Source organism: Nuphar pumila, chromosome 15 (genome assembly GCF_984573655.1).
Source record: "Nuphar pumila chromosome 15, dmNupPumi1.hap1.1, whole genome shotgun sequence".
Lineage (NCBI taxonomy): Eukaryota > Viridiplantae > Streptophyta > Magnoliopsida > Nymphaeales > Nymphaeaceae > Nuphar > Nuphar pumila.
Genome location: NC_143263.1, coordinates 6,691,514 through 6,835,692, shown reverse-complemented (window position 1 = coordinate 6,835,692; position 144,179 = coordinate 6,691,514). Strand labels below are relative to the sequence as shown.

The following is a 144,179-nucleotide window of genomic DNA, read 5'->3' as shown; positions in this document are numbered from 1 at the left end:
CACATTTCTTGATCCTATTAGGATGATCCAATAGTTGATTCTAAGCAAATAGACCATTTTGAATGCATCTGTAGGGTTAGATTTGTGAAAAAAATCCTATGAAAATATCAGTTCATGCTAGTTTACATATTTTGTTGCTTTACATATTTCAATTTTCCTATATATATAATGCTTGCTAACATTGTAATTAAAAACCCCTTTAATGAAAAACTGTAATTTTTAAATTTTGTTTTGCACATTCTGCCCTTCAGATGTGATCTCCTTGTTTGGTTAGATGCATTGTTTAAAAACTCATCGAGTCAACCCAGTGACCAATCATTTACTAGGTCAAATCAGTGAATGATCCGAAAATGAACAAAACTCGACAAGTAATGGGCTTTGGCCGAGTGAATTGAGTTTTACAAAGACTCGACCAAGTTTTGTCATGACTCGATCGAGTCATATATATATATATGAAATATAATATAAACATTATGTATATAATACATAAAAAGATGGTTATACATATATTAATAAAATTATATATTAAACATATTATAAAAATATCACATAATGTATATTATATATAATATATTAATAATATGGTATAAATACCTAGTGTATATATATATTATATATAAAATATAAAGTTACCGTGATCCGACTGAGTCACAAATAAATCATGGACAAACTGAGTGACGAGAAACTGGGTTTTAAAACTATGGTTGGAAGAAACTGGGTCTTGAATCATGTTTTTTTTATACTTATGTTGGTTTTCCTGGGAGTTGAAAAATCAATGGCATACAATATAACAAATTTGCAACCCCAAAGATCATCTAAAAGATACAATGCAAATGCAAGAGTTGTCTGCTACTGTTTAGACCATGCTGAGCACATTCATGAGGTCAGGTTTGATCAAAACAACCTCAATCTATGAATTCCAACTAAGGGGTTCTTTGCCTATGAGGGTGGCAAATACTTTTTACACACACATGGGACATGAAGATTCAGGTGACTTGGCTCGACTAAGCATTTTGAGTCATGCTTTAACTAAGTTTGAGTGTGCATGTGCATGGTTGCAAATGCTTGTGAGAATTTTGAATTTCTCGTGGATCATGTGAATCCTCCTAAAATCTTGAGAAACTCAAAATCTTGCTTCTTTTATTATGTCATCATATTATTGCAACTTTATATTTCAATATACTAATTAATTTTCCTTTTGGTTTTTACATGAACAAGTTATTCTCAATGTTTTCTTCAAAAAAAGTAAATCTTAATTTGTTCATGAAGCTTTCTTTTGTGGCAAAAAATATACCAAGTAGATTTGTGAACGTGATGCTGATCGAGTTGGCTTGGTTTGGTTGGAGTTGCTCTTCCAGTGAGGAGCAAGGTTGTTAAATGCGATGAGGCGAAGCGAGGCGTTGAGCCTGCGCTTCGCCTCTGAGGCGTACGCCTCAAGTACTGAGGTGTACGCCTCTCACAACTGGTATGGAAGTGAAGCGGTGGGAGGGGAGGCAGTAAGAGAAGGACCACGCGCCCAGCTGGTACGGAAGCGAGGGATATGCCGCTCATCCGGTGGTCGGAGAAGACTGAGCAGCAGCTGCAGCACAGCAACTCCGGTGGTCGGTGGTCACAACTGGTCGGAGGTTGATGAGGGGCGCATCATAGCAACGCCTCAGTACCTTGAGTGTGTGCCTCGCCTCTGAGGCGTACGCTTCAGGTACTGAGGCGTACCCCTCTCACAACACTGGTGAGGAGAAACCAAGCTCACCCCTTATAGTAAGTTTTGATATTGAGTTGGCAAATGCTCAAATTGTTTTTTTGAAAGGCAAGCTAGAGTTAGGCAGACCCCCCACCAGTTACACAACATACCATTGGGTTTTGAACTTGCAACTTCCCAACACATGGTGACGTGCACTAACAGCTCCTACCAAACAAGCGGAAGAGACATTTTTTTTTATGACAAAATTCCGTGTGGGGTCACCGACATCCAAGCCTTACAGAGGCCACCAGTTAAAAGCACCCGCACACCCAGTGGCAGTCGAACTTGCGACCAAGGGGTTAGCACCTTCTCCCCAGGCCCAGTACCATTCAGGTGGAGTCTGTCAAAAAGAGAGACAGCATAAGACATCTGAAGGGTTCTTTTAAGTCAGCCAGCTGTTTTACCACCGAGGTGGTATCCCATGTGGTAAGCGGGGTTCTGTGCCAAGCCGAAGGCCCAGGTTCGAATCCCTCTGCAACATAGGGCTTAAGAAATATCTGGTAGGGGTCGGACTAACCCCAACTTGCCTTTCAAAAAAAAAAAGTCTGCCAGCTGTTTTCGAACTATAGGCATGCTAAGATGACACAAACCATAATTATATCATGAAAGTTTTGCGTGTGGAAAGTGTTTGAGTAATTGTGAGATATTGTGCATCAAATGGTAGATATGGCAATTGAATGCAACCCCTCGATTTCCTAAGAAAATCATTTCTCAAATGTTTATGTGCCTTCCTAGCAGTAAAGTAGATCCCATTTGAGCAATATGGTGGATATGAGACTTTATCATAATCACTTGAATTTGGGACTAAAATAAATTGCAAACAATGTTGTGCTCTTTTAAAGGCAAGTACCTCTCAATATCATGCACTTAGTGGTAATTTAAATGTTTATGCCTAATCTTTATTTATTTGTCTGACATGAAAGAAACTTACTGCTTTTGCTTAAAATTAATCCTACTTGTTAAATTAATTGATAATCATTCTTTAATCAAAGGGTTTATCCATAGATGTTCTCATATGAATCGATGCCCTAATTGTTCAAACTGTGTAATCACCAATTACAGACACTGACAATCAACTTAAAGCTGCTTGATTATAATTTAATTCATATTCTTCAGTTAGTTTGTAGGGGAGCACCTTTTAGGGGAATATATCTCTCAATTAAGAGCATCTATCATACACATTATGGCTATTAAAGTGTTTATACCAAATTTCTTTATTTGGTCCTCACATACTCTTATCAATTTATAACCCATTATCCTAGAAAGGCAAAACAATCATGTCTATGTTTTCCCATGCATTACTCAATGTCATATCATTGGCCACCACTTATCCCTAAATTGGGTATAATAAAAGTGGGCCCATGGATATCAGATCTGGACCCTCTAGGCATGGCCCGGCCGGTTAAATAAGGCCTGAGATGGTCAGTTGTGCCGGGGTGAAAATTCACCCTAGCTAGACCAGTGCCAGCCTGCAAAGTTCTTAGGACAGGCCCAACAAGACTATTAGAAAAATGCCTTAGACCGGATTTAGTTTTTGGAAATGCTAGCAAATAAACTTGTTCTTTTGAGGAAAATGTTCAAAACAAGAAAATTTGTTGGTTACAAGAAAAATAAATGAACCAAAGGTTTAATATGGATTCAGTTTCATTGGATCTTAGGTTCTAACCACATTGGGGTTTGGAATTGAATCCCATGCTTTCAAATAAGAAAAAAAAAACTCACATATGTGTCATCTTTTGACAATTACATGAATTAAATTTGTATATATTATTTTTTTATGTTCATGTAACTCGCTTTTTTGCCAACATTATTTATCTTTTTTTTTTTCAAAACTAAGACACTTTTTTTTCTAAGAGAAAAACTAACACACTTTTAACTTCCTATAAATTCCCTGAAGAATTTTTGTTATTTGATGTGTTCCTATGTATAATGTTGGCTTTGCATGCAGTACTTTCGCAGATCTGGGTCTGTTATATATATATATATATATAACATTAAAAAGCTTCCCTAACTATGAAAATATTTTCCATTAATTCCATCTATCCTCTGTCGGACTAATTCGCAGATCTGGGTCGGTCTACAATTGATGCTTTTTTGATATTCGGGTTGAGAGTTGAGACACGGAAGTAATATGATCCGATCCATTTCAGTGGAGGGTCATTTTCGACTCCGACGGAGATAGGCATTTTCGTCATTGAAGAAAATGCAGATAGCCCCAAAAGGGTCTGGCCGCATGTGCGACGTACAAACTAACTCGGTGGTCTCTCGAGTTGATCGAGGCGCTCACTCCACTCAGAGTCGAGCTGTAAAAAACGCCCCCAAAAAAGTCACCCCCAACAGTAAAAAAAAAAAGGAAAAACAAAGCGCCAAATGAACATTAATTATAATCTTACCAAAATACCCCTAAATAATGTTTACAATGACCAACCCATACGCACGACGACCATTCTCGTCATCTACCAAACAATCAAATGGCGGTAAAAAGGTAACTTTTATGTCAATTTGGAAATGGTGGAGTGTGTTTCGGGAAATAGGCTCCGAAAACGGTAAAATACTTTGCTAATTTACGATATACCGGTCAAAGGCTCTCTGACGTGTTTCCCTAACCGACGATTTGACCGTCATATTTAACGGCGTCCGGTCGCCCTCCCCCGCACGTGAGCGGGGCCGTGCCTAGCTGGCACAGCACACGAGGCGAGGCCCCTGCCCCTGCCCCTCCCCACCGTCTGACTCACCACCATCGGTGGCTGCGCATTGGCCACCTAACAGCCAGAGATCTCTGCTGTACTCGACACGTGGCAAGCAGATTACAGGTCATCCCCGTAACCGGCGGCCTATTTAACGGCCCCTCTTGATAAGGGCGAAATGGTCATTTCACGTATATCCCTCGCTTTCCCTTAACTATATCCCATATGACCTTCATGTCCTCGGACGGCTAAGTGTGGCGGACGACGGAAGGGACATAAGCGTCATTTAAAAATTCCAGGGAGGGAAACGGATTTATTGCCGTAAATGACGGATAGAGGCCTAGTGCGTAAAATGTCATGCGTTTACAGGGCTGCGAGTTTGGATTTTGAGTAGGGGTAAATCCGTCAGGATGAGAGTATCGGAACGCCTGGAATCCTATAAAGGGGAGCTCCCCACACCTTCGCTCAGTCCTTCCCCCAAACTGAAATATTTCTTCTTTTTGTGGACTCTCAGAGATACTCTGTTTGCTTCGTGTTTGAGCTTGTAAAAGAACTCCGGGATTTCTTTTCCTCCCTTCGCGAAACTTTCTGCGGAAAAGGATTTCTCTTCCTTTTTCCCGCCGAGAACTCCGACGCCGAAGAGTTTTCTCCCTTTGTTTGGCAACTGGGAGGCTGTGCTTCCAAACGAGCAGGTAAAACGGGAAACCTTTTCCCCCGGAAAAAAATCCGCCGGAAATCTCTCTCTCTCTCTCTCTCTCTCTCTCTCTCTCTCTGGAGAAGTTCCATTCTTACCTTTTTCGCCGGAAATTCCTTCTTGTTTCTATCTTTTCCGAGCATCGTTTCCGCTGGTTTCTCTCTGTTTTTCCCCAAAGCAGCAACTCCTCCCGTACTCTCTCTATCCCTCTGAGCCCTCATTTGGCTGGTCATACGTCTTCTGCACGGCAACCAGTACGAATCTCGAAGGCTCTTTAGTACCCGACTCGCTTACTGGGTCCAGTTTAGTCCTTGTCCTCGCCAACCATCTATGGACGTTTGTTCTCTTCTCTCTACCCAAAACGATGAATCCTCTTCCTTCGTTTATACTCTTTTTAGGGTAGCATTTGCCATTTGGGGGAGTGTTTTTACCCTCACAGAGTTGGTCTATTCAACTCCGTTAAGCCAAGGGGAGTCTGTGCGAATGAAGTATCCAGATGTCTGAATGACCAACGTGGCAGAACGTACTGTTTCCGGCCGAAAACTTGCCGGACTCTTCCTAAAGTGGTCGGAGTTACGAGTTTCTCGGTTCATTTTAACTTTTGTTTTTCTTCGTTCTTTTTGTTTCCCTTCTACTATTTCGAGTTTCGTCCCTAACACGATTCGTAACGTCTCTGTCATCCTTTATCCTTTTCTAAACCCGACCGGCCGATTCATTAGGATCTTCTCCTTATCCCCTTTAGGAATTTGCAGAAAACAGAACTCCCCACCTTTTGTTTTATCCCCAAAACCCGAGAGAGATAGAGAGAGAGGTTTTCTTTTCCGATTTTACTTTGTGGGTTTTCCCGTTTCCATATTGTTTATTTGTTTATTTATTCATCTTTTTCACTCTCTTTCTTGTTGGGTTTCAGGAAAAAAGAAGGGTTTTCGAGCAATGCTAGTGGGAGAAGCCTCCTCAATCTGAATCACTCTCGAGAATCAATGATGGATTGCTCGATTTTCTCTCCGATTAAGTACACCGAGCACCGGACGAGGTCCATGAAGGTGGCGAGGTCGACGCCCTCGAGGACGAGGAACCCCGCCGTAGACCCCGTCGCGCCAAAGCTCGTCCGCCTCATCTTAACCGACGCGGAGGCGACGGACTCGTCCAGCGACGAGGACGAGTGGTTCTCCCACGGCCACCACAGAGTAAAGCGCTACGTCCACGAGATCGACATTCAGACGTCGTGCTCGTCCTCCGCCACCAGCACCACCACCGTCGGAGCAGTCTCCGCCTCCGGCATCGCTGTCGGGAAGAAGATGAACGGCAGGCAGTCGGATTCGAAGGTGAGGAGGCGGCCGAAGGTTGGCGTCTCCTCGACGGGGCCTAAGTTCCGGGGCGTCCGGCAGCGGCCATGGGGGAAGTGGGCGGCGGAGATCCGGGACCCGTCTCGCCGTGTCCGCCTCTGGCTCGGCACGTACGCCACGGCCGAGGAGGCCGCTAAGGTCTACGACAACGCCGCCATCCAACTCCGCGGCCCCGACGCGATGACCAACTTCACCACCACCATCAAAACGCCAGCTACCACCAACACAACCACCGAGTCGTCCCCTGCAAAACCCGATCCTGAGACTAATCGGACGAGCGTCTCGGGATACGACTCGGGAGAGGAGCTCATGGACCTTTCCTCCCCGACGTCGGTCCTCCGGTGCTGCAACTCCTCCGACGAGCAGAAGCCGGCGAAGGGAGAGGAGGTGGATGGCGGCCGGAGCTGGCCGGATTCCGAAGACGCATTCTCCCTGGACGTTCCGTTCTCGCCTAGCGAGTTCTTCGACTTCGCCGCCGGCGACGAGAGCGGGCTCTTCTGCGGGTTCGACGGCGAGGGGCTCGGTGGGGCCCTCCTGGAGGCCCCACTGGGTCCCACCGAGGAGGCCTTGTGGTCGCCAATGCCCTCGCCGTGGACCGACTGCGTCGTCGATAAGTGCTCGTTCGAGATCGCCGATTTCTTCGCGTCCGACGCTTTCCTAGCCACCCCTCAGGCGTCCGTCTAAGTCCTTTGCTCGAGTCGTATCCTCGCCGATTCGAGTCGGCAGTTTTTGTTGCTACTCGACCGAATACAACGAGTCTTCTTCCTTCTCTTGCTCGTTTCTTTTATTTATTTATTTTTTTATTTTTCTTGTCGTTTTGTTTATCCTCAATTTTCGTTTTTTCTTTTTCTTTTCCTGCGAAAATATGTATTTAATATCTAGAGTGATAAGTGTCGTTTGAGTCTACATCGAGTGGAAGAAGAAGATTTTGCTTTCATCTGATTCTTTCTCGCCTTTTTTTTTTAATTTGATTGCTTGTTTTTTAATAATTCAAAAAAAAAAAAACCTCCTTCACCGATCATACTGTCCATGCGGCGAGGAACGTCAACTTGTGACATCATAAGTTGGCCCTACCAATTGAGCGGAACCCTTATGGGCTATTTTTATGCTTTTTTATTTTTGTTCAAAAGGCAAGCTCGGCTTAGGCAGACTCCTAATACAACTATACCATTGGGTATTGAACCTGCAATGTCCCAACACAAGGTGACTTGCACTAGCTGCTCTAAACAGACACACCCCTTTTGGATGTTTTTTAATTAATGCCTCGCACCGAGAATTAACATATCTATTAGAAACTCATACTATGCCGCTGCTAATGTGTTTATCATGGTTTGTCACCTGACGTGAGTTGATTTCTATACAAAACCATTGGGTTTCCATTGCCATAAGGTGGAAGCTAGGTGTACTCCCTTGCTACCAACCAAAGACCTGCCAATGAACAGTCAAAAAAAAGGAAAAAAGTGGCAAATCTTCTTATCAAGGTTTTTCCTAGCAACCAAAGGGGACTCTTAGTGCAAGTCATCTTTTGTTGGGGACGTTGCAAGTTCAAAACCCAATGGTACCATTTACAAGTGGTGGGGATGGGCCTAACCCTAGCTTGCCTATGAAAAAAAGGGGGTTTTCTAGCAATAAAATTTCTTGAAATAGTAATTTGCATATTAAGACCCTTAGTCGAACTTATTTTTCATTGTTATTGAGACACCACATAAATAAAATACAGAAACAATTTTCATGGCTTCCGCAGAAAACCTTATGAGCCATGGGTCTACCTCCCCGAGCATTCCTTATGGGTTGGAAGCGTAAGTCTATGGGTTTTGATTTTAACCTAAATTCATGTTTCATGTCCTCCATCCCGGGTTCAAACGGTGGCCAAGGCGAGGCGGGGCAGGCCCCATTTTCCCCCGATCCACATAAGACATGGGGTTTTATGTCGACAAACACTACAAACGGAGTTCAAATCAACTGATTGTACCACCTAATAAAAAAAATGGATTGTTTATTTTTTACATAGAAAGGTGGGGTTAGGCAGACCCACAAGAATTATACAACCATACCATTTGGAGGTTGGAACTGGCAACATCCCAACACAAGGTGACGTACACTAACTGCTCCTGCCAGACAACCGGAGCCCCGTTACTAGAAAACATAAACCTTATCACAAAATTGTGATACGTTCGTATTCCCGATATTTGAGAAGACCTTATTGTTGCACAGTTAAAACTGATCTGAAACTACATTTTCCCGATATTTTCAGAAACCGTTGATACATGTCACCCTAGTGAAAACCATATCTTGACGACGCGGTCTCCCGGGTTCGGTTCGAATCCCACCCGCAATTTTAACTCGGCCTTTCAAACTTCGGATCGAATCGAATCGTATCGTCTTCCTCTAGACAGTTTCCAACACGAAAGCGTCCGAATCTCCACCCGAATCGTCGGATCGAATCCCGGGAATCCGGTTTTCCTCAAACCGAATTTATTGTCCGTTATTATTGCGGGGAGATACTCTGCGGACTAGCCGCACGGTCCTGTCGCATTTTGACACGTGTCTAATTGGTGGTGATTGCGTGGTAAATCGAACGGCCCTCCTTCATTTTGAGTACGGACACTTTGAAAGCGTACGGCACCCTACCTCCCCCCGATTGTCCGTCCCCCTTTGCTCTTCCGTGCGTCCATCTCCGCCGTACGCACGTATCTGATGCCGTTAAGATAACGTCCCCGATGCTCCGGACGTGGAAAGCTGTGGCCTGGTTGGCCCCGCCTGCAAGATCGTCGAGGCCCGACCGTTCGATGAGAGAATTTTCGGTTTTTGATTTTTGAGGGTAAGGGGTAAAACGGGGAAGAAAAGTTCTCGGGTCGGGTGGGAGATTTGTTATTTCGGGTTTGGCTCGGGATTCGGAGGGCGGAGAACAGACAACGGAAGAGGCGCCGAGTCTAGTGGTGTGGGGTTGGTTTGGTTGGTGGGCTCTAGGCTCCGGCGGTCTCCCGTTGATTGGTGAAAAAGTTTAAAAAGGGGTTATAATCTAGGGATGTCAGCTTGGATCAGTTATTGGACTAGATTCAGATCCAATTAATCAAAAAATAGTATTCGATTAATAATTGGATTCAAATTTGGTACGTAGCTTTGCATCTGAATCGAATTTTGGGTCCGAACCAAATCCTAATTTGACGGATAATCAGACAGACAGACCGATTACATATCAAACTCATGCTATTAGCTAATCAGATTCGGATTCAATATTATTTTTCTCCGCCCGACTTTGAATCTGAATCCAAATCAAATTAGGCAAGATCAATTTATTAAGAAGGATTCAGTGGTGCTTACATCCGAATCATGTCTGACCCATCTACATCCATATGAGAACCTGATTTAGAGTCGGATCCAATTATTATATCTGATCATACTTATTCGAGTTCACACTGAGATTAGGATCTACATTACTAAGACTTGGCAATATGGGTTGAACACATGCTTGACTTTTGAATAAGCGACCCATTTGCATACCTAAAATGCACGGCTATAAGTGGGTTGGATTTGGGTGCTACCAAATGGAACTCAACACGTTTAGCTTAATTGGACCCTCGCAGTAATGGGACATGGATCTTAACGGACTGAGCTTGCACTGCGATCAAGCTAATCGGCAATGTTGAAAGAATCAAATAGGATCGGACTCAATTGCCTGATTCAAATCGAATCAAGCACAAATTATTCGATTCTAGGGTGATTTAAGGGTTTAAGAAAAATCAGCCCATTTTTATTTGAATCAGCTGTACCACACCAAATCTTTCTGATGCAGCATGGATTGGTCGATTTTGCATTTTAATTTTCATAAATTTTATTGTTTTTTATATTTTATTTGAATTAAAATCAAATTTTTAAATTGCCCTATTCATGAACCGATTCGATTCAGTTCAGGCTGATTTTCTGAATCTTTTTGCAAACCGGTTTGATCAGAAATCGATTTGAACATATTGGACCCAGGTCCATAATTACAAGCATGACGGGTCCGTGCCTATCCGGTGTCACTGGACCATTGGATATTTGGACCAAACCTGGTAGTTGCTCCATTGACCGAAACCGACCTTGTTCGCTTGGGTGGATACTTGTATAGGTATTCGTAAAATGACCAACTTACCCTTAACGTGGTTTGGCAATTGCGGTCTCCACCAATCGCCAGCTCACCTGAACCAATACCAGTCGCGCGGGAATGAGTGTCACCGATTTATCTAAATGACGAAAGTACCCTCTTCTATGTGGCCCACCTTATGCTTCGACGTGTAACCAGGTCATTGGACCATGGCCGACCAAACCAGGACCTTTCCGTCCGTCACTTCGGGTCCAGGGGTATTTTTCGGAAACGTGCTGATTTTTGAATTCGAAAAGTGAGGTGGGCTCCCTCCACATTTACTCGAGGCGAGGTGGTATAACTCAGATAAAATGACGAAAACACCCTTAAAGTATTTTTTTTAGTGGAACGAGGTGCGTGAGGTGGTGGTGGAGACAACTTGCATGGCGACCAAGTGGGCGCCTGCCGTTGGCTGTTGTTCCTGTCCAGATATTAACAGCGTGCAGGGAGTTCAGGCTTTTCCTTTTTTTCTCACTTTGATGCCTCGAGAGTCTCCATTTGATGCCTCACATAGGAGTTCGAGTTCTAAGGTGGGTGTGGTGCCCATATAGTTCCCATGGGCCCATCATCCGTACACGTTTATACATGTTATGGCATTATAAAATTCAGATCCAAATCCAAATCCATCTGTGCTAGCTTTATTGGATCTTATTAGGATCTGAATTTGGATCCAGACTTAATTCTTGAAATCTGGATATGATTCCAATCAGCCATGTTCTGGCCCGTATCCAATAAAAAAGCAACCAAAAAACATTTAGGGTGCTTCCATGCCAATTTCTACCAATCTGCTAGCTTTTCCACTGCACTAATTTTGAAAAAGTGCAAAAAAAAAAAATAAGAGAGGAATCCATCGAAGTTCCAAAAAATGACCTCTTATTTTTGGAGTAAAGGCTGTACTTTAACCAACGGTAGGCTCCACTTGTCTGGTAGGAGCAGCTTGTGCACGTCACCTTGTGTTGGGACGTTGCAAGTTCGAATCTCAATGGTATCGTTGCATAACTGGTGAGGTCTGCCTTACCCCAGCTTGCCTACCAAAAAAAAAAGGCTGTACTTTAGTCTAGGTTGACTTGGCTATAAAACCATAGTCACAAACTTTAAAGGAAAATCTCGCAATAAATTGAAAATTTTATTTGTTGAGAAATAATGCTACCTTTAACTTTTATAATATATAAAGATATGAAAAACGTTAAAGTATAAAATATATATAATATAAACATCATGTTAATAATGTGTTGATATAGTGACAAAAACTTGGAATTTTCAATCAGAGCAAGAAATCTAAATTATGGTTGGCACAGATGTGTGTGTGTGTGGGCGAATGCATATACATAAAAATTCCAAATTAGATTGGGCACAGATGTGTGTGTGTGTGTGGGCGAATGCATATACATAAAAAATCCAAATTAGATTGAGCACAGATGTGTGTGTGCGAGCGTGCATGTGTCTCTGCCATTAGGGGATTTAAGGGTGGGCAACCACCCTGGCCTGTATGTAGCTCCACCACTGTTTTCAATATAGATGATAATCTGAAAATATTACATTTTGGGATTATATTGATTCTTGTAAATTTAGGATTTTCATGATTTTGGCAAGAACTCCTCTTCAAGCATGGTTATTCACACACAAACTTTAAACTATTTATATCAAGGTTAGTGACATTCACCTAATTCAAATAACCCAAAAAAAAAACAATGGAATTTTCTAAATTCATGACTAACTTTTGAGATCAAAGATATCACTTTTACTTTTTAAAATCAATCTTATGAATTGTACTTTTTTTTAAATGTGTTTGTCTTTGACCTTATGAATTGTCTTTAAAAGGTTGCCATGTATTTTGAAAATTGTTTGATACATTTTAATCATTTCAATCACTTGAACATAAATAACCTTATTATAGCTAATACATATGTGTGTGTGTGTGTGTGTGTGTGTGTGTGTGTGTGTGAGAGAGAGAGAGAGAGAGAGAGATGTGCAATTCTCAAACTATTTATATTTTAAACCATTTTAAAAGACATAGTTGCATGTATTTTTTGTTCAATCAAAACCTTTAGATGTGTTTATCATTGTTTATTCACTGAAAAACCATGTTTTGAATCAAACGGATTCAATAAGAACTCTTTAATTTTAATTAATTATGTTTTTATGTAATTGTGACCGATGATTTTTTTATTTATTTAGGAAACACATTTAAACATTAAAATTATTTAATCTAATATATATTTTCTACTAATAAACTATGAAGATCATATCTACGGGTTTGGATTCATCTTTTTGAATAAATTTTGAAAAAGTCAATCTAGCTCACAAAGGCAAAACAAAACAGGAAAAGGGACATGGTAGGGAAAGAAAATCCACGTGGGGTCCATGTCCTCATTGGGATGCCACATCATTTAAACAAAAACGAAATTAATCTTAATAAAAGCATATGCCCTTCAAACTCTCTTTTCTAGGATATTTTGGAAAGTTAGGATCTGCTGCACCAAAATCCGAAAAGGAACAAAAATTAGAAAATGACAATGGGCAAAACAAATCAGAGTCCGGATTGGGTGCAATATGATTGCACAAAAAATTGTGCATTAAGCACTCCATCACCCTCCATCAGGTCTTGGGTCCCACACCTGAAAGGCCCTGTCCCCAAGATGGAGGGTAATCAGGTGCTTAATGCACAAATATTTGTGCAATCATATATTGCAACTGATCTTTTCGCAAGAAAATCCAAGTGGGTCCATATTTTGTTTGCAAATGTAATTAATCGGGTCTGGACCACATCATTACAGACAATGCCATATCCAGAGGTCCATGTGAATTGGAGGGGTCCACCTGGCTGCTCCGTCAAGATCGATCGGGTTGGATAGTTGTGGACCCACTGACACTCTGGACACTGTGGGGCATCAGCATGTTCGAGGTCGAATATGGCATGGGGCCCACACCAGATCTGGTAATTACACAAACATGGGATCTTAGATTAGGGATTTGAGACACCAAAACGCCCTATAAATCAAGGATTTCTGTCCTGACCTCCCAGGAAAGGGTCCAATAAGGTCGGATATCCGAAGGATCCAACCCATTAACAGTCTTAACCATAACCACGTGAATCTCCTATTCATACTGCAAAAAATAGACTTGGTAGCTAAAATATTCATGGCATTTTCCTCCTAAAGGACACATTCACAAGAAAGGCCAAGAGTTCATGAACTTGGTCACAGTTTTACAAGAGGCCAAACATTCAAATTTCCCATACTTCATGTCATATGCTGTTGTTGGGACCATTTAGATGTGGCGTGCTTATCAAAACTCTGTTCCTCTCTGGATATGTGGAGCTCCTGTGCTTGACTAGGAGTCCGACATCGGGTCCGGTACCCGACGGGTATCCAGATAACCAACCCATGATTGGCCAAGTTTGTGCTGCCCCAGCAGCCCGAACACAATAAAAGTATGTGGCTAATATGGTGGGGTTTATCTCTCAGGGGGTGGGCCCATTAAGTGACCCGGTTCTGGGTGAGGGTTCCATGTCATTAGGGCTGGTAAACGAGCTGAATGAACCAAACAGGGCATGTTTGGGCTCGGCATGTTTACCAATGGATTGATCTCGTGGCTTGGTTAGTGTTTGTGTTTAGCCAAGCTGAGCTTGAGCTAGGCTCATCCCTAAATGAGACAATCCTAACATGAGTTGGCTCATGTAAAACCATTCCATGTTATTTATATATAGAATATATATTTTTCTATATTATACTCAAAAATATAATTTTTTTATATATTATACTTAATAGTTTATATTTTATGTACATATTTTTTATTCATCCATCTCTTTATATATGTATTATGCATTCTTCTTTTTATGTATTACACTCAAAATATATATTTTTATTTATATGAGCTCTGTCGAGCCAAGCCTAGCCTAGCCGAACACCCTGTGTTTAGGCTCAACTTGCTTGAGCTAAACAAGCTTCTTGTGGCTCAGCTCGCCAACTATACAACTGCTTGTGGCCAGCCTAGCCCGATCGGATAACAATTATTGGATTCAATGTTGTCAAAATCGATGTGAATCGGCTTGAACTGCTAATTCAAATTGAGGACCCATTGATGAAATAAAATAGGAGCTGATTCAGCTAATTCTAACAATCGAGTTTTTTTTTTTTTTTTTTTTGCCGAATTAGCAGAATCAACCTGAATCAGTCTGATGCTACCTTGAATCAATTCATTTATATGTTTTTTAAAAATTGTATATTTAGTAAATAAAATTAAATAAAAGCATTCTTTAAAATGGCCAGATCCAAAACCAATTTAATCATAACCGATTCACTGAGTGAACCGCTACTTTTTCCTTCCGAAAAAAAAAAAGACAGGACTTTGTTTGGAATTTTGTTGGCACACGGATCATGTTTATATGACAACTTTTAGGCTCTGTTTGGGAGGGAGACATTGAGATGGAAACACCATTTTAATGCATTGCAAAAAAATGGAGTTGCCAAAATGTGATGTAGAGGATGGAGTTGCCAAAAACATCCTCTTGTGAATGGTGTTGAAATGTGGTGTTTGGGTGCAAACAGGCTGGATCCAGGATGGAGGCCTTGCAATTTTTGGCTGTTTCAAACCAGATTTAGATCCGAATTCACATGTATTTAGCTGTTCCGGATCCGAACCGTCTGTGTTCCTATGCCTAAGTCAGGTCTGTAGGACGCTGAGCCGGGACGAGAACCTCAAAGATGGATCCCAGGTTCCGATCCAGCTCAGGTCCTACCCGTAGGCAGACCCATTTTTAACGGTTAAAGATACCCAGAGCTGCAGATCCATGTCCCCACCCAAGTACCCCTCCTTAAACTGCACAACTACCTTGTGGGTCCCTATCACAAGGCGCACAGGGGCATCTAATGTGGGCCCATACCCTACTTGTGGGGATGGTGACATATGGGGTTTTCTCTCGTGAAGGAACGACTTGCAGTTGCAGCAAGCAAATTGAAAGGCCATGCCTTCAGGTTCAGGGTGATGCATCCTATGTCATTGTGACACGTGGCTTCTTTGCTGATCTGGCGTGATATGATTGGATCTGATGGTAGTGGAGCAAGGCAAGATTGACGGGCCAAAGAAAGATGCTTGAACAGATCGCCACCTTCCTGTTCGTGCGTCACATGGGTACGGACACGGGACATGGATACGGAATTACGGACTCAAAACTCGAACGCGTGATTTAGAGGAAAAGTAGAACACAAGAACTTGTACTTTCTTAATATTGAACACATACTTTATTCCTATAAAATAAATTTACGGATAATATAATACAAAATTGATTAAAATAAATAAATAATGTCAGACACAGTATAGCTAGGCTGTATAGCACGCAATATTGGTGTTCTTCCTACCGTGTCGTGTCGGCAGGACCTAATTAACGTGTCCAACATCGGGTCCAAAAGTCAGATCTGCGGATCATTTTTGGCTTAACCTGTTCTAAAAATGAGAAATGAAGATGAGAAGTAGGATATGTGGATTGGGTGGGAAGTCGGACCGGATAAATAAGTGTCCGATTTGGGGCCTGGAATTTGTGGACTCGGACTGTGCATAGGGCTCGGTTGGTTCATTAATGGATTTGATAGCTAACGCTACACAACAGATTTGATTCAGAGCACCGTGTGATGTGGATCAGGTCTGTGTCAAGCTGGGTCAGGTTGGACCTTGGTAGTTTGCACCGGGTCTGCTCAAACTAAATGGGTATGGGAAACCATGTTTTGGTTGTGCAGTTCACGTGGCTTGGTTGGTTGAGTTTGGACAGATTTGACACGGGGCTAATCTGTCAGAATCCCCAACCAAGTTGATTGGACCTAGGTTTCTGGATACGGGTCAGATTTGGAACATACGTGTACATTGCTTGCCAGATCCAGGTCTTGAATCGAGTCTTGAATAATGTCAGTTGTGGGTTAAAATCAGGTCTAATTCAATTAATTTGCATTTTTAATATCAAAAAGCAATAATTCCTATTTATTTTGATGGGATTCAGTATCACGGGTACTCGGAATATAACTATTCCGGATCGAGGATTGTATTATGAGATGAGTCAGATCTGAATTCAGAATCATACCCATGTTTCAAAATTCAGTTACAGATAGTGTCAGGTTTAAGTATGTTCTGACCCATATCGTACCATTTAGCATCCATTTTGGACATTGAGCGATGTAAATTTATTGGGTATGGTCGGATGTCCGATCCAAATCTTCAATGCTATTTCCCTGTATGAATCCCTTAAAATAAGGTGCTAATTTTCATTTGGTTGAGATTTGAATTTTATTAATCAGATTCAGATTCGATTAGGATCTGTATGTTAAGTCAGATTTATATTTAGATTCGGATCACACGTGATCCATTTGAACTTTTACATGTAAAAAGCTTGTTTTTAATGTTTTTATTTTAGCTGCATCCGGTACTAGCACATATAGTTAGGATCCGCATTCATCCCTACTTCATTAGATATCATTCTAAACTTGGATTTGGGTCCTGTGCTTGCATTTCAGATCTGAACTGTATCATATATTTGCATCCTTAAATTGGACATGGTGCTAGTGAGAGCAGACCTATGTTGATTTCCGATCTGACTAGGGATGGCAGTGGACTGGGGGAAATGGGCCCCGCCCCGCCTTGTTCTGTTTGGACCGAGGATGGAGGACATGAAACGGGCCATGGAGGCGGGGATGAAGGTTAAAATCAAAACCCGTGCGAGGATGGATCAGGAAGGGATGGACTTACGTTTTCTCCCACCCCGCCCCTTCCCCGATCCCCGATCCCCGTTAGTAAAATAACTAAAATACCTTTAGGGATGGTAGTGGATCAAGGAGGAACGGGCCCTGCCCCACCTCGCCCCTTTAGACCAGGGATGGAGGACATTAAACGGGGATGGAGGTCAAAATCAAAACCCGTGCGGGGATGGAGGGAAGAATTTTGAGACGGGTCGGGGATGGAGACCTTGTCCCCGCCTCCGCCCCGCTCCACTGCCATCTCTAGATCTGACCTTATTGAACTGGGGCATTGTGGTCAAGAAGTGAGATATTGGTGCAGTTTTCATTAGGCTATGCCAGGTCCGGCATCGGTGGGTATGGATTTGGGTTGGGTTAGTGTGGGTCAAGGACGATCTAGTTGAGACAATGTGTTGTGTATGTGGGATGCGATGAATATGCTGTGCATGGAGCCATGTTATAATGTGATGTGTTGGGCTTTATTTGTGGGGCTGATAAAATGAGACAAGCTGCTCCAAACACTCGCTCAGTTTAACTTGGCAATGAGCTCCAGTTTAATAGGCCTATTTTACAAGCTTATCAGGCTTTACGGGCCGAGGATAAGAGCTCTCAACTTGACTTGGGTCTTTCATATAAAAAAAAAACTTTACTTAGGCCAGCTTGCAAGCTATGTCACAGTGATTCTTCAACTTGCTCGTGTCGTGTCTCTTTGTATACTATTTTTAATAAAAAATTGCACAAAAATGGCGTATCTCATGTCCTTGTGACAGCTGGCAAGAGAGAGAGAGAGAGAGAGAGAGAGAGAGCACTTGCGCTTGTATCTGTTTCCAGTCTAATGAGCATGTTTTACCAGCTTATCATGCTTAACAAGTCGTGAGAATAAGATCTAATAAACTTGATCAATGGGGCTTCATCGGTTTGGTAGAAGCAGTTTGTGCAAGTTACCATGTGATGGAACGATGCAATTTAGAAGCCCACCGGTATGGGTGGTTGAATAACTGTTTGGTTGTATAGCCACAAATAGGGCTTGTCTACTGTAATGGAGAGGAGTCCATATGTGTGTGTGTGTGGGGGGGGGGGGGGGGGGGGGGGGGGGGGGTGACTTAGCTTGGGTCGTCTTACAAAAGAGTAGAAGGCCCTCACTGTCAGGGAAGGGTGTGTCTATCCTGGAGCTCGGATCTATACCATCTTCTAAAAGTTGAGCAGTAACAGATTTACTAGAAATCGACGCTTGGATCAAGCATTTTGGATGAAAATTTGGTATTTGAAGCCTTAAAAATTTATGACAATTATAGGCAGCTGATTTTTGAAACCTTATAAAAACTTATCTATGCATCATAATCAAATGCTCCAAAAAGTGATTCCTATAAAATCAAGCATATATATCACATATGTACAGTCAAAAATTCGAAAAAACATCAAAAATTCAATAGCATGTTCCATTTAGTATTGTGCCCGTTTAATAGGTTCATATATATATATATATATATATATATATATATATTGCTTGTTTGTGGAGCAAAAGTGCAATTATTAGCAATATGGACAGAATATTATAAGTTCACATGAAATTTACTTTTTTATTAATATTATGATAAACAGTAAGGATTAATAAATTTTTTATAAAATATATAATTACATTAATTACAAGTAAAATAAGTAACTAAAATTTTGAATAACACATATATCTCAAATTTTATTGAAAAAATCTTATTTAAGAAAAAGTTGCAAAAAAAATGTGCAGAAACATGTTTTCCAAATAAGGGAAACAAAATTTTCATTTGAAGTAGGTTTCCCATGTGATGTGAAACAGGTTTCTCACTAGATGGAAAATGGGTTTTTCATGCTTTTTTAGAAGTTTCTCACAAGTTTTAGAAATGGTCTCCAAGAAAACAGGTTTCCCAGAAAGGGAGTTTCCCACATGTAAGTGGAGTTTCCGGTAACCCTGCTATGTACAGTCATGGTAACAGGCGTTTAAAACAAGAAAGTAAGTCTCTTTCTTCCTGATATATTGAAATTTGCTCACATTTTTATCGGCAAAAATATCGGGATGAAAATTATTTTAATAGAAAACAAAGATATGCAATAATGCAAAGAAAAAAAATTAAATCAAAAAATTATTTTCTGGCAGTATTTAACATTTTAAACGGATGCAAAGTTATCAGGTTTTCTCCAATTGAAAAAAAGAACCAATATTTGTCACCATGTATAAATATGTCTTATATATAGATGAGCTTGGGACTTCAATCTTTCTCCTTGTTTCTGTTCCGAAAATATATCTGTTGAATTTTCCTCGTTACTTCTCTTTGGAAAATATAATTGTTACTCAAACGAGCATGCTAAAGCTCATGACAATCCAGCTAGACATCAAGACAATCCAGCTCGAGCTCATGACCAGTATTTTTGTTGGCAAAATATCAACAAAATAAATTAATTAAAAATTAGGAAAAAGTATGTAAAAAACAAAATCATATATATAATTAAGATAACCCATTTTTTCCTGAGATATAGCGGATATAAATGTGAAGTCCACAATATTTTGGCCATTTAAAACGATAACCAAAATATCACATTTTCCATGATACTTTGCCGATATTTGTTATTATAACTTTATCTAGATCTCTTGTTTGCAAACTTCTTTCAGTGTCTAGTGCACCAAAATACAGATTTTTGGAGCCAACTTTGGTCCTTGAACAGTTATCAAATGCCTTGGAGGGGCATGGTTGATAATGACTTGCTAAAACCATTTTCCTGGCCTCATACACCAAAAGATTTTGGCCATTCTAAAGCCTTGTTCGCTCATACTTCCTGGAAATACTGAGCATTACTACAACGGTACAACCCCTATATTTTCTGGAAATAATGAGGGAATTCCTATTGAAGATTAGCCAGAAGATAGATAGCAGTACGTGGTCAAACATAACTGAGTTGCAAAACACCATGTTTGGCTGCTACGTGTTAGAATATTGGATAAGAATGACTCACGATCCATCTCCAGCACTTCATTGAATCTGTATATCTCCAAAAGAGAGAATCACAAGGATAAGCATGAAATTGATCAGTATGAAAACTCTACCACCAAATGAAACTCTAATGATGATAAGATTGAAAAGTCTCCAAACGACTTAGTTCTGCTGAAGATCATCACGGTAATTTTGATAAACTCAAAAAGAGTTCTACTAGTGATAAGAAAAGGATTTGTTGTAATCTGGGGTTCTTGAGATCTCCTGAAATCTCGTGCATTGTTTCTTTATAAAAAGTAGTGTTAAACTCACACACGGTGAATGAAACGTGTGTGAGAAATTCAACGTGGACGTAGGTGTATTCACCGAACCACGTTAAACCGGTGTTCCTTAGTGTTTTACAATCTCAATCTTTTCACTATGACACTGATGAAACCAACACCATGCAAGATTAAATTGCTGCATCTGATCATGAGCTGAACCTATTTTTAAGTGCAATATCCATGGCTAATGAAAAAAGAAATCACTTCCATGATTCTCAACCGTAAACGTACAATTCCAATAAAAGCAGAAAGCAAATGTCGTCTATTCCCTTCTTTCAACAGCATGATGAAACTCATTCCTAGCTAATTTTTTACTTCGAAAGAAAGTTATATCCTAGTTCTAAAGCAAAATTTTGGTGCAATGAGGAACTTTGCATCCTTTTATTAGACTAGAAAATTCCTGAGCAATTCTTTAGTTACTCAGAATTCATGTTTGTTTACTCAAGCCTGTCATTTTGAAGTATAAGCAGCCTAGGCATGGACCATCAATGCAATGTAGGTACAATTGGTAGCCCCATCTCCAGCAGTATCAACATTTTGATATTCATGGATAACTTTGTCTCTTTTCATTCTATACAAATTGCTAATATCACTAAGATAGGCTGCTAGCACCAATATTATTAAAGACATTACAGAAATAATATGACAAGAAGGTGACTAGTTACAATTGAAGGATCTGGTTACATGTTCAAGCAAGACACAGAAGTAAATAGAGTACAAAGGCGAATCCTTGATGAAATATTGAGACAAATGTGAACTTATTTCTAAAAGTTGGAGCTGGAGCTATGATCTTCAAGCGGATTGCTTGTGAATAATGCTTTTGCGATGAGCCGAAAGATTTTGGCAGATGAATAGGCCTTACCTCCCCTTTGGATTAATGAACTGCGAGAAGACGATGCTGGAGGTTAAAGTGCTGGAATCCTCATTCAACATGGGCTCACCTCCAATACCACCATCTGAATTCAGGTCATTGGGAAGAGCAGGAACTCGGTTTATCTCTGTTGCATTCAATTTCCCCTCTTCTGAGCTCTCCTGCAACTGCAAAGCAAACTCAAGGTTCCAAAGAACGTCGCCCATTGCTGGCCGGTCGGCACCATGATCAGAAAGGCATTTCTCTGCGGTCTCCGCAAATTTCTTCAAACATTCAGGATGGATCTTCCCCTTCAAATGTGGATCAATGATATCCTCTAGGACCCCTTTCTTCTGACAGCGCAAGGCCCAATCTGCAAGGCTGACCTGCTCTTTAGGAAGGCTAGGATTCAAAGCTGGCCTAGCACACAGAACTTCAAAGAGAACAACCCCAAATGAGTAAACATCAGATTTATCAGTCAATTGCTGTCTCCTGAAATACTCAGGATCAAGGTAGCCAAAACTTCCTTTCACCACAGTGCTCACATGAGTTTGATTAAGTTCGGGCCCAGTTTTAGATAAACCAAAGTCGGAAACTTTTGCTACAAATTTGTCATCCAAAAGAATATTAGTAGTCTTCACATCTCTGTGGATAATTGTATATTTTGCACCTGTGTGGAGATAATGCAGCCCTCTAGCTGCTCCTATACATATTTCTAACCTTTGCTTCCATGAAATTGGGGGATTATTCGTTTTATAGAGATGTTCCCTTAGTGTCCCTTGTGCCATGTAATCATAAACCAAAATCATCTCATTGTTATCCTCACAATACCCAATCAGAGAAACAAGATGCCTGTGTCTCAATTTTGAGAGCATTTCTATCTCTGTTTGGAATTCATTCACACCCTGCTCTGATGAAGGATTTGCTCTTTTAACTGCCACCTTGGTACCACCATCGATTTCTCCCACGTAAACCTTTCCAAATCCACCAACTCCCAATACCAATGATTCATTGAAATTTTTGGTTCCCTGTTTGATTTCTTGAAACGTAAAGTGCCGGCAGAGGTTCGCCGCCATGGTTGAGACATGGCTGCTGGTGTAGCTCCTGCCAGAGATAGTGGATTTGCTTCCCATTGTGTGGGAATTTCCTCCATAAAGGGGAAGCCATGCAGACCCTGTTGTCATGCAATGATTGGTCATGTTTTCCTTTTTCTTCCTGCAATAGACAGCAGCACAGACGGCAATGGCACCCAATGCAGCAGCACTTCCAGCTGCACCACCAATCACATGGAGATTCTTTCCAGAATTCCCAGCAGGCGGTGTGCTGGAGTCTTCAAGAGGATCAGCTATCAAAGGGGAAGGAATGGGATTGGGTCCAGCCAGGTTTCCGGTGGAATCATTCACTTTAAATATCTCTAGTCCATTAAGAATTGCATCGAAATACTCTGGCCGTGTGTCGTCTGAAGGGTGAAGGGCTACCCACAAGGAATCCTCTCCAAAAACCATAACAGCATAGTCTTTGTAGATAGGAACATCCTTTGTTGATGTCCATGCTATGATATCTGAGCTTTCTTGAGCAGTTTGATTGTTTATGTATATATCAAAGACCCTCTGGTTTACCTCATCATACTGAAGTTCGCAGAAATGTAGCCTGATTATGTATGTGAAATTCTTGTCCACCTGAAATGTCCATGTCAAATTGTAGTTCTGATTGACCTTAGGATCAGGACCCATCGAACGCGCCGTCGAGTAGACATCGACAGGAGCTGTATATTCCGGCATATCTGTTGGGTATTGTATAATCACTTTTTTACTAGCAGCAGTCGTGATACCAATTCCAGCACCATATAGATAAGGCGTGTCATCATACCTGTTTTAAGTGAGGAAATTACCAACAATTTCTCATCAACAACAACAAGATGCATTCTGTGACAAGCCTGCAGTATGCATACAACTCAATATAGGTAGCATGATACTATATAAAATCAGTGCATATGCAAGTTCGGATAATACCCACAATTCAAACATGAACTGGATTTCTGTCTTGCAGAAAGCAGCATAGGTTGCATTATCACATCTCAAATTTAAAAAAAAAAATTAAAGAAAAGTTGGCCTACATACAACAATTTTTGAAAGGTCTTTCACCAATTCTCATTTTTTTTTAGTATATACTAAGATATATAATATAGCAGGTGGTAGGTAACTATTTACTAATTCTACATACCAAGTTCTGCTGAGACTAGAGTCCTGAGCTGCTGATATGAACTGACCTCCAACATTCAGTCGGTACATCATTTGCAGAGAGTCAGAGCTGATGTCAATTGTTTGATCCGTGAAACCGACAAGCTGAATAGCATTGCCTAAGTAAATATCCGGCATGGAGATGATCTCGATGCCATTGACAAAAGCATACGCGGATTTATGGTCTGCAAAAGGGGTGAAGGTGATGTTCAAGGACGTACTCGTACAATTCAGAGAGAACTCTTTGATAATATAGGCCTGAGTGAGAGCTTGAGCGGTAATCGCGGCACTGAAGTTATGAAGGAGAGTAAATTGGCCAGCAGTTACAGAGAAGAAAGCATCAGATGCAGCAAGGCTGGTGTATGAAGAAGGGTAGAAATGGAGACGGACCCAATGCGGACCCGGCATCACCGGAAATGTGTAAGTGGATTCAGAATTGAAGATCCGGGCCGACATGTACGGCACCGTGGATGGAAGGGAGGGGTCCTGGTATTGGGCATTTGCCGGAAAGCTGTTATCAGATGAGAGGGAAATCTTGGATCCGACATCACCTTTCCATTTCCGCCCATCGGAATCCGCCGCTTCATCAGAAGAACCACAATTCAGAATAATGGTATCAGCTGGAACATAATTCCCCTGCTCCCCAGCATCTAATCCTTCAAAAGCGAAGGCAAACGCATAAAGAATGAACACTAAACAAATCCTATGCATCGCCATGACTCTCTTTCCGATTGAAGATTCTTTCGATTCTTCAAAAAGAACAGCTAAAGCAAAATATGGGTTTTCATGGTAAGGACTAAGGACCTGCTAGGAAGGTCTCAAAGGGAAAATGCAGACTGAAAACAGACAGATCAAGGCATACAGAAAACTTAAAATATCTTCTTTTTTCTTGTTTTTTTCCTTCTTGGTAGGAAAAATAAGAGTTTCTTGTACTCCTACCAACCAGAAGAAGGGCTGTCAACCTTGCATCATTCAGGGCATGTTTGAGAGGGAAGAAAAAGGGAAAATCAGAAAAAAGAATGAAACTTTCATCTTTTTCTTTCCCCCCTTTCTCTTCCCTTCTCTGAGAGGATAGTTTCTCTTGTTGATTTTCCGAGGTGGGAGGGAGATCAGAGGATGAAACGCGGCAAGAAACGGTGGAAACGGCCTAATAATAGGGCGCATTTCCATACTTGGTGGTGAGCATGTGGATGGTGAGGAAAAGAGGACAACCATTGACGGTTTTCGAGAATTCAACCGTAACAGAACGTCTTAAATGATCAAAGGAGCCTTGGTTTGAATAAAAATCTAAGAATATTTTACAAAAAGCGACCTAACTTATCAGCTATTTATGTAAAGATGCCCACCGTTTAGGTTATTACATACAACACGCCTGCTTTATCTAAATTTCTGAATTACGGATGTCAATGATGTAGATTTAGATCCAGTATCGGACTCAACTCGAATCCAGTTAGTCGGATTTGATATGCAATTTTGCATTCCAATCCGAGTCTGAACCAAATCTGAATCCATTATCCAACATATTATTCAACCCGATGACATATATATCATATATCGGATTAGCAAATCGGGTTCAGATTAGGCGTTACCTTTTTTTCATTAGACGTTTTTTACCTGCTTTTCTTAAACAACCCATCTGACATCATCTTGTTGTCATTTAAAAAAAACCTATCACCGACCCCATCTTTGACTTTACGGCAATAGACACCATCCATGGGTTTTGAGCATGTGACGTCCCATCAACTAAGTACGTCCACAAGTAGCTTTAACCAGATAAGCATAGCCCTTGTAGGCTATAGCACATCAAGTGATCTGCCAAATAGCTTTGAGAAAAGTGATTTGGCATCCTAGCCGTCTACAATATAGACAATGTCAATGAAGTCCTTGTGGGATGAAGCAATGGACGGTGAAGATAAGTGATTTGACAGATCACCTGATTTGCTCATCCTCTTGTTGTCATCTATTAAGTAAAATCAATGATAAGCCGATTTAAAAAAAAAAATTGTTTCTTTTTTTGCCTAAACAAGGTCAATTGAATGATTTTGAGAGCAAGGATGTTTTTTAGATAGTTAGAAACTAAAAAAGTAGGCAGTCAGATAAAATTATCAAAATGTCAAATCACATTTTATAAATTGCTGATAAGCTGACTCTGTTTTCTTGTAAATTACTCAAAACCTATCCAACTTCCATCTATTTAATGGTTACTTTAGGGTGTGTTTGATTACCTCGGATCTCTTAAGAGAACCAAGTGGATCGAGGCGTGGGCCCACTCCTAGATCCAACCTCCTTACCGAACGAGGATCGCAAAACTGAGGTTCTGAGATCCCCGTTTTAGGCCAAACCCGGGGTTTTCAAGTCCGATGGGGAGGGGTCAGACTAGAAAACCTTGGTTTTGAGATCGGAGTATCTCTTGTTAGAAAACCGTAGATCTTAGATCCTATATGATCAAATGCACAGTTTGGGGCAGGAGTGTTGTAAGAAGAATCTGAAGTCTCTACCACCGAGGTGGTATCCCATGTGGAAAGCGGGGTCCTGTGTTAAGCTGAATGCCCAGGATCGAATCCTTTTGCCACATAGGGCTTGAGAGAAACCTGGTAGAGGTCTGACTAACCCTAGCTTGCCTTTCAAAAAAAAAAACAAGAATCTGAAGTCTCTCCCTCTCTCTCTCTATCTGGTGCAAGATGTCACAAGGACACGGATAAAAGGACATGGATACGCCATTTTTTGTGCAATTTCCCATTAAAAATTGTATGCAAAAAGACACAACACGGGTGTATGTTAGAAGTGTCCCTGTGACATATTCGAGCAATTTATCCTTGATAAATGATAATGTTTTCTAAGTTACAACGAAATCAATAACAATCCAACTTTAAAGATATGATTTTTAATTTTCCAGTTTGCACTTTTTTCATAGTAAATAATTTTTTATAAGTATTAAGGATTTGCAGTTTTGAAATATGGGAATAACCTCATACTCTGCATTAAGAGCATCAGTTTTTTGGTAGTTTATGATGCTCAAAATAACGAATAAGATGATATTTAATAGAATTAAAAATGGTATGGATTGTTGTGTGAGAATCTCTAATTCATTATTCATATATTAGTTTCATTACTTGAGATACGATCAAACTTGGGAAGTAGGCGTAAGAGTATCCAACACGCATTCTAACTCATTAGAATTGAAAAGGGCACCACATTGAAAAAATCTTTTTCATTCAAATTATTTTCTCTACGAAGTCCAAGTAAACTACTTAGTTTCACTGATGATCCTATATATGTTATCAACATAATCCAAGGAACACCCCCCCCCCCACAAAAAATAATAATAATAATAATTAGCCATCACACATTGGCTGGCCTCCGGTTGGTAAAACCTTTGAGGTCACCCCTTTCCACGGGGGAGTACACCCAGTTTCGACCTTGGGGCAAGGGTATGATTCTCACTTGGGGGGGGGGGGGTTTAATTTGGGTTAGCCCAAAAAATGAAAAATAAAAAACAGGCGATCAAGTTAATAAAAGTTATTTTGGACCTAAACTCGGTTCAAAACCTATGAGAATCAATGGTTCACTTGGTCTCACTCGGTTCGCATGTCTGATTCGGTTCATGTTTTATGAAAAAATATTCTAACAGATAAAGAAAACAGGGGTTATTTCTTGCGAAACAACAAGGGTGTGACCCCGTTTTCTTGTGAAAACTGGGTCAGCACATTTTAATATGCAGGCCCAGAAGCCTTTCCTACTTTGGTGTTTTTCACCTCAAGGTGCGAAGAGGCTGACTTTCACATGAAAATGGACCTCTTTCTCACGATTTGGGCTGAAACAACGGTCCCCTCATAGTTAAAAAGTAGGAAAATTATATCTTCACCCCAGAATGAATTTGGAAAATGTCATCAATGTATTATTGTTTTCTTATACCTAAGGCCATCTAACTTCGTCTTAATTCACAAAAATAGAAGTTGAGTATATGTTGCTTACTTCAGTAACATGGATCCGAGGTCTAACCCAGGTCCAAACAAGTTTCAACCCATATTTTCAGATATGAGCAGTATATGTCTAAAATCTCATTACCAATCATAACATACATGTATGGTTCTTGTTGGAAATGGGTCCGAAATTTGGAAAAGTGCCTTGGTCAGCAGATCCAGGTTAGAATCACATCCCATTTACATTTTCTCACTAACAGTATTTAATGTTCACCAGATACAGTAACAAAGATATCCAAGTTAGACCAGACCGAAGAACCTATTGTGACATTTGAGTCAGATCCAGATCCAAAACTGGACTCAATTTTCGAATACAATGTTGGATCAAGCATGACCTGACCCGGGTTTGCACCTCAATATTTGAATGGTGCTTTCCCTGGCTGCTTTTGTTGATTGAGGTACCTTTTATGATATTTTAGTAAGACTTATGGATTCTCCAATTAGATCTTTTTTTTTATACTTCTAAAGAAAAATTGTTGATTATTCTCATCAAAAAAAACAAATGAACTTTAATTTGTGAGAAAATGGTGGTTGGATCTTTAGAAACAGATGTTATTAGGGTGCATTTGGATCCCTCCGATCTCAAATCTGAGGGAAATCCAAGGATCTGAGAATGGATCCCACCCCCCATTCTCAGATCCATGGATCTCCCCTTGTTTCTCTTTATATCAGGGATCTCAAATCTTGGATTGAGATCCCTCATCACCATTGTCTCGAATCTTGACCTGGGGCCCACACCTCATTTACCTCAATGGCCATGAAGTCTTGAATAATGTTTAAGATTTTGTAAGGCTAAAATGAGTTGTTATTCAATTAAATATTATTTACAAAGAAAGAGCAGGAAGCATTTAACGGCAAGGAACTTTGTCATTTTTTATTTTATTTTTTGCTGTGTTTGGATCAATGAACAAAACAAACGCGTGCAGAAGGGCTCCGCTCATCTGATAGGGCAACTTGTGAATATCACCAAGTTGATGGGATGTCACAAGTTCGAAACCCTCGAGTGGCGTCCCTTGCCGATGGGTGTAGTCCCTGGTGGGCAAGGAGGAATCAAGGGTTTTACCGACAGTTGGCCAGCCAATGTGCAGTTGGTGATAAGGGATTTTCTCTTAGATTATCAAAAAAGAAAAAGCAAACACCACCACCCATTATTTTCTTAAAGCTGAACTAAAACCTAGGTGGGTATGGGTATAGGACAAAAGAAGGGATTCCAAAAATGAAAAGTCCACTAAGATCTACTCTTTAATAGGCTTGTAACTTGTAAGGCTCCCTTTTTTTCCACAAGAGATGCACTGCCCCAAATATCCTTACCTTAACCCTCTTAAATAGAGCTTATAACTACAGTGGAAATTGGTTCTTACAAGGTGACATGTTCAACCCATAGTGACAAATATTGCGAGATTTATGAAAATCACGCGATAATATAGCAAGAAATTGTCTGAAAGTTTAAAACGATAATTTCTCGCGAGATTTTCAAAATATCACAAGATTTATAAAAAAACATAAATACCACGATTTAAACATGATATTTACATTTTAAACAGTTATTTATCATTAAAAAAACCATGTATTTTTATTTTTAAATAAGTATTTTTTTTATTTGTTTTTTATTGCTGAGATTTTGCCGAAAAAATGTGAGATTTATAAAAAAAATCAATTTCTCGCAAGTTTTTGAAAAAACAGATTTTTTCAAAAAAAACGTTTGTCACTATGGTTCTACCACAGTGGGAGTCGCCCTCGTGGCCAGTGGGATGGTTGTGAAGGTGCTGAGATGAAGGCACCCCATCAAACTCCAATGGTGCATAGGTGTGTCTGTAGCTTTCAAAGGTGGGCCACGTAAGGCAGGGTGATCGTGGGGCCCCACCCGGTTTCTTCCTCGCTTCGGCGAGGGTTTCTAGTAATAAAAAAAAAGGTGACATGTTCTAAAATAACCACGAGAGTGGGACCTTCAAACTGGATCTCATATGACTTGGAAATGTGTACACTATACTAAAATTGGGGCCTAAACTCATATGAATTGTAACTAATTATTTAATTCATCATTAATGAATGAACAGGCAGAGGTAAATGCCCAACTCCAGCTTGTGTCTTTCAAAAGAGGGGGAAAAAAGGAGAAATGAAAAGATTATTCCAGTCCATTCATTTTAAAAGTTAAAGAAATTCCACCTGTTTCCATATATGGAAAGGGATTTCCTTTTCCTGGCCTCTCTTGAAATGACCAAACAGCTCTTGAAAGCTAACCTTGTTTAACGATCAACTTGTCGCTTGAGAAAAGATTAAAAAGCAAACACAATTCTTTAAGTGGATGACATGACATTCCTCAAGTCCAACTGGTTGACATCCATGTGTACTGATTAGAATAAAGAAAAAAAAATCTCTCAAAACCTGGATTGAACACCATCCTTGAGGAACATCAAGGACATAAAATCCAGTTAATTTCTCAAATTAAGCATAGGATTAATATTTGGTGTTATTGAAGACTCCAAATTATATGAGACTATTGAGCGGGAAATCATAAGTTCAAGCTTTATCAACTCGAACTGACCACATAGATGTGTTCAAGAAGGTTGGTTAGCTAAGGATCAAATCTTATATGGTGTTATTTTGATCTAAAAATATGATTTTTGAGTCATGAAATTTTAGTGCATTATGGACTGATAATTTTTGAAGCCCTTAAAAAAACCTGCTTATGTGTTATAATCATATGATTCAAAATTCATTCCCCACTAAACATGCATTCATTAGATTTAATTTAGAAAAAATCTAAAACCTATGATTTTCAGCTCAATAGTTCTAAATTATTAACACACACACACACATATATATATATATGAACCGAAGTGAGAACTAGGCATTCCTGATACTTTTTTTTTAATTCTAACCAACAAGAACGGCGGTAGGTGGTAGGAGGGGAGAGAAAGGAAGGAGAAACAAAGGATTACACAGGAACCGATCTGAAAATTGTTCTTGTTGGTTCAACAAAGTTTACATATTTAGGCAGTTTACGTAAATGTGTTGGGCATGGTCGATTTACGAGGAATCCACAATTGGATCCATGTGTTTTCGATGAAAAAATGACAGTTATAACCTCAAAATTTTACAAAGATTTTGGACTTTTGATTTTTCAAACCTTATAAAAACTCACTCGTGTGTCGGAATAGAATAATTCAAAAGCTGGTCCTTATAAAATCATGCACATAGATCACATCTTTACGATCAAAAATTTAAAATAGAACCAAAAAAAAAAACCTAAAAACCCTATTAAGCATATTTTATTAAGCACCTGCCCATTACTATATATATATATATATATAGTAATGGGTAGGTGCTAAATGAAATATGGTAAATGATACATGTTAAATGAGTTTTTCAAGTTTTTTTTTTTTTAATTCTAACCATACAAATGTGATTTATGTACTTGATTTTATAGGGATCAGCTTTTGAAGAATTCTAATCCAACACTTTGATGAGTTTTTATAAGGTTTGGAAAATCAACGGTTCAAAACCTTTGTAAAATTTCAAGGCTTCAAATATTATTTAGGTGTGGATTCCTTGTAAATCTACCATGCCCAACACATTTATGGAGTCATAAATGCGAAAAAAACACGGAAAGAGCAGAATATATATATATATGGGTAGGTGCTAAATGATACGTGCTAAATGGGTTTTTCAAGTTTTTTTTTAGTTTTTTTTTTTTTATTCTGACCTTACAGATGTGATCTATGTGATTAATTTTATGGGGATCAACTTTTTAAGTATTCGATTCCGACACTAGGGTTGGTTTTTATAAGGTTCGAAAAATCAACAGTAAAATCTTTGTAAATTTTCAAGACTCTAAATATCATTTTTTTCATCGAAAACACATGATCCAAGTGTGGATTCCTCGTAAATCAACCATGCCCAACACATTTATAAGGATGAAACCGAGGAAAAAATGCAAAAAAACACATTTAACATATTTCATCTAGCACCTACCCATACTATAGGTACTTAATGAAATATGCCTAATGATATGTGCTTAATAAATTTTTCAAGTGTTTTTTCATTTTATTTTTAAATCCTGACTGGACATATGTGATCTATGTATAGCGATCAGATCTTGTCTCAATTCTCACACATGAGTGGGTTTCTATGAAGTTTGAAAAATCAACCGTCCACGGTCCAAGATCTTTCTAAATTTTTTAGGCTTCAAATATCATTTATTTACATCAAAAACACATAATTTAAGTCTGAATTCCTCGTAAATTGGTCATGAAAACTGCAAAAAAAAATTACATCATTTTAGTACGTTTCATTTAGGACAGACCCATTTCTATGTATATATATAATTCTTGAGTGTCCCTATGGTAAAATGATAAAATATCAGGTGTAATATGCATGAAGCACCTGATCACCCTCCATCTTAGAGACAGGCCTCTCACTTGTGGAGCCCAAGGCTTGAAGGAGGGCAATAGGGTGCTTAATGCACAAATTTTATGCCATGTCATTGCATCCGATCCGGACTCTAAGCTATGAGGGTTCCACGCCAAGATATGCACCTGGCACATATGCGCACAAGGATTTATAAATTCACTGTTTAGTGGTTACGCGCCGCTGTCAACAGACTGAAAGAAGCTAAAAGCTCTCTCTCTCTCTCTATCTTTCTCTCTCTCTCTCGGCCTGAAAATCTTCATATGGGTGTGGAGAACCTCAATTCTACAATTGAGGAATCTCGGGTATTGCATGGAAAACTCGAGGCTGCCATTAGAGACGCATCCGAGCAATGCCCATCTTCTTGTTGCCCACACAGAACCGAAGAAGCGTCGTTTTCCTGTGCCCAAGATCAAGGAAGGCGTCTACATGGTGGATTCTCGGCCTGCCCACATATTGAAATTAGGAATTTGATGGCAATCAGAGACGCTCTGCAGGTCTTCGAAGAGTGGCTTCAATTCTTGGAGGTTAGTTTTGATTGAATTCTATAGACCAGGACTCGACTTGGGGCTCGAGAATAGCAATCTGTACAATTCCGAGTTCGAGTCTGAGTTAGAGAGTTGTTATGCTTTGGTTTGATATTTTCAATTCGCCTGAATTGGTTCTAGCTGCGTTTTATGTTGGTGGGATCTCTTATGTGATGCTTTTTTGTTGGAGATATCTCTTAAACAGCCCATTGAAATTATGGATTTCGTTGGTTTCCTTTTGTTCTTTTTTTTCTTCACAAAGTTGATTCGTTAATTCAGATCGTTATGAGTTTCTGATTTGCTCTATTTTATTTGATTTCTGACATGTTTTCCAAATTTTAGTCTTCCATCTGTTCAATTCATGTATTGATATTTGGGGCACGCGTTGATCACCAAGTTGGTTGGTTGCGGCTGTTGAGAATAGTGGGCTTTTTGATCCATAGAAAAAAAATTGGTTCTCTATTAGATTGTAAATTTGATAAATGCAGACCACATTTTAGAGAGAGAGAGAGAGAGAAATGAGCTGTCTTGAGAATGATTTTCCTGTTAATGACCAGAAAGATGAGGTGAAATATTGTCCCATCTGCATATGGGGTCGGCTTTGCTTGTCGTTTCTCCATTGGTTTCTACCTAAAATCTGTGGCCAGAAATACAAAAAGGGAAAGATTCCTCAAATAATTTGAGTGGGACTTAATTCGGGATTCTCCAATTTGTGAAATAGATTCAATTGTTTGTTGGAATGAATTGAAATTGTTAGAGATGGTCTCCTTAATGCAGTAGTGTTGATGCTTTTCCTACGAGTGTAGTTTCTGAAATTAAGCGAATGAGATTGGATATCCCAGTAATCCTAACTGTAAACGATTGGATATCCCAGTAATCCTAACTGCACGTATCGACCCGTGCAGTTCTATAGCTCTATCTTTTGACTCGAGATGGGCACAGATTTCAAAAAGAACAGTTGTTCATTTGTTTGCGTATAATCATCTCTCCTGTTGAGAGAGAGAGAAAAAACCATGTTTTATGATGCCCTTCTGGAAACCCATGATTTATGACCCTCCAATTCTTCTAAGATTTACCATGGAGGCTGCCTCTACTCCAACTTAGACATACACTTCTAGGATGTTTTAAAGCCTATAGAGATATCGGTAAAACCACACAAGTAAACCTATTATTTCTACATATCATACCACTCTTATTCCAATTTCCATTTCACTTTTGATGAAATGTAGGTGTGCTGCTTCCGATCAAGCTCAGTCAGCCAATATCTGTTTTTCCAATGTGCTTGTTTTAGAAGTTACATGACTAGGAAGAAATTGTCAAAACTGATTTTTCAATTGCTTATGTTTCCCAAGTATCTTTCATCATCATGTTCCTGAAGAAAATTTTTGGAAAATCTCAAATACAAGATTCATCTTCTGGTATCATGAATGCCAAGACATCATTACACCATAGCTTTCAGTTTGATGCCATAGTGAACCCTGATTGAATCATGCATTCCCTTCATAACTGCAGCTTCAATTATCTGTTCTGATGGAACTGTCTGTCTCAAACTCAATTTTGGCATTAAGAGGAACAAAACTAGCGATCTTAGTAGGGATTAGAACACCTTCCCCCTGTGCCCAATCTTCAGATTCAGAGGTGAACAAATTCACACTCCAAGAGAACCTATGACCAGAACACTTCATTAAGCTTGCTTCATTATGGAATGGCAAATTCTCATCAAGGACACCATGGTACCCATATGTTATCTGTAACATTGCAAGTCAAGGCGACTGGAAAATTATCTTCACCACTAAACCAACCACCTCACCCCTCTCCCGTCTTCTGTTCAATCAAGTGTCTCATTTCTCATGTTTTCACCATGAAAATATCTCTTAATTTTTCACGGTCCATGATATAGTGAACTTCTCACTTCAATCACTAATATATCAAATTTTTAGTGATTTTCAGAGATTGCAATCTCAGCAACATGTAGAAAGATGTGCAGCTCTTGTACGATTGGAACAGAGCCGACAATTCCTTGTTAAAATGCTTGTAGAACATAATGGAAAAGATTGGCCTGTGATCCAAGACGCACTTGAGTTTGCAAGAGCAAAAGATAAAGCTGCCAAGCTACATTCAAATGAATCATTCTCCTACAGCAAAAATATGTCTTCGCAGAACCACATTAGTCATGGCACAAGCCCTTTGAAAGGATTTGCATCTTTCATCAACTCTTCTTTCCAGATCATGAAGAAGCCACTAAAGTTGCAGAAGGCTGCTGGAGTGATACTGAGTCTTGGAGTAGCTGCGGCTGGGATGCTTCTAGCATTGCAACTGCAACAAAGAAACCAGCAACCCAGGAAGGTGCTTAAAATGATGCACAAAACAAATGTTGGTCATAAAAAAGGTGGTCAATCTTTTATGAATTCTGCAACTAGAGGTAGAGCACAGCAAATTTGGAGCAGTCCTATGGATGTTTTACATGGAAGGGGATGATGGATGTTTTTTGTACTTGGTTAGCCATAATAAGACAATTTTTTGATTGGTTTGTCACAAGGTTTTGAATCTGATACAGGTTTGAATATGAAAAAAGGACGCTTTATGCTCTCAGCAGTGGGACAAGCACCGCAATGATTTGATGGTCATTCTGCGTTTTTGCATATTCAGCAACAGATGGAGTGTTGTGTGAAGCTTTGAGAGAGTATTTTTTCTTTGTTTGCAATTGATCTATAGCATTTTTTTTATTTATTCCTTTTTTGTGTGGGGTTTTTGTTGTAACCAATTAGTAAATGTATTTAATTGTGAGTATCAACTTTGTTTTTGTTTTTCCTTTTTTTCTCGAGCAATTACAGGAGATAGTTCTCTGAATGTAATAAAAATACAACCAGATCTTTCAAGGAAATACATGACCTGGTTTTGTTTAAACACTATTTTTCGTAACTGAATGCATGTGAGCATGTCTTTGAATTCGATGCAGAGCTTAAAGCCTTAAAAGACATCATACTTGTATTCAGGTTAAGATGGCTGCACCTGGCTGTATGGAAACTCAAAGTCCATGGTTTGTATGACTTTTTTTTCATGCAGGACGGAGAAATCACCCTCGAAATCAGAGACTTAGTCGTGCTGGTTAAGCCTGCCGTACTTACCATCGCTGTCCCGACAATGTAAACCCATAGCACACCCCTTGCCCCCTGGGAGTCGAACAGCTTTAGCTGAGCAAGGGCAAGGGGCTAACCCTCATGGGAATGGAACCCTGACTACCCGTCTAGTGGCTAGGCCCCTTCCACTGTGCCAAACCCCTTGGGGCCATAATTTGTATGACTTGAAACGTTGATCAACACAAACTAGCAGGTTGAGAATACTTGGCCAGCGGGGTCTTTTGAAGAGCTTCCAAGGTGAAGGAGTGGGATTGAGTTACCTGTTTCTTGAGGTGGATCCCTCTAAGGCTGGGGGGACCGGCAGACTCACCTCGGGTTTACTAAGGGGACAGACCCATTACATGACTTGGAAGTAGGGGTGGGAATTTCTGACACGACCTGCCAACCCACTTCTTAGCCGGGTTCGGGTTTGGCTTAAACGGGTTTGTGTCGTAAACGGGTCGACCCGCCTAACCCATTTATTAAACGGGTCGGGTTCGTGTTAGGGGTATGCCAACCCGTTTAATAAACGGGTTAGGCGGACAGGTCAACCCGTTTACCCGAACCCGACCCGCCAACCCGACCGTTAACCCGCCCGCCAACCCGTAAACTTTTCAATGTAAAACCCTGAACCTGACCCACCAACCCGCCCGCTAACCTGCCAACCCATTTACCCGACCCGTTTATTAAACGGGTTAACCGTGTCGTGTTGGGTTACCCGTTTAATAAATGGGCCGGGTTCGTGTTTGCCACAACCGACCCGTTTAATAAACAGGTCGGGTTCGTGCTGAGGTATGCTGACCCGCCAACCCGACCCGATTGCCACCCCTACTTGGAAGGTTCCTCGTCATCAAAACAATTGATTTTTTATCTTCGTTTCATAAATGCATGGAATTGGGGTTGCAAAACTATCAGCATCTAAAATAAGTGCCCTAAAACTCCACAGCTGACAGGCTGATCCCCAGAGATGGAGGGCAGTCAGGTGCAGCGTGATTGCAGCTTATTTGCCCTTGAAATTGGTGTTGATGGTGCAGTGTTGCTTTCTGACCCATCGGTTATGTCAGAAGGATACGAGAAAAGGACACAAGACATGAGAGTGAATTGAAGCATCCCTGTGACAGCCCATCAGCACCAAGTATTTTGAAACTCAAAGCCACCAACCATAATAAAACACTCACCGGATAATTTTCCCCTTTAAACATTCAAGCCTGCAAGTTAGGAAATTCTTTTTCATATTGCACAAATAATTCCCGCTTTGGTATCTCAGAATTTGCTCACAATAATATCATATTGCTGAACATCTGTAACTAGATAAGATAAGAATTCTTTTATAAAATTGGCTCTACGTGTTATAGAATTGTTGACTAGTTTCCAAGCTTCCAGATTCATTTACAGACTCAGGCGAACCAGTAAAATCAAAAGAAGTCAACAAATAAAAACTTTAAATGAACTACAAAAACCAGCCAACTTACTATGAACCACCTAATTTTTCTGCTATATATTTAACAGCTTGGGTTTTTCATCTGGTCCTATATCTATCAGTCCACAAAGTTAATACAATGGTCAAACCGTTCTTCAAATTTATTCCATTAATGAAAGAATACAGGATTGGTTTACTAATGAAGGGCAAGAAAATAAATTCATACACTAGGTTGGTATCCAAAACGCATCAAGAAAAAGCAGAAAGCTGGAGGTCATAACCAAAAGTTGGGTGCTTATGCTTTTTTATAATTTACTAACATTTAGGGCATGTTTGGTTGAGTCTCATGAGATCTGGACTGATGCAAATGAGAGAAGGAATCTCATTGGCATAGGCTAAACAAGCATCAGAAAATTAGCGATGAGAAACATACTCTCATTTGCCTTTACAAATACGAGTTGCTTTCTCATTTACATGAGAATCAGAATCACAAGGAGCCCCATGTTATTCAGATTCACATGTGACCCAGCAAACCAAATAAAGACCAACAGGCACAGTCACAAGCCATGTTGGCCAGCCCTTGAACTCTAACCCAATCCGACTTCCTAAGTCAGGTTGAGTTTACAGGGTTGTCAAACACACAATGCTAAAACATAGAAAATCAAAGAACAACAACTAACAGACATTCATATAGAGAAATTGTTCAGTGAAGAAAAAAAACATCAGCCTCTGGCTAACAGTACATCTAATTTTTTCCCACGATATTCATGAGAAAGCACCTTCCTGTCGGTAACAGTGTTCCTAAGAGGAATATCTTCTGAAACCCGTGAACCATCAAGCAGAAAGCCACTCTTGAACGCCCACTGGTGCAATTGTAGCACAGCAATCATGCTAGCAGCAATCAAGGCTGCATTGCCAATTAACCCAGCAACTGTCTCAAACTTTAGTGACTTTTTGGCAAAATTAAAACTAGAGGCAAGCATTTGCATCAAAAAATTTGACCCCTTTGATACGCTCGCACAGCCAACGAATGCTAAGGCTTCTTCAATGACCGAGTACTTCTTGCCATGATAATCTGCAAGCCTCATAGCCAGAATAAGACGACTTTGCTCAAGTTGTGCTATTGCAGCGTCTCTCTCAGCTCGTTGCTGTGATTGTACAGTCTACCAAAGAAATAAGACAAATTATATCATCGTTGCATGGTAGTTTAAAGAAAAAAAGTTTTTTAGATTATGCAAACTAATGACCAAGCAAAACCATAGAGACTTTGTTACATAGGCATAGAGAAACCTGATCAAATATATAAAGTCAAATCCACATGCATGTGCTTCAGCAGAAAGGTTCATTCTCTCAAAGACATCGGCATTTGGCAAATAGCTCACAACTTGATCCATTGAAAAAATGACTGCTACCCTTGACAATTGTCCCTATATCTAGAAACTTATCCAAAATGTTGAGTCTTGCAGTTGTTTTCCTCTTACACATATACAATTCGCTAGACCCATCAAATCATCATTGGCATACACAATGAAGCACATAAGTACAGATCTAGCAACTAACAATTAAAGATGATTAACACTGGCAAGCAATTTCTCTAAGCTATCATTCTTATCTGCCAGTAAATGTGGAACAATTTTCTTAGCATCATTCCACACTCAAATTAGACAAACCATGGTTCATCTGTAATGAAATATGCTGAAAAGAAATATATGTCCTACAATGGACATTCACACATAGAAATCAAAGAACAAGTCCAAAAGAGGACATACACAAAAGCCAATAATGGCTAGAAAGCATAAAATCTTATAAAGGCACAAAGAGGCTTGAAGAAGCCACACATTACAAAGGGGGAGACCCCACTTATTTATAGGCAAGAGAGGAGTGAGAGAGAGTTAGAGAAAAGAGAGAGAGAGAGGCACCATTGGGAGTCCCAACAAGGTGTCATTGGGCTCCCAACAGTCACAAATGTGACCATTGGGGGGCCAACGACTCTTTGTTGGGCCCCCCAATGGGTGTGCATTTAATGCACAAAAAATACAAAAAAGAAACAAAAAAGAAATAAGAGAAAAAGAAAAAAGAAGAAAAGGAAAAAAGACTACAATGCCCCTATTGGGTGAATTTAGAGAACTACCCCTTATCGGGTAGGTGGATATATATATATATATATATATTGATTACATATATTTTAACACCCTCCCTCAAGCTTTACGGGGATACAACCGAAAGCTTGTTGAGAAGAAACATGAAACGAGGAGCAGCAAGGGCTTTAGTGAAGAAGTCCACCAACTGGTACTCAGATGTGACGTAGGGCAATGCTATGGTTCCTTTTAGGTATTCATCTCGAACATAGTGTCAGTCCATCTCTATGTGTTTAGTACGCTCATGGAATGTGTGATTGCTTGCAATATAAATAGCACTCTTGTTATCACAACACATCTTCGAAGGAATTGAGATGATTATGCCCATATCACTGAGGAGACTTCTAAGTCACACAAGCTCCATGGTTGTAGTGGTCATTGCACGATACTCCGCTTCTGTTGAGGACAATGACACTTTGTGTTGCTTCTTTCATCTCCAAGAAATCATAGTCACATAAGAAAATACAAAAAACAGTAGTTGAGACTCTATCATTGGGATTTCCTCCCCAATCAGCATCAGTATAAGCAATTAAATCAAGAGATGATGAAGAAGAAAGAAAAACTCTCTTAGTTATGGTGTCTTTAATATATCTGACAATTCTTAAGACTGCACTCATGTGCACAGTTGTAGGTGCATGTTGAAACTGACTGACGGAGTGAACTGCATGAGCTATGTCTGGCCGAGTGATGGATAAGTATGTCAGAGACCCAACAAGTTGACGATAGGGAGTAGGATTCTCGAGAAGTGGCCCATCTTCCAGCCTTAACTTTGCATTGATAACCTCAGGGGTTTTTGTCTTCTTATCATCCGAAATTCCAGACTTGGAACAAATGTCAGCGGCAAGTTGTTAAAATATGTGTACTCGTACACATATTTTGACATATAATCCTTAAATGTACATATATATATATAAAGATACGTATACATATATATATATGTATACGTATCTCTATTTATATATATATATATATATTATCTTCCTAAAATACCCTCAAGGGTATTCTTGTAATTTAACATTTTACGCATATTCCAATTGGAATATGCATTGTAATTTTTCCTTTAAATTTTCTGTTTTTATTTTTTTTATTTTTTGTTTTCATAAACCATTGGGGGTCTCCCAATAGAGACGTTGGGGGCTCTCCAACGTCTCCTTTGGGAGCCCCCAAGGTGGCTCCTTTTTGTGCTTATAAATAGGGGATTTCCCCTTTATATTTCTTAAGACTTGGAGGAGCTCTTGCTCCATTGTAATGGGTTTTAACCCTCTTCTTCCATTTCTTCAATAATATTCAACTTATGACTTTAAGTCATATTTACCCCTTTTATGGGTTTATGTATTAGCACATGATGTGCTTGTGTTGTTTCCTTGAGTGGGTATATTCGCACTTCATGTGCATGTGTATGGGTTCATTATTGAACCTAAAGTATTCAAAGCCACTTTCTAACATGGTATCAGAGCAAGGTCACGATGGGGTTGTCCTTTGATGCAACGGAAAGCGTGTTGATCAAAAAAAATGGTGAAGTATTCATTGTTCTTCTCTTTTTCTTAAGTTTTCGGTATGTATCTCTTTTCTTAACATATTATGCATTATGAAACTACTTTTTTTGCATATGTAGTGTTTATAATAGTTGAATCACTTTTTTTCACATTTCGCATGTTCAAAAATTTTAAAATATCTCCTTTTAAATTTAGTAAACTTGTTTGCTATTCAAATATATAATTCTTGTTTATATGTTTATCGATTACTCATCACATATAAATAGTAATTTATGTTTTTTTTAAATTATCTTCAATTATGTGGGATTTATGATGTTTACATAAGTATTTCATGATTAACCTATAAATTAACTTTTAAAAATTATATATGATTTCTTGATTAATGATCTTTGTTTAAAAACTCTTTTCTCTCATATAAAGTCTAATTTGTTTTGAGTTCCTCTCTTGTTTATGGATTTTAGTGCATGTTCCAATGTTTTTGGTTTATTTAAAGAATTTTTGAAAAATTGTTGGTGATAAATTGGTTGTTCGAACCATTGTAAAAGATCTTTTAAAAGAATTTCTCACACTATATAGAATGCATAGTGTATCTATTGCATCCTTTGGTATAAAAGATTTCATTTATTTTTTATTTTTTTCTTCTAATGATGCAACTTTATAAACGTATTTGTTTGTATTTTTCACATAAGGTTTCAAAAACCTCTTGATTGTATCTCTACGGATGCCTACATTGGCCATAATATGGTCTTCTTTGTCTTAAATTGCATTTATCAAGCATATAATTGCATAATTAAAGCTTGCGAGTCTCAAGCATTTGCATCTTTTATGAAATACATGCATTATTGCATGTTTGATATTATTACGTTTTTTGCGTATTTTGTTCAAATGTTGTGAGAGTGCCTTCGTACACTTCTTTTATAAAGTATTCATGCTTGTATACGTATTGTCTATTTATAGACATTTTCACATGGTACTATCTTTTCAATAAAGAGATGTTTTTATTGCCTTCTTTAGGGCTTGTGTTTGTTTTTTTAATGGACTTGTAAGATTGTTTCTTTTATCATTCCGCAATATCTTGGTACATGTTGTCCTAAATTTACACATTTAAGATTATTGCCATTTTACATCTTGGTATACGTACAATTGCAAATTATAAAGGCTTGATTTGTTTCTTGGATTATTCCAATTCTTTTCTCACACATGACATAGCTTAAATATTTCATGTTGTGTCTATCAAAGTTTTTTTTTTATAATGATCATGATTGAACATAATTTCGTATATATGCAACATTATTGTTATATGGCATATTATTGTGATTAATTATGTTGGACCTTTGAATTGGCCCTCTTTGTAAAATCACATATTTGGAAAATGTTTTCCCTAAGAATTCATTGCCTTTTTATGGCATTTTATCTTCAATCCATCACATGTTATATGATGCATCAATCCTTTTTTATGGCCTTATTATTGTATTAGAGATGGTTGTTGAGGTGAGTTATGGGCACCTTGTGTTATGTCATTTTAGATTGTCCACTTGCCATATTATAGATGATGATTGAGGTGAGTTATGGGCACCTTGAGACTCTAGAATGATTTGGTATATGATCTCTAATTATGAGTGTGTCACTCGTTTGTTTTTTGCCATTGATTTTATGGATGCTCTTATTTATATATAAATGTGATGGATATATGATGTTTGAAACCTTAAATGTTTTAAGGTATATTAAAATCAAGGTTTTGGGGATTATTACCCAACATTTTATTGTTTATGAATCTTATGAGTGCATTTGCACATTTGTGTTTTGTGCTTTTGTGCACAAGTATTCTTGGTGTGTGTATATTTACACATTTATTCCAAAACATTGATGTTATTCTTTTTGAAGAATATTGTTTTATTGATTCAAGGTTTTATTTATATGTTTGTCATTACAAGTTTTATTGCCTCAAAAGTGTTCTCCTTTTATAACTCTTATCCAAGTGTCATCATATGTAGACAAGAATTTTATTACACCTTTGTGTGTTGGTAGCCGTTTGTTGGCTTTTGCTCTCTTGGTCTAGTAGCTGAACACACTTGTCTTGAGTGTTATTATATGTAGACAAGGCACGTTGATTCACACCATGGTGTGTGATTTTAGCCTATGTTGGCATTTGTGTCTTTGTTCTAGTCGCTGAGATGTATGCCCATGGTTGGCTTCTTTCACTCAATTCAAGTGTCATTTTATGTAGACAAGAGATGTATTGTGTTTTTAGCCCATGGTTGGCTTGATACTCTTGTTCTTGTAGCTGAACATACTTGGTCTTGAGTGTATTTTTACGTAGACAAGAGATGTTTTTAGTCCATGTTGGCATGTATTCTCTTGTTCTTATCGTTGATACACTCATTTCAAGTATTATTACATGTAGACAAGAGGTTCTTTTGCACACCTTTGTGTGTGTTATTGGCCTTTAATGGCATTATATTTATATTTTTGATCTAGTAGCTTATACACTTGATTTATGGGCTTTTGAAAACTAATGAGATAGTTGCTTGTAGTGGATGACCTACTATTGAAAATTGCAAAAAATTCATTCATAACTTGTGTTTTTAAGTGAACCATATACATGATATGTTTTTAAATCAAATTGATATTTTAGCATTTAATCTATATATTAATTGCTTACAGTTTTTCGGCGACCTTTTGATATGCAAAATGAGTCTTTTGTCTCAAATGATATTCATTTTTGAATCTAGGGTGGATGTTTTAATATACTTAGTCAAATCATGCTTCTTATTTATGACATTTGTTTGACATAGATCTTCTCCCTAAAAGATGTGAAAAACTCTATTATGCATGATAATCTTTATAAAGCCCCTCTTATTGAAGATCATATTCGTCATGCCGTTGGACATTTGTATCCGTGTTCTTTTGAAAAAAAAATTGAACTCTTGGGTTCACTTTTTGACTAAAGTATGTTTGGAGCATGTTCATTAATGATTTCTTTAAGTATTCATTCATTTTATGATAGTAAATGCATATGCTCATTATGGCCCTTGAGGCCCTCATTCAATAAAGCATATGTAGCTTATGCCTCTTCGTAGGCTTATTGTGGTGTCCCTTAGTGGACCTTTTTGTTATTCCCCATTATGGGGTTGTATGTGTCTAATGTTGGACCTTATGAATGCATTATGCATTCTTGCAATTCATTTTCGCTCACTCTTTAACATGATATTTGTTTCTTTTTTAATTTTTGGTTTTCTAAAATTTTTTTTCTAGAGTAATTATCCTATTATGCATAAATTTTGCACCTTGTTAAGAATGTTCCATTTCAGTAAAGTGCAAAGATATTTTTTACTTGTTCTTTGTTGTTATTCCACAGGATCTTAGAGATAGGACAAAGAGAAGTACCCTAGATGGTTTGGGAAATGTGTTCCCTTTAGAAGACAATTGGAGGAAGGCATTTTCAAGTTTCAATTGCATCATTGCCGAAGCCTCTTGAAGTGTTCCCCTTTTTTTTCAATCTTTTCGTTTCCCCCCAAAGATTGAGGGGGGGTGTTAAAATATGTGTACTCATACACATATATTTTGACATATAATCCTTAAATGTACATATATATATATATATATATATATATATATATATATATATATATATAAAAGTACGTATACATATATATATATACGTATCTCTATTTATATATATATATACGTATCTCTATTTATATATATATATAAATATATATATTTTTATCTTCCTAAAATACCCTCAAGGGTATTCTTGTAATTTGACATTTTACGCATATTCCAATTGGAATATGCATTGTAATTTTTCCTTTAAATTTTCTGTTTTTATTTTTTTTATTTTTTGTTTTCATAAATTGGGGGTCTCCTAATAGAGACGTTGGGAGCCCCCAACGGTCACAAATGTGACCGTTGGGGGCTCTCCAACGTCTCCTTTGGGAGCCCCCAAGGTGGCTCCTTTTTGTGCTTATAAATAGGGGATTTCCCTTTTGTATTTCTTAAGACTTGGAGGAGCTCTTGCTCCATTGTAATGGGTTTTAACCCTCTTCTTCTATTTCTTCAATAATATTCAACTTATGACTTTAAGTCATATTTACCTCTTTTATGGGTTTATGTATTAGCACATGATGTGTTTGTGTTGTTCCCTTGAGTGGGTATATTCGCACTTCATGTGCATGTGTATGGGTTCATTATCGAACCTAAAGTATTCAAAGCCACTTTCTAACACAAGTTTCATCTGAGAGAGAATATACCCTAGGGGAGAATATGCTACCTCAATACCTAAAAAATATCTTAAGCAACCAAGGTCAGACATGTCAAAATTTTCTTTTAAATTTTTCTTAATATCATGGATTCCTTGCTCATCACTTCCAGTGATGATCATATCATCAACATATAGTAGTAGAATAACTACTGAGGACCCTGCACTTTTCACAAACAACGCAGTGTCAGTATAACATGAACGAAAATTTAAGCTAGTCATTACATTGCTAAATCTGTCATGCCAAGCTTTTGGAGCTTGCTTTAACCTATACAGTGCCTTTTTAAGTTTAAGAATTTTATTTTCACCAATAGATACTCCTGGTGGAGGATTCATATAAACCTCTTCACTTAATTCACCATTAAGAAATGCGTTCTTAACATCTAATTGATAGATTGGCCATTTTTTAACAGATGCAACCGCAATAAGAGTCCTAACACTAGTCATTCTAGCTACGGGAGCGAAGGTTTCTTCATAGTCTATACCGTATTCTTGAGCATATCCTTTGGCTACCAACCTAGCTTTATAACGTTCTAATGACCCATCACTTTTAGTTTTAATTTTAAAGACCCATCTACATCCAATAGATTTCTTTCCAGTGGGTAATGAGGTTATTTCTCAAGTTTTAGCCTTTTCAAGGGCACTAAGTTCTAGTTTCATGAATTCAACCCATTGAAGAATGTTTTTGGCTTCATTATAGTGTGATGGTTCATGATAAGAGTGTAATGCAATTAAGCATGCCCTATATTTAGGTGTTAGGGACTCATAGGAAACAAACCTATTAGGAGGATTGGAGATTCGGCTAGATCTCCTTAAAGAGGTTTCTTCTATGTTGGAATTTTAAGAATATTTTTCTAAAGCACTTATGGGAGCTTCTTGACCACGCCTAGCATAGGTTTGAATTGACCTATTCTCAAAATTATTACTTTCATTTTCAACATTACTAAGAGGAGTATCCTCTAAATCATTAGGAACTTCCTCTTCGTGAGGAGTCACGTCTTCTTGAGAGAGAAGATCAAATAAGAAAGCATATTCGCTTTCATCAATATCTTTTTTTTTTCTCAAAGTCGTTCTCATTTTCTAAAAAGGTAACATTTTTTGATACATATAGTTTGTTGCTTTTGAGGTCGAAGCATCTAAAACCTTTTTTATTTTTTTTGTATCCTAAGAACACACATTTGATAGCTTTTGAAGATAACTTATCTCTTTTATGTGTAAGGACAAAACATTTACACCCAAAAATTCTTAATCTATTAAAATCTGGTGTTCTTTTAAAAAGTTTTTCATGTGGAGATATATTTTGTAGGGATGAGGATATCATTCTATTTATCAAATAAGTGAAAGTTAAGGCGGCTTCGGCCCAATAGCACTTTGGAATTTCTTTGGAAATGAGAAGAGTCTTAGTGGTTTCCAAAATGTGTCTATGCTTTCTTTCGGCTAGACCGTTTTGTTGAGGAGTCCTAGGACATGACCTTTGATGACAAATGTCATTGGTTTCCAAGTATTCTTGAAATTCATTTGATAGATATTCTCCACTGGAATCGGATCGAAGAATGGAGATATTACTTGAAAATTGATTTTTGACAACCATATGAAATTTTTTAAAGAAATTAAAAACTTTGGATTTTAGATTGAGAAAATAGATCCACACATATCGAGTGTAGTCATCAATGAAAGTAACATAATAGGAGTATCCTCCTTTTGATATGACCGGAGAAGGACCCCAAACATCCGAATGGACTAATTCAAAAGGTCTTTTAGACACAAATGTTCTATTTGGAAAAGGGGTGGATTTCATTTTTCCAAAAATACAACTCTTGCAAACAAAATGTTTCTCATTACAAAAAAAAATTCCAAAGGGAAAAGAGTACATTTTTTAGAAGCTTGGATGTCCAAGTCTTTGATGTCAAGTTTCAATATTTTTATCTTGGACATGATTACAAAATGAGTTAGTGGGAAGTTTCAAATTGTTCATGTAGTAGAGATCTCCCCTCCTATGGCCTTGCCCAATCCGCTTCCCGGACTGGAGATCCTGTATAGAGCAATCCTTGGTTGAGAAGGAGATTTCACATCCATGATCACATATTTGAGAAACAGATAAAAGATTTAAATTAAGTTGAGGTACCACCCTTACGTTTGGCACAAAAAAATCTTTTGAAAAGTCTAAACTCTAAAGTTCCAAAACTTTTAACTTGTAAAGAGGTACCATCGGCGGTGGAAACAAAAGAATTTTTGGAGTTTCTACATAAATTGGATAGTCCATTTTCAATAGGGGTCATATGAAAGGATGCTCCAGAATCAAGAATCCAAGAAGACATACCTGGAGGAGAAGAAGAGGCAATGGCGGCTCCCGAAGTTGACGGCGATTTGAGTAGAATTTAAAGTCCTTCGGATAGTTGAGCAAGGAAAAAGGACTTTTTCCCTTTCATTGGCTCCTCCTTCTTTTGTGAGGTTTCTTCAATAATTGCAATTTTACCTTTTGGAGGTTCATTTATCTTCGGACAATTAGGTCTTATATGACCCGGTTCTTGACGATGATGGCAAATGGTTTTTCTATAATTGCCATTATAGTTATTTTGCCTCCCAAAGTGTGGAGGCTTATAAGCTTTCATATGATTGTCGGGTTTAGACACGGCTAGAACTTCATCTCCTCCTTTAATCATGCCAAAACGCGTTTCTTCTTGGCATATTTCGGCTATGGCATCTTCCAATGGAAGAGGTTTAGATCTATGAAGAAGGGAGGACCTAACTTGTTCATATTCGGGCCTAAGCCCATGTAAAAATTGAAAAAAGTGTTCTTTTTCCATTTGTTCTCTTCTCATTTTCACTAGACACCCATTTTGGTTCTACAAGGGATAGCTCATCCCATAAAGGTCCAAGAGTGCTATAGTAATCTCTTACACTCATTTCACCTTGCTTAATGGTACGGATTTTTTCTTGGATAAAGAATTGACGAGCAAGGTCTTTTTTAGTATACATACCTTTCATAAAGAACCATGCTTCATTTGCTAGGCGGAATTTAGCAATGTTGGCGCAAATTTTTAGCTCCACGTTGTTCATGAACCATGCAAGAATTTTTGCATGCTTACTTTCCCAATCTTCGACCTTAGATTGGTGATCTTCAATAGCCTTCATGCGAGCATTTCCTTCTAGAGCTTTTTCTTGATCACCATCCATTTTCGTAAGTTGAAGTTGAGGTTCCCTAATGGTGCCCATAACATATCCCCAAAGCTTTTTACCTTTGAGGTTGTTCTCCATGGCGGCGGCCCACATCATGTAGTTAGTACCATTAAGCTTGAAGGAGAGATCAATCTTTTGTTCTCCTTCCATCATAGACTCAAGAATGGAGGACAAACCAAAAGAGAGGTATAACTAGTCAACTAGCTATACGAATCAAGAGCATAACCAAGGCTCTGATACCATGTAATGAAATATGCGGAAAAGAAATGTATGTCCTATAATGGACATTCACACATAGAAATCAAAGAACAAGTCCAAAAGAGGACATACACAAAAGCCATAATGGCTAGAAAGCATAAAATCTTATAAAGGCACAAAGAGGCTTGAAGAAACCACACATTACAAAGGGGGAGACCCCACTTATTTATAGGCAAGAGAGGAGTGAGAGAGAGTTAGAGAAAAGAGAGAGAGAGAGGCACCATTGGGAGTCCCAACAAGGTGTCGTTGGGCTCCCAACGGTAACAAATGTGACCGTTGGGGGCCCAACGACTCTTTGTTGGGGCCCCCAATGGGTGTGCATTTAATGCACAAAAAATACAAAAAAGAAACAAAAAAGAAATAAGAGAAAAAAAAAAGAAAAGGAAAAAAGAAGAAAAGGGAAAAAGACGAATTTACAGAACTACCCCTTATCGGGTAGGTGGATAAATATATATATATATATATATATATATTGATTACATATATTTTAACATCATCAACATCAAGAAATAGGAAACGTTAATGAGATAAATGTTCATAAAAAAAATTTGATTACTAGCACTATGATGCCTGCAACCAGCTAAACTAGTTGCTTTAAATTTTTTTACATCTAATATACTAGAAGCATTTGAGGGTGATCCATTTTTAAAGAGCTTAAAAAACTTGTAAGTGGATTGGAACATTGCAACAACTAAATATGCTTTACTATTATCCCCTTGCTAGACAGAACAATAAAAGGGTAGTACCAATGCACAAGAGAAAGTGAATCGGTACCGACTCATTAACTTGTAAAATGACCACCTAAACTATATGGCATGTATATTAATAAGGGAAAATGTCAAAATGCCCTTAAACAAAAATAATTTAAAATATAAACACAAGAACATAGAAAATGATAGAAATGCTCATAAAGGACAAAAAGATAAACAAACGTACACTGCAGAAAGCACGCATACAGGGAAAAGGAAGCATAAGGCCTCCAATGAATTCACAAAAAGGTTTAGAAAGAAAAAGCCAGACATAGCTAGGTTTTTACAGGATATCTCAGGTCTCACATTCGATATAAGGAACACTTCATGCTAGTGCCACGAGGGTACCTAAGAATCCTCAAGCTAACCTAACAAGAGATGAAATTCAAGTATGATGCCAAATAGGATATTTACGTTTTGTTATCTTCAGTTAATAGCAACATAAGGGAAAATCAGTTGATCAGATCCACCAAGTGGTAGATGGGAGAAGGGAAGGAATCAAGACCCGGACAAGGTGCATGGTAGCAAAAGCCAAGAATTAGAAACAACTAGGAAGAATAACTATCGCATACATGCAAATATTATATCACAGCTTAAGAAAATGCGAAATTCCCAAAAATTAAAAGAATTATGGCGAAGACAGTGTCAGCGACCAATTATGGATCTTGGAAACCTCACCAAAGAAGGAAGTTCAACATCTATTACATAATGGAAATGAAAAGAATTGACTCGAGAGTATATAACCATCTGGTATTCCTAACTTGCTTATGACAACTTTATGTTAACAAGGCTACACCTAACTAACAAAAATAACTATATCTATACTCCATATTGTACTTCTGATGAGATTAGTTTGCTTCATTCATATAGTACCCATTTTATCTGTCATAAAACCCTCTGATGATATAGTGAACCAACCAATCCATGCATAAATACATGGTGCATTGATCTGATGGGAACTCATGATCTGTAAAGAGTTTAGACTCTTTTCTTTCCTCTATTCTCCATACATATATAAAAAATTTCTAGAGAAAGTTAACAGATTCCATTTGCTGTAAAGACCAGTCACAGGGAATACATCCACTTCAATACCACCACACCATTGAAATTTTATCACATTCTTGAACAATTCTAACGGGCTGTTACCATCAATGCATGAAATCCAACAATAAAATTACTGAGCCCTTGATGGCTAGAATCATAGTGCAAAACAATTACTGAATTCTTGAATAGCGGCGCGATCTTCCCCCGACAATGCATAAACACTCAAAATTTACTGAATTAATGAATCATGGTGCAATTTTCTCGCAACCACGCATAAACGCAACGATAAAAAATGCCGAACTCTTGAAACATCATTTTGTGCCAAAAAACTGCAAACCAATGAGAAAAAAGGAAATTGACGAACGGGAAAACGAGAGGAAAAACTTACATGGTAGAACTCGAGTTGGTCTTCGAGGTTCTCTAGGGCAGTTCGTATGGCATTCAGGCTCCTGGCCTCCGAGAACTCGTCATTCTCAGTGCGGCATTCCTTCATGAAGACGAACCCGTTCAGGTCCTTCGGGGGCTTCTCTTGGGGCTTCGTGGAGTTGAGGAAATGGGCCTTCGTGACCGAGTGGATGGCGTCGCTGATCTTATTGTGGAGATCCCAGATCTTCTCGAGGATGGCTTCGATCTCCTCGACCTCCATTTCCCATCTCATGGGTGCAGATGACAATGGTGGAAAGTGGGGCAATTCTACGGTTTACTGCTTGAGCTCTTGCTCTCCGACCATTTCGTGGGAATTTGAGGCGTTTGATTTGGGGAGCAACGGAACATCTGCGTTTGGATTAAGAAGCTTTGCAAAGAGGTAGTCACCTGACTTGAGGGAATTCCAACGCTGGTCCTTTCCAGGTTATCCAAACACGTACACGTCGGATTATTTTGATAGTTGGACTGTAAATAGCCAGAGTAATCTCCATAGTTTTTACAAAAATCCCGAAAATCATAAAATCAAAAAGGCCCAGATTAGCAGAGAAACAAAAGCCCTAAAATCAGAACAAACCAAAAGAAACCATATTAGCAAGAAATGAGAACGCCCCAAACTAAAAAAAAAGTTTCAGAAAATTCAGAACGCCCAGAAAAAACCCCATTTTAGCATAGAGAAGATTCAGAACGCCCAAGAAACCCCATAAAAAAAACCTTAATATAAGAGAAATTTTTAAATACCCCAAAAAGTTTTGGCTGAATTCACGCTCACACCAAGCTTTTCAGAGTTTGCAAATGCCCACCAAATTTTTTACCTTGGTTAATCAAATGGTCCTAATTTAATTACCTCTAATTAATTAGATTATATTTTTTTTTAAATGATCATCCTACCCATATGTCTTGTCACATGAGAAAGCCTAATTTTAAGAAACTTTCTTTTTTTTTTAGAAAATTTCTTTTATTCCACTTACCCCAAGGGTGAGTCTCTCTCTCTCTCAACCAAACAAGTTGCACTTAGAATTAGCATAGTTACCATCATGGGAATAGCTAATTGATATTAATTCTTGAAATAGTGAAACTTTTGTCAACTATAACAAGATTGGCTTTTGGGTCAAATGAAAATGCATTAGTTTCGGTTCAATGGCTGACCCGATAATATTGAAGAACCAAACAGACCTAGTAGCGCTTAGAGCACGCATAGTTACCATCATGGTAATAACTAATTGATCTTGATTCTTGAAATTGTAAAACTGTTGTCAACTATAACCAAATTGGCATTTGAGTTAAATAAGAATGCAACTGCCTTACTTGACCCACCTCTGAAAGCTATGGACACACTCATGGGCCAGTGAGGTTTGATCAGGTGCCTTCATCACAACACCTTCACAACCACCCGCAGACGACCCTGCGGTAATAATTAGCGTTCATATTATCATTTTGTTGAACGTTAATGAGGTCAAAAGAGTCAAATACAAGGCATTTGCAATGGTACAAATGTAGTTGACATTTCCTAAATATCACAATATAATCATAATATTTTTAAATACCAAAATAATACCCAAAACACAATATTTTCAAAATGTTGCCCATACTGAAAATATCACGGTTCTGTCACAATATAAATTCGATAATAACAAAATTTCTTTGCATTTTATATCATATGCAATATTGTTTACATTTAATATGCATTATACCGATAAAGATACATATGGCACTAGCTTTTGAGCCCTGAAAACATCAAGCTCCATGTAAGTTGTTGCCTGAAAAAAACAAGTGTCATGATCGACCAAAGAACCTGATTTTTCAAGCAATAAGAATAAAAACCGTAAAGGAAAAAGTAAATTGATCATAGTTTGTGATTAGTTATGATATTGTGCAAAAAAAAATAATGTCATCTACATTGTCATGGGCCTATTTCCTTTAATAGGCCAATGCGGCGCGACGGCCCCTGCTTACCACCGCAAGCTTATTTATCAGCTCGCTTGTCAGTCGCAAAAGCTTGTAATCAGAGTGCAAGAGAGCAAAAGATAATAGAGGGAGAAGAATTACAATCACAACGAGGGTGAACAAAAGAAAGCTTAACACATTTAATTCATTCATATTTTTTGTCCGAGGGCTATTACAGTTCAAGCATACGGGTTGCCTCTTTGAGGTATTGATTCACCTGAACCGAACAGCTTACATCAGACTCAACAAAAGCAAAACAGACTCTAAGAAAAACTTTACAATGTAAGTCGCAAGAGAACATGCTTCACCCTTCAAATCATGCGCCATTTGTTTCTTGGTAAGCCCTGACTTCAGCTGAATAGCGGCTGTTTATTCAGAATGCAAGCTCTCACGTTGGTTTCGTTGTTTCCTCCCACTACACTATATATTTATTTGTTTCGCCCACGTAGTTAACCTTGTGATGAAGGATCTTACTGAGGCACATCTCAGCCCATTGTGTTGTCGGGGGCCCTTTGCATGATGGGAGCGTGTTGTGGCACGTTGCGTTCTGGATCTCTATCGTCTGGATGAAACTGCTTGAGGTTGCACACATGGAACACTGGGTGCACCTTGAAGTTTGGGAGCAACTCCAGTTTATATGCCAGCTTGCCCACCTTCTTTGTGATGGTGAAGGGTCTTTTATACTTTCTGAGCTATCCGCGAAAGATGTTTGTGCACGCAGGATATAACTTCACCAACACTTGGTCCCCAACTTGGAACCTAGCGAGTCGACGATGCTTGTCCTCCCACTTATTCATTCTCTTTGTTGCCTTGTGTAAAAATGCATTTCTCAACTCATTCTACGTGAAAGTCGCAAACAAACTGATAGGCCAATGATGGACTTCCCTTTTTTTGTGCGGCAAGAGTGTGCGGGGTTAGTGGCTATTGCCCCGTGGCTATCTAAAAGGGGTTGTGGCCTTAAGACTCGCTCTTCTGCAAGTTGTAACAAAAATGTGCCACATCAAGAAGCTTCACCTAATTTTTCTTATTGACATTAACAAAGTGCCTAAGGTACTGCTTAAGTATTCCGTTGATGTGCTCTGTCTACCCATCTGTTTGCAAATAAAAGCTTGTTGAAAACAACAAATTAGGGTCAAGTAACTGAAATACTTCACGCCAGAACTTGCCTATAAAGCGAGCATCGCGATCACTCACAATGCACTTTTGTATGCCCTAGTGTTTCACCACATGCTTTACGAATAACTCTACAGTCTTCTTTGCAGGGCACTCCTTAGAAGCTGGGATGAATGTGACATACTTTGAGAAATGATCCACCACAACCAAAACAGAACTGAGGTCATCTACTTTTGGCAGACTAACAATGAAGTCTACAGAGATGCTATCCCAAGGATGTTCTAAAATTGGCAGAGGCTCAAGGAAGCCGACAACCTTCTAGTTTGTCCACTTATCTTGCTAGCAGATAAGGCATGTCCGCACATACCCCTCAACGTCGCCCCTCAACTGCGACCAATAATAGCCGCGCTCAAGGAGTGTTAAGGTACGCTCCTGACCAGGATGGAGAGTCTATAGTGTATCATGACACTCCTTAAGCAATTCTCGGTGGAGGCTTCCCTACCGTGATACGAAGATGCGTCCCCCCTTTTGTCATGAGGAGGTCATCTTGTTGCCAAAATCGTCAGGTCTTCCCTGCCTGCTTCAGAGAAACAAGGTGTTGTGTTGTTGGATCCTGCTGCGTTTCTTCGCGTATACGACTCAACAATGTGCCCTCCAAATGCACTTCAGAAGACTCTGCGTGTGCAGTTGCCAGTTCAGCTCTGCGGCTCAGGGCATCCACAATAACATTGGTCTTTCCAACTTTGTACTCCGAGGTAAAGTCGAACTCAGCCAAAAACATCTGCCATCGAGCTTGTTTAGGCGTCAACTTCTTTTGTATCTGAAAGTAACTCGTGGCCACATTGTCCGTCTTGACGACGAACTCGGCACCCAGAAGGTAGTGCCACCAGGTCCTGAGGCAATACATGATGGCGATCATTTCACATTCATGCACCATGTAACGCCTCTCTGCATTCTTCAGCTTTTGACTCTCATATGCAATCAGATGACCCTCCTGCATAATAGCTCCGCCAATGGCAAAGTATGAGGCGTCTATGTGAACCTCAAAGGGTTTTGAGTGATCAGACAGTCACAACACTGGCTCCCTCACTAAGGCTTTCTTCAAGCCATCAAAGGTATCTTGGCACGCTCATGTCCAGAGCCATACCTGATTATTCTTTAACAAATCTGTGAGGGGCGCAACAATGGGTGAATAATCTTCGATGAAACACCGATAATAATTTGTCAAACTAATGAATGACCACAATTCTGACACTTTGCTTGGCGGAACCCATTCCTAAATGCCCTTATCTTCTGCTCATCCATACGCAGCACACCACGCCCCACAACGTGACCAAAGAAGTTGATCTCCTCCTGCCCAAAGAGACACTTTTCTCGTTTGACACAAAGGTCATTCTCCTTCAGCACATGAAATACTATTTGCAAGTGCCCAATGTGTTCCTTTATGTTGTTGTTGTAAATCACGATATCATCTAGATAGACTACTACGAACTTGTCTAAGGGTAGAAGATCTGGTTCATTAAAGTAGTGAACATGGCTGGAGCATTTGTTAACCCAAATGACATTACTAAGAATTCGCAAGCACCATAGCGAGTGACGCAAGTTATCTTCGGCTCATCACCTTCAGCAATCCTCACCTGCCAGTAACTCGATCGCAGATCTAACTTGAAAAAGATGCGAGCACTGCCTAGCTGATTGAACAAGTCTGCTATCAATAGCAATAAGTACTTGTTCTTCATCGTGACCTTGTTAAAAAGCACGGTAGTCCACACATAACTGTTTGGAGCTGTTATGTTTTATTTGAAAAAGAACTGGGGCGCCAAATGAGGCTTCCGATGGATGAACAATGTCTGCGTTCAACATCTCATCTAACTGCCTGTGCAACTCTTTCAACTCAGTTGGCCCCATACGGTATGGAACCATTACGAGAGGCTTCGCTCACGGGGTCAACTTAATCTTATGATCGACCTCACGTATTGGTGGAAGACGCTTTGTCAATTCTAGAGGCATCACCTCCCGAAACTCCTCCAATAGTGGGGCTAAGGTCGACGACATTGTTGCTTCTACCTTCCCTTCTTTTGTACATACAACAACTAAGAATGTCTGCCCCCCATACTTGACACCATTTTTCAACTGCATCACCGATAACACTCAAGACTTGTCATTCTACGTAAGGCACTGCACTATATAGGACATGTTTGGCCTCATAATTATCAACGCGTTAAACTTTGGCAACATCATAACATTTTGGCTTCGCAGAAACTTTATACCTAGAATCATTTTGAAATCGTCCAGGGGCACCACAGATAAGTTGGCTTTGCTGGCCTAACTCCTCACTTGGATAGCCACATCTCTTGCTTCACCAAGGATGGGCTTGGCCTCAGAGTATACCATTTTGATGGTCCTCTGTTTTGGCCTAGGCTTCAAGCCCAACCACTCTGCCTCTTACCGCGAAACAAAGTTGTGTGTGGCTCAAGAATCTACCATAGCTGAAGTAGACTTTCCATTCGTAATGACTTCGAGATACATAAGTTCTTTGCTAACCTGCATGTTCTCAACTACACAACTTTTAACTGCGTTGATCAACCACATAACTCTCATCCGCGGTTGCATGGTCTTATTGTCACTGCATTCTTCCTGCGTTGCATTTGCTTGCCCGTCGTCCTTTACGAGGCGCTTGGGGCACTGTTTGGCAATATGCTTATCGCCACAGAACCAACATGTCAGAATTGTACCCTTGTTGTTGTTGTTATGCTTTGTGTAGTTCTATTTCTTATCGGATTGATGGCGTATCGATGCCTCACATTTGTTGTCGCACCGCTCATTCTTCTTTCCATTGTGGTCAGGCTTCTTTCCGACTTTGGTTGATGGGGTGAAAGGCTTGCACTGAGTGTTAACTAAGCGCTCGATCGCCACATATGCATCTTCCAAAATACGGTTGTTGCTCATTTTCACTTTAGACTGTGCCCATGGCTGAAGTCTCATAATAAACCAGTTGAGCTTATCCTCTTCTAGTATGTTAGGCAACTCCAGCATAAGCTTCTGAAACGTTCTGACACAGTCTTATAACAAACCAGTATGTTTAAGCTCACGAACCATCCGATACTCCAGCCTCTGCGCATTCCTCAACATAAAGTAGTTGCACAACTTTATTTTGAAGTCATCAAAGGTGTATATCACGCATTGACTCATCTCTATATCGTTGCGCTTTTGCTTCCACCAAGCGATAACATCCTCATCCAATAATGATGCTGCAGCTTTAATTTAGAGATCTTCATGCATCACATTTTGAATATCCAAGTAGTCTTCTACTAGGAACAAAAAGTTCTCAATGTCCTTGCTGTTTCGAGAACCATTGAACTTTGCGGGTCTTGACACATCAATCCTTGATAGCTTCTCACCATTTTTGCCATTTAGGGTCACTGCCGCTGTAATGTGTATTTTTTCAACTAAAGCTCTCCTACTTCAGTCTGCAAGTCAGCCACTGTTGTCGTCAACGAAGTGATCTATCTCATCTGTAAGTTCATTTGTTTTTGCAAACTCGCTATCGTATCATTCAGTCTACTGAATGATTCAACTGCACGTGAAATCGCTTCCTCGTGCAAAGTCACATCTTTCACCCACTTGTTAACAGTTGCAATCATTTCTTCTTGGCCCCGAGGTGAACCCATCTCCTCAATTTCGGCAATTGCCTTGCCTTTGGTGTTGGGCAGATTTTGATAAGGCGTCACAATGTCTTGCCTACAAATCCCAGTTTGTTAACACTGACTCCGGAGTCCCTTCCCCAGCACAAGAATAGGCTATGGTACTATTTGTCACGGGTCTATTTTCTTCAATGGGCTAGTGCAATACGACAATCCCTCCTTACCGCCGCAAGCCTACTTGTCAGCTGGCTTGTCAATAGCGGAAGCTTATAATCAGAGTGCAAGAGACCAAGAGAGAATAAAGGGAGAAAAATTGCAATCATAAGAAGCAATCACAATGAGGGCGAACAAAAGAAAGCTCAACGCATTTAATTCATTCATAAATTTTGCCCGAGAACTATTACAGTTCAAGCATACGGGCTGCCTCTTCGAGGTATTGATTCACTTGAACCGACCAATTTACATCTGACTCAACAAAAGCAAAACAAACTCTAAGCAAAACTTTACAATGTAAGTCGCAAGAAAACATACATTATTGTTAGTTTTAAATATTATCTATATTATTATACGTTATAAGACAATCAAGATTTTCAAGATAAAAATGATAATATCTAAAATACATTGATATTTTTTTATATTTACACAAAGAAACCACGGTTACCTCAGATCCTAGTAGTAGGGATGGCAGTGGACCGAGGGAAAACGGAGCCCCGCTTTGCCTTGCCTTGTTTAGACCGGGGATAGAGGACATGAAACAGTGATGAAGGCAGTGATAGAGGTTAAAATCAAAATCCCTGCAGGGATGAAGGCGGAGATGAACTTACGTTTTTTTCTACCCTGCTCTGTTTCCATCTCTAATCTCCACCTTGCCTCGCCCCGCCCCGTCCCATCCCCTCCCATCCCCCATCCTTCTTTAGGAATGGCAGTGGATTAAGGGGAAACGAGGCACCGCCTTGCCTAGTTTGGACCGAAGATGGAAGACATGAAACAATGATGAAGGTTAAAATCAAGACCTGTGAGGATGAAAGCTAGAATGAAGGGCAGGATTTTGAGATGGAACTGGGGTGGAGACCTTGTCCCCCGCCCTCGTCCACTGCCACCCCTACCTAGCAGCTTAAAACCCAGCGAGCCCACTGAGTCGCCACACAAATACAGTGAATTATATAACAAATTTCCGGGATCTTGACATGTCACGTACGTACGGGCCAACACCAAAAACCGAACCGCTAAAGCCGAATCGAACCGAGTAGCGAAGAAGAAGCTTCGCACGTACGCAACTGACCAGCACGCGCAGCCACCAGTCCGACTATAAATTAACTCGGGTTGAAAGAGGAGGAGAAAAAAGAAGAAAAAAAACTCTGTGCATTCTTCGTATCCCTCACACACTCTCTCTCTCTCCCTCTTGTCTCTCCTCTGCCCCCTTCTCTTCTTTATTTCCTTCCCTCCCGGATCTCGCGTCAATTCCATTGAAGGGGAGGAAGTGCTGGAGATCGTCGTCTCGTGGATCTCTTCACGGCCCTCTCCTTTCTGCGTCCTCCCGATTTTCGGGCCCTAGATTGCCGATCTAGGGTTTCGAATCTCCATCTCTCGGAAACCCTCGAGGGTTTCTCTCGCCCAATTCCGGGTACCCGATCTCGAATTGTGCAGCCATGGCGGCCGCCAATGCACCGATCGCCATGAAGGAGGCTCTCACGGTAATCGTCTCGCCTAGCGATCTCGTTCCGCAGATCTTTGCTCGCTCGAAGATCCGGTGGATTCGGGGATCCTTTCGGTCGAATTCATCTTTTTGTTGTTGGATTTAAGGATTATTGGTTTCATTTCTTGTGGACCTGATTCGGTCGACCTGATCGCTTGTTGTTTGATCTGTCGGAGTGGTTCCGTCGGTTGGTTTAGTGATTAAATATCTAGGGTTTTAGGCTTTCATTGTGAATTATATTGGTGTTGCTGTTTTCTGAATAAACTAACTCAATTTAATGGTCTTGGTACGTGCGTTACTTTAATAGATCTATTGAGTATCGTGCTCTTCGTTGCCGTATGAAGGGATCATGGTAAAACCTTTTATTTTCAAAGAAATTTCGTTTATAAGCGTAATATTTTGCCCATTCTTTGTCTATGGATCACGAGATATAGGACCTTTGTGATGAGAAGGGCATTGCATTTCTGATGTTTAAATCAGAAAACTTATTTATGCAATTCCATGCCACATATACTATCTGCACGTGTAATTTTCTTTTTGGATTATTATTTTTTGTTGTTGTTGACAATGCGGCACCAAAAATTGGGATGATGGTTTACGTTTATGTATATAATTCGGTTGTTTGTTCTCTTTCGTTGATGGCATTGACATCATGCATAATTTTCAAAAATAATTTTTTTGCGACAATACCTTTTTTATTTGGAAATACGGCAAAAATTTAATTTGATCCAGGCATACTAATGTTTTTTGTCAATGCGCCATGTTTTATTTTCAGTTAGCAAGCCTCGGGATCAATCCCCAGTTTATCACATTTACACATGTGACGATGGAATCGGACAAGTACATCTGTGTGCGAGAAACCTCCCCGCAGAACAGTGTCATTATAATTGATATGAATATGCCTATGCAACCACTGAGGAGGCCTATCACTGCCGATTCAGCATTGATGAATCCAAATGCCAGAATATTGGCTCTGAAAGGTGATTACTGTTTACCTCACAGTGTTTGAGTGTTGTTTTCAAAGCATCAGAGGTCTGCTGTATATCATCGCATATTAGCATTTTTTACACATCAATTCGTGCTCATAGTAATGGCCATTTTCTTGCGACTAACAATTCTAATAGTAAAGTTGCCTGGACCCTCAATTATTTTAGCATTTTTGGTGTTCACTTCAGTGTTTTGTTAGGTATTACGTGCCATCTAGTTCAGAAGAAGCCCTGGCTTCCTTGGAAAATATGTTTACATTTCATAGGATTCCTTCTGTTTGTTTAACATGAAAAATATGCTCTTGGGAAGTCATAAAAAAAACCTATGTAGCAGGTTTGCAGAGCCTGCCGATGACTGTCGAGGTGTGGTCATTAGTGTTGGAAACTTTGAATTTTCTGAGCAGTTTTCAGTTATTTTCAGTGAAGAGGCGGATAGGGAAATAGAGAGGGATATAGAAAGGCACACTGTTCTGTCTGTGTGATGACAAATTATTTGGTTTTGTGTTATGGTGGAATCGTGCAGTTTTTTTGGCATTTTGTGAATGATCAAAGAGATGAGAATTTTTGTGGTTGGGTATGTTGTTTTCAACAAAGGTTTTTTCTTATCATGGATTTTTGCATTGTCATGCACATAGAGAGTGAAAAACAAAAAATATAACAAGATTGGTATTGAAGAATTATTGAAAGCACAGGTAATTGCTGATGTGGGGATCAACTCATTGAAATTAATGAAAATAGGAAGCATTTAAGCACAAGATGGGCTTATTTTTTATTATTTTTTAAATACCTGGGTTGTCCATATTTTCCAATTATTATTGATTTGGGCATATTGGAGGAATTCAGTGCAAAGAAATGGTGAATTAACTTGTGGAACCTATTGGCATGGTACCGAAGTTCACCTAGTTACACATTTATAATGGGTGAAGCCTCTTTCCTTGTAAGAATCATCATATTGTTTATTTGTTTGAATGAATTGATGACTATGTACATGTGACATCGGTGCTCTTGGATTCAGTATTTTAACATTATTTAGAAATGGATTATGGAATAAATAATATTTATTTTACAACCGCATAGGGATTGCTCTTATGTCTTTATTGTGTTTAGTCTAGGGAATGTTGGATGACCATGGTTGACATGTTAGAGGGCTTGATGCTGTAGGGGTTACCCTGATCTTCTTTTGTTACTCTGGCTATGAGTGGTAGGTTTGCAACTGAATATTGTCATGATCATCACTCATTTCCTGCTGACTTGGGTGACTGTATATAATACAACCATTGAGTTCAGTCTCAGATCGATAATCAGATTTGTCAATTCTGTCTTCCCCAATTACATGTTGATTTTGTGTTACATGGGGATATCTCTTTTGCTGTTAATTCTTGTATGAAAAGAAATATTTTGGTCAAGACATATGTTTTTCATTTCAGTGTCGTGAACTTGATGGGTCTTCATTCTCTGCTTGGTGCTTAAGATAGTGGATGTTCTTGGTGATGGTTTTCTATTTTCTTATTGGAATTCCAATTATAATTTTCTATTATTGTTGATTATATATTGTCATCAACACCATTATTTTTGTCTCTGATACCATCAACCTTAATTTTTGCACTGGCTTTTGCTTGTTCATCCCTTTCCTGCAGCTAGATTTTTCATGTACTGCATATTCTTTCGGCACCTTTATCCCAATATAGATACGAGACCTAGTCTCTTATTATTGAAGTCTAACTGAGTGAGCTGGAGAGAGTGGATGTGTTTTTATGGTCTTCAGAGCTGCTTTATTATTATTTAAGTCATCAAAGTGAGCCTAAACTAGTGGATCTGGTTTTTTGCAGTGATGACACATATGAGGGCTGTGCTTTCTTAACAGTTGGGTAGTTCATATAAGTTCAACTTATGAAGTCAAACTTAATTTTGGCATGCTTCCTCTAAAATGATTGCTCATAATACCTAGGGTTAAATCATAAATGATTATGATCCAAACTGATGATGGCCCCAAATGATTATTGGTTTTCAGGACAGTTAGAAAAGGGCGTTCAAACTTAAACTGGCATGTATTTGTCTTAGATGCAAATCCTGATATAGTTATGTGCTTATCGATTTCTTTGTTGTAAAATTACTAGATTGCTTATTAGATCTTATTCTGATTTGAAGCTCAAATACCGGGAAGTACTCAGGATCACCTCCAGATATTCAATATTGAGTTGAAAGCTAAAATAAAATCTCATCAGATGCCCGAACAGGTATCTGTGGCTTCCACTGCTAAATTATAGTGAGTTCTCAAATTGTTTCATGTGGTCATGATCAATTTTAATCACTTGTTGATTTTTGTGATTCCCCATAGGTTGTCTTCTGGAAGTGGATCACTCCAAAGATGTTGGGAGTGGTTACTCAAACATCAGTATATCACTGGTCAATAGAAGGTCAGGAATAGATATTGTATTCTTGCCTGATAGCTCAACTACTGGAATTCTTGAGTTCAAATTTACAGTAGACAGTCCTTGTATTGAAGAAATTTCTTCATGGATTTTCATGTTTTATCTATTATGTGCTGACTTGCTGCAGGTGAGTCGGAGCCCGTAAAGATGTTTGAACGAACAGCAAATTTATCCAACAATCAAATAATCAACTATCGATGTGATCCCTCTGAAAAGTGGCTAGTCCTAATTGGAATTGCTCCTGGTGCACCGGAGGTATGCCTATCTAGTGGAATTTGTGTATTTTTGTTGTCCATTTGTGCCTTCTGAAGGCACTTTGCAAAGTGAGAGTGGAATCTGCTGTGTGTGTGTGTGTGTGTGTGTGTGTGTGTGTGTGTTATAAGCGCTAACTTTAGCCAATGTGATTTCAACTGCTATTCCATTATTGAAATTTCTAATTGCTTGATATTTTCAGGGCCTAGCTGGTGGCTAAACAAATTTTTTAATATGCTAGCCAAATCCAATCTTTACTAGTTGCTAAGCCTTTTTTTTGGCTCTTTATTTCTTGGTATTACTGTAATTCTTTATCCTTGGTGTGTGGGACCTTGTCACACCTTTCCCTTGCTTCGCATATGCCCCTTTTCATGACATAAGATTGTCGATATGTTTTAAAGACTTAGGAATAGCTCAAACTTGGTTTATTGCTAGTCAGTAGTTTGAGTTGACTGAATATGTGGTTAGACTCAATGCTTGGATGACTTAGCCGCAACTGGAAAGTGCTAGACTAAATTATCTTAGTTTTCACAAAGTGAACTACTCTTTGGAAACATTCCCAATTAAAACGGTATTACTGGTCTTGGTTTGGTTGGAATTTCATTGATTTGGCTTCGTCTTAAACAGACAGTTGAGTCTGATAAATACGATTGAGTCAGCTATGTACTAGGTCCAAATTAGCAATTCTTGACTGTCTTTTTCTTTATAGCTTTCTGAGCTTTTGATTTGTTTTTCCAACTTGGTTACTGTTAAATTATATGTCCTATATATATCTATATGTATAGATCATGACACATATTCATATATATGTCTATGTGTCTATCTATATATTTATAAATATATATATATATATTCTTTTGTAATACCCATTAGGGGTAAAACTGTCTTTTTACCTATTCACGCACATATGTACTCTTTCCCCTTCTTTTTTTACTTTTTCCTTCCTTTTTCTTTTCTTCTTTTTCTTTCTTTTCTTTTTCTTATTTTATGGGCCCACTATATGGGACGTTGGAAGGGCTCCAACGTCCCATATGGAGCCCTTCCAAAGGTGCCTCTTTGTCTATAAATAAAGGGGGTTTTCCCCTTGTAATGTAAGCTTCTTTGAAGCAATTCTTGAAGTGAAATAGTTTTATTCCTTCTCACTTTGTGTGTTTACCACTTTTGTGGTTTATTGTATTTCTGCCCATTAATGGCTACTTTGTATGTGTGTATGCGGTTGCGTGGCTCGTGGAGATATCACATCTCTTCCTTAGCACTTCATTACATGATATGAAAGCAAGGTTATAAAAAGCTTCATTGGACTCCTTTTGACAAGTAATATCTCTCCTCTCCTTTGCTTTCAAGTTTCCTATGTTAAGGATGACCGACAAGGATTCAAAAATTGATCTCTCATTTAAATTAAATGGGACCAATTATCGTATATTGGCGGCCGACATGGAAAATAATCTCAAAGGTAAAAAACTTTGGGGTTACGTGTGTGAAACCATTCCGGAACCACAATTGAAACTCACTAAATTTGAAGGGAATGAGGAGAGAGCTTTGAATGAAGAAGAAAAAGAAAAGGCCATTCTTGAATTTTTTTTCTAAAATGGAAGATTGGGAAAGTGAGCATGCTAAAATATTAGCATGGTTCATGAATAATGTTGAGTTAAAAATTTGTGTCAATCTTGCCAAATTCAAGAAAGCCAACGAAACTTGGTTTTTTATGAAAGGGATGTACACTCAACGTGATCTTGCTAGACACTTCTTTTTGCAAGAAAAAATTAAAGAAACAAAGCAAGGTGATATGAGTATTAGGGATTATTTTAGTGCCTTATCCTCTTTATGGGATGAACTCATCCTTCTTGAACCTCAATGGAAAGGTAGTGCTATTGCCATGAGGCAAGAGCAAATGAAAAAAAAAAGATTCTTTAAATTTATTTAGTGATATCTTAGCCGACTTATGTTAAGAGGAGACTCGTTTGGCCTTAAAAAAGAAAGGTGATGAAGTTCATGCCGTGTCTAGACCCGGTAACAATGTTAGACCATATAAACCACCTCACTTTTGGAAAAATAATGGTGGAGTATGAAAGATTGTTTGTCATCATTGTAATGAACTGGGCCATATTCGACCGGATTGTCCCAAGCTTAAGAAGAAAGTAGCTTCCGTTGGAGAGACTTCTCCCATCTCAAATAACGATTCTAAGAAAGATGGAGACATTAAGGATTCCATTGCACATCTTATCGAAACTCTCCAAAAATTCATGAGAATGAACTCCTCTACACCTTCCACTTTCGGTGCCGCCATTTCCTCCATTCCAGGTATGTCTTCTTTGATACTTGACTCGGGTGCCTCTTTCCATATGACTTCAAATGCATCACTTTTATCAAAACCTAGTTTTAATTTCTTTAAATCATATGTTTCCACGGCCGATGGAACATCTTTAGATGTTGAAGGAATTGAAAACCTTGAAAAAGTTTATGGCCAAAATAAAGATTTTTTTGTTCCAAAAATAAGAATTATTTCAAAACTTAGTTTAAACCTTTTTTCCGTTTCTCAAATCACCGATTTTGAATGCAGTGTCTCCTTTTCACCAACCCATTGCTATGTGCAGGATCTCCGGTCCGGGAAGCGGATTGGGCAAGGCCATAGAAGAGAAGACCTATACTATATGGATTTTTTGTCTTTGCCATCCAAATCTTTTTGTAACCATGTTCAATATAAAGATATTGAGACTTGGCACAAGAGGCTTGGACATCCTAGTATATCCAAGTTTATGGCCAAAATAAAGATTTTTTTGTTCAAAAAATAAGAATTATTTCAAAACTTAGTTTAAACCTTTTTTCCGTTTCTCAAATCACCGATTTTGAATGTAGTGTCTCCCTTTCACCAACCCATTGCTATGTGCAGGATCTCCGGTCCAGGAAGCGGATTGAGCAAGGCCATAGAAGAGAAAACCTATACTATATGGATTTTTTGTCTTTGCCATCCAAATCTTTTTGTAACCATGTTCAATATAAAGATATTGAGACTTGGCACAGGAGGCTTGGACATCCTAGTATATCCAAGTTGTATCTTTTTTATTTTTTTGGAAAAATTTTGTAATACAAATACATTTACTTGCAATAATTGCATACTTGAAAAAATTCATTCGCTTCCGTATTCGCATAGTAGTTTTGTATCAAAAAGACCCTTCGAACTTGTGCATTCCGATGTATGGAGACCGACACCCGTTATGTCCAAAGGAGGTTATTCTTACTATGTTGTCTTTATTGATGACTTTACTAGATACACATGGGTGTATATTATTAAAAATAAATCCGATGTCTTCTCAAATTTTAAAGAATTTCATATTCTTATTCAAAACCAATTCTAAAATAACATAGCTATTTTTAGATCCGATTCCGGAGGTGAATACATGTCAAAAGATTTTTAAAATTACCTCAAACTAAACGGAATTATACACCAAAGATTTTGCCCAAAAACTCCACAACAAAATGGTCTTGCAGAAAGGAAACATATGCATTTAATTGAGACTACAAAAACTCTTCTTGTCTCTAAGAAGGTTCTCAAAATTTTTTGGGCCGAAGCCATTCTTACCGCAACATATCTTATAAATTGTATGCCCTCTTCTTTGTTAAAAAATGTTTTCCCTTTTGAAAAATTGTTTAAAATTACTCTCGATTTTAATAGACTAAGGATCTTTGGATGTAAATGCTTCCTTCTTGTTTAAGGACAAGACAAATTATCACCAAAAGCTCTTGAATGTGTATTCAATTGGCTATGGTGAAAATAAAAAAGGTTATAGATGCTATGACATTTGAAACAATAAACTTTATATTTCCCGAAATGTAAACTTTATTGAGGAACAAAATGGTTTTGATATTCAAACATCTAAAGAAGACATTGATTACTCATTCTTATTTGACTTAGCACCTATAAATAAATCTCAAAGTGAAATTAGTTGTGATAATTCTTGTGATGGTACTTTACATCACGATAACAACATTCCTCAACATATTGATGATTCTCAAAATGAGAATCCTAATGAAATTAATGTGTATACCCGGCGGTTAGGAAATGAACATCAAATTGCGTTTGAAAGATATTCCCAAGACTTCTCCTTAGAAGAACATGTTGAAGATAACCAACTTAGGAGATCCTCCCGCAATAGTATACCACCACAAAAATGTGTCTTATGAATCCTTCTCTCCTTACTATAGAACATTTCTCATGATGATACACTCATATCATGAACCCTCCACTTTTAAAGAAGCTAAGGACCATCCACATTGGGTTGAAGCTATGAGAGTTGAATTAGAAGCACTCAACAAAATCAAAACTTGGAGCATTGTAAGACAACCCTTAGGAAAAAAGTCAATTGGGTGTAGATGGGTATACAAAGTTAAAACCAAATGTGATGGAACTCTCGAAAGATACAAAGCTCGGTTGGTTGCCAAGGGTTACGCCCAAAAATACAAGATTGATTATGAAGAAACTTTTGCTCCTGTAGCTAGGATGACTAACGTACGAACCTTAATTGCCTTAGCATCCATTAAACAATGGCCTATCTTTCAACTTGATGTTAAAAATGCATTCTTGAACAAAAATCTATGTGAAGAAGTCTTTATGAATCCTCCGCCAGGTCTTGAAATTGGAAAAGGAAATATTCTTAAATTAAACAAAGCTCTCTATGGTCTTAAACAAGCAACAAAAGCTTGGTATGATTTATTTAGCAATGTAGTTGTTGGTAATGGTTTTTCTTCTTGTTATACTGATACTGCTGTTAAAATATGATGTATATTTATATATACATATCTATATATATAGATTACGACACATATACATATATATAATATATATATGTCTATGTGTCTATCTATATATATAAATATATATATATTTTTGTAAAACCCGATAGGGGTATTTCTATCATTTCACCTGTACACGCATATCATTGATATGCTTTTTCTTTTCTTTCTTTTTCCTTTATTCTTTTTCCTTTTTTGCTTTTTTTAGTTTTTCTTTTTAATCATTTGAGAGGGGTCCACATAGAGTCGTTGGACCCCTCCAACGGTCATAAATATGACCGTTGGAGGGGCTCCAACGACTCTATGGGAGCCCCTCCTTGGGTCCCTTGTTGTGTATAAATAAGGGGCTCAACCCCATGTATTTTCTAAGCTTCTTGTGAAGCATTCTATGAAGTGAGATATATTTTTTCTCTTTTTGTGCTTGACCACTTTTGTGGTTTATTTTGCCCCTTTGTGGCCTCTTGTGTATGTGCGTGCTTCCGTGCTTTCGCTTGGAGACTTTGCCCTTTTTCATTTGGCACTTCATTACAACTGCTTTGTTTGTTAAGTCTTCAGGGGAACATATAATTATCCTGTTACTATACGTGGATGATATGATCATCACTGGTAACGATTAAAAGGGTATTGGACTTATTAAAAATATTCTAAAAAGAAAACTTTGATATGTCTGTTCTCGATTTTCTAAGGTATTTTTTAGGAATTGAAGTTGCATACTCTCCAAGGGGGTATGTCCTCTCTCAGATGAAGCTTGCATCTGACATCATTGATTGATCTGGTCTAACAGATGACAGAAATTGAAACTTTAGAAATGATCAATGCCAAGATGAGAGTTAATAATGACACTCCTTTTAGCATATCCCATTTCTTATCGTCAGTTAATTGGGTCACTAACATATTTATCTATCACCAGGCCCGATATCTCTCATGTTGTTCATAGTGCAAGCCAATTCCAGACTGCTCCTACTACCGTTCACATGGCCGCAATTATGAGGATCATCATATACTTCAAGAATATCATAACAAAAGGCTTATTCTTATCCTCTTCCTCATCTCTTAATTTACTTGCTTATACTAACTCTGATTGGGGGGCAACCCCGATGATCATATTTTCACCACATGTTATTGTGTAGTTCTTGGAGAGTCACTCATATTTTGGAGATGTAAGAAGCAACAAAAAGTATCTCTTTCTTCTACAAAGGCAGAGTATCGGGTGATGGCTACAACCACTACTAAACTTATTTGGTTAAGAAGCTTGCTTAAAGACATGGGCATTTCCTTCTCTACTCCTTCGAAGCTGTGTTACGACAACAAGAGTGCTATTTACATTGCCAGCAATCACATCTTCCACGAACGAACAAAGCACATAGAGATGGACGGCCATTATGTTCGCGATGAGTTCTTATGGGGTGCCATTCAACTTCCATATGTCCCCACCGAGTACCAGCTAGCGGATTTCTTCACCAATGCTCTGCCATGATCTCGTTTTTACTTCCTCCTTATCAAACTCTCGGTGATCTCACTGTGTGTTTGAGGCGGGGGGTTAAATTATATGTACTATATATATATATAGATAGATAGATAGATCATGACACATATTCATATATATATTACATATATATATGTCTATGTCTATATATATATATATATTTATAAATATATATATTCTTTTGTAATACCCATTAGGGATAAAACTGTCTTTTTACCTATTCACGCACATATGTACTCTTTTCCCTTCTTTTTTTCCTTTTTCCTTTTTCCTTCTTTTTTCTTTTCTTTTTCTTATTTTATGGGCCCACTGAAATGAAATGGGGATCTTCGAAACACGTGCTTTGATTGACAAGAGCAAGTGTCAAGAATGACACTAAAGCACAACCCTTAAAAAGGGTATAACTGGAAACAAAATAAAAATAAAAATGTATTCTTTATTGATATGAAAAACCAATTGCTTAAGAAGCATTGGGGTAAAATACAAGAGGGGCTGCACCCCTTTATATACACAACTGAAAGAGGACTCAATAGAGCTGTTGGGCACAGTCCAACAGCTCTATTGCTAGTCAAGTCTGGACAGGACTTGACTAGCAACAGTCATTCTAGTTCAAACTGAACTAGATGACATAAAGACAAAAAAATAAAAATAAAGGAAAAAAAATACAGAAAAGAAAGAAATTTAAAATGTATTTATATATATATATAATAATAATATAATATTATTATATATACATATATGTACAGTTTTACATTTTAACACTCCCCCTCAAACTTACGGTACAATGAGCAAAAGTTTGTCTAAGAGAAAGTGAAATCGGGGAGCAGCGAGAGGCTTTGTAAAGAAGTCTGCTAACTGATATTCTGAAGTGACATATGGCAGATCAATTATCCCGTGTAGATATTCCTCTCTGACGTAGTGACAATCCATTTCGATGTGTTTGGTGCGTTCGTGGAATGTTCTGTTACTGGCAATGTAGATCGCACTTTTGTTGTCACAACACATTTGTGAAGCCTTTGTTGCTTCAACTCCCATGTCAGCAAGCAGTCGTTGGAGCCAAACTACTTCCATGGTCGTGGTTGCCATGGCTCTGTATTCAGCTTCGGTGGATGAGAGAGATACCTTCTGCTGCTTTTTACACCTCCACGAGATTAATGATTCTCCTAAAAAGACACAAAAGCCAGTGGTTGAGTGTCTTTTATTGGGATCACCTCCCCAATCAGCATCAGTATATGCAATTAAATCAAGAGAAGAGGAGGAAGATAAGAAAAGTCCTCGTGAAAGAGAGGACTTGATGTATCTGATAATACGCATGACTGCTCCCATATGAACAGAAGTAGGAGCATGTTGAAATTGACTTGCTGTATGAACAGCATGTGCTATATCTGGTCTGGTAATGGATAGATAGGAAAGTGCCCCGACAAGCTGTCTGTAAGGAGTAGGGTCTGCAAGAAGTTCTCCATCATCAATCTTCATTTTAACATTAACAACTTCTGGAGTGTCAACTTTCTTATCATCAGTAATACCAGACCTGAAAACAATATCAAAAGCAAATTTAGTCTGAGATAATAAATATCCTCTAGGAGAATAAGCAACTTCAATGCCTAAAAAATATCTCAACAAGCCCAAATCAGTCATTTCAAAATGAGATTTAAGAAGTGTTTTGATTGTTTTAACTCCCTGTTTATCGCTTCCGGTGATGATCATATCATCCACATAGAGAAGAAGCACAATGATCCCTGCATCAGAATTCTTAATAAACAAAGCAGTGTCAGTTAAACAGAATTGAAAACCAATATCAATCATAACACGACTAAACCTATCATACCAAGCTTTTGGTGCTTGTTTAAGTCCATAAAGAGCTTTTTCTAAGCGAAGGACTTTACCCTTAGGAATACTTAGACCAGGAGGGGGTTTCATATATATTTCTTCAACTAGCTTTCCATTTAAAAAAGCATTTTTGACATCCATTTGAAAAATAGACCATTTTTTGATAGAAGCTAAGGCAATTAAGGTTTGGACAGTAGTCATACGAGCCACCGGAGCAAAGGTTTCTTCATAATCAATCCCATATTCTTGGGCATAACCTTTGGCTACTAAACGGGCTTTATATCTTTCAAGAGTACCATCACTCTTGGTTTTAATTTTATAAACCCATCGACATCCTATAGTTTTCTTCCCTGGAGGAAGATCTTGAATATTCCATGTAGAAGCCTTTTCAAGTGCATCTAATTCAGCTTTCATGGCTTCTATCCATTTGATATCATTTTTTGCTTGAAAATATGTGGATGGTTCTTCATATGAGTGAATTAATGCAATAACTGCCCTATATGTGGGTGAGAAAGACTCGTATGATACAAACTTTTCTGGAGGCCTCGAGATTCGGGATGATTGTCTAGTTGGAATGTTAGAATATTTCTCAAGTGCACATGGAGTATTAGACTCTTGTCGCCTGGAATATTGAATACTAGTATCTCTATGAACTTCTTCATTTTCAACATTAAGATCAATAATTCTTTGATCATCATCAAAGTTACAATCAAGGTCATATTCATCAGATGTTGATGTTAGATCTAGCAAAAAGGAGTACTCAGTGACATCTTTTAATTTTCTAAAATCAAAGAAGCTCTCCTTTTCAAGAAAGGAAACATTTCTAGACACATATAGTTTATTATTTTTGAAGTCAAAACATCTATAACCTTTCTGGTTTTCAGCATATCCTAAAAAGGCACAGGGAATCGCACGAGGGGAAAGTTTATCATTTTTGTCAGTAAATATGAAACATTTGCACCCAAATATTCTTAATCTAGAGTAGTCTGGAGAAATGTTCATTAGTTTTTCAATGGGAGTGATATTTTGTAACGAAGAAGATGGCATCCTATTAATGAGATAGGTGGCAGTTAAGGCAGCTTCTGCCCAAAAGTCTTTAGGGACTTGATTTGCTATTAATAAAGTTCTAGTGGTTTCTATAATATGGCGATGTTTTCGTTCTGCCAGTCCATTTTGTTGAGGTGTATAAGGACAAGATCTTTGATGTGTGATGCCATGCAATTTAAGATAATTTTGAAAATCTGTGGATAAAAACTCTCCCCCTGAATCTGTGCGAAAAATAGTAATATCATTTTGAAATTTGTTTTTAACCATATTATGAAAAGTTTGAAAGTATGAAAATACTTCAGACTTATGTTTGAGAAAGTACATCCACGTATGTCGGGAGAAATCATCGACAAAAATAACATAGTAAACAAATCCTCCTTTAGAAATTACTGGTGCAGGACCCCAAACATCCGAGTGTATTAATTCAAGTGGTCTTGAAGAGAAAAAGGTTCTGTTCTGAAATGGTAATCTTTTCATTTTGCCGAGAATACAATCTTTACAATCAAATGATTCAGAGTTACAAAATTTTCCTAGATTTGGAAAATGTTGGATTTTGGCTATATGTGGGTGACCAAGTCTCTTATGCCACAGTTCCAACTCTATTTTTTGAATATTATAACAAAAAGCTTTCTTCGGCATTTCCAAAAAATCCATGTAATAGAGTCCTCCTTCTCTATGGCCTTCCCCAATCAGCTTGCCTGACTGGCGATCCTGTACCCAACAACCATGAGAAGAAAAAGAAATATTACACCCATAATCAGAAATTTGAGATACAGATAAAAGATTTAAATTTAATTTGGGAACATGTCTAATTTCTGGAATAAAAAATTTTTTTGTTTTATAAATTTTTTCAAAATTTCCTATTCCTTCTATTTCAAGAGAAGTCCCATCAGCAGTAAAGACCTTTGACACACTTGTTTTATTTTTAACACATTTGGATAGACTTTGATTATTTGGGGTCATATGAAAAGATGCACCAGAGTCAAGAAGCCAAGAAATTTTACCTAAATCAGAAAAAGATGAGGCTGCTGCGCCGGTTGAAGCTTCAGATGAGGAAGAGGCACCTTTGATGAGAGGCTGAAAAATCTCCATTAGTTGGGCCAGGGAAACTGGTGCATCCTGATCTTTAGGCTCCGATCCAGCAATTGCAGCTCTTTTTTCTCTCAGCTCCTTAAGTTTGGGACATTGTGGCCTAAGTTTGGGACATTGTGGCCTGTAGTGTCTCGGTTCATGACAGTGATGACAAATAACTTTCTTCTTATCATAGTCACCATTTTGTCGGTTAAAGTGAGGAGGCCTATATGATCGAACATGATTCCCTGGTCTAGACACGGCTAAAACGGAATCATCTTCAATTTTTAAAGAACCTTTCCGGAGACGATTTTCTTCCATTGTTAACTCTTCAATAGTTTCAACAATAGAAGGAATTTTTCCCCGGTGAAGTAGGGCCGATTTAGTGGTTTCAAATTCCGGCCTTAATCCAGTGATAGACTGGTAAAAATGTTCAGCATCGAGTTGTTTCTGACGAAGCTCGATGTCTTCGGCACAATGCCACTTTGGTTCTAAAAGGGAAAGTTCTTCCCAAAGTTCGGACAACCCATTGTAATATTCACGAATAGTTTTGTCTCCTTGTGTCATCATTCGAACTTTTTCTTGGAGGTTGCACACGTGTGCAATATCTTTAAGGGAATACATATTCTTAAGGTATTCCCATGCCTTATCGGCATGATCAAATTTGGCAAGACTTGAGCATTTTTTAATGTCAACGCTATTGATAAGCCATGACATTATCTTCGCATGAGATATTCTCCATTCTTTCCATTTCTTCTCGTATGAGGCAATAGCCTTGATTTTCTCTTCTTCCGATAGAGGGACCTCTTTATCTCCCTCCTTTTTAGTAAGAGATAGCTTAGGTTCCGAATCGGAACCATCCACAATCCCCCATAAGCCTTTTCCCCATATATGGTGCTTCATGATTGAAGCCCATGTTACATAGTTCGTATCGCTTAGTTTCATAGGCATGATAGTGACTTTATCATTGTCATCCATCGATTACAAGGAGAGAAAGAATAGGGATAGAAGAGAAACAAGAAGGAAAATGAGAAAGAAAGAAAAAAAAAATACAACAAGATGTGAAATCTTCTCCAATGAAGTGATAAAACACTTCTCTTCAAGTGGCGAACACTTTTGCAAACGGGCACGGAAACCGATGCAGATTTTCCTCAAGATTTAGTACTTCCGCGGCTCTGATACCATGAAATGAAATGGGGATCTTCGAAACACGTGCTTTGATTGACAAGAGCAAGTGTCAAGAATGACACTAAAGCACAACCCTTAAAAAGGGTATAACTGGAAACAAAATAAAAATAAAAATGTATTCTTTATTGATATGAAAAACCAATTGCTTAAGAAGCATTGGGGTAAAATACAAGAGGGGCTGCACCCCTTTATATACACAGCTGAAAGAGGACTCAATAGAGCTGTTGGGCACAGTCCAACAACTCTATTTAGAGCTGTTGGAATGTGTCAGTCCAACAGCTAATAGAGCTGTTGGACTGTGTCAGTCCAACAACTCTATTGCTAGTCAAGTCTGGACAGGACTTGACTAGCAACAGTCATTCTAGTTCAAACTGAACTAGATGACATAAAGACAAAAAAATAAAAATAAAGGAAAAAAAATACAGAAAAGAAAGAAATTAAAAATGTATTTATATATATATAATAATATAATATTATTATATATACATATATGTACAGTTTTACATTTTAACACCCACCATATGGGACATTGGAGCTTCCAACGGTCATATTTATGACCGTTGGAAGGGCTCCAACGTCCCATATGGAGCCCTTCCAAAGGTGCCTCTTTTTCTATAAATAAAGGGGGTTTCCCCCTTGTAATGTAAGCTTCTTTGAAGCCATTCTTGAAGTGAAATAGTTTTATTCCTTCTCACTTTGTGTGTTTACCACTTTTGTGGTTTATTGTATTTTCGCCCATTAGTGGCTACTTTGTATGTGTGTATGCGGTTGCGTGGCTCGTGGAGATATCAAATCCCTTCCTTAGCACTTCATTACAGTTACTAGTCCTTAAATTGTCATTGTTAAATGATTTGACTATCCAAGTGTTGACGGACAATGGGCTACTTTTGCCCCTATCATAACTAATTAAAACAATTGGGCTGCTTGAGTTTGGGAAGTCAAACTTTATCCAAGGCAAGAGTTGGTTTTGCATTTCTGAACATAGAGGTAGAGGCACTATTGATTCTATAAGAAACTGAAAGTTTGCTACCTTTTGGCCTTCTTTCTTATGAAATAAACAAAAGGAAGAACTTTGCCACTGTTAGCATTCAAAGTATTACGAGCAATCTTTGTTGAAGCGGCAGCTGCATGTATGAAGTGCATTTCATAAAACTGTTAAAGAATACAGTAAAGTAGTTGGATTAACATATTTAAAAAAACATGCTTGTCCTTGGCATCACTGGTATTCTCCATGATTAATGTGCCATGTGTTATGGTTGAATGATTAAGACTTGTTTAGTTATTGCAAATAACCTTGGAGTAATGCTTCTGGCATGTGTGTTATATTCTACAGAGGCCTCAACTTGTTAAGGGGAACATGCAACTCTTTTCTGTAGACCAACAGCGTAGTCAAGCTCTGGAGGCGCATGCTGCATCCTTTGCATCTTTTAAAGTGAGTTCCTTTTTAGCTTAACTTCGCCGTTTTTGCCGGTTTTTTTTCCTTCTCTATGAGGAAATTTTGCATCTTGCCCAATATATCATGAAGTCCTTCGTTTGTTTTGCAGGTTGTTGGGCATGAAAACCCATCCATTCTTATTTGCTTTGCCTCAAAGACAATGAATGCAGGGCAGATTACTTCAAAGTTGCATGTTATTGAACTTGGGGCTCAGCCAGGTTTGCTTTTGTATTTTGATAGAGAGCTTCTGTGCACATACTAGGATCCAAACTATAATGTTTCCTTTTCTTTATTATGGGCTTCTGCCCCATTTGTTTCTCTGTAGCTGACTAGTGTCTTTTTTTTTAATATCAGGAAAACCTGGCTTCACAAAGAAGCAAGCTGACCTTTTCTTTCCTCCTGACTTTGCTGATGACTTCCCAGTCTCCATGCAGGTGAAATACTTGTTCATTTTTGTATTGTGTTCTGAGCTGGGATAGAATTGGTGTTTAACTATGACTTCTGTTCTGCAGATATCACACAAATATAGTTTGATCTATGTGGTTACAAAGCTTGGACTTCTTTTCGTGTATGATCTTGAGACTGCTGCTGCAGTCTACAGAAATCGAATTAGTCCAGATCCAATATTTTTGACAGCAGAAGCCTCATCGGTTGGAGGTTTTTATGCTGTGAATAGGAGAGGGCAAGTATTACTTGCAACTGTTAATGAGGCAACAATTATTCCTTTTATCAGTGGTCAGGTGAGTTTTAAAGCAAACAGTTATGTTTCTTAAACAAAAGTTGGTGTTGCAACAGTTGCTTATCTGAATAATTTACAGTTGAACAATTTGGAGCTAGCTGTAAACCTTGCAAAGAGGGGAAACCTTCCGGGAGCAGAAAATTTGGTGAGTTTTTGCCTTCCTACACATGATAGATCAAGGTTGTAAGTATCATATCATAACCTGTATCGGTCGGGCCCAAAGTATGATAAGTATCATAAAAAATCATAAATTTCATTAAAAATTTCTTTAAAAATCTAAAAAATATAAAAAAGCAAAAAAAGCATATAATACAAGAATACAATTTATTTATGTAATAAGATTAACTAAACATAGATAGGTTCTTAAACATTAAACAACCACACATTTGGTTGTGCAATCATGCATCTAGTTACCACAAATACAATCAGTTAAGACAAAATAATGATATATTCAAAAGCCAAAAAGTTTTCATAACTCATTACAAAAGTTAAAGTTACATTTTTTAGTTACAAAATGCCATGCTAAGAGGAAAGACATACAAGCTAGAGTTGAGAAACATATAATAAAAGTCATCTTTAATGTCAAACTTCAGCTCAACGATTTTCTTCATTTATTGCATCGTTCAGTGGCTTGAGAAGATAATGGGTCATCTTCATCTTCTTCATTAAGGACCACTTCTAGTAATTTCTCTCTGGCAAATGTTGCACGCACTCGTGCCTTTCTTTTATCATCTTCTATAGGACTAGTAAGAAGCTCAACACAAATATCAATAGAAATGCGATGTGTACATAATTTCACAGTGGAGTTGCAATGAAGTACAACATGACATTTAAATCAATATAATATTCCATGCATTACAAAACCACAAAAGTTACACTTCACTATTTATTTCAAACACATATCCAAGTCAACTGGTGTACAATATTTCAATGCAAGATCCTTTGCTCCAAGATCTCCACACTCCATCGACCTCCTAGAGCACGAATTACTAAATCTAATCACCATAAAGATGTAAAACAATCTTTGGGACAAATTTTGAGTGCTAAGGGGCAACAAAAAAAGGATTAAGGGTAAAAAAACTAAAAGTAAAGTAATATATTCTAAAAACATAAAAAAATGAGCTTACCTACCTTCAACTTCAATCATATGCAAATGAAGCAAAGAATGAAGATTTTTTACCTTATTTGACTTCCTTAATTGAAAATTGGGTGAAAATACACTCTTACTTGAGCAAACCGTAAAAGTCCTCTCATTTGGGCACAGATTGGCCCCCAAATCGCACTCACGACTCCTAGGGCGCATGAATACCCATCTAGTGGTCTCTACACAAATGAGGGAGTCGACCTTCAAGAGGTATTTAAAACCTAAAAATAAATTACGGTTTGACCCTTTTTAAAGTGTGCCTGAAGCATATCGTACGATACACCGATACCTTATGATATAGGGTTGTATCTTATGATACACACTCGTATCGCGATACGAGTGTTAGGGATAGCAGTGGATCGGGGTGGAGGTGGGGGACAAGGTCTCCACCCCCACCCCGGCTCAAAATTCTGCCCTCCATCCCCATCATCCTCGCACGCGTTTTGATTTTAACCTCCATTCCCGTTTCATGTCCTCCATCCCCTGTCCAAACGGGGCGAGGCGGGGCTTTGTTTCTCCCCTGTCCACTGCCATCCCTAAAGGTATTTTAGTTATTTTACTAATGGGGATCGGGGATGGGGCGGGACGGGAGAAAGCGTAAAGCCATCCCCGCCTCCATTTCCACACATGTTTTGATTTTAACCTCCATCCCCGTTTCATGTCCTCCATCCCGGTTCCAATGGGCGAGGCGGAGCGGGACCTCGTTCTCCCCCGGTCCACTGCCATCCCTAACGAGTGTGTATCATATCGTTATTTCACATAATAATGATACGTATCGTACAATACAATACTTACAACATTGTGATAGATAATTGTTTTTTTACTATACTGGGCATGTTGCATTACAATGAGTCGATGCCATCACAATTCCATTTGGGTTTATTGATAATCTTGTAGCTTGTTCAGTAGTTTCATACAAGAGGTTATGACAGTCTTTCCTCCATAATCTACCAGCTCAATCCAAAGTCTCATGCAAGAGGTCCATAATCTTTTGTCTTGTATTATGTTTTCAAAGCTCTACTGGTACTCATTTTCCTTTTCCCTCATCTAGCTGAAACCTCTTTCTAAATGTTCATCTGACGATTTTCTTATTTCCTCTTTCCAAGATACTTACTGCTTATATCTGATAATTACCGACCCTTATGTTTTTGGAAACCTGTTTGTTGAATTTTACTTTCTCCTTTCAGCAACATATCACAATATCCCCTTTGGGATATCTATGACCACTTTCCATATTTTCTGTAAACGTATAGTGTCTGGATGTAATTTTATATTGCTAGCCCGCAGTCTACTAGGTAAATCAATCCTTTTTGTCCCATATTTTAATTTGTGAAATTATCTTATATTGATGCTTTGGTGCAATTGTAGCTTCATGGTTTGTTTGGTTCTGTTGTCTTACAACATCACTGCTGATAGCCACTAAACTCTTTGATTCTTTTGCATGCTTTGTCTCTGGAAGATCACCTTCAAGGCAAGTCAACAAGTGCCCAAATCACTTTTTTCTGCTTTGAAGGAAAAAATGCTTTATTTTTAGCTCCTATTTCCACGGCTGCCAGTTGTGGCCATTGGCTGAATGCAATATTTTTTAGACATGATTGCCAGTATTGGCATGAGGCAGAGATATTGGGAGATGCTTGAGCTTTAAACTATAGAACCGAGTGTGAAACTAGCGTTATGACATTTGTGAAACTAAGGGCACGTTTGATTGTGCTGATTATTTCTCCCTGACTATTTATCTCGGACGAAAATCAGGGAGAAATACTCTCTCGGCTTACAAAAAAACATGGAATGATATATTTTATGGTTGTTGGTATGCTGGTGGGCCCCACAAGAAAGTGACAACTACTCCAGCGAGAATATTTGTTAGTGCCATCAAACACACCCTAAAAGTCAATAAAATACTAGTATTTTGTTCCATATTTCTTTGTGTAATGATTTATATATAAACATGAATGATTTTAAACCGAATCATCAAAATATTGCAAATTTGAAAGAGGGTTAAATTAAGATTAACAACATGCATCTGATTGAAATGACTAAAACACCTTAAAAAGTGATGGTATTTTTGTAAATACGACCTTGCCAAGGTAAAAAACTGTAATCAAATGAGCGAAAGTAGTAAAAGCCTCTACGGGCATACACAAAACATAAATATTCAGCTTTTGTTGATGACAACGAGTCCTTATGTTGCTTCTTACACCTTCAAGATATAAGGGTCTCCTAAAAACACAAAAAAATGAGTAGTTGAGACTATAATTTTGATTACCTCCCCAATCAACATCAATATACGCAATTAAGTTTGAAGGTGATGATGAGGATAAGAAAAATCCTTTAGTCAAAGTAGTTTTGATATATTTGATGATCCTTAAAATGACACTCATATGCACGATAGTTGGTGCTTGTTGAAATTGACAATGTACAACATGAGCAATATTTGGTTTTGTGATAGACAAGTCAGGGATCCAATTAGTTGTCGATAGGGAGTTAGATCTCCAAGAAGTATTTCATCTTTTAGTCTTAGTTTTGCATTAATGACCTTCGACTTATCAACTTTCTCGTCATCAGAGATTCCTTATTTGACAACAATATCTGCAGGCAACTTCATTTGAGATAATATATATCCTCTAGGTGAGTAAGCCACTTTAATATCTAAAAAATATCTTAAAAAACCAAGATCCGACATAAAAATATTTTTAAGAATTATTTTGATTTCATCAACTCCCTTTTTGTCACTTCCTATAATAATCATATCATCTACATATAATGGAAGAATAACAATGTCAACACTTGCATCTTTGACAAAAAAACACTATCAATATAATAAGATTTAAAACCTAGATTTAACATAACATTACTAAATCTATCATACCACACTTTTGGAACTTGTTTAAGCCCATACAAAATTTTTCTCAAGCGAAGAACTTTCTCATTCTCGATATCAAGACTGGGAGGAGGGTCCATGTATACTTTCTCGTTTAGGTCTCCATTCAAAAAGACATTTTTGATATCTAATTGGTAGATAGGCCACTTTTTAATGGATGCTAAGAAAACAAGAGTTCTTACACTAGTCATACATGCTACAAGTGCAAAAGTCTCCTCATAATCAATCTCATATTTTTGAACATATCATTTCAGTACTACTTTAGCCTTAAATCTTTCTAAAGATCCATCCCCTTTTGTCTTAACCTTATAGACCCATCTACATCTTATAGTCTTCTTACCTTTGGGTAATAGTTGAATTTCCCGTGTCTTAGCCTTTTCTAAAACTCATTTTTATAAGTTGAAGGTTAATAAAAGGAGTGAATAGACATAAGACATGCTCTATATCTAGGTGAGAAGGATTCATAGGACACAAACCTATTAGGAGATCTCGAGGTCCTATTGGATTTTCTAATACTAGATTCTTCACATGGTTGGTTATGTAAATACCTATCAAGTGCACATGGGGGTTCTCACCAATTCTTCTAGAATATGTTTGAATCTCATGATTTAAAACTTCTCCATTAAGGGAGTCACTGGAATCATCAATATGTATGATTCCATCGTGATCATTTTCTAATTCACTTACCTTTCTTAGGTAACAAATCAAATAAAAAAGAATATTTAGAATCATTCTTATAAATCCATTTTTTTAAGAAGGTTCACATTCTTTGAAATATACAATTTATCAGTTTTCAAATCATAACATCTATATCCTTGTTGGGTTTCTCCATACCCAAGAAAAATACACTCAAAGGCTTTAGGGGATACTTTATCTCTCTTTTCAGTGAGGACAAAACATTTACATCAAAAAACTCTTAACTTAGTTAAATCTTGAGTAGTTTGATAAAGCTTTTCAATTGGAGATATATTTTGCAAAGATGACGCGAACATTCAGTTGATAAGATAAACCACAGTAAGTGCTCCTTTAGCACAATTTTTTTTTTGGGAACATTTTTTGAAATTAGTAAGGTTCGTGTTGTTTCAATAATATGATAATATTTTCGTTCAACCAAACCATTTTGTTGCAGAGTGTTTGGACAAGATTTTTTAAGTAAGATACCATTTTCTTTTAAAGAGCTTTTAAACACATTAGATAAGTATTCCCTCTAAGTCAGATTGAAAAGTAACAATATTGGTTTGAAATTTATTTTGTACGATTTTGTGAAGTTGTTTAAAACATGAGAAAGCATCAGATTTTTGCCTAAGGAAATAAATCAGAGTATCTCTAGTATAGTCAGAGTCCTCCTTTAAATAGGACTGGAGCGGGTCCCCATATATCCGAATGCACAAGTTCAAAAGGTTTTTGAGAAAATAGTGTTCTAGAGCCAAATTGAATGGATTTTATTTTTCCAAGAATACAATCCTTATATATAAATTTTTTTTCTATACAAGAATTTTTCAAAAAAGGAAAAAAAAAGATAACTTAGATATATTTTGATGGCCTAATCTTTTGTGTCATAAATCAATATTTTTTTCTTAACAAAATTACAAAAAGATTCTTTGAGAATATGAACAAAGTCCATGCAGCAGAGATCTCCCCTCCTATGTCCTTCTCCAATCAGTTTCCCCGACTGACGATCCTGCACCCAATACTTTTTAGATGAGAAGGAAACTTCACACCCACAATCCGAAATTTGAGATAAAAAAATAAGTTTAAATTGAGTTTTGGAACAATTCTAACTTTGGCAACTTGAAAATATATTAAAATACTTTTAAATATACCAATGCTTTTGATTTCTAAATCAGTTCTATTGGTTGTAGTAACATTAGAACTATAAAAGGGTTTAGTGCATTCGGATAAGAGCGATTCGAGAGGAGTCATATGAAAAGAGGCTCCAAAATTAAGTATCCAAGAAAATGACCAGGAGGAGAGGATATGGAGACAACGTCACCGGAAGTATGAGTGGAGGATGTTTTAAGGAATTGTTGAAGCGCTTCCGTCAATTGAGTGATGGTATCCTTAAGATCTCATTTCTTATGTGCTTCTTCACCCTTTTTGGATGATCTTCAACTGTAGCCACCTTCTTCTTGAGCTTGGGACAATCCGGTTTGATATGTCCCAGTTCATTACAAAAATGACATAATCTTCCTCCATCCTCCATAGTTATTCCTCCCATAATTATTTCTTTTAAAATGAGGTCTATAAGACTTATCATAATTGCCGGGTCTTCACATGGCAAGGACTTTCTCACTTCCTTTGTTCATCCCAAACCTAGTTTCGGCAAGAGCATCGCTAAGTGATGTAGTTTTGGTCCTATGCAAAATAAAAGACCTAACTTATTCAAATTTGGCTCTTAACCCAAATAGGAACGTAAAGAGTTTTTCATTTTTCGATTGCTTGTGCCTCATCTCAATACTAAGTCCTTCCCATTGAGGCTCAAGCGTAGCTAATTCATTCCAAAGAGGAGAGTGAGTTCCAAGGTAATCTCTCACACTCTTATCTCCTTGTCTTGTGGTTTAAAGTTTAAACCTTCTCTTGGAGGAAATATTGTCTAGCCAAGTTTTTTTGAATAAACATGTTTCTTAAAAAGGCCCATGCGTCATCTTAAGTTTCATGCTATTTAGGAATCAAGATAGGATTTGCGCGTTCTCGGCCTCTGAATCTTTCACCTTAATATGAAATTCATTTAAAGTTTTTTTCTTTCTTTGTTATCAAAAGTTCTAAATTGGTCACCATCTTTTTTTGGTATGAGTTGTGGCTCACATGTAGATCCACTTACATACCCCCATAATTTTTTTCCTTTAAGATAGTTTTCCATGGGGCAACCCACATTAGGTAGTTGGAATCATTAAGTTTGAATGTGACCACCGTCATCATGTGTTTTTTTTCACCCATCTTGTGGGGAAAAGAGCAAAGAGAGAAAAAAGAGAATAGATGGGGGAGAGAAGAGAGAATAAGATAGTTGGAGAAGAGAGTTGACGGTGAGCTTTCCAAAGCAAGAGAGTCCACAATCACATGATCCTCCTCCAAGCCAAAAAAATATAATCCTGCACTTCCTCACTTTAAGATCACCAAGGCTTTTGGCTTTCAAATCATGAATTTGAGTCAACACACTCCAAGAGAACTTGAATCAATACACTTTCAAGAGCCCAAGGCTTTGATACCATGCAATCAAATGAGCGAAAATAATAAAAGCCTCTAAGGGCATAACAATCACAAGTCCTCAAAAAAGACAATACAAAGATCCAAACAATGGCAATGACAAAAGCACAAACAAGTGCTTACAATGACCACTAAGGGCAAACACATCAAAGTAAAAAATAGAATCTTTATTAGTCGTAAAAATGCTTAAGAAAAGCATTAGTTACAAGATGGGACTTTAACCCCTTTTTATAGACCACAAGAGGGCCAATATAGTTGTTGGGATGCTCCCAACGGCTGTAAATATAGCCGTTGGGGAGATCCCAATGACTATGTTGGTTAAAGACCAATATGCCATTATACAAAAAGTAAAAGACAAAAATAAAATAAAAGGGAAAAAATTACAAGTCTTCCCCTAATACTAATTGCATGCATGTAAAATGACAAAAATGCCCCTATAAAGGCAAAGACCTATTACAATAGAAAACTTTTTTATATTACATGTATATATATATATATATATATATATATATATATATATATATATATATATTAACAAAAACCACTTTCAATTTTAAACATAATTACTAAAATAACCTTGGTATTTTTTGAACTTTTTGTTTGACCTTTCCTTTTCCCTCCAAAATAAAGGATTTAATCTACCACTATCTGGATCAAAGGTGATCAAAGGTGTTTGTCCAAACAGTATTCTGGTCTGGATCTGGATCCAAATAAAGATCCTGAAGCATTAGAAAAGAGATAATCTAATCACAGTTGATCTATTTCTTTTTCTGTTTTTTTTCATAAAGATGCAAATCGTGTTGGTATTAATGGTTTTGTTTTTTATGCAGGTCGTTCAGCGATTTCAAGAGCTATTTTCTCAAACAAAGTATAAGGAGGCTGCTGAGCTTGCTGCTGAATCTCCTCAGGGAATTCTTCGCACTCCAGATACCGTAGCAAAGTTCCAGGTATCATGCTAGATATCTTTGGGGATGTTGTGTAAGTTTCTTTTGATGCTTACCGTTTTAAAATTGCATAGAGGCTGGTTTGTTGATTATGGTTAAACTGAATATTGAACTAGCTCTTCAAATTGTTGGATATTAGAGCTCTGTCATTGAATACTCTTGACATGCATCATTTTGGAATTCACGTCTTCATGCAGTTTTCCTGTCAGTCTGCAAGTTTGCTTTATAATGAATCAATGATTTTCTTTTGCTGTGGCTATCATGCATTTTATTGGTTGTCTAAGCTGCTTGCTGCTATTTCTTTTTTAATGTAGAGTGTTCCTGTGCAAACTGGACAAACTCCACCACTGTTGCAGTACTTTGGGACATTATTGACTAAAGGGAAGCTTAATGCATTCGAGTCACTGGAGTTATCACGCTTGGTTGTGAATCAGAATAAGAAGAATCTTCTAGAAAATTGGTTGGCTGAGGACAAGCTTGAATGCAGTGAAGAGCTGGGGGACCTTGTAAAGGTAGAACTATATTATATTCTACGGTGGTAGAAATTGAATGGTGCTGTAATTTTCAGTGAGTCTTGTATTTGTTTCTTCTGTATACAAAATCAAATTGAATGGTGTAACTAGCTATGAGGTGCATGTTATATAGGTGTGACCATTTTGTCTCGTTTGGTTACAAACCAAGCACAGTACTATTTTCATGGGGTCATGCATCTGTCTCTTCTATACAGACAATCAAGTTACACTATACTATCAATTTTTTGCAGCCTTGAATTGGTTATAAAGTGCATGTGGCATGCATTTGGGTTCTTTTCTCTTTTTGGAAGGTTATTTAGTATGAGATGCTGTCTTCTATCACTGCCAAGACTAACAAATTGCAGTTATATATATATTCAACTAAATCTATAATATGCTTCTGGAGATTCTACTTGTGCAGGCTGCAATTTGGTTGTTATAAGCTGCATAATTGAATAATTGTGATGGTCTTAGGTCTTCTGCATGAAAAGAAGTGGTTTAAATTGGCTTCTGGAAATTATGAGTGGATGTGACTTCATTTTTGCTTTCTGTAATAAGTGTTTAGGATTCATTAATTTTGAAGCAGTTCTAGATAGGTGATCTTGCTTAGGTATGCTGATTTTTCTTTTTTCAATCTAATTAGACTGTGGACAATGATCTTGCACTGAAAATTTATATTAAAGCAAGGGCCACCCCAAAAGTTGTCGCAGCTTTTGCTGAGCGAAGAGAATTTGATAAGATACTTATTTACTCAAAACAAGTAAGTGTCATCTTGATTTTTTGTTTATTGTCCTTCTTTCTATGACTTGGTTAGGAATTACCTTTTGTTCCATTGTTTTTCTTTTTATTGATATCCATGGTGAAAAGTCTCTTTTTCAATGATCTGATTTCTTACTATGTATATTTCCTTGATTCAGGTTGGTTATACTCCTGACTATCTCTTCCTTTTGCAAACTATTTTGAGATCGGACCCTCAGGTATTGTCCTGGTGTTTTTGTTTAAATTCTGTTTTAACTGCCTGTATGATTGTTTCATCCTGCATTTCCATACTTGTGAAAAGATAATTTACATTCTTATATTGAACTGTTGTTGGTGGAATCACCTATTATTTCATTGTGCTTTATTTTATTTATTTATCACCTTACTCAAATTTGTGGCTATGCTTGGCCACAGGGTGCCGTCAATTTTGCACTCATGATGTCCCAGATGGAGGGGGGTTGCCCAGTTGATTACAATATAATTACTGATCTCTTCCTACAGGTTTGTTGAATCTCTCTCTCTCTCTCTCTCTCAATTTAGATGCTGTTACACCTCTCAGACATTGTCCTGATAGTTTGTCTTTTCTTGCAGAGAAATATGATACGAGAAGCAACTGCATTTTTGTTGGATGTCCTGAAGCCAAACTTGCCAGAACATGCCCATCTCCAAACAAAGGTAAAATTGTTGGCTGGCTGTGGGTTGGATATATTCATTTTGTTACTCTTGTCCGCTAAGATCAGTTGGTTTGTAGGTTTTGGAGATCAATCTGGTCACATTTCCAAATGTGGCTGATGCCATATTGGCGAATGGGATGTTCAGTCACTATGATCGTCCTCGGATTGCACAGCTATGTGAAAAGGCTGGCCTCTATGTGCGAGCCCTTCAGGTAAGATTGCAACCTTTATTTGACAGTATTTTGAGATGAAAAAAGCATTTTGCAAGAGTTGGACACAATGTGAAGGCATTCAACTAATAAGTTTGATATAGACACCAGTGACAATTTGATCAGGACTTCTAATTCTTGCACAAATCTTAAGCCTGGGCTGATTTGATGGTGCTATAGAGCAAGGCTGTGGCTGATTGTTGTATTATGCTGTAAAATTTTACATGAAAATTCTCTTGAATATCTGCACTCTGGATATGTGCTTATTTTACTTGGTCTCTTGCAGCACTATACTGATCTACCTGACATTAAGCGAGTGATTGTGAACACACATGCTATTGAGCCTCAGGTTTGTATCTTTGTTCTTTTTTCTTTTTGTAAGAAGGAAAATGTTGTCATATTTGGTAATATTTTGTTTCTTTTCAGGCATTAGTTGAGTTTTTTGGTACACTCTCGAGAGAGTGGGCTTTAGAATGCATGAAAGACCTTCTACTGGCTAACCTTAGAGGCAATCTTCAGATAATTGTTCAGGTAAATGCACTTGCAATATGTTGGGGTGATTGTCAATATCAGTTGTTGAATATGTCAAATGTTTCTACAGGCGGCAAAAGAATACTCGGAGCAGCTAGGGGTTGATGCATGCATTAAACTCTTCGAGCAGTTCAAATCCTATGAAGGGCTTTACTTCTTCCTGGGCTCATATTTGAGCTCCAGGTATCTTGATTGTTATGGTTTACCATATGAAAAACTTACCTTCTTGTTTTCTGAAATATAATTTAGGCATTTGTTATCATTTCTTGTGCATGTTTATGTATGCTATCCTGAACTCTTTTCTGTGTCATCATGTAGTGAGGATCCTGTAATACATTTCAAGTACATAGAAGCAGCAGCTAAAACAGGTCAAATTAAGGAGGTAGAGCGTGTCACAAGAGAGTCTAATTTCTATGATCCGGAGAAGACAAAGAACTTTTTAATGGAAGCCAAGCTTCCAGATGCACGTCCTCTGATAAATGTCTGTGATCGATTTGGTTTTGTACCTGATCTTACTCACTACTTGTACTCAAACAACATGCTGCGATATATTGAAGGTTATGTGCAGAAAGTAAGAACCTTACGGCATTTTGCTACATTTTTCATGCTTCCTTCTGTCTGCAGTGCTCTTTATTCTTTTATGCATACTGAAATGAAAATTGCTTGTTGAATGTAATCCTCTAGGCGATTGGTAGTAATAGCTTCATTTTGTTCCTTCAGTAACTTCATACTTTTGAGTATCTCCTTTGGCTAAATTCTTTATCTGATAGATTACTGTCATTTACTCTTAATTGGGCTGCTAAGTGGTGTAAAAATGCAAATTATTTGAGCCAGGTCAAGTTTTAGATTTCCAGGTTAGCTCAAGGGTGCAGGCTTGAGCTGTGTAACAGCCCAATACTGATTTGCAAATTTTGAACTATTACTGTTATTTTTTTTAAGTGGTAGCCAACGGGAGGTAAAGGACAGAAACAAGCACATCCACATGCTTGCATACACATGAGTACACCATCCCTTGACACTCCAGATTGCTGTCCAGCGTCACCTATAGAAACTAGCCCTAAGATTTATGATTGGGGCGCCCTTCCAGAAAAGAGTTTTCCAACTTGTTTTGTGTGATGACAAGTCTGGAAACTTGAAGAGGAAGAGTCATGCTTGTTGGAGGTCAGAGACCCTCTGGCTTCTGGCTTTGTGTGGTTATCAATGACTAGCATATTGATGGTTGTGATGCTCACCCTGCTTCCCTATGGGGGTTGAGAATTGATTTGAAGCTTTACTTATGAACCTATTTGTCAAGCTTGACTGTGTTGATACTTGAACTCAGATACCGTTGTTGGCGAGTGCCAATGCTTGTTTGCCAGTCCTTGCTACTGCACTTGGCTGTGAAGCATTATGTATAACATCTATTTCAGTTGGCATTGCTGTTTATTTATTTTGATTACTATGGCACATGAATTTATTATTTGGTGGATTTATAATCATCACATTTCATTCACAGGTCAATCCTGGGAATGCTCCTTTAGTTGTTGGGCAGCTTTTAGATGATGAGTGTCCTGAAGATTTCATCAAAGGCCTTATTCTTTCTGTTCGTTCTCTTCTTCCTGTTGAGCCACTTGTGGCTGAGTGTGAGAAGAGGTGACTTTCTTAGTACTGTTCTCCCCCCACCCCCCCACCCTCTCGTGTTAAAGAATGTGAATGCATGTACTTGCATATGTGTGCAACTTCTGTATGCATTTGAAATATCCATATGCTCTCCACATTCTCTGTGGATTGACAATATATTCTTGCATCTATTTGGTTATAGCAATGTTATTAATTTTTTCTTTTTCTTTTTAATGTTAGGAATCGCCTCCGTTTACTTTCACAGTTCTTAGAGCATCTAGTAAATGAAGGCAGCCAGGATGTTCATGTTCATAACGCCCTTGGAAAAATCATTATTGATAGTAACAACAATCCAGAACACTTCCTCACTACTAATCCTTACTATGATTCACGTGTTGTTGGTAAATATTGTGAGAAGAGGGATCCGACTCTTGCTGTTGTTGCTTATAGGCGTGGTCAATGTGATGATGAACTTATCAATGTCACAAACAAAAATTCTCTTTTCAAGCTGCAGGCGAGGTATGCAACTGCACCTGGTTGATTTTACTGTCACTGCAGTGTTCTTACATGAGAATTCTCACTTCCCCCGATCCATGCTGTTAACATTTGTATCTCTAATCTAGATATGTCGTGGAGAGGATGGAAACAGAGCTATGGGACAAAGTTCTTAACCCTGACAATGAGTACAGGCGCCAGCTTATTGATCAAGTGGTGTCAACTGCTTTACCGGAGAGCAAGAGCCCAGAGCAAGTGTCTGCAGCAGTAAAAGCATTTATGACTGCTGACCTCCCTCATGAGCTCATTGAGCTGCTTGAGAAGATAGTTCTCCAGAATTCTGCATTTAGTGGAAATTCCAACCTGCAGAATTTGTTGATCCTTACAGCTATTAGGGCTGACAAATCCCGGGTCATGGACTATGTTAACCGCTTAGAGAATTTTGATGGCCCTGCTGTCGGTGAGATTGCTGTTGAAGCCGAGCTATATGAAGAAGCCTTTGCTATCTTTAAGAAATTCAGCCTGAATGTACAGGCAGTGAATGTACTGTTGGATAATATTCGAAGCATAGATCGTGCAGTTGAGTTTGCTTTCCGTGTTGAAGAGGATGCTGTTTGGAGCCAAGTAGCTAAAGCTCAACTCAGGGAGGGGCTTGTAAGTGATGCCATTGAGTCATTTATACGTGCTGATGATGCTACTGAGTTCCTGGATGTGATTAGGGCAGCCGAAGAAGTGAATGCATACCATGATTTGGTCAAGTACCTCATCATGGTGAGGCAAAAGACGAAAGAGCCCAAGGTGGATGGTGAACTCATATATGCTTATGCAAAGATTGACAGGCTTGGAGAGATTGAAGAATTCATTCTTTCACCAAATGTTGCTAATCTTCAAACTGTGGGGGACCGCCTATATGATGAAGCTTTATACGAAGCTGCTAAGATCATATTCTCATATATCTCAAACTGGGCAAAACTTGCCATTACTCTTGTAAAATTGAGACAGTTTCAGGGTGCTGTTGATGCAGCTCGTAAAGCTAACAGTTCAAAGACTTGGAAGGAGGTTTGCTTTGCTTGTGTTGATGCCGAGGAGTTCCGCTTGGCGCAAATATGTGGTCTCAACATTATTATACAGGTGAGTGGTCAAATGCTTTATTCAATCTCTTTACTCCAGCCATCCATTCGTTTTCATTTTTATGAATCCGTAAATAATCTAACATTTCCATGTTTTGGTCTCTTAATATCTTTGCTAAGATCTGTTTTCAGTAGTTTTAATATAACGCTTTCGCTTGATGGCATTAGTAAATAATAACATTGATGATTCCTGTATGTCATCTGTCACATGAACAAACTCAGGTTGATGACTTGGAAGAAGTTAGTGATTACTATCAGAATAGAGGGTGCTTTGATGAACTTATCGGCCTTATGGAGAGTGGTCTTGGTTTGGAGCGGGCACATATGGGGATTTTCACAGAATTGGGTATCTTGTATGCAAGATATCGCCCAGATAAACTTATGGAGCACATTAAGTTGTTCTCCACACGGCTTAACATTCCAAAGCTTATCCGTGTGTGTGATGAACAGCAGCACTGGAAAGAACTTACTTACTTGTATATCCAGTATGATGAGTTTGACAACGCTGCCACAACTATTATGAATCATTCACCTGAAGCCTGGGATCATATGCAATTCAAAGACGTGGCTGTCAAGGTGGCTAATGTGGAGCTGTACTACAAGGCGGTGCACTTTTACTTGCAGGAGCATCCTGACCTAATAAATGATCTTCTCCATGTCCTTGCTCTTAAGGTGGATCACACACGTGTGGTTGATATAATGCGAAAGGTATGATATTATATCTCTTCTTTCTGTTTAGGAACTAAGTATGTTTATTGAGAGATCTGTTTTTGCATGGACTCAGAGACATCCAAGATGTTGCCAAGTCTAGTGAGTTTATGGACTTGAGTCAACTGGATAGCTGTTTGGGTCCAACTATGGTTAGATGAGTTTGTTTTCTCAGTCTGAAAAAAATTAATGACGTGTTGGAAGTGTAGAGGCCTCAAATTTGTTTGTTTTCAACTCATTTGGTTAAATATGACTACCATCAGTTTTTGAAGTCCAACACTGCCAGATTGGCCTTAGATGCTCTAATTGAGTTACCTGAGGTCTGAGGTCGTATGTCTGCTTGAATCATATTTTAATTCATCTTTCAAATACTCACATGTTTCACCCACGTCACTGAATGTAACCATTCTGTGCAATCTACTTAAGACTCTGGTACTGAGGTTTTCTGAAGCATGTTGGTTTATGATGTTACCTTGGCATCAATAACAGGCAGGACACTTGCATCTTGTTAAGCCATACATGGTTGCTGTACAAAGCAACAATGTTGCTGCAGTAAATGAAGCTCTGAATGAGATCTATGTTGAAGAGGAGGATTATGATCGGTTACGTGAATCAATTGATATGCATGATAACTTCGATCAAATTGGCCTTGCTCAGAAGGTTGATAATATATTTCTCTCAGCACCTTTTGGTTTATTTTCTAGTGTGTTCCATTGGTCATTCAGCCTCTTTATGAACAGGTTGAGAAACATGAGCTTCTTGAGATGCGAAGAATTGCAGCATACATATATAAGAAGGCTGGCAGATGGCAGCAATCAGTTGCACTTTCTAAGAAGGACAACCTCTACAAGGATGCAATGGAAACATGTTCTCAGTCTGGGAACCGTGAGCTGGCTGAAGAGTTGCTGGTTTACTTCATTGAGAAGGTATATATACCAGTGAAGATTGTAAGCAGACTTTATGTTATGATAAGCCATATACTTTTCTGCTATTGTTGGGAGAGAACTTGCTGGTTAGATCTGTAACTTGGACTCATAAACCTGATGTACATCTAAAACTTCAACCTGCCTTGAGGGCCCTTCTGTGTTTTGAGTCTTTTGACCCTTATGAAGGATCCTTGTTTCGACTTATGGTTTGATATTGGATTTGTTCATATTCTTTTTCTTGAATTTGCAAACTATTGTGGACTTCCCGAGTCACATTAGTTTCTGCAAACCTTTCTTGGTCATAGTATGTTGGCCACCTAGTTGAACTAGACCTCTTGTTTCCTAAATCATTTGTCATTTGATTTTTCATGAAAAGGTGACGTAAGTATTTGATCTGCAGGGGAAGAAGGAGTGCTTTGCTTCATGCTTGTTTATATGTTATGACATGATTCGGCCTGATGTTGCTCTTGAGCTTGCCTGGATGAATAACATGATTGATTTCACTTTCCCATATCTCCTACAGGTAAGCATTTCTCGTTCTTTTTGAGATTGTATTTTACCTGGACCTTTCAATTGTTTCTTTGGTCAGTGTTTGTGCTATGTTATATAAACTGCAGTTCGTTCGTGAGTACACCACAAAAGTTGATGAGCTAGTTAAGGATAAGCTGGAATCACTGGAAGAAGTGAAAAGTAAAGTGAAAGAGGAGAAGGAGATGGTAGCTCAGCAGGTAAATTGGCTCTGCTCATTCCAGTCTGACCAACGAGCTGATAAAAAAATGCTTTGGAGTCTGTCTTTTGAAATCCCTATCATTTTGATATTAGTGCTGCTATTTTTTGGAGGCGAACTTTTCGCTTTGCTATTAAATGACAAATTAACTTGGCAATGTTATCTCCATACAGAACATGTATGCACAGCTCCTCCCACTTGCATTGCCTGCACCACCTATGCCTGGTATGGGAGCAGGATTTCAGGTGCCGCCACCACCAATGGTTGGAATGGGAATGCCACCAATGCCTGGACCCATGCCCACATTCGGAATGCCACCTATGGGTGGATACTGACGATAAAGATCGTTTGGTGCCATTTCTGGGAAGTGCTCTTTAGCTTTTTATTCGGAGATTTTTAGATTGCAGAAGAGGTCGGTAAAGAGGAGAAATTTTTGTTCGCTCGGGCAAGCTTGTTGCCACCACATGTGCTAATCAATTTCCCGTTTCCCCTCCTTTGATGGTTTGGTGTATGGCTATCTGGTATTCGTTAAACCTTGACCTGTAATTTGTTAGCTTGTGTAGAGAAGGTAGGTATAGGTCTCTTGTTGCACCCTCTTTTGCATTTTTTGTTTTCTGGAAAACCCGATTTTGTTGAGCTTTTTTCTCTTCTTTTCTTGGGCGACGAAGGCTGAATTCTTTCTTTTCTTCTATTGTATTAATGGAAATGGTCTTTGTATAATTCATGCTTATTACATAAGTGCTCTATGCCAGATTATTCTGATATCAACGCAGTTTTTCCTTGGATGGTTTTCGTATTTGCAAGCGAGACTTCTGCTTCAGAAAATGATACTGAAACATCAAAGCCCAAGGTATTCTATGATGGGCCTGCTGTATTTTTGCTTGGCGTTCTGGTAAACGCAGCTTGGTAGCTGCATTTTTCAACTTTTTAATTAATTAATTGCGAGGGTGGTGAAAGCGTCGTGTTGTATTGCTCAGAAGTGGACCATCATTTTGGTTGCATGTCGAGTGAGGTCTGATGCACGATTCATTTATGGCTCAAGGCCTAGAATGGTCTTCTCTTGGAAAATCAAGGATCTTGTGAAACCAAAAATTTATGCCTCAACTAATCATTTTGAGTTCTAGCATGGCATTTCTAGGTTCGTGTCTGGCCTTTATATAAACTAATAATGGCGGTGTAGATGGGTCCGGTCATATTTTGATACTGGGCTGGGCTCAATGTTTTGACTCATTATGGATCAAGGGTTGCCTCTAAGGTGACCGCCAGCCTATCTGTCCCTTACGCCAGCCTCCAGAGTTGAATTTCTACGACCAAAGATGCAATTGATCCAGCACAAAGAATTCCAAAGTCGTGGTTTGCATTTCCACATTTATGATTCGAGTGACCAGCTGTCCCAGGAGGCCAAACCAAACCCATGAATTAATTGTCTAGCTGATATCTTGCAGTGTTTTCTTGGTTGTCTTTGTAAGCTGGTATTGCTATCTGATGGTTGGGACTTCGATGATTATAGCCACTCTCCATTCTTTTGGTTCATGTGAAGAATAACCAACCTTCTTGTGAGGCATCTTTTGCATCGTTATTGTCGATTGCAACTGGGATAAAAGCTCCACTAACTCGTTCCAGTTAGGGTTGCTTTCTCAGTTGTTCACATAATGTTGGCCGAGCCGGCTGGATCCAAGTTTCAAAAGATGGTAAATTCTATATTGATTGAGTACAAACAATATAGGTGATTTGTATCTGTTTTAACTGTTGTAGCAATTCTAAGCAGATCGGGTCTAATGTAGTTTCTTTCCTACTTAAACGATGGTTATCGGATCCATCAGGACATGATCGGGACCAGATGTATCAATTCTTACTGGATCCTACAAACCATGGACCTTATCAAGACCATCCAGATCTGGACTGTGCAGCAGTCAGCGGTTGATTAGAGTCACCAATTTCTGCCTAACCACGTGTCACATCACAGCATCTTTACAAGTAAGAGAGAGAGAGACTTTTACTTTCTTGGTCCGTGGATATGGAACGGCTGTTGAGGCCAATGTTGTTACAATCCGTATCAGACCTCAATGGATTCTCAAAACAATTCAAAGAATCGGCCAATTCGGACTCTGAACTGAATCGAGCTGAATCAGCCAATTTTTAACCAGCAAATAACACATGTCAGTACAGTATTAAAAATATTCTAAAACTTTTTTTAAAAATATATTAAAAGAACGGGCCCAATCAGCTCGTTGCATATCAATTTTGAGCCGATACGATATGACCGATTCACAATGATAGTGACACCACTGGTTGGGGCGAGTCGGGCGACATCCAATTAGCTTGGACCCGTGGTCCTAGTCAAGTTTCCGTCATAGCCCAAGACTTTTCCTTTCAAGTATATTCTTATCCTTTGGAATGGACCGCAAGAGGGACAAAGATTGCCATTTGACCGGATCGACTTGACTATGATTCGATTAAAAGCAGACAGGATGATTTGTAAAAAGCCTAGAGCATAAAAACTCATGGTTTAGCCCAAAGGTTTAAAATCTATAACTCACAAAGGGCTTTGTTTTTATAGTGAAGCTATTTTTTTTTTATAACCACCCTCAAGATCAGTGACCCAGCGGCACTGGCTTTGCCTGTCGGTTGTTGTCTTGGTAGAGTTAAACTTTGTGAGCTTACTCTTTGCCTCCAGAAAGTCGCCATCCTTCCTTTGGCTTGCGCAAGAGATGACGCCATAAAATTTGAACCTAGACCACCTGCCTAGAAGCCTAGGTCCCATCCCACTATGCCAAAAACCCCTTTGGGGCTAGAGAAGCTGTAACAACTTTTATAGCTAATCCTCAAGTTAACTGGGCTTTCAAAGATTTTTTGCATGTTTAATTCAAATCACCGTACAGATTTATTTGGCATGAACAATTTACTGAGAAATGACACTTGAATCATGTTTTTTATAAAAAAAAAGTATGATTTTTTAAGCTTTTAATATTTACTAAGAAATGACACTTGAATCATGTTTTTTTATAAAAAATATGATTTTTTAAGCTTTTAATTTTTAGAAAAAACTTAAACTGTTCTTTTAACCTACCTGAATATTGGAATCCGATAATTCAAGAGTTCTTGTAAAATGTAGAACGCATCTTTATGGCAGATTTAAGGAGTAATCTGTAGGGTTTTTTTTTTTCAAAAGGAAAGGAAGGATAATTTGGGGAGAAAACTTTGTCAAGCTAAGGTGGCAGCAAAAGTTTCAATCCTTTTTCTTTCGTGAAGTTCCACTAATTGATCACTAAAATCAATTTCCATGGGCGTGTTGGCTTACTGCTTTGATGACTCAATAAACATAGTTAGAAACCCTAATCTGTAATTAGTGTCCACAAGTGACCTCTTTTAATTATTTTCAAAATCACTCTTTTGTCATTTGCCAGAACAAAAACCATAGAACAGACAGACAACCCAAAAACCAAAATAACCATCACAATATCAATATATATATATATATATATATATATATATATATATATATATATATATATATATATATATATATATATTGAAAGAGAGAGAGAGAGAGATTTGTTGTAAGCACCAAAACCTATCCAACTGAGCCTTTGTCTCTCCATCTGCGTGTAGTAGGAGCCAACTAGCGATGGCGGCAGCCTCCCTCTCCGCCACTCTCATTCCTTCTTCCTCTTACGCCTCTTCACGTCTTCTTGATGGAAAGACGGCGCTTAACCAGCCTCTGAAAGCGATCTCTCTCTCGTCCTCTGCTTCTCTCTCCTCTCAGACGCAGCTTCTCCAGGCGACATGGAAGAGGCGAGCAGGAAAGGGAGCTCTCGGAGCTCAGATGGTCACCGTGCCCGCCGTGAAACACGACAAAGTTCTCGATTTCGAGACCTCCGTCTTCAAGAAGGAGAAGATCACCCTTACCGGCGAGGATGAGGTTGGTCTATTGTGTTTTTTCCCCTTTCTTTTGTGGGTTTTCTGTTTTGAGTTCTCGTTTTTTATGGATTTCTGGATGTTGGTTGGTCTCATTTTCTTACTTCTCGTTGTCAAATGTGCGTTTTGTCGATGGTTATCTGGTTTTTCTAATGTTGGTCTCCTGATTTTCTGATTTTTTCTTCGGTTTTTAATTTGGATTTTTCACTTTGACAGATCTCCGAATGTAGGTTGGCTATAATATTGCTTATTGAGTCGAGATCGCGCTTGTTCTTTTAAGGGTTTTAAATCTCTCTCTCTCTCTCTCTCTTTAGTTTTGGATTTTTGTCTTCGATCGATATCTGAACGTCGGTTGGTCGTGTTTTTCTCTTATAGTAAAATACTTATTTTTTCCTTCTTTTCTGATGTTTTCAGGGTTTTATGTATTTGATCGTCTTATCTTTTTTTCTTCTTCTTTCGTTTTCGCTTGCTGTTTTTGGCTTATTAAATTTAAATTGTTTCAGAGAGCGCGTTGCGACAATCCTCATAATCGTGCTTATAATTTATGTTCTAATATGAAGTAGGGTTATCAGTGATCTTGGTCTCTCTATCTTGTTATTGCTCTTTATTTTCTTTTGGATAACCAAACAATCTGTATGTTTGATAGCGTTTTTTTTTTCTATTTTTTAGTGCATGATTTGCAATTTTATATGCCTTTTCCCCTCTTTTTTCCAGTATATTGTGAGAGGAGGGAGGGATCTTTTCAAGCTGCTTCCAGACGCATTCAAGGGAATTAAGCAGATTGGAGTAATTGGATGGGGTTCTCAGGTAAACTAATCTCCTTGGTTTGTTCTTGATAATTATATTGGTGCTGCCATTTCTATGTTTTTTTAGTTGGGATTGAGCTATAAAATTTATAGATCTAAAGTATGGGTTAAGCAATATATGAATTAGGATAGGATAGGATAACACTATTAAGCCTCGTGAAGTTAGGTTGCAAGGAGATTCATAATGAGAAATTTCTTCCTAGGACTTAAACTTGCTTTTATAGTTTCTGAAAGGTGTTTTTGTTGCTGAGTCTGCAATGGTGCAGATTCCTTCATTCAGGATTCTGTTCTGTGTGGTAATTGGGAGACTGTGCATTTTCTCTGGGTATTGGATTGACATGTCAGGACAGCAATGTGAAAAATTTGTCTACAATACGTTAATGATTAACCAGCTTCCCAGTTGCACCAAGCAATTGTAAATGCTTGCTCTGTCTTAAATATTGGACTGTATGTGTGTGAGTGCAATGGTGCACCTTTGGCTGCTTTTGCTTTTGATGTTTCTGGAATGTCTGATCTTGGTGCCTTGATATGTCATGATCTTCTATCACATCCCTCCTGATGAAAATTGGACCATACAATGGGTTGCAGCAAAGGGGAGAGTTGTAAAAGCATAGCTCTGAAACGCCTGTGGGTTCTCTGCAGGATGCCCAGTCATTGCATTCCCTAAATTATCATTTTTGTACAGTATCATAGTACGGTCATGTGTTCTTGTTGATTGGTTCTGGAAATTCTATTTCTTTAACCAATCAATGACATTTTACATGCCTGCCTCCAAATACTGTTACATCCATGCCTCTCCTTAAATTTATCCTTTTTGTTAGTATTTTATATTTAAAATCTGGTTTTGGCATTTAATGCTGTTTATTTTTTAATATTTATGTTACCAAACTGTCATAAATGTACTTTGACCTTGCAGTCATCTTTCTTTCTGCTTCTGTATGATTTATTCTTTTCAAATATTGAATTTCTCTAATCTTGCATATAAACTGATATTTTTCCTGCTTTATTATTGGGTTTCCTATAGGGCCCTGCTCAAGCTCAGAACTTAAGGGATTCACTCTCTGTGGCAAATTCAGATATTGTGGTCAAGGTAAAATGTCCTATTCTTGGAGGAAGTTACTATCACCATCTTATATTGCTTGGTGATAGCATTTTGTTTGATATGACATCGCACAATTTTTTTTCCTCCGTTATGTTGAATATGTAGCATCCTATCACAGCTTTTATTTGACGACTATAGAAAATTTTAATGAAGTTCTTGGAGAATTTGATGCCATATTTCTGCATGTCTGTTATGATGTATGAGTTATTGATAGAACTTTTAACTTTGGACGAAATTTAAATAAGTAAAACTGTATACAACATGAAGGAATCAAGAATATTTAGGTGTGTCTGTGATAGCAAGATCTATTAATGACCAGAAGCACCAACCTAGTTACTCATCTAAGACAGTAGCTTAGATGGTCTAAAACTAGGACAGTGAGACATGACCACACACACACACACATTCAAAATTCTTTATCTAAAGCAATAAAGCATAAATGTTAAGTGCAAATTCTTGAACTACAATTCTAAATCATTATATTAAAGACTTTAAACAAACAACAACAACAACAACGCCTTCATCCCAAACAATTGGGGTTGGCGATATGAACCAAAAAGAAAATCATTTTGGGTCCTCCACATGAATCCTTCTCCTCCAATCATTTCTATCCAATGTCATGTCCTCGGTGAGGTTCAAAGCATTCATATCCTTTCTTATCATCTTCATCCAAGTCTTCTTAGGCCTACCCCGACCTCTTTTAGCTAATAGATTTTCCCATTTCTCCATCCTTCTAACCGGAGCAGCATTAGGCCTTCGCCGAATATGCCCAAACCATCGTAAACGATTCTCCCTCATCTTATTTTCAATTGATGCAACGCCTACCTTTACTTTAAATAATAAATCTAAATTTAAAATTGAAATTTGATATAATTGATGATAATTTCTTAAAGGAAAAACTTGAAAGCTATGTCACATGGGTGTGGGTGCGGGTACGGGTATGGGTGCGACACGGGTGCGGAGCAATTTCAAAATTTTTGGACACGGGGACACGGCTATATATATATATATATATAACAATAATAAGATTGTAAATTTTAAAGCAAAAATAAAAAAGGAATTCTATTGAAGTAACAACACAAACTTACCAAAATAAATGGACAAAAATAGACTCGGTCAAAGTTGACCGAGTCCAAAATGTTGATGGTCTCAGCCCCGGTGCGTTGACCGAGTCTGACACTTAGTTGACCGTGTCCACCCCGTGTCCGAATCCGCACCCGTGTCTGGTACGGGCAACACGGGTGCGTCGACCTTTTGGCCGAGTCCGTGTGACTTAGCTTGAAAGTGAATACAAAATAAGTGATGAAGATCATAAAAGGAAATAGATAAAGTTAGGTGTATGGTGTTGAATGTGTTCATGAAGTTTGTGGGGTGTTTAGTGTCATTTCGTGTTGCCACAGGACACACATGTTATTTGATAGAATATAGTTGATGCTAGTTCTCATATTCAGTACAAGTTAAATGTAATTTTTATGGGTGGCCTTAATAAAATATCTGTGATTCTGGGGTAGGGTCTCTCATTCAGAGACACTTCAAAGGTAGTTTGTATGTTTGAATGCCTTGTCAATAAGCATATGTTTTCATGTAATAATCTGGGTGTCATGAGCTTATGGTCATGGTAGTCAATCAACTATAAGGGTTTGCATTTTATTGTTGAATTTGCAGTTTGTTTGGATTTGTGAAAGTCTTTTTGTATCTTTTCTCTGATGAGCATGTGAAATGCTCTTTATTTTTTATCAATAATGCAGATTGGATTGCGGAAAGGATCCCATTCTTTTGCTGAGGCACGTGCTGCTGGGTTTACAGAAGAAAATGGAACCCTTGGTGATATCTGGGAAACTGTTTCAGGCAGTGATCTCTTATTGCTATTGATCTCAGATGCAGCTCAGGTTAGTAGATCATGCAAAAAGTATCACTTTTCACTGCAACTGTGCCAAAGCAAGACATACGTGTGCACATGCACATGGAGGTGCACAACCACCCACTCACCTAGCCCCGTACCCACACAGATACATGAATCCAAAGCAAAGTCCCTCTGTTTAACACTGTGTGACTGCAAAGGTCCTGCTATCATGTTGGACCTTTCCTTTGTATATTTTGGATTTAAGCCTGTAAAGGATGGAAAGCTTTCCCTTGTATCCTAATTCAGTTTTCTTTGTAAGATGGGGTTTACTCTGTAGTTTTTAATGCTTAAGGACTGACAAACCATCTCATTACTTGTTCAGCTCTTTGCTACAGCATCTTGGGTGATGTTGGGATAGGTGCACCTCAGCCCATGAATTTTATTTGAATGGCCAAACATTCCAAAGCAGATCCCAACTTAAGATCTATTCAAGTCCCACACTGCATGTACATTTTGAAATTTGATCCATCTAATGATCTAATGCTGGATGCATTTGCTTAGTAGATGCTTTATGTTGCAGGCGGATAATTATGAGAAAATATTCTCTCACATGAAGCCAAACAGCATTCTTGGGCTTTCACATGGGTTTCTGCTTGGACATTTACAGTCTCTGGGACTGGATTTTCCAAAGAACATTAGTGTGATTGCTGTATGCCCAAAGGGAATGGGGCCGTCTGTAAGGAGGCTGTATGTTCAGGGAAAGGAGATAAATGGTGCTGGGATCAATTCCAGTTTTGCAGTTCATCAGGTCTCTATCTCTCTCTCAACAGACACAGGTCAGACATGTACAAAATTGATTACTTGAGCCATAGTAGAACTTTTTTGCTGTTTATTCTTCAGGATGTTGATGGCAGAGCAACAGATGTTGCATTGGGATGGTCGGTAGCACTTGGATCACCATTTACTTTTTCCACTACTTTGGAGCAGGAGTACAAAAGTGACATTTTTGGGGAGCGAGGTATGGTTTTAACTTTTAACCATAGATATTATTTTCTGCCAGTTTCGGTGTTTTGGTGTCTGATTGTTACCTATTATAGGGATATTACTTGGAGCTGTTCATGGAATTGTTGAGTCATTGTTTAGAAGATACACTGAGAATGGGATGAACGAAGAACTGGCTTACAAGAACACAGTTGAAGGCATCACTGGAATAATATCAAAGACCATCTCAATAAAGGTGGGTCTTCCTTCTGTAGCTAATACCCTTTTACTCTTTTGTCTGAGACTCTGAATTTGATGATGTATTTGGAGTCTGGTGTGGTTAATTAGAAGTCTATGATTGTGTTGTATATCGGCTTCATGGCTCAAAGTTGTCTGTTTCCAGACTTAGTGCTGAGTTATACATGCTAGAAAGCCGATCCCAATCAATCTGAGGACAGAGTCCCAGTTGGGTTACTGGTTTTTAAATACGCCACGAGTAGTGGATTTACGTTTTATGAATACTTCTTTGTTGAATAGGGTATGCTGGCTGTATACAATTCTCTCAGCGAAGGCGGCAAAAAGGAATTTGAAGCTGCATACAGTGCATCTTACTACCCCTGTATGGACATATTGTACGAGTGCTATGAAGATGTTGCTTGTGGCAATGAGATCCGTAGTGTCGTCTTGGCTGGTCGCCGCTTTTTTGTATGTCCATTCTCCTGCTTGCTAAATTTATTTTGCATTAGACAGTGTGGAACTTCACAATTTGCAGCTATTTCTGTGTGTGTAGTTTTAGTCTTTCTATGTGGAAAATAGTTTAAATGTTCCATCAATTTTGGTTGGGATTAGATTATCTGTATGTGTGTTTTCTAAATCTAGAAAGAGGAAGGATATTACAATGATAAATCTCAATTACACCTTTCCATGATCAACATGATCTTCTTTCGCCATATTTATGTTGTTTTGTGTATACTGTATGTCATCCTGTGCAACATATAAGTCTATAACAGTACAGTCTAGGTTTTTGCTCTCCAAGTTTATGTATTCTATATAGATTAGAGTGACTTCATAAGGTCTTGAAAATTTTCTTTATGATCTTTGATGAAGCATTTGTCTTCAACAGGAAAAGGATGGGCTACCAGCTTTCCCCATGGGAAAAATCGATCAGACTCGGATGTGGAAAGTTGGGGAGCTAGTCCGCTCAGTCAGGCCAGCTGGTGACTTGGGTCTATTGCATCCATTCACTGCAGGTGTCTATGTTGCTCTCATGATGGCTCAGGTGATGCATCCTTTATTTCGTTTTAGACTTTACTGGATGATTCTTCCCAAAATTGCCACAGTGAGCAATGCTGCTCCAACAAGCATTTTGTGCTAAACTACTTCAAGTCACTATTGAATTCCAATCCATACCTAAAAAATGTGTGATGGAGTTTATATTGAATTAAGTGCCAACCTCAATTTGTAAGTGTTGACAGTGGCTTCAGAGCCTATGATGGAGTGCTGCCATGTATACAGAAGTGGGATTTTGAAATCAAGAAAAATGTTATAACGGGAAACTGTTAGAAGTCTTTCTATGAAGTTTCCACGGATGTAGAAAATCTTTACACTTTTCTTTGTTCATGTTTTTTATTTCTTTTACATGTCTGTTTACCTCTGTTGTGGTGGTGGTGGTGGTGCATGCATGCATGTGTGCGGCACACACACACACACACACACACACACAAATGCATTCTCTAGGTATTCTCCACAAGTGAGTCTCTACGAAATATTGTGTATTCGATTTGCTCAGCAAAGCCGAGTTTGAATTTTTAGAAAAAGAACAAAAAACGGAAAAAATAATTGAAGACATTTTGACCATATGTAAAATGATGTATGCGTGTCTATGCATACATGTTTGTATGGGAGTGGTTACTGTTGGTGCCAACTCACGGATGGATACTGATCTTTGTGGTGGTTGATGCAGATTGAAGTGCTAAGAAAGAAGGGACACTCGTACTCAGAGATCATCAATGAGAGTCTGATTGAAGCTGTGGATTCTCTGAACCCATTCATGCATGCCCGTGGAGTCTCGTTCATGGTTGATAACTGTTCGACAACAGCACGACTGGGATCAAGAAAATGGGCTCCTCGTTTTGATTATATACTCACCCAGCAGGTATCTTCTGCTGCAAATTTGTTTCCATCTCGCTTCTTTTTATTAGTGTTATTGTTATGTCTCAGTTGTTCTGGAGCATGGCTAAGACCTTTTCAATGATTGAATCTGGTCCAGCCCAGAATCATTGATAACCTCACCTATGGGATCAACCAGGCAGGTAGCTCAGTCCTTCAGGCTTCTTCAGTTGTGCAACACAAGGCCTGAGCATAGAATGTCTAAATAGTAGGTGGAAAGAAAGGCTCGGCCATTAGGCTTAAATGTTTGAATCGAACCTGGCCAACTGTGGTCAATCATCAAAGGTTCTCCCAGTTCATTTTCATTCCTAGGAGTAAGAGGAAGGTGGAGCAGGTGCAATCACATTGCACATTTTAGTGTGCCACTGCACCTGACTGCCCTCCATCTCCGAGGTCTAGCCTTCCAGCTGTGGGGCCCAAGAGAAGATGGGGGGCAGATCAGGTGCAGCGGCCGCTAAAGTGTGCAATGTGATTGCACCTGATCTGCCGTCGTGTAGAGGCACATGTACAAACATTTTGCATTTATTGTACGGAAAATTGGTTGGACCATTAGGTTCTGACTGGGACTCAGTATGAGGTGAACCCAGTTTATCTGGCTATGCACCTAAAGCGGAAAGTGAGCTCATCTCCCTCTCTCCAAGCTTCCCTAAACACCAGACCCCTCACCCCAAGAAAATCTGTGGTTTTATTTTGCAGGCATTTGTGGCTGTGGACAAGGATACAGCAATCAACCAGGACCTTATTAGCAACTTCTTGTCTGACCCCGTACATGGTGCCATAGAGGTCTGTGCTCAGTTGCGACCAACCGTCGACATCTCTGTTACTGCTGATGCAGACTTTGTAAGGCCAGAGCTGCGGCAATCAAACTAGAACAATGGTTGAGCATGTGCTTGTGTGTTTTGTTCTGGGGAAAGTAGTCAAAGGACTATTATATACGAAGAGAATTTGTGCTTAGTTTTGGACTTTGAGCTTGGAAAGGAAACACTTTGAGGTGAACACTGTTCTTATTGAATGGATTAGTGCTGATGTAATCTCGTGTTGTTATTTATAAAATTACCCTTGACTTGCTTAAGGGGGGCTATCAACTCACTAATATTCATGTATGGTTAGCCCGTCAACTTTTTTTGCATTGGGTGCTTTTGTAAGCTGATGGTTATCAGAAGAGCTGCACTGGGCAAACTTGAAACTGACCTGTCTTGGCCATGAAAATGGACGGTACATACTTGGAGTGTACGAGTGGACTGTGGAACTGCACGAGCTGGTCCAAGTTTGGCCATGGGCTTAGCCTGAGTTCCCATAAGTAATTTGGTTAGTTGGGAAAGTGTTTTTATTAGAACCAATCTTTAGGGAGAAGATTCGTAATGCATCTGCATAAAAAAAATCTCGACTGATCATGTGACAGAGGGTGTCCATATCCATATATCCAGCTGTGGTGTTGGCATTGTGGTTATTTTATTATTATTATTATGGTTTTATAATGAGGAACCTCATCGAGAACCGGATCACTTAATGGGCCCACCACCTTCGAGGTAAACTCCGGGTGGGGTCACTGGCACCCGAGCCTTACCGAGCCCATCAGTTAAAGGCACAGCACCTGAAGTCCCACTGACACCCAAGCCCTCATGGAGTCCATCAGTTAAAGGGCACAGCACCTTCTCTCAGGCGCGCTGCCACTCGGGCGACCCAGGCGGGTTTTGCATTGTGGTTATTACTGTTCATCCTTGTAACCATGATTAACTCTGTAAGGTGGGCAGGAAATTATTTATTTTGGATATTGACACCTGCATTATGAACGTCAAATCAAGAGTTGATTGATTCACCCATCTCCCGTATTTTCTTTATTGTGCCAAAGAGTTGTAGGTTTCCTAACAGTTTGTCCTTCAATGAAAATTATCTGACATGTGAATTTCTTTCTTCTGTTTTTTTATTTTCTTCAAATGTAAGTTATGTCCACGGTTTCATTGTGTATTCAAATCCAGTACATGGTGACAGCAGGTCAGTAAGGTTCTTCAAATGCATGTTTCTTTTCATTTTTTGTGGAAAATAGCAAATGGAAATAACTAAAGTGTGGGATATAAGTTTTGGGGGGCTAATTTTGCAAATGACAAAACTGTATGGCTTACATGAGAAATTTCTTAGAAGCCTTAATTTGTAAATGATAACCGCCCTTGCAATTTTGCTAAGCCCTAACGAAACCCTTCTGCCCATATTCTTGTTCTTACATAATTTCGGTTAGTACTTTCAATTATTCAGAGTGAGGAGGTGCCTACGGCGAGCGAACAGGGGTTTTCTGGGTGTTTTTCACACATCTGACAACGTAGATGTGTTCAGCATCGTCGATTGCTAGAAAACGATACTTGGATTATTTTTTTTCAATGAAACAACATGAATTTTTAAGCTTGAATATTTATGAAAAATTTAGACCATCATTTTTTCAACCTTATAACACCTACCTACGTGTCAGGATCAGAAATCTAAGAGTCCATTTCTATAAAATCAAGCACGTAGGTTCTACATCTGGTCGGATTTGAGAAAAACATTAAAAAAACCTTGCGGTGGATGTGGATCAGAATAGACAGCTATTCCCTACTCCAAAACTATCAACTTCATCTCTTTTATTTAACGTCCATAGAAGTCTCTACGCTTTTCTCGTTAAAGAAGCTAAGCCCACCCAAACGACCACGTCTAGACCATGTCTATTAGCCTAGCTGTTTTTAGAACAAACACACACAAAATTAAAGATTTAAATTAGAATTATTAACCTAGACTAAGTAAATAGTTTTATTTACCTCATAGAGCATCCCATACTCATCCCCACATCTTTTTGGCTATGTTCTGGAAATTGGGCTAGGAGTTATAGAATGGAAGGAGCTGGTCCAAATCGTCATAAATGAACTATTTAAGTGAAAGGTGCTAGGAGGCATTTAGGGCCTTGAGGAGGGGGAGAGTTAAAATTTTGCACCCTTGTTTAAGGGCCTAAAAAATGACTACCAAACTGACAAACTCCCCCCTGTGCAGAGCTCACAAATAAAGCTTTAATGGAAAATATTCTAATTTGATACATTAAGAATTAGCTGCTGCAAGCATTTTTATCTTCATCAAACACGTGTTATTTCAAATATGCTTAATTTCAGAAAACTCATTTCAATATTGCGCTTTACACTGTGAAAATCTCGCAGATTTTCAATATCTCGTGGTGGAAACATTGTGCAGAACAAAAAAAACAATGGTATTTTCCACATTAAAATAATTGCATCCTAGCATTTCATGGAACATCAGCACCCCTCAAAATAATTGCATCCTAGCATTTCATGGAACATCAGCACACACACACACACACCGCCCCCCCCCCCCCCCCCCGATGGCCAATGGTCCAGTAAATATATAATTAATTGCAGAAAAAACAGAAGAAAGCAGTATACAAAACTCTAGTAAGAATGAATTGTATCGGATGGCGGTGAATTCATCTTACGGAGGAGCACGAAATTCTTAGAGGTGGAGTTCAACTCTTCCTTTGATGATGCCATAAATCAGCTAGTAGTTGGAGTTCCCGAACAAACGTCCATCTGGTGAAGGGCTAGTACTTGTTCTTCTGGATTGCAGAGCCCTGTATGAAACAAATGTCATACCCAAAGTTCTAATATCAATGATCTAAACACATAAGGATTGAATGAGCTAAGAACATGTCAAGAGACTCAGAACCTCCTACTAGGGCTGATTTTTTTTATCAAAAAAAAAAGGAAAAATATTACGTAATTAGGGCAAAATGGTGATGAAAACTCACCAAACAATACATTTAAGATCATGAAGATGTCCGACTATAAAAGGGTCAATCAATCAGAGATTCGTTCCACCATTTTCAGACAAGTTTCCATCCACCACACTTTTGCATTAACCCCAAAAGATCCCTATAACAAGAACTAGGCATCATCACCATTTAAGGCTTCTAGTAGTTCAAATTATTCTTTTATGGCTAGGCCAATGGAAAACCCAGACATTGGCCATGGCCAAGATGAGTGTGAAACCCAGATGACCCCCTACTGCAAAAATCATCAAATTTGCTGATTTATGAGGTGTCCAACTGTGAAAACAAGAACAAGCAACACCTTGTCAACCTGTTCAAGGATTTTAAGTGCTGCCATGACTGCCTAGGTGACTCTGAACGCTCCCAGTTTCACCAAAGATGTATAACAACATCATGTGAAGGACGACAATAAAGCACCAAGCATGCAAACCCATGAAATATGTACCTGGCAGTTGGCACTCACCAAACAGTTTTTGAAATATTTAGAAGTTTTAGCATCGACAGAAACTGCTCACAAACATGGAATCTTTTATGAATCTGATAAAAACTATAAGAATCACGAGAGAGAGAACAAAGATCTTTATTCAGAAACACGATTATTTTGAGAGAGACATTAATACTTGCTAACTGTTTGAGAAAGAGTACCAGTAAAAGAACCAACCTGAACACTTTGGAATATCCGAAATAGCAATGGAGGAGGGTGAGCAACTTTTCTCACACAGTGCCAAATTGTGCTCATGGCTGACATTCATTGCAAGCATCCATGCACCAACAGTGACATCCTCGTTACTGAACATCCTCCAACTAAGAAGCATAAAAAGAAAAACTTAGCACCATAACAGACAGTATAATACGGCAAAGCCACATACAACGTTCTAGAGAAGCCAATATCCCAAAACCATGCAAATGATGATAGAATTAGAAAGTTCAGTTTTTCTTAGCTTTCACACATGGATGTGAAAGTCTCTTCTCTAAAACACAAAATTGGCACTATCCGCATCATACTATCATTGGTTGTTAAGCATCAGTGGACTCTCAGCCAACTGGATGTGAAAAATGTGTTTCTACATGGAACTGTGGAGGAAGTATACATGGAGCAACCCACTGGGTATGCAGAAGGAAACTCTAAAGAATATATGTGCAGGTTAAAGAGAGCTATATATGGTCTGAAGCAGGCATCTCGATCTTGGTTTGACAATTTTTCGCTTAAAGTTGAAAAATATGGCTTTAGTCGATCTCTTCTTGACCATTCTCTTTTCATATTCAAATGCAAAGATATAGTTACCCTGTTATTGATATATATTGATGACATTATCATTACAGGTAACTCTAACGAACATATTGAACATGTTAAAGAACTTCTGAACAATAGATTCAAGATAAAGGATCTTGGTAAGCTGCGATACTTTCTTAGAGTAGAAGTTGACAGGACTCCTGAAAGCATGACACTTACTCAACATAAGTATAGCGTTGATGTTCTTAGCAAGGCAGGTATAACAGATTGCAAGTCTCTAAGCACACCCAGTGTACTTCATCAGAAACTCACTTCCCAAGATGGAGATTTGTATGAGGACCCTACGGGATATCACAAGATAGTAGGAATGCTTCAGTATCTTACCTTCACTCAGTCTGACATTGTTTATTCTGTCAATCAAGTATCTCAGTTTATGCATGAACCACATATTGAGCATATGAAAACTGTTAAACGCATTCTTCGATATTTGAAGGGAACTATTGGAGATAGTCTTTTGTACAAAAAGAGTATGCATGGCTATCACAAGCATGAACTTCTTCCTTACACAGATGCAGATTGAGCAGGAGATCCAGATGAGCGTAGGTCAGTCTCAGGATACTGTATTTTCATTGGCTTAAATTTTGTCTCCTAGAGCAGTAGGAAACAAAAGGCCATAGCCAGGTCGAGAACATAAGTTGAATATAGATCAATGGCAGCTGTTACAACCGAAGTAACATGGATCAGACACCTGCTTACAGAAGTAGGAGAATTAATTTCTAAAAGCGTTCTCTTGTATGACAATCAAAGTGTTATCAACATGTCATTCAATCCTGTCTACCACAATCGTGCTAAGCATATTGAAATTGACCAACATTTTGTAAGACAGAAGGTTGAAGAAAAAGAACTTGAACTAGAATACGTTCGGACTGCTTATCAAGTTGTTGACTTGTTTACAAAAGGACTTATCAAGGATAGATTTTGGATGTTAAAGGGCAAGTTGTTCATGGTTCAAAACCATGTAAAACTTGAGGGAGGGTGAAAAGACGTCATTCACGACTGGATCAGACCCAATACGTTTTATTTCATTTAAACACAAGCTCATTAATGACATGCAATTTTAATATTTTATATAATGGGTATTTGTGTACCCTAATTTTTGTACATGTGTATACTTAATGAAATACAAGAACCGTAGGCCCTATTGGGTTTTCCTCTGCAGCCATCGGAGCCTCTCTTTCCTCCCTCATCGTTTTCTGACACCAACAGGAAAACAAAATTTACCAAGCAAGAAGAAGAACCCAAAAGTAACAACAAGAACCCACACATGGATGTAAAAGTCTCTTCTCTACAAGAACACAAAATTGCCAACAGGAAAACAAAATTTACCAAGCAAGAAGAACCCAAAATTACCAAGAACAAGATCCTACTTTTTTCTGCTACAATTTTGAGGTTAAGTTTTTTCCTTTTCTTTTCTTTTGGCATGTATTGACAACTTGATGTAATTAAACTATCCAAAAAAAATTGATACATTTTTTGTGATTTTCTTCAGTCCAACACAAAATCAATCTTCTGTTGCAAGAATACAACATGGATCATTGTCTGCTCTTATTTAAAACTTGTAAACGTGCAAGTATGAGGTTTAAAGCATAACGCATCCAAGAGAACAAATATGTTGCACATTGATAAGCACCAGAAATATAACTGAAGAAAAGTAGGTTGTTGTCAGGAGCTTTTACATGTGGCATATTATGTTGCATATACTTTCATTTGTATAGTCATGCATGGGCGGATGGCAAAGTAGACTTCAACATCAATAAGATCATAAAAACACGTCTAGAGAATGTTCAATGCAAAAATTTTCAACCACTAAGGCTGTGTTTGGGAACATCATGTTGGAGTACATGGGCATCGGGTTAAGGAATCCTGATGCACTCTGACATTTGGATACATGGTTTTAACAAAAATTGGGTGATGAGGAGGGTTATGGCAGCTCCAAATCCCTCCCGAATGCATAAAATTGATTCCCACCTACGAAGGTGGTTTTTGCCAAATCCACGAACGGATGCTCTGCCCGATGCCATGTCCAGCACTCAGGTTGAGGCCCACCACGTGCCCTGAGTTGCATTCCTTCTGCTGGATCACCACCGTGTGTTATCCCCCGGCCGCACCCCATGATGAGCGAAGCAGGTTATATGTCCCCCCCCCCCGAACAGGGCAGTTAGCTACATCTCATGATCGGGGGTCCCAAAGAGCACCACGTATGTAAGCATGTGCGTCTCGTATCCCCATGTTTGTCAGCATTAATTAGCGTTGGAGTTTGATGCGATTGCAAAGACTTAAGTACCCTCTCCTCCATTGGTGCAAAAAAAATTGACGGTTCTTGAAAAGGAGTGGTTGTAAAGACTTAAGTGCCCCGAAGATGATTATTTAAGACCCAGTCTCTGCACTGGAGGATTATCCGAAAAAGAAATCTCCCCTGGAGGAGGCCATGAACATCAACCCTCTTACTCTCTCTCTCTCTTCTATTTCTGCTTCTGTGCACATCCATTAGAAGATCATACATTACTCCATCAAGCACCGACTAACCTGCACATTGACTGTTGTGGAGCCTGATTCAAAGTTTTTACCCTTACAGGAGGAGGGTTTGGGGGCTCATCCCAGCGTGGGTAGCATCATTCAACTCTCTCACTCTCTCTCTCTCCCTTCTATTTCTGCTTTTGTGCACATCCATTAGAAGATCATACATTGCTCCATCAAGCACCGACTGACCTGCACAATTACTGTTGTGGAGCCTGATTCAGAGTTTTTACCCTTACAGGAGGAGGGTCTGGGGGCTCCTCTCACCGTCGGTAGCATCATTCAACTTGAAGAGTTGTGGAGTCTGATTTAGAGTTTTTACCCTTACAGAAAGGGGGGTCTGAGAGCTCCTCCCAGTGTGGGTAGCATCATTCAACTTGAAGAGTTATGGAGTCTGATTCAGAGCTTTTACCCTTACAGAAGGGGGGTCTGAGGGCTCCTCCCAGCGTATTCATGGCCTTTTGCCCTTACAGGAGGGGGGTCCGGGGGCTCATCAACCCTCTCTCGCTCTCTCTCCCTTCTATTTCTGCTTCTGTGCACATCCATCAGAAGATCCTACATTGCTCCATCAAGCACCGACTGACCTGCACATTGACTGTTGTGGGTGCTTACTGATGAGCTGCCTCTAAATTTATTCGACTCTGGGTCCTTACTGCACTTGAAGTTGAGTCGTTGTATTTTTTGTTATTCGGTGGGTGGTGAGGCCCTCCTCTACTCTCTCAAGACTCTTAGTTTGGACAATCTTTCTTTTGTCGAATAAATTTAGAGGCAGCTCATCAGTAAGGACCTACAACAGTCAATGTGCAGGTCAGTCGGTGCTTGATGGAGCAATGTAGGATCTTCTGATGGATGTGCACAGAAGCAGAAATAGAAGGGAGAGAGAGAGAGTTAGAGGGTTGAGATTTCTCCAGTAAGATTTGTAGTCCTTGCTGCTAACTCTTTACATTTGCAGGTTGTTTCTTCAAATGATTATAATAATGACAAATATGCGAAGGAGTTCAGTATCAGTGTTTCTAATGCGCTTGCTACGTGTCCTGCTCGGGTTTTGCCAACTCCTCGTGTGAGTTGATCATATGTAATTTATTGTTTTGTTCATTATTCTGATCAACTCACACGAGGAGTTGGCAAAACCCGAGCAGGACAAGTAGCAAGCGCATTAGAAACACTGATACTGAACTTCTTCGCATATTTGTCATTATTATAATCATTTGAAGAAACAACCTGCAAATGTAAAGAGTTAGCAGCAAGAAGGACTACGGATCTTACTGGTGGAATCTCAGTAATCCAATCGAGATGAGCATGAGGGCCAGATTCTGCTTACTGAGAAGCACTTAAGCAGCAAGCAACAAACACAAACAATCAAAGCAAGAAAAGATGCTTCAAACATTACAATCAAAACAGATTCAACTAAAGCTGGCATTATGATAAATAACCTTTGAAATGTTGTTTTGCCTATCAGTGGGACGTTGACATGTTGCCCTGAGCATAGCTGTTTGGAAGGGTGAAGCCCAACTATTGCAGCCAACCGTTGGAGAGGTGGAAGAAGAAGAGGAGGTTGCGGCGTTTGAGACGTCGATGGAAATGCCACCCCTCGAAGCCGAAATCAAGTCCGGCAGGGCAGATTGGTCCGGAAATTGCAGGTTAGAAGGTGCAATGAGGCCGCTGCCCGGGCTGTCCGACTGGTTCCGGCGACTGGAACCCAAGTTCGGAGGAGGTTGGAACAAGGTTGGGATCTACGGGGCTTTGAAGGCATCCTTAGGGAACATAAAGTGTCAGGCCAACGTGATAAGGGCTCTGTTTGAAGCATGGTGCTGGGAGACCAACACCTTTGTGTTTCCGTGGGGAGAGATGACGATCACCTTGGAAGATTTGGCGATGATGGGACTCCCATTGCTTGGAGAGCTCGCTCGAGAGGACCCCAACAATTTCAAAAGCAACAGTGCAGAATCCGGCAAGGCTTGGGCAATCTTTCTTTTGATGATTGTGGTTGTAATGTATCGTTGAAGTTAAAATGGGGAATGAACTGACAATAGAAATCGCTGAAAATTTACAGAAATAAACTAGACTCAATAACGAAGACACCACTTTTTACGGATTTGGAATATGACCTCCGGTTAGGGAGATATGGCCCTAACAAGTTGGTCCTAATTCGGGTAGGGATTTACAGCGATTTGCTTACTGAATAACACTACAAATCGCTATAGCGATTTGCGGAAGACACTACAAATCGCTATAGCGATTTGCGGAATTATTTACAGAGCCGGTACTGAGATCTCATGTTCGGGGGTTCCAAACCGCGCCACGTATAAGATGCAGACCGGCATGTATCCCCATGTGGGTCGCCCTCATATTGCATCGTAATTTGGTGCCGCAGCAAAGACTTAAGTAACCTTTACCGCCATTCGCTTCCTCTTCCTCGGACGGACATAAATGCCCTCCTTCTAGAAAACTGAATCGTCGGTTCGTGAAAATGACAAAACTGCCCTCCATCGATATCGCGGGAAAACGTTCCGCAGGTAGTTGTAATGTATCGTTGAAGTTAAAATGGGGAATGAAATGACAATAGATATCGCTGAAAATTTACAGAAATAAATGTCCTCCTTCTAGAAAACTGAATCGTCGGTTCCTCTTTCTCGGACGGACATAAATGCCCTCCTTCTAGAAAACTGAATCGTCGGTTCGTGAAAATGACAAAACTGCCCTCCATCGATATCGCGGGAAAACGTTCCGCAGAGTTTGCGTATGTAGCAAGCGTTATGTTGTATGATACAAATAGTTCAAAAAAATCCTTTCTCGCTCTAAGCACTCTACCGGAGATTCTTTGCTTTCATCTCGAGTTGCCGGAGCATCCTTTCCTTTTTACCAGAGTATCTGTTTCCGTCTTACGCGCAGTCGCAGCATCGTTGCCACCTTCTGTTGCGTATTAGTTGTTACTGTTGCTTACTCTACAGTTGGAATATCCAAATTCTCATCGTTTCGGTGAGTTTCGTGTAAGTTTTCTTTCTTCAATCTGAAGATTGGTTCTTATACAAGGATTTGTATTATGAACCCAAATATTCCGACGATTTCTAATGATGATGATCGTGTATTGTGTTGTGCAGGTTAGCAATGTCTGCGCCTCATCAGATTAGAGATACCCCGTCGTTCTATGGGTTGTCTATTAGAGAAGTGATCCGCCAGTCCCATCTATCTAAAGTTTTTGAAAGATACCAAAATATACTTAAGATTGAGAACGATGAAGACAGGGAAAAAGCCTTGGAATCGTATTTTGCGGAGGATTATCCATCAGATATCGAGGCTGCGGACCAAAGGAAGAACTCTGAAGAACGAAAAATGCAGAACAAGGATGACGAAGAGAAGGCAAAGGCCAGAAATATTGATGAGAATATAAATAGAAGGCGGAGGATTAACGCACAGCAGAAGGAAAAGAGGAAGAAGAAGGCGGAGGAGTGGAAAAGGGATGTTAGCAATATGATGGCGGAGGCTCATAGGAGAAACTTGGAGAGTAGAGCAATGCGACACAAGGAGGCGGAGGAGAGGCGAAGGCAAATGAATAAGGAGGAGGAAGAGAAGGAACAAAATATTCCTCAGTTTGAGGAAGAAAAGGAAAGGCGAAGGAGGGAGTTGGAGTTCGAGGAAGCTAAGGAAATGCAAAGGCAGCAGAAGGAGAATGAGGAAAAGAAGGAAAGGCAACGGAAGGAGAAGGAGGAGGAGGTAGAGAAGGAAAGAGAAAGGAAGAAGCAGGAGGAAGAATTGCAGGAAAGAAGGAAACAACAACTGCAAGAGAAAGAAAGGCGGCGGAAGGAGGAGGAAGAAAAGAAAAGGGAAAGGAAGAAGCAGGTGGAAGAACTGTTGCAAAGAAGGAAACAAGAAATCAAGGAGAAAGAAAGGCGGCTGAAGGAGAAGGAGGAGGAAGAAAAGGAAAGGGAAAGGAAGAAGCAGGAGGAAGAGGCGAAAAGGGAGAGACAAAGGAAGCAGAAGGAGGAGGAGATAAAGGAGAGAGAAAGGAAGGAGAAGGAGGAGGATGCGAAAAAGGAGAGAGAAAGGATGCAGGAGGAGAAAAGGGAGAGAGAAATGAAGGAGAAGGAGGAGGAGAAAAGGCAGAGAGAAAGGAAGCAGAAGGAGGAGGAGGAGAAAAGGGAGAGAGAAAGGAAGGAGAAGGAGGAGGAGGAGAAAAGGGAGAGAGAAATGAAGGAGGAGGATAAAAGGCAGAGAGAAAGGAAGCAGAAGGAGGAGGAGGAGAATAGGGACAGAGAAAGGAAGCAGAAGGAGGATGAGAAAAGGAAGGCGAGAGAAAGGAAGGCGAGAGAAAGGAAGGCGACGGTGGAGCCGGTAGAGATGGAGATTGAAAGGCAGTTCGAGGCAGTGGACCCACCAGAAAGTCCCAGGTTGGAGCGAGAACAGCAGAAAATAGCGACCAAGGTAAATATATTCGTCCTGTCTGCGAAGATTTAATAATACGTTTAGCGATTTTGGTATAGCGATTACTGTGTTAGGTATTGATATTTATAGCGATTACTGCGATAGTATGTCTGCAACCGATATTATTTATAGCGGTTAGTAGAATAGTATTTATAAGTACAAATGAAAGTAATTTATAATTTATAGGAATAATATGTTATTTTGTGTTACAGGGAGGTCACAGGAGAAGTAGAGCATCAGGTGAAAAGCTTGGAGGTCGCTGTCAATGGCCTGTAGTTCTGTCTTGGTATGGTCAACTGAGTGCATATCAGAAGGATCGACTACGAAATATGCACTTCGGTGGCCTTTTGGACCAGCAATATTTTGAAACTTGCTGGAATACCATGACTCACCTGGTAAATAAGTGGAATGATAAGACTAACACATTCCAGTTTGATTCTTTTGAGATCACCATGACTCTAGAAGATGTGGCGAGGATCACTGGCCTTAAGTGCGATGGCAGTGCTGTCCTATTACGGCATTCAAACTATAACGCAAGGGAAAACTGCACTGCCCTTCTAGGAATGTCGATGGACTAATGGAGTCAATGTATTTCTGGTGGAAGCAATTCCACATCAATGAAGGTCTCAGTTTTTCGTAATAAATGGGAAGGCCACTCCGCTACTTGTGCATCTGAAACAGCTGACCAAGAGTTGCGCGGCTTCCTTCTATATTTTTTTGCTCTTACATTATTTTCTGATTGTTCTGGTTCGAGAATAAGTTCCATGTGGCTGCAGTACCTGGCAGACTTAGACGAAGTCGACAACTATGCTTGGGGTGCCGCTATGCTCGCACACCTGTACAGTCAACTCCACCGTGCGAGTAATGGTACAAAAACAGTTGGCAGATTTTGGCTATTTGTTCAGGTATTTGTTGATTACATACTTAGTATTTGTAGACAAATCTCATTGCAGTCTGTGGCGTTGCTAATAATATCCTGGGCGTTGGAACATATTATCCCATTGCGTCCACGGTGTGGCCCTCCGATTTGTGGTTTTCCAAAGATCGGTCGCTGGGCCAGAATAAACGTCGCAGTTTATAATGCTAAGTCCATTTTAGATGGGCTGCAATTAAACGAGGTAAACGTTCTAAAATTGTTTACAATCGCGTCAGCATTTACCATTGAATATTATAAGTCGTTGTAATGTTCAGCATTCTTAAGTATACATCGCTGCAGGATTGTCTTCCGTAGTGCATATCGTTGTTGCCATATCATGCGTAAATAAATTTTAATATATTTGTCATTCGTTATTAAAAAGAATTACCAATGTACAAGTTTTGTGGAGACCTTATGGAGATGGGGAGGACGATGATGAAGACGTTGCGGAGGCTGCTAGATTGTCTTACCGCGATTTGTGGCTATTCTGCAATTTTGAAGCCGAGATGCAGCAAGGTAGTCGAGTTCTCCTACAATCTGGCTTGGGGCAGTCTATCCCAAATAAGCCTTTGGAGGTGAGAAGGAAGATGAATAATGGTGGGGGCAGGCACGTGAATTGGAGCGATCGGTACAGGGACGAATTATTTAATTGGACCTCAGGTGGTTTCCCTGCCGTACCGTATGATCATGAAGGACGACAATTTGATCCCTTCTATTTCGAAAGCTATTGGGAACCAATGCGGCGAAATCGGAAGATTGAGAAAATTGTCAACCCATGCCTCCCAACTGTCCCTTCTCATGTTGTAGCCCAGCCTCTACAACCAAAACGTCGCCTCGATCTGGTTAATACGACTAGTCCATCAGTAACAAATCACGAGGAAGACCGAACTCTTGCTCCAAAAGAGAAGATTGTCTCTGCCGCAAGGTTCGAACTTATTGAGAGGGAGAATAAGAAATTAAGGACAGAAGTAAGCACTATAGGGACCCAATTGAATGCAGTGGTGAACATGATGACCAGTCTTCTTAGGCAAGGTTTCGCAACGAGGAGGCCACCCAGGATAGACGGTCCACCAATAAAAAGTGAGAGACAAGTCTATGAAATTTCATCAGATTCGTCCAGTGACTCGGAATAAATCCTAGATTTTCATTTTTATCACGCTATACATTTGTTGTAATTGTATAATGAGTTGCGGTAACGTGAAATTCTTTTACTGTTTAATTCTTTATTATTACATATTTCCGACTTTGGGTCTCGGTAATAAATAAACTTTCCTCTATGGGAGGATTAGTAGGTTGATAAGAAGGATGGTTGTCTTCATCTATATTTTCTTTTTTACTAAACTAATTGAGTTCATCATCACTAAAAATATCATCATTTCTAGATAGTAACTTAAACAAGAAAGAGTAATCCATATTCTCTTTATGGGATTCATCCTTCTCAAAACCACTAACGTTTCCTAAGAAAGTCACATTCCTAGAAATATATAGTTTGTCGTTCTTAACATCATAGCATCTAAATCTTTTTTGAGTTTCAGAATATCCAAGAAATGCATAAGGAATGACTTTTGATGAGAGTTTGTCATTTTTGTCGGTAAGGACAAAACATTTACATCCAAAGATTCTTAACCTATTTTAGTCGGGTTCCTTTTGGTATAAAATTTTAAAAGCTGAAGTTTTGTTTAGATTTTTTGAAGAAAAGTGATTTATAAGATAAACGGATGTAAGAGCCGCCTCGGCCCAAAAACTTTTTGGAATGTTTTGAGAAATGAGTAAAGTTCTAGTTGTTTCAATAATATACCTATGTTTTCTTTCAGCTAGACTGTTTTGTTGTGGTGTTTTTGGACAAGATCTATGATGAACTATTCTATGGTTTTCAAGATAGTTTTTAAAATCATTTGAAAGATACTCTCCTCCGGAATCAACTCTAAAGATTTTTAAATTATCATTAAATTGATTTTTAATCATCATATGATATGTCTTAAACGATGCAAAGACTTCATGCTTATGTTTAAGGAAGTATATCCAACAAAATCTTGAATAATCATAAAAAAAATAACATAGTAAGCAAATCCTCCCTTAGATACTACGGGTGTCGGTCCTCGAAAGAATAGCGCACAAAGTATTGGCGAAGACAAATACAACGATTGTTTGTCATCGCTGATTACAGCGATGCAAATAATCAATAGATAAGGAAAGGATTTGTTGCCATCGCTGGATACTTCGTGCTTTGAGTCGGAGAGCGATCTGTGGCATCGCAGCATAAATCCGAGTGCACAAGTTCAAAAGATTTGTTTGTAAACGTAGATCTTTGTTCAAAAGTCAAGCTTCTCATTTTTCCAAAAATGCAATGATTACAATTGAAATTACTTTTACAGAGATCTTTGTCTTCGCAATCGCTGTATTTGTCTTCGCCTCGAAAGAATAGCGCACAAAGTATTGGCGAAGACAAATACAGCGATTGTTTGTCATCGCTGATTACAGCGATGCAAATAATCAATAGATAAGGAAATGATTTGTTGCCATCGCTGGATACTTCGTGCTTTGAGTCGGAGAGCGATCTGTGGCATCGCAGCATAGTGATTTGTGGGTATTGTTCGAATGTCAAATCACTCGTGGAAAACGTAATTTTGAATATTTAAAACTTAATGAGCGGCATGGAAAGACGTATTTTTGAATACTTCGAACGCAAGCATTTAATTTGGCGGCGGTTATCAAAAAAAGGCGGCATGCGAAAAGCCGTATTTATATTTTTTTTAAACGCAATCAATTAATTAGCTTCGTGCTTTGAGTCGGAGAGTCATCTGTGGCATCGCAGCATAGTGATTTTTGGGTATTGTTCGAATGTCTAATCACACGTGGATAGCGATATGTGGCATCGCAGCGTAGAACGTTGTTGATTATTGTTGGACTGTCAATCTTAGCGTGATGCGAAGGATTGTTCAAGTGTGCTGCGATGTGTGGCATCGCAGTGTAGGACTGTCAATCACTGTGCTGCGATGCCACAGATCGCATTAGAACACATATATGCATGATTGAATCACTATTAAGTTTTTTTGACAAACTTAGAACATATATATGCTTGATTAAATCACTATGAATTTTTTTTGACAACCTTAGAAGACATATATGCTTGATTGAATCACTATGATTTTTTTTTGACAACTTTAGAATACATATATGCAAGATTGAATCACTAGAATTTTTTTGACAACCGTAGAACACATATATGCATGATTGAATCACTATAATTTTTTTTTACAAACTTAGAACACATATATGCATAATTAAATCACTATAAAATTTTTTTACAGCGGTAAAACACATATATGCATGATTGAATCACTATAAATTTTTTTTTCAAAAGCTTAGAACATATTTATGCATGATTGAATCACTATTATTTTTTTTTGACAACCTCAGAACACATATATTCAATATTGAACCACTATGATATTTTTTTGACAGCCTTATAACACTTTTTTGCATGATTGAATCACTATGATTTTTTTTTTATGAGAGCATTAGAATACATATATGCAAGATTGAGTCACTATGAAATTTTTTTGGTAGCCTTAGAACACATATATGCATGATTGAATCACTATGATTTTTTTTGACAACCTTAGAACACATATATTTAATCACAAATATATGCATGATTCAATGTCTAAGATTTTTTTTTGACAGCAATATAACACATATATGCATGAGTGAATCACTATAATGTTTTTTGACAAGCTTAGAACACATATATTCATGATTGAATCAATATAAAAAAATATTGACAGCGTTAGAACACATATATGCATGATTGAGTCACTATAAAATTATTTGGCAACATTACAACCCATATATGCATGATTGAATCACTATGAGTTTTTTTTCCTTAGAACACATATATGCTTTGAACCTCACCGAGGACATGGCGTTGGATAGAAATGATTGGAGGAAAAGGATTCATGTGGAAGACCCAAAATGAATTTCTTTTTTGGTTCATATCGCTGACCCCAATTGTTTTGGGATGAAGGCGTAGTTGTTGTTGTTGTTGTAGAACACATATATGCATGATTAAATCACTATTAATTTTTTTTGGCAACCTTAGAACACATATATGCATGATTGGACAACCTTACAACACATATATGAGTGATTGAATCACTATGAAGTTTTGTTGACAGCCTTAGAACATATATATGGCAGATTGAAAATTTTTTGACAGCCTTAGAACACATATATGCATGATTGAATCACTATGATTTTTTTTTGACAACCTTAGAACACATATATGCATGATTGAATCACCATGAATTTTTTTTATAGCATTATAACACATATATGCATGATTGAATCACTATAATTTTTTTTGGCAACCTTAGAACACATATATGCATGATTGAATCACTATAAAAAAAAATCACAATCTTAGAACACAAATATGCATGATTGTGTCACTATAAAATTTTTTTGACAGCCTTAGAACACATATATGTATGATTGAATAACTACATTTTTTTTACAAAAAAGTCGTACTTATATTTTTTTTAAACGCAATCAATTAATTAGCTTCGTGCTTTGAGTCGGAGAGCGATCTGTGGCATCGCAGCATAGTGATTTGTGGGTATTGTTCGAATGTCTAATCACACGTGGAAAACGTATTTTTGAATATTTAAAACTTAATGAGCGGCATGGAAAGACGTATTTTTGAATACTTTGAACGCAAGCATTTAATTTGGCGCGGTTATCAAAAAAAGGCGGCATGCAAAAAGCCGTATTTATATTTTTTTTAAACGCAATCAATTAATTAGCGGGCTATTTTCAAAAAATGGCTGCACGTTAAAGGACTTTACCTTTGTAGGTGAGGACGGCGTTTCAGTATCTCCGTTGCAAAGGTGCCATCGATATCTCCGTCCAGGCATGGCGCCGAAGAAGGGAACAATCGGAGCAGTACGACCAGCCATGGCGGACAAGAAGAGGACTAGTGGAGCAATACGACCCGGCACGACGCCAAAGACGATGGGAGCACTACGACCGGGCACGGCGGCAACGGAGAGGACGATGGTAGCAAAACGACCAGGCACAGCGACACAGGAGTGGACGAGGGGAGAAAAACGACCAGGCACGGAGCAAACGGATAGGAGGATGGGAGCTAAACGACCAGGCACGTTGCCAATGGAGTGGACGATGGCAGCAAAACGGCCACGCACGGCTCTGAACAAGAAGACAACCACATCCACAGTACCAGGACTAGCGCTTAAGAGGTATATTCTTTGAAACGCCTGAGCGGTTTAGTGAACATTTGGCTTTTCATGTCGTATTTGGACTAGTGTTGTTTATTGTAGACAATAATTTCAATGTCCAATCCTGAATACCACGCTCATGGTGCACTCAGTGCAACATCCACAGTCTTGGGTGGGCGGCAACGCCCTGACAAGTTCGTAGATGACATCGAGCAGATGCAAGATGAATTTGCAGATGGGAACACTATCAGTAATTTTGTAAGTATTTGTCCACTATCAATTTATAGGTCATCGGTTTGCATGTTCTGAAGTTCGTAACTTTGTGCAACCAGACAATGTATGATTTTGTCAATTACATTCAGAGCAACCCAACGAGCAATATAGTACGCATCATCAGCCCGTATTTCATGGTATGTCTGTGCCGCTGTTGTTCTGTTTGCTTTCATGACGTACTCACGTTTCTTGGTGGTTAAACCTTGCTATTTCGTGCAACAGATGTACGTCCGGCGAAAGCCATACGGCATAGGATTCGAAGATGCACTACCTTGTTGGAACAGCGATGATGAGTGCATAGACATTTCGAAATTTGGAAAGGTAAGTGAACAAACCTCTTATCCAAGGTTTATTCGTAACATCCCCATCACGATAAGTTTCTGGAACGAAAAATGATTTTATCGATTCGCAAATTTTACTTCCTACACTCTGGCAACATCCAGACCATTGGGTCCTATACGAGATGAATTTTCAGCTAAAACAACTATGCTGCTACAACTCATTGGACTGCCACAGTGGCGTAGAACGCGATGCTATGCATTTGGTAAGCTTGTACCCAAAGGTGAAGTAGCTATTCGAGGTGGACCGGACTGTAATATATTATCCCTTTTTCACAGGCGGGATTCCTTAACGGGCAAATGGGTGTCGACATTGGTGAGTGGATGTTGCTCTGTGCTGACGATGCTCCGTTACAAAGTAATGGGGTCGATTGTGGCATATTCGTAATGAAGCATATTCAAGCAATATACAATGGAGAACAACCTTGTTTCCACGCTATATGAGCTTCGTATCCGATGTTATTGGGTATTCCTGTTATATATTGGATTTCACATTACCTGTTTTGTTGCAGGAACATATTCCGGTAATACGCGACGAAATATGCGGAAAATTGATTAAGTTTAAAACGAACGGCAGACAGAATAATATAAAGTGAAACCTATCGATTGCTCTGTCTGTACAACCTAACGAGGCCCTCCATCACCGTTCTCGCCGTCCTCCTCGACAGTAACCCAGTAAGTGCAGTCGCGCTGAGGGTGGCCAGCAGGAGCTCCACCAAGTCATGTAGTGTATAACTGTAATGTTTCAAGGTGTTAGTGGGTATCTAAATTTTTGTCATGTAGTGTAAAAGAGGGTCGACCCCTATATGTTGTAACATTTTCAGGGTTTTTTGCTAATGAAGCTTAAGTTGTCTTCCCTCTCTATTCTCCTCTTTTCTCCTTTTGTTCTTGCTGGTTTCCCGATTTCAATATGGTATCAGAGCTCTATTGAAAATGAAAGGGTGCTTTGTTGAAGATCGGTGAGAGGAAGAAGCTTCATCTGCATCGGTCGTGCTGGGACCCACCTCAGTTTGTGTTCTCCACAGCTGACGTCCGTACCAACCTTGAAGTCTTGAACTTTTGGTCGATTGATGTTGGATTCCATTAGCTCTTGATTTTTTGTGATTGAATGAATCAAGAATTTTAATGGTCGGATGAAATCTCAATTTTTAGTGGATTTTCTTGTATTTTCTGAAAAAACTGATGAACAGTACCCTGAATGCAAAAAGTTTGTGATTGTGATGCTATCGGTGGGTTTTGTTTGCCCAAATCAATTGTAATCTGGTCATTTTTTGGTGTGTGATAGATTGGGACTGATTTGAAGGGCTATTTGGGTGTTTGGGTGCAATTTTGATGATAGATTTGGGTTCCTAGTTCAGGCGGTAACCCATTTTCTGTAGTTTTTCTCTGTTTCGACCAGCATATTGTGTTGGGTTGCTGGTGCTTTCGACCAGCACAAGTACGACCAGCATATTTTTCTCGGGCGAAAGATATTTCTAAATATCGCATTACGTGAACTTATCAATAAGAAAGGTTTGTTCTTAGAAATCGCTGTATTGATGAACCGACGGTAATGTACACCTAAGGCGATTTCTTTAGACGTACTTGTGGATTTATTTGAGACCCAAAGATTCGGTCCAATCGCATTGACTACCATTCAGAATAGCCCTCTGGCATGACATTGTTTTCATTAATGCGGAATGCTTTTTTATTTAAGATTTGCTTTTGGTTTAATGAAACTGACGTATATACTCGAAAACTGACGGAGGGTGATAGGACGTTTCATTAATATTTGAATGACACAACACACAGTTCCACTTTGCTTCGCGAATAAGGAACCGACATAATCGACAATTCCTGCATACACGACTTATTCTTGAATCGAGTGCATAGGCGGCTTCGACGCAGTTGTCGTATCCGTCTATACCTTTTTCATATGTCTGTAAGATCATAATTGAAGAAACCGTTGTTTAAAATTCAAGCAATTTTCAAATGCTGCCACAGGTTTTCATGGTCGTAGCAGTGTAGTTTGTCGTTAGACCACCAAGCGTATCGCTTTGTACTATTCGTAAAATACGAACGCGACATTAAAGCGATGTTTAAGCATACAACATTTCATAGCGATGTTGAATATTATCATTTCGAACATTAGAAGTCTTTGTTCATTGCACACATCGCAGTCTCACCCTGCGACTGTCAATCACGCAGGTTGAGCGCACATCTTTTATCAATTACAAGCCTTTTAGACCTCGCCTCCGTCAGTTTCTCCTCCGAAATTAGAAAGGACGTCAACTTTTTGCAGAGTTCTTCGCGGAATCCGGGTATATCAACCTGCAAAAACATATTGTAAACTAGAAGTAATAGACATGCCCTTAATTGCCAATAACAGAGGCCAAGGAATGGCATACAGCGTTGAAACAGGGTTCTGCATCATTGTATATCGCTTCAATGTACTTCATTACAAATACGCCGCAATCAACGTCATTATCTTGTAAAGGAGCATGGTATGCCGTGCGATAGATCCACTCGCTGACATCGACTCCCAAAATGGCTATGAGGAAACCGATCTGAGAATAATGCGACCGAAAGTAAATTCATGACCCCAGTACACTACACGATACTCATATAGATGGAATCTTACGAGATGGGAAATGTCTAGCCGTAAACCACTGTCAACTTCCAACGAATTGTAACACCATAGTTGTTTTTCGCATAAATCCATCACGTATAAGACCCAATGCTTTTCAGACTGCCAGAGTGTAGGAATCAGTATCTGCAAATAGATCGAAAAAATGTTGTTACCACTGTCACGCTGTAATATTGCATTGTAGGTTTGTTTGCTTACCTTTTCACTTGTCATAAGGTCTCTGCAGTGATTACCGTTAACCCAATAAGGTTTGCCGTCTTGAAATCCACTGGAGTATGGCAAACGGCGTAATATAGTCTGCAAACCGAAATAAACATTGCTAACACCAACGTTAACATACGAATCAATTGGACTAAATCAATAATGAAAAGCAACATAAAATACAACCGATATACCATGAAATATGTGCTGACGACGCTCACAGTCTGGCTTGGTGCGTTGCTTTTAATATAATTTACGAAATCGGATATAGTCTGTTTGCAGCAAATATGGTGTTGTATTGATCATACGTACACATGGCTTACGTTTATAGACAACTACTACTAGTTTAATACTAACAAAATTACTGATCATGTTGCATTGTGTGAATTCACTGCGCATTCGGTTGATGTCCTCCAGGAGTGATTGACTAAGTTTTCGCCCAACTTCGTCGGTGGATGTTCGACTGAAATGAATGCGGACATTGCAACGACCGATATTTAAATTACATTATATAGTACACAAAAACAAATCGCAAAAAACGCATGAAAGAGACGGATTTTGCTGAACATGTAGACTATGTGTAGACAATATACCCAGGATTCGCCATTATTGGTCGTGTAGCTGTCTTCGTCTGCCTCACCGACTATAATTTTCTATGTTCGAGGGCGGATCTCCAGGTTTATGAAGGAACCGTCAGTTTGGTTGTTGCTGGTTCACGAAGTAGAAGACAAACACATCTTCCAGTGCTTGTGCGACTATTTATGACCTAAAAGATGTACTGCTCAACCAACATGATCAATGAATACTGTACGACAACTCAAACATTTATGGGTATCCGTTGGAAAATACACATTGAGTAGCCTTTTATTTATAATATATGGATACAACTTTTCACAAGATAACAATAATGATTTCAAAAGGCAAGTGGAGGTGTCGGGAACGCGAAAGATTTGCTGAAGAAGAAGTTCACTGGAGGTGTATGGCGATTTGTGGTTATCGATGAATAGCGATCTGTGGCATCGCAGCACAGTGATTGACAGTCCTACGCTGCGATGCCACACATCGCAGCACACTTGAACAATCATTCGCATCACGCTAAGATTGACAGTCCAACAATAATCAACAACGTTCTACTCTGCGATGCCACATATCGCTATTCAACGATAACCACAAATCGCCATATAGTGATGTCATCAATCGCCTTCCTGCAGAAGCAAAAACCCACTATCTATCGATTTGAACAAATTCAACCACGAACCGCAAGTCGTCAATGACAAACGACTATAAACTCTCAAAAAATCCGGCATTGTGGAGATCGGGTCATGCAAAGAGGCATGCAAACTAAGTTAATAGCCCACACGAGATTCCTGTGTGCCAAACCTATCTGTCGACTGCATCGTAGCCTGTCATGAAAGAGAAAATATTAGACACTGAATTAAGTTTCACAAGAAATGCATACCTCCTCGCAACATCGATTACATACCAAAAGCCTTGTAAAACTGTAGCGATCGTTGCCGAAAATCTTGTCGGGAGGAATGTAGGTTTGAACGTTTGCCGGTGCTTCTGCAGGGTATTGTTGCATGATGGACATTACACGAGTTAGCTATTTGACAAGTTTCACGCAATGGGAAGCAATATAATGTTTTACATACCTGTTCATTCGAAGGGCTTTGTTGTTTTTTATTACAGGTTGGTTGTTTCTTAGTCCTTTTCTTGTCAACCAATTCTAGTGCACCATTTGCCCTCCGACGACTGCGATCAGAGGCAGGTTTTCTTTTGATACCCTTTGCTTCATGAATATGTCCATCATAATCAACAACGTTCACTACTGACTTGTTGAAGATAATGTTTACGCTTCGGCGCAACTTCTCGGGAGTGTCAAGCGAGACATGATTTTGACCTACGTTGTTCGATACCATTATCTTCGGCTGGTATTCATTCGCTGCAAAAGACTTAATGTGAATTAACTCCACGTTTTCAAGTAACTCCGTTGCAGCTTTTCTCGCACATGCATAGCCTTCTTCGCTTCTCGATGCCAAATCAGCAACATACATGAATGACCTACACAGTTGTTGGTAACGGGAGGCTATGTGGCACTTCTCGTCAACACCAGATTTACTCGCATTGTCCATAACGAGCATTTCAATCTTCGCGCGTCTCGTCCATCTTCGCATTACGTAAGACTTAGGTATTTCTTGTATCTTCTCTTGATTGAGTGCCTTTAATGCATGACAGCATAGGATACCTTTGAATTCATACATTTTGCACGAACATTCTACCCTTCCGTTGTCGACATTGTACGTGACATGCGCTTCTTGCCTTTCCTGATGCTTTTCGCCCTAACAAAAAATATGGTATTTGTGCATATTCTCGGTTTGCACCAGTTCTTCTATTCTGCAATTCATGACATGCAACACCTCTTTCTTGATCCATTCAAATACAGTTAGTGTATACAGAGCTGCAGGTCGCATCAATATTTTCATGCCAAAAGTTAGAGGTCGTGTATTGAAGCATTTCACGTCTTGTTCAAGCTCATTCTGTCTTAGACCGTCTACAAATAATTCATATTGTTCCATGAAACGAAACATTGTTAAACATGAATACAGGGTTTTCTTCAGCGTGGCATGCATAGATTCGGCTCTTTGTGTGCTTATCATACCTGCACAAAAGTATTGTCTTCCAGATGCCAATGCCCACTTCTCTTTTTCTGCATATAAATTTTGTAACCACAGACAGTCAGCAAGGTCGTATGTCTTAATCATTTTGTCCCAATCTGACTTAAAGGTGACCTCGTTTACGCTACGAAGTACATACCTTGTAAAATGTTTGTCAAACCCTGACTTCTGATTAAATATGTGTCCTATGTTCTTTGCTGCATTTTGAAAGATATGCCACAAACACAGGCGATGATGTGCATCTGGCCACACATGAAGCACTGCAGCCGCAATTGCGTGATCACCATCTGTAAGTACAGTTTCAGGATGCTTCCCGTTCATTGCCTGTGTAAATACTCTGAACAACCACTCAAAGGTTTCCTTGGTCTGGTCATACACAAAAGCACCGCCTAATATACAACTCTGTGCGTGATGGTTCACTCCCACAAACTGCGCAAATGGCCACTGTTCAGTGTTAATCTTTACTGTAGTATCAAACACAAGCACATCATTGAAGCATTCATAATCTAATCTAGACCTTGAATCTGACCAAAACATATTCACGGCATATCCATCTGCGTCCACTTGCATTGCACTAAAGAAACTATGTTCATTGCTTGATTTATTCTGTAAGTAACGAACCAAACAACATATTTTTTCGTTCTTCATGTTATCTGTCCTCTTCCTGCTCAAGTGGTTTCTAAGATCCAAAGGTGTGAATGGCACATTTTCGCGACCACCATCAATGCGGGTAAACAAATTGTATGTTTTCCTTGGTGCAATGCCGGCGCTATCGGCTATTTCAGCCATTGCAGCATGAGCTACAGTTACTTTACGATGTGACCTTAGCATAGGAGTCATAAATGATGCAGATAAATCATGATTATGATCACTGATTAAAGTACGCACGACAAATTTCTCATTCGGATGTCTTCTCAAAACCAATCTCGCCTAACATCCACATCTTGATTCTGGCGTGCTCCTAGTTGGATTTTCCATTGATTTCTTCCAACCTTGCTTGGAACAGACATATGTCTTTCTAACCAAGACACCCTGTGCATTTTTTGACCAAGAAAACCTTCTCACACTGAAGTCAACTTTTAAGGCATAATCATTGTAAAATTTATATGCATCTTCTTCGTTATTAAAATGCATTCCTTCTACAGGAACATAGTCAAGTGCAATTCCATGTACATTCTCAGTTCCTACGGTTTTATTAAGTGTACTGACATCAAAATCAGGATCATTATTGAATTGCATTTCTTCTCCTGGAACATTGAAGTCAGGTGTACTTCCGTGTACATTCCCGGTGCATACACTTTTATTATGTGCGCTGTCATGGTAGTCTACCTCATCATTGAATTGCATTTCTTCCACTGGAACATTCAAGTCAATAGTGGGTCTAATGCCTGCACCCTTCTTTTCATGTGCATCGTCAGTGCAGATGTTCAATTCTTCAGTTGGGTCATAAGCATAGATATTCAATTCTCCAGATCTTTCTATTGATTGAGCTACATCGTCTTTATTACAACCTGATGATAAGCTCAATAATGTTTTAAGCAATATATCAATTTGTGTTTGCAGTAACATGGCAAACAAGTCGATATTATCTCACAAAAACGAGAGTCTGTTACTAATACAGCGGTTTGAGATACAATGCATATGATGAGTGAATGTAGGATACCTGATGGGGTAGAGGCCCTTCCTAGCATCTGCAAACAAGCATTCCTGTCAACAGGTCCCAACGTCTTACAAATATCGATAAGTTTCCAACCTTCGTAAGATCAAGATCTACCTGCAATAACCAAACAAAGCCTTAATGACACACAAGACGACATGCCTTCTTCATCGATAGCATGATGCTGGGAAGCTACTCACGCCGCCTTGATGGAACTGGTTGGAATGTTTGTGCATCATTGCTTTCTTCCTTGATGCCTAACAACAACGACAAATAAAAGAAGACAGTGGAATGTTTTGTAAGCAATATATCAATTTCCGTTAGCAAGCGGCATAGGTTTACTACGATTTAATCAGGATGCATATAAGAACGGATACCACTAGGGTTACGCAAGTCAAAGCAACGATTTAATGAATGAAAGTATCAAAGCAAGTGTGGTTTGATGTTTGCTTGTGCTGAGCATCGACGTGTCGCTTACCATGCCAATAAAATAAACATGTCGTACATGTGTGTTGACGATAACGCTCTCATAATATCCACGAGGCTCTAAAGCGAGTTCAATAGAAGTCGCTGAGAGAGCAACGATATGCATGCGAAAATCGCCCCGCCATGCGTGTCAAGATGTGTTTCTGCACCCAAACGTTTTCAAAGTCTGTGTACAAATATCTTACAAATACATATTACAAAACATATAATATCTTACAAAACGATATATATAGCGATTTGTCAGATATTGAAAATCGATACGGCAGTTCAGTTTTTATAACTTATAACTCGACGATACAAAAACATACTATCTAAAAGGTCGATAAATATATCGCACAATAAATTACAAATCGATAAGGAAGAACTTGAACATAATAGCAAACAAATCGATATTAACTAACAAAAATGTATCTCACAAAAACGAGAGTCTGTTACTAATACAGCGGTTTGAGATACAATGCATATGATGAGTGACTGTAGGATACCTGATGGGGTAGAGGCCCTTCCTAGCATCTGCAAACAAGCGTTCTTGTCAACAGGTCCCAGCGTCTTACAAATATCGATAAGTTTCTAACCTTCGTAATAACAAGATCTACCTGCAATAACCAAACAATGCCTTAATGGCACACAAGACGACATGCCTTCTTCATCGATAGCATGATGAGATGAAAAGCTACTCACTGTGCCTTAATGGCACTGGTTGGAATGTTTGTGAATCATTGCTTTCTTCCATGATGCCTAACGACAGCAGTAATGAAAAGAAGACACTGGAATGTTTTGTAACACTGGAACGTTGATAATGGGAGCACTGTTACAGCAGATGGCGCAGGCGAACGTCTCCACTTTAAATGGTTAACATCAAACTTTCTGGAAGGACTTTTTGTCCTTTTCCCCACCCGTCGTTTCACAACTTTTGAATGGAGGATATTTTTGTCATTTCCTCGAACAGTCATTTCAGGGCAAGAAAAGCAAGTAAGGGTGATTAAGTCTTTGCAACAGCACCAGAGTCCGATGCAAAGTTATGTCAACATACACGGGAATACGAGCCCCATGTGCATGAATACGTGGCGCTCATTCGATCCCCCGAACACGGACGTGGGATTCAGTGAATCATCGGGGGCGAACATACACAACCCTCCCCATGATGAGGGCGTCCTTGATGCTGGACCAGTTTCCACCATCGCCACCATCCTCTGTGCAATCTCCAAGTGGAGCACCACCCCAAAGTACACTGGCAGAGGCCACAAAGAGGCAGACAGCCAGGGCAGTGACACATCGGCGAACTGGAGCACCCCACATGGGAGGAAGAGGAACAAGTTGTGGAGGGAAAGGCAGAGCCGTTGAAGAAGGCTGGAAGCAGGATGGCCAGGAGGGTGAAGAAGCAGTCTTGGAGGAAAAGGAAGATGAGGGATTGTCTTTCATCCATCTCGTAGATGAGGTATAGCTGCATCCAATCCCTCCCCGTCTTCCCCATCTTTGTCTTTCTCCTCCTCCTCTCTTAATTTCTAAAACTCTAAACAAATTTACAAGGAGTGTTCCCTTGCTTCCTCTCTTCCCTTATCCCCAAAACCCTAAAGGAAGAATTTACAGAGAGAGAGGAAGAGGAAGATGGGGGATTTTCTTTCCTCCATCCCATAGATGAGGTACTATGTCAGATAGGTGTGGGTGAGGCGATACAGCACATTAAAAAAACTTGGGTGCGGGAGGGTATAATATATATATATATATATATATATATATATATATATATATATATATATATATATATATATATATATATATATATATATATATATATATATCGAAGCGACTTGGCTCTGTATACCTAGATTGATTAAAACCTCGGTTTACTTTGAGCCAGGTCTGAATCCGACTGAATAAAAGTAAACCCAACAGACCCAGGTCTAGATACGAGAGAAGAAAAAAGCAAAAGGTGTAAATTTCAACAAAAGAGAACACTTCTTTTCCCGCTCTTCACAGCAAAAATATTAAAAAAAAGAAAATCTGAGGTGCAAGTTGTTATTGATTTAAATTTTAAAAAGAAAACAGGTTGCAGCTGGTTGAGGATGACAAGTGTCAGTCGATGTGACAATAGAAGGGCCACATATCTTCCTTCCCTTGACAATTTTTTTTTTTGAGATAACTCTCTCTCTCTCTATTCCAGCGAGATGAAGAATAAAGAGGAGGATGACCCCAGCCCTCTCTCTGTGTGGGTAGGCAACTCTCTCTCTCTCTCTCTCTCTCTCTCTCTCTCTCTCTCTCTCTCTCTCTCTCTCTCTCTCTCTCTCTCTCTCTCGTGACGTGTTTGCCGCACCTGCATTGCGTCGCAGGTGTGAGGGCCCTTTTGCCGAGTCCCTGTGACATAGATGAGGTATAGTTGCATCCAATCCCTCCCTGTCTTCCCCGTCTGTCTTTCTCCTCCTCTTTCCTTAATTCCTAAACTCCAGGAAGAATTTATAGAGAGAACACAGTCACTCCTTTTGATGAGTAGTTTTTTTCCTTTTTCATCTTTGTTTCATCCCAATCCCTCCAAATAACCATGCCTGTTTGTTTGCCAATACCAATTCTTTGCATTGACAAAACCACCAGAAAATGAGGAGAGTTCCCAAACAGCTCATGGAGTTGGCATTTAGCAATACCAAAATTTTCAAAACTGTGTTTTACCAATGCATGGAAACCACTTCTCCCATCCAAATGCAAGGTTCCCAAACACAACCTAAATGATGACATATAGCAAAAGCAGAAAATTAGAGAACAAAAAATAGATAGATTGACAACAGATAGGATTTATGCAGATAATGGTATATGAGAAACAACTTTTATAATCCATATCAAAAAAATTCCTAGGGATAATAACTTCTGAGGCATTAAGGGGCCACCATTTCGACACCAAAAACAAATTTTCGAAAACAATGTTATAAACTTATGGTGAGGTGGCATATTGATCAACACTGACAAAGTTGGCTACATTGAGTCAACATCTATAATGGTTGCAAACCAAGTCCAAGCTAAAATGGTTCATGAGATACCCTATGTCTTTACTTCTTGAAAAATTGGTGGGTTCTTTGTGTATAACAGGGATACCTCCCTGGAACTGGAGATTGGAAAATTTTCCCTTCCTTGCAGGCCTTAACTTGCAAAATAAACAAGGCAACCACCAGCTACCAAGCCTCGCAAACTGCCATTAGCAACATACAACAGCAGGCTACTAAGGCTTCAGGGAAAAAATTATATTGGTTGGATTGAAATCACTGAAGTTAAAAAATACAGGGAAGTGATAATTATTGCATGTGGACCCTTTGTTGTGATATGCACACGGAGTACATGAATAAAGCAGAACAGACATACCTATCGTTACTCAAAGCCACCAAGTTGGCAACAACCTTGGCAGAGAGAGCATATAGAGGGCCATAAGCATGAAGAAAATACTCCGACCCAAGCAAATGTGATAAGGGCTCATACCTACAAGAAACAAGTTAATAATAGATCTTAATTTCAGAAGAAAAAAAAAACAATTGCACAGTGTTAGTCCAAATTGCAAGAAATCCTACCATTTGAGTTTTGGATCAGTGAAAACTGCACCTTGTTTCATGCATCCCAAATAAGTTAAAGGGTGAGACCGCTCCTTTGCTAAAAGAACTGAGAGGCGATCTGAAAACATGAAAAATATAAAATAGTCTGATAAGAAACTATTAGCTCAAAGCTAAATCTGATTTTGGCCCACTATTTGATGCAGAAACTCAGCTGGGAAAACTGGCTCAGGCATAACCCAAGTTGGTTGGTTTCTATTGCCTGAGCTTATTCGAACCATAACCATCGTGGCTCAAGCCAAAACAGCCACAGAAATAACATATTGGTCCAGTGAGTGAACACTTTAGTGGGCCAAGATAAATTACATATTAAGGTTATATAAGTAACAAGGCAAAATCACAGTTCCAAGGACTAATTACCTGGCCTTAAGTAAATGTCATCATCAGCTTTAACATAGAAGTCAGCATCATAGAGTCCATAAGCAGACTTGAAAAAAGCTAACCTAGAACAATAAGCTCGCATAAGAGTTACATGTTAACAACATAATACAAGTACCACATAGCAGAAGTCAACAGTTTCTCACGTTTTGTGAGGAAGATTGGTGTATCCTTCCTCAATGTCTAAAAGCATAAAGTCATCATATTCCTCCACCTCCTTTATAAGGTCTGACATTTTCCTTGGATCACTAGTTCTTCCAATCACAAACCTGAACACCAATCCTGTTGCTTCTTCCAAACTGCAAGGAAATTCATGAAATCAGAGAGGAGGAAACAGGAAAGGACAGACCACCCTATTACCATGAAAAGTAAACAATCACAGAAGTTGGACCACAAAGTATCAAGAAGATGACCACACCCACCATAAAAAAATATCAATGTAATTACAAATAGTGTCCAAAGTACAAAACTTTGCATAATAAGAAACAACATAAATTGAAGTTGTCATCAGTATTCTTGAAACACAGACTTTTGAGGGATCTACATTCCTAGAAAGCAAGGAGTATCCTAGCGAAACAGTGCCAACCAAGACAGCATTCGTAGACAGATACAGCCAGTGCAATAAGAGGAATGCAGGAAGCCTGTAAGATTCAAATGTTTGCATTACCAATTGGTGGATACTCACTCACCAATGATGTGTCTGAAAGAAGAGCCAAGAAATGAAATATATCTATGTTAGTGTGGAGGGATGGAATTTCCCCTATTCAAGCAATTTCAAGCAAGTCAGACCACATAGATGGTCCGAGTCAGGGCACGAACACAGATCATACCAGGAGATTGGCCTCCTGAAGGGGTCAAGAGGTGGAACATCCAGATTGAGTTAATGCATACGGTTCGGTGTCAGGAAATTGCCTATGGTCTCCAGAACCACGAGGGTCATTTCATAGAAGTGGGAGTCTCTCTAACTGAAAGTCAACTGCTCCTTCCAAAGACAGGCTTTTTGGACCATCGACTAGGAGAGATTGGAAATCAGTTTGGGTAGGTCTCTATTTCTGCTTCGAAGAGACAGTGGATAGGATGGTTAAGGGCGATCCAACAAGGCCGGAAGCCATTTTGTTAAAATTAGGAAGCTCACCAAGGTTTTGAGCATTTCGCTGTCCCCCCCAGCTCTTCCTATATGTACACTTCTGCTACTGCCCATGAGAATGGGAGACCATTTTAGGTGGAGGGATGAAGAGAGAGTGAGATCAATACCTGGATCTCAAATTTATTTTGTAAGCAGTTGTATATAATTTTTTGGGTACATAAGTGTTATATCAATGGCAAGGGGCCTAACCCCCAGCATATTTATCGAAAAAAGGTCAGACCACATAGATGGGTTAGCATGTTCCATTTAGTACATGTCATGTTTTCCATCTAACAATTTGAACGTGAGAAGCACTTTTTATGGTTAGCTTTTGGTGCAATCTGTACTATACTGGTTTAAACCATGTTCTAACGTGAATGAACCATGATAATGTCCATCTGCATGACCCGATTTATTGAAATGCATAACCAATGAGATTTTACAAATTGATACCAAATTCACAGTGCACCATCCGCACCTTCAATAAATGCCTTTTTCCGTTTCTGCTCGAGAAGTAACACGTTAATGATGCGTTATAGGTTCGTTCTTGAACGAAAATCATTGTAAATTGTTGTGTGAACCATCTTTGTTACCTCAATTTGATAGGACTGTAAATAAGAACTGAAACATATCAAAGGAAAAAAAGAAACGGCATTGCCAGAAACCTTCCTTTTCCTAAGTTAGTTTCCGTCCATGGCCAGAATCCGGCAGATCTGGGCTGTATGGCACCAGTTCCAGAAAGCCGGAAACCCGCCAGGCTGCCTGGCGATTGGCAAGCCATCTGATCGATTTTGTTTTACAACAATCAACATCGAAGAAACGAGAAAACAAGAAAGAAAGAAGAACAAGAAGAAACTTCACCAGAATCTGATTTATCCAATTTTCGACTATTCTCTACCAAACCGAAAAAAAAAAAATAGCTTGAAATGAACAAGAAAATAGAGAAATGACGAAATTTGAATCACATAATCGGCGATCGAGTTACCGTTGAAGCCCCTCGCGATCGGATGGCATCCACGTCTTCCTCAACGACCTCCGCCTCCCGGACGATCCGAACCCCGTCTGGATCCCGACGAACCCCATCACCTTCCGCCTCTCCGTCCCCACAACTCTCCGCTCGCCCGAATTCCGATCGTCCACGTCGGCGGCCAGCGACACACGTACCGTCCTAACGTCGAATTCCTTGCACCTGTAGCCGGAGATCGGCCGCGACACGCCGATCGCACTGAAGACGATGCCGACAACGCCGAAGGCAACGCAGAAGAGCGAAACCGCCGGCCTCCGGAGGCAGGAGAGCCACGATTGCCGGTGTTGGAAGACACTCCGGGTCATGGCGACGCCGCGTTTCCCGAAACCCTAGAGAATTAGGGTTTCCGAGGGCATCTCCCAAAAAGGAAGAGATTGGGGTCGAAATCTTAGGGTTTCTTCTTCTCTGAAACCGTATGGAGAGATTTTTCGATTCTAGGGTTTCTGAGCGATGGAGAACGAAGAAGATGAACGTTCATCGCCTCTCAGAACTGAATCAGAGGAAGGCAAATAAATCGAAAACTTCGAAACCGTTCCGGCCTGGACGGTTCCTTCTACCAAAAAATTTTATTTTCTTAATTTTTTTTATAAAAAATTGGCAAATACATGGGCTGATGAATCGCAGTTTCAATATGAGACCACCTTTTCCCCACTTCTTTCCGGTTGTGGAATTTTTTTTGGGGGGCGCGGGGACTGGTTGACGTATACTGAAAGAGAAGATATCGAAGTTGGAAAACTCTTTCTGATGTTTGGATAATCTTGAAAAATAGCGGCATTCGGAATCTCTGTGTCAAATCACTTATCCTGAATTTTGGGATTATCTTTTTTTTCTTCGTTTTGATAAGTGGGTGCATCATAAAATTTTAATGCAGTGCTTAGACTAGTAATGATTCGGAAATTAGCTTAGATTTGAAAGAGTGCTTCCAAGGGAGTGTTTGAAGGCTCCTCTGATCCAGAAAAAATGGGACAAGTTTTGAAAATATCCTGAATTATCCCATTTTATAGATAATAAGTGTATTCGGAGTTACAAAACGATTATCTGGTTGAATAATAGCGTCCGGACTATCTAAACTTTTTTTTTTGATAATCCAAGCAAACAACCCCCAATCACCGACTGCACATTGGCTGGCCGTTGGTTGGTAAAAACCCCGCCCACCACACCCAGCTTAGACCTTGCAACAAGGGACCCCACTCGTCCGTACGATTTAGACTGGGAATAAGATTGCCGCTGTGGTGTTTGGCTGCTCCTAGTTGAGGCTTGTGATGTTTGGTGGTGCTCAATTGCAAAGTAGGATAATTGGTGATTTGCAATTTTTGGACAGTTCAATTTCCCACATATTCCAGTTTTCTGATAAATTTGTTGGTTCTTTTTTTCTTCTTGAGAGAAAGAGACTCTTTTATCTAATAACAATAACAATAATCTTATAAAAGTAAAAGCAAGGGTAATAGGTGCCAACAATTAGATTTATTAATAAACAATTATTTAAAAATATAAATACATGAAATAATCTTATAAAAGTAAAAGCAAGGGTAATAGGTGCCAACAGTTGGATTTATTAATAAACAAATATTTAAAAATATAAATACATGATTTTTTGTGATAAATAGCCATTTAAATTGTAAATATTGCATTTAAATCATGGTATTTATGTTTTTTTCATAAATTTGGCGATATTTTGAAAATCTCACTAAAAAATGCCGTTTTAAACTTTCAGGCAATTTCTTGCGATATTATCACGAGATTTCCATAAATCTCACTATATTTGTCACTATGGGGCCTACTGCATGGACTCAAACACAATTCCCTGTTTTTTTCATGAAAATAGGAGTTTGTTTTTAACAAGTGGGCCCTCCATTTTGCATTGGAGGGCTGAGGATGGTGACAAAAGTAAAAAATGGCAAAATCTGGGCAGCCAAAAACTCGTGAAAATGTGTGTATGTTTTTTTGTAAATCTTGTGTTTTTTAGCAAAATCTCATCAATAAAAAACAAATGTTTGTAGATAAATAAAAAAAATAGAAATAGAAAACATGTGCTTTTTCTAATAAATAACTAATAAAAACATAAATATCATATTTAAAATGCAACTTTTATACCTTTGATGAAAAAACCATGAGAAGTTATTGTTTTTAACTTTCGGGTAATTTTTTGTGATATTTTCGTGAGATTTTCATACATCTTGCGAGATTTGTCACTATGATGAGGCTTTACATTCTTTTTTAGAGAAAAAATGTAATGCCACGAAATCTCCTACTTGAAATTTTACGTAAAAAGTTGAAATTTTTTGTTTTTAACTTTCAAACTGCACAAAACATAGTATTTCAACTAGATACTTAGGTCAAATGACATTGGGCGGGTCACGGTAAAACATAAACACTTTTCGGAGATCATATCACACTAAAACACATACATAACAAAAATGCTTATTTATGTATCAAAGTTTCAAAAATATTTACAACTTCTATAATATCTAGGATTCAAAATAAAACAAAAATATCTTAAACTGTCCATTGGATCCAGAAGTTTTGGTTCTGAATGTTGCCCTTGCCTCACGTCATCTCCTATTCATTGCTCACCTAAAAATTTATAATAAGAGGGTTAGACTTGTGATAACCTGGTAGATAACCTGTTAATTTAAGGTAAAATGCATAATATTTAATGTTGATAACACAATATACACAAATCTAGTTAATTCTAGATCATACCATTGAAATATCATAGTAATTCTACACATATATAGCAATGTTAACATGAAGAAATTATGTTTCCATAATTTAACCCCCCACAATAGATATTCACATGGGTAACTTCGAGTCACAATTGAGATCATACGGGGGTTTATTATGATATGTATTTTAATACCCTCACACAGCTAGCTGATTTTGTAACTCCAAAGAGAACAGTCCAATAACCGGAAGAGAAAATCCACCATGGGATAGAAACAAGGATGCATTCTAACATTCTGCAGAAGTAATGAAAACTACCCATGTAGGATATACATAAACGATAGATCTTGTCTCGTATCTCTGATGGCTAAGGATGTCAAGAAAATGCTACTCGAGGAGCCTATTAACAACAATATTCATAAGAGTTTATACCACCTCCCATCTCAAATGTAAGCTTATACCTGATTGGGAAACAAAAAGATTCCTTTTTAGTATATGTTTTATTATTGTATCTACTTATTGTGGGCATTACAAGGCTTTGATTGCCCACATACCCCATCTGGATAGCCAATATTTTATGATACAATTATATGCTCTTACCTATTTAGTATTGTTTTGGCCTTTACGAGCACATCATATGTGAAGGCAAATCCCTTTACTTGTATGGGCATTTCACCTAGAAAGGCAGACCCATTTAATTGTGTATGTATGCATGCATTATTTTATCTTACAGTATTGCTTTGGCGTTTTTGGCCTTTAAGAGCACTTCACCTATGCAGACGGATCCCAATTATCATATTTATCATGTATACAATGAAAACATCAGACACCACACAAAATTTAAATTGCATTATAGTGGTTTCTCGAACCTTGGCTCCATTTTTAGTCATATTCATACATGCTCATCAATAATGGTCTTTACGTAATTACGTATATGCATGGTCAGTAAGGTTTCACAAACCCTATTGCAATATTATTGAACTATTCATGCAAATCATTATTTTATGCATACGAGTACAAGATAGTACACGTGAACATCGATTCTTTGTAAACTATTGCATGCGAACATAGATGATCATAGAGTCTATGTAAACTATTTCATGCGAGCGGGAATCAAGGATAATTAATTTTACAATGATATTCGCCAAATATCAGTTTTATTAAAAACTATGCATTTTCCTTAATAAATATTTAATTCCTTGAAAATATTCATCTATGTCCTTAAAATATTTTTTTCCTCATAAAATGCATGTAAAGTATTTATTTTCTTTAAAATTTATTTATTTTCTCATAAGATATTTATTTTTCTCGTAAAAATACTTGTAAAATATTTATCTCTTTGAAAACATTCATTTTCCTTATAAAATATTTATTTTCTTATAAAACGCTAATTTTTTTGTAAAGTACTATTTTTTCTTCATGAAGTGTTCGTAAAGTATCCATAACCTTTGTAAGATATTCATATCCGAACTTATTTTATTCAAAATATTGTTTATTTTGAAAAATCACAATGGTGCATATAATAAAAAAAGAATAACATAAATTTAATAAATAATTGCATACACTAAATATTACACACTTTATAAGCATTTGATAGGAAGAGACCTTACCTTGGAGTTAGTATAAGAAAGAGATGAAAAATTCTCAAAATATCCTAAAAAAAAGATGATTAAAAAACTAAAAATACGAAACTCTGATGATGAATGTGTGCAAGTACGTTGACAAAGATGCGGAGTCAAACTAAAACCAAACTGTAGTGTGGTGAATCGAGCGAGGTAGGTTTCAAGTAGCGAGGGCACTGGTCAGAGGCTAGGATAGGGTTGGACTAGGACTGGAGTCAATTAAGTTTAGCACACGGGAGAGGGATGAACCCAATACGGTATGAGTTTGATCAAGGCTAAACCGAGCTGAGCTTAGGTGGGCTGGCATGGTGGTTGGGGTTAGCACCACCACCCACGGTGGTGGCTGGGGCAAATAGGAAGGAATGCAAACCTCGTGGTTAGGGAAGAGTGGCAACCACCAATGGTGGTGCAAGGGAGGCTAAGGGAGAGCGTTAGTCGAATGAGAGGAGTGAGAAGGTTGAGTGAATGAAGAAAAGGGGGAGGGGGCATACCAAATGGCAAAAGAAAAGTGCCACTTGATTTTAAGGAGAAGGTCGGTAAGGGGCAAAGGAGAGGCCTGGTCTCCTTTGAAAATTCATGGGCCAAAACCATGTGCTGATGACCCATAAGTGTGGTAAAGTAAGGTTGGCCCTTGGGTAAGACCTAGATCCAATCCACAATGATCCAACCAAACCTAGTTCGGTTGGTTCAGTTTGGCTAGAGCATTGATTAGGTTTTAACTTTCTAACTAGATTTTTAATGAATTTTTATTTAACACTAATTACAAACTTTAATTAATTAATTTAAAGGGAATAAGAATTTTGACAAAAATGTTTATACAGTTGATTGAGCTTGGTCAACAAGAGTATGATCGACTATGATCGTTAGGTCAAATCTGTCATTGAATCTCTAAAATTATTGTTTTACCTTTAAAAACTGCATAACATGTTTCGAATGCATTTCAACTCCGATTTTGATGGAATCAAAATCATTCTCTTCGAAATTTTGATACGAAGACAGCCAAATATTTAAACTCATAAACAAACTTTTAAAATTTGTGATTTTGCCTTTAATCATCTTTCTTTTTTCGTAAATTATTATTGTTTTTAATAATCATAGCCATGAATATATATATATATATATATATATATATATTCAATAAAATTAGTTTGAAACGAGAAGTATTTCATTTATTTATTCAAAAAAGTTGTGAATGTTAAAAAACATTGAGTTTTTTTTTTTTCTAGAGAGAGAGAGAGAGAGAGAGAGATTAGGTGACACTCGACCGTAGGTAGTGCAGTGGAGCTCTCTTCCGTGGCATACAAACGTGGAATCCTGATTATCGGATTGAAGACTAATTAACTAATTTGATAATGAAAGCCACACTCCAAAACCAAGCAAATCCATTCAGGTCTATTGGATATTCAAACCCATGCCACCGACAACAGTTGGCCCATTGAAAGCACCTTCATCTAGGACATCCGATTCCCAACATCAAACGGCCTATATTACGACCCATATGAAACAAATAAGGATCCTTCCCATGTTTTGTACTACGGCAAAACAAAGGAAAATAATCCCCTAATCAAGCTACTGACTTAAAGATAAAGACCTAATAAAACGGTAGATTTCATATTGTTCTCCCTTGATGATTGAAAACCATTTTTTTTTTGACTAAGTTCATTACCGAAGCAGGTAAGTGGAACCCTTATGAAGCCCACCATTTGAAGGCAACTGCACACCTGGTGAAAGTCGAACCTGAAATGAAGCAGTCAGCAGCTTCTCTCCAAGCCCGCTACCACTCGGGCGGTAGCGGGGTGGTTGTGAGGGTGATGAGTTGAAGGCACCGCATCAAACCCCACTAGCGCACGAGTGTATCCGTAGCTTTCAAAGGTGGGCCACATAAGGAAGGGTGATCGTAGGGCCCCAACCAAAGTTTTCTTTGTTTCGGGAAGGGCTCCTCGGCATAAAAAGAAGGTGATATTGACCCACGGAAGTTCAATGTTCACTTCCCAAGATCGAATAATTTGGGTTGCGAGGCAGGTCGAGCTCATGATGAACTAACCAAATAAGTAAAGTTGAAGCTGTTAGGTGGGCAAGGGGTGACTGAGTTTTTTTTTTTTAAGTTAGGGTGTGGGGTACACTTATCCCCTTTATTCCTTTCTTCGTCTGAACGTCGTTGTTAAAATGAAGGCTATGCATAGCTAAATTGGAAAGATGCAATTTGGTGCTATCATGTGCTTTTAAATAAGATCTTGAAGTTTAGTGGTTTCATGGATTAGATCTAAGAAAGGATACAAGTGAACTCTAAGTCCAGGTGTTTTTTATAAAATCATTATAAAAAATAAATGTTTGTAAAGACAAGTGGTGGTTAGGTTAGGCAGACCCCCACCAGTTATATAACTATACCATTGTGTTTTGAACCTGCAACATCCCAATACAAGGTGACGTGCACTAGCCTCTCAAACTAGACAAGTGGAGGCCCCGTTGGTCACTGTCTTAGCTCACAAAGAGTAGTTATTTTTCATCCCTATTGATGTCAACATTAAAAACTATTTTTTCCTTCTAAAAGAACCAGCTCGAGGTATGCTTGTTTGGCCTGGGTGGTTCATCGTGAGCTCAACCTTCGCTTTCTTGAGCCAAACACTTTTTTTGTCTGTCTAAAAAATCATCACGGCAGCCAAGTCGTGACTTGGATCGTTAGGCCTCTTCTATTGGGAAGAACAACCAAATGCATGCATGGAGAGTCAGATCCCGAACAACTAAAATTTGCAAAACCTCTATCACGAATCAACCCATTTGCATCCCTACTCTATTGGGAGCTTAACAAGCTCATTTGGAAGCCCCACTGTAGGGTTGCTTTTGTGTGGACAACGGGGTGGTTGTAGGAATCTCGCACAGGTAACGGATTTCAATTCACACCCTCCAAAGTAAACTGTTTGTGAATCTAAATGCATGCTCGTTACACCATGAGATCACTAACTACTTAGTATTAATTATGTGATTAAATGTGTATACCCCTACTCATAGTTATAATTGCTAAAATGTTCATTACTGCAATTGAATGTTAATTTTAATTACATATAAGCATGCTAGCCGCTTGATAATGTTTATACTACTTATCTTTGATCATGCTGCTAAAGTTGTATTTTTCTTGCTTATTGTTTCTTGCTTATAGTTGCACTTATTTAATTATTGTAAATGTTTATAACTGTTTCATCGTGCCTAAATTACTTATGTGTAGCCATATTGTTAGTTACACGCCATACTAGTACTGCGTATGTTTTTCATTAAATGATAATTTATTGATGTTATCTTATGTTATCTCACCAACTCACATAAGTACTGACTTCATTTTATAGAGATGCAGGTGATGATTGCTAGTGGTGCGATGGTGATCGATGTGCGCAAGAGAATTGAACCCTGACTTTAGAATTTTGTGATCTTGGCAGTTGGTTTGATAAATCTTTCGTTTTAAGAGATATTTTTGTAAAAAAAATAACATACACCTTTTTTGTCTCATTTTTGTAAACCAATAATAATAGAATGTTTCTACTTGTTGTTCATCCTATAACTCGCTAAAAAATTTCAACTGTTTTCCTTTGTGATTTTCTGCCTGTGTAATATTTAAAAAAAAAAATTACTCTTGAAGATTGAGATCGAACACACTTTTTTTTTGAGAGGAAAGGCAAAACAAACTGTTGGCACGCGACGTAGCTTTTAGAAG

At 38.7% G+C, this 144,179-nt stretch overlaps 6 protein-coding genes and 1 pseudogene across 9 annotated transcripts; 4 read left to right on the top strand and 3 right to left on the bottom strand.

Annotated features, from left to right (window-relative positions):
• The first annotated feature begins 6,105 nt into the window (after positions 1 to 6,105).
• On the top strand, positions 6,106 to 7,226 carry LOC149814309 (ethylene-responsive transcription factor CRF6-like). Its single transcript, XM_089989929.1, has one exon. The coding sequence runs from the start codon at positions 6,106 to 6,108 to the stop codon at positions 7,150 to 7,152; it is 1,047 nt and encodes a 348-aa protein (XP_089846055.1). The 3' UTR covers positions 7,153 to 7,226.
• A 14,234-nt stretch (positions 7,227 to 21,460) lies between these two features.
• LOC149814308 (receptor-like protein kinase FERONIA pseudogene) lies at positions 21,461 to 24,409 on the bottom strand (annotated as a pseudogene).
• Positions 24,410 to 32,215: 7,806 nt separating this feature from the next.
• LOC149814307 (plastid division protein PDV1-like) lies at positions 32,216 to 35,514 on the top strand. The gene is made up of 2 exons (XM_089988975.1): positions 32,216 to 32,612; positions 34,563 to 35,514. The coding sequence occupies exons 1-2, from the start codon at positions 32,349 to 32,351 to the stop codon at positions 35,088 to 35,090; spliced, it is 792 nt and encodes a 263-aa protein (XP_089845101.1). The 5' UTR covers positions 32,216 to 32,348; the 3' UTR covers positions 35,091 to 35,514.
• Positions 35,515 to 37,833: 2,319 nt separating this feature from the next.
• LOC149814306 (plastid division protein PDV1-like) lies at positions 37,834 to 51,039 on the bottom strand. Of its 2 annotated transcripts, none has more exons than XM_089989773.1 (2): positions 50,666 to 51,039; positions 37,834 to 38,314 (listed from the first exon to the last, which is right to left on the bottom strand). In XM_089989773.1, exons 1-2 carry the CDS (start codon positions 50,933 to 50,935, stop codon positions 37,874 to 37,876), a joined length of 711 nt encoding a protein of 236 aa, XP_089845899.1. In that variant the 5' UTR covers positions 50,936 to 51,039; the 3' UTR covers positions 37,834 to 37,873. The 2 variants fall into 2 exon arrangements, with proteins under 2 accessions (XP_089845899.1, XP_089845900.1); XM_089989774.1 differs by having other exon boundaries at positions 37,834 to 38,299.
• A 7,720-nt stretch (positions 51,040 to 58,759) lies between these two features.
• Positions 58,760 to 93,568, top strand: LOC149814305 (clathrin heavy chain 2). Its single transcript, XM_089989041.1, has 30 exons — positions 58,760 to 59,098; positions 59,876 to 60,080; positions 62,235 to 62,323; positions 62,425 to 62,503; positions 62,646 to 62,773; positions 75,517 to 75,615; positions 75,728 to 75,836; positions 75,973 to 76,052; positions 76,131 to 76,358; positions 76,437 to 76,502; positions 84,417 to 84,533; positions 84,845 to 85,042; positions 85,686 to 85,802; positions 85,960 to 86,019; positions 86,216 to 86,302; positions 86,393 to 86,476; positions 86,553 to 86,687; positions 86,971 to 87,033; positions 87,111 to 87,215; positions 87,286 to 87,398; positions 87,534 to 87,786; positions 88,711 to 88,847; positions 89,055 to 89,333; positions 89,438 to 90,440; positions 90,662 to 91,147; positions 91,637 to 91,807; positions 91,888 to 92,073; positions 92,474 to 92,596; positions 92,691 to 92,801; positions 92,974 to 93,568. The coding sequence occupies exons 1-30, from the start codon at positions 59,054 to 59,056 to the stop codon at positions 93,133 to 93,135; spliced, it is 5,118 nt and encodes a 1,705-aa protein (XP_089845167.1). The 5' UTR covers positions 58,760 to 59,053; the 3' UTR covers positions 93,136 to 93,568.
• Positions 93,569 to 96,337: 2,769 nt separating this feature from the next.
• Positions 96,338 to 104,712, top strand: LOC149814304 (ketol-acid reductoisomerase, chloroplastic-like). The gene is made up of 11 exons (XM_089988321.1): positions 96,338 to 96,722; positions 97,433 to 97,525; positions 98,549 to 98,614; positions 100,375 to 100,515; positions 101,050 to 101,277; positions 101,370 to 101,487; positions 101,567 to 101,706; positions 101,988 to 102,155; positions 102,574 to 102,729; positions 103,414 to 103,605; positions 104,316 to 104,712. Exons 1-11 carry the CDS (start codon positions 96,429 to 96,431, stop codon positions 104,487 to 104,489), a joined length of 1,770 nt encoding a protein of 589 aa, XP_089844447.1. The 5' UTR covers positions 96,338 to 96,428; the 3' UTR covers positions 104,490 to 104,712.
• A 2,115-nt stretch (positions 104,713 to 106,827) lies between these two features.
• On the bottom strand, positions 106,828 to 136,843 carry LOC149814303 (putative beta-1,3-galactosyltransferase 14). Of its 3 annotated transcripts, XM_089989092.1 has the most exons (7): positions 136,146 to 136,833; positions 134,181 to 134,333; positions 134,017 to 134,099; positions 133,618 to 133,717; positions 133,415 to 133,528; positions 108,086 to 108,228; positions 106,828 to 107,226 (listed from the first exon to the last, which is right to left on the bottom strand). In XM_089989092.1, the coding sequence occupies exons 1-7, from the start codon at positions 136,490 to 136,492 to the stop codon at positions 107,150 to 107,152; spliced, it is 1,017 nt and encodes a 338-aa protein (XP_089845218.1). In that variant the 5' UTR covers positions 136,493 to 136,833; the 3' UTR covers positions 106,828 to 107,149. The 3 variants fall into 3 exon arrangements, with proteins under 3 accessions (XP_089845218.1, XP_089845219.1, XP_089845217.1); XM_089989093.1 differs by lacking the exon at positions 108,086 to 108,228 and having other exon boundaries at positions 106,989 to 107,226; positions 136,146 to 136,843; XM_089989091.1 differs by lacking the exons at positions 106,828 to 107,226; positions 108,086 to 108,228 and adding an exon at positions 132,160 to 132,782 and having other exon boundaries at positions 136,146 to 136,843.
• Positions 136,844 to 144,179: the final 7,336 nt, after the last annotated feature.

Coding starts and splice junctions, on each gene's coding strand:
- LOC149814307 (XM_089988975.1), top strand. CDS start 32,349: ATGGGTGTGGAGAACCTCAATTCTACAATTGAGGAATCTCGGGTATTG. Junction 32,613..34,562: donor AGTGGCTTCAATTCTTGGAG/GTTAGTTTTGAT, acceptor AGTGATTTTCAG/AGATTGCAATCTCAGCAACA.
- LOC149814304 (XM_089988321.1), top strand. CDS start 96,429: ATGGCGGCAGCCTCCCTCTCCGCCACTCTCATTCCTTCTTCCTCTTAC. Junction 98,615..100,374: donor ATTCAGATATTGTGGTCAAG/GTAAAATGTCCT, acceptor TCAATAATGCAG/ATTGGATTGCGGAAAGGATC. Junction 102,730..103,413: donor TTGCTCTCATGATGGCTCAG/GTGATGCATCCT, acceptor TGGTTGATGCAG/ATTGAAGTGCTAAGAAAGAA.
- LOC149814303 (XM_089989091.1), bottom strand. CDS start 136,492: ATGACCCGGAGTGTCTTCCAACACCGGCAATCGTGGCTCTCCTGCCTC. Junction 134,334..136,145: donor GATCGCGAGGGGCTTCAACG/GTAACTCGATCG, acceptor ATTTCCTTGCAG/TTTGGAAGAAGCAACAGGAT. Junction 132,783..133,414: donor GTGGCTTTGAGTAACGATAG/GTATGTCTGTTC, acceptor GTCATCATTTAG/GTTGTGTTTGGGAACCTTGC.
- LOC149814305 (XM_089989041.1), top strand. CDS start 59,054: ATGGCGGCCGCCAATGCACCGATCGCCATGAAGGAGGCTCTCACG. Junction 76,053..76,130: donor ACTTCCCAGTCTCCATGCAG/GTGAAATACTTG, acceptor TCTGTTCTGCAG/ATATCACACAAATATAGTTT. Junction 87,216..87,285: donor ATCTTCAGATAATTGTTCAG/GTAAATGCACTT, acceptor ATGTTTCTACAG/GCGGCAAAAGAATACTCGGA.
- LOC149814309 (XM_089989929.1), top strand. CDS start 6,106: ATGGATTGCTCGATTTTCTCTCCGATTAAGTACACCGAGCACCGGACG.
- LOC149814306 (XM_089989773.1), bottom strand. CDS start 50,935: ATGAGATGGGAAATGGAGGTCGAGGAGATCGAAGCCATCCTCGAGAAG. Junction 38,315..50,665: donor ACCAACTCGAGTTCTACCAT/GTAAGTTTTTCC, acceptor TTTCTTTGGTAG/ACTGTACAATCACAGCAACG.